The sequence below is a fragment of the Leucopleurus acutus genome (genome assembly GCF_964270905.1).
Source record: "Leucopleurus acutus genome assembly, chromosome: 7".
NCBI lineage: Eukaryota > Metazoa > Chordata > Mammalia > Artiodactyla > Delphinidae > Leucopleurus > Leucopleurus acutus.
Window position 1 is genome coordinate 105,158,749 of NC_139150.1, and position 121,896 is coordinate 105,280,644.

Consider the following 121,896-nt stretch of genomic DNA (forward strand, 5'->3'; position numbering starts at 1 on the left):
ATTGCAATATACACTACTATCTATAAAATAGATAACTAATGAGAACCTACTGTATAGCACAGGGAACTCTATTCAATGCTCTGCGGTGACCTAAATGGGAAGGAAGTCCAAAAAAGAGTGGATTTATGTATACATATAATGCATTCACTTTGCTGTACAGCAGAAGCTAACACAACCTTGTAAAGCAACTGTACTCCAATAAAAAAAATAAATTAAAAAAAAGTCATTGCACTAATTCAAGTTCTTGGTGCCATTTTGGCATTTAAAAATTACCTGTGGGCTTCCCTGGTGGCGCAGTGGTTGAGAGTCCGCCTGCCGATGCAGGGGACACGGGTTCGTGCCCCGGTCCGGGAAGATCCCACATGCCGCGGAGCGGCTGGGCCCGTGAGCCATGGCCGCTGAGCCTGCGCGTCCGGAGCCTGTGCTCCGCAACGGGAGAGGCCACAACAGTGAGAGGCCCGCGTACCGCAAAAAAAAAAAAAAAAAAAATTACCTGTGATGTCACCTCAATTTTCATCTAAGTTTTCAAAAAATTCATAGACATAAAGTTGTTTATAATATTCTCTTGTTTTCTTTTTATTCTCTGCTACGTCTCTACTTTGTCCTTGTTTACATTCCTAACATATTCTTTGTTTCACCTCTTTTTCTTCTTGATCAGTTTTGCCTCAAATCTATCAACATTATTTGTCTTTTTAAACTTCCAGCTTTGGCTCTGTTCATCCACAATTATGTCCATTGTTCACAATTTATCTATCCATTCACCTGTTGCTGGGCACTGATGGACACACAAAAAAATACATTTTTGTGTATTAGAAATAAAGCTTCTATGAACATTAATATATCAGGTCTTTGTGTGAACACGTGCTTTTATTTCTCTTCCATAAACACCTAGGACCGAAATGGCTAGATTGTATGGCAGGTATATAAGTAACCTTATAGAATTCTAGTACTATCATTGCTTGTGTTACATAGAGTGTAGTGTTTAAGACTTCTCGGATTCAAGTCCTAACTTCTTCATTTACTGTGTGATCTTCTCAGTGCCCGAGTCTCCCCCACAGAACTGGAATGATTAGAACAGAACCAGTGGTTGTAAAGATTGAAGGAGTTCATTCTTGTAAAGCCTGAAGAACCTGTCCCACGTTAAATGCTAAAGGGATGTTAGCTATTGTTTCTGCTTATGTACTGCTATTTGGAATGAACGGGCATGTGTACTTAGTGTTCAATCATCCTCATTTCCTATTTGTTGATTATTTGCATAACCAGAGCCACCTATGCTGTTGTTAACTCATTAGCAATGAAGATGATTTTTTTAAAAAACAATTGAGCTATTTGTGTTTTGTATAGGTAGCATGGCAGGCAACCACTGTTCCCTCACCTGGGCATTTCCTTTTGTTAGATATTATTGTTCTTGTGTGGTTAATGTTATACTGAAAGCCTGTGAAAAGGATATAAGAGCTAGAAGGTAAGCTCCCTGAGGGCAGGGACCAAATCAGTCTGGTCCTATATCTCCTATACCTGGTCTGGGCCTCACACGTGGCAGAGACTCAATAATTATGGATTAAGTGAACATGCAGATGAAGGAAGGGCAAGAACTTTGTCAGAACCATTGCCCTGGGTTTCCACCGGCAGAGAAAGGTGATCCGTTGTGCCTGTTAAAGTGATCTGTATCCGTCAGCAGCAGAAGGATGAGGTCTTCCCCTGGGCCCAGAATGAGCTCTCAGTGACTGGAGGTCCTGGAGGCAACAGAGCCAGTGCACTCGTTTCTGCTTGTTGAGGAGAACAAGATGGGAAATAAGAAAGCACCCATGATGTAGACACAGGCAGGGGCTGAGAGGCAAGCGGGCCAGGCAAGGAGCCAGGACATTTTTACCAGCTCTTGGGGACCACAACTCAAGTAGTTTTTGAAGGATCTAAGACTTCCGTTTTGGAGACTTGTCTGTTTGAAAGCTGTTTGTCTCTTTCTGAAATTACTTCCTCGTTGCTCATCCTTAGTTTAACTGGGCCAAGTACTGAGGAGAAGCATGACAAGCAGCCCCGGGGAGCTGACCTTTGGAAGGAGTCTGAGCGGTCGGGGGCCGTGAGAGAAGGTGACAGGGAAGCCCTCTCCCCACCTGGAGAACTAGTCTCCACCAGATCCTCATGTCGTGCTGAGTTCTAACCACGAAGTCTCTTCCCTTATGATTCTCTCCCACCAGAAAATACCCACAGGGCAGACTTCTGCTTTGGGCCATGAGAGAGTCCTTACCAGAATCATCCTCCTTCTGTCATAACTAGAAAATTGTCCAAAATACTTGACAAAATATTTTCAGACTTTGGACCACAGGTAGCATAAGTCTTTGCTCCTTGAGAAAAAGATAGCAAGTGAGGTGAGCCTCCCCTGGCCTAGGTTCCCTGCTGACTGCGGCCAAGTGGCAAACACGCGGAGGTGAGGAGAATTGAAGATTGGGTAGGCCAAGGTGGCTGGAATTTGCAGGGCACAGTATCCGAGAGTACGGAGCTACGCAGAGAAATTTCCAGAAAGGTGTATAGGGTTCCCTTGAGTTGTCCGCTGAATACCAATCTGTGTGAACCCCAGGAGGCCAGCTAGAACAACCTCTGAGGAAGGCGTCATTACCAGAGCTCATACAGAGCTGGGAATCGTTCAAGTTCCCTCCAGCCGGGGTGGGAGGATGACCTGGGGGGCTGGGGGTCCTCCCAGAAAGCTCCTTAGCCTATTCTAACTGGGGGCTGAGCTGGTGGAGAGGATTCGATAACAAAGCTCCAGTCAGTCAGAACCCATCTTGGCTCCCAGAAGCGAAAGGTGGAGGAGAAGGAGAGGAAAAGGAAGGGAAAGATGTTCCATGGCGGGTTGAAGGGAGAGCGCTTCTCATATGGAGGGTTGAAGGGACAGCGCTTCTAAGAAGAGAAAGACAAGTGATTCACACAGCTGCCATCCTACAGAAATGTTAGAGTAACTGTCAGAACACAATGTAGCTGAAGAAACCACGGTGCCTATGGTGGAGAACGGCGTAACTCCTTTCCATAATTCAAACCCACTACAGTGGTTGGCTTGACCACAACACGCAAAGGCGCCAAAGGTCAGTTCTCAGGTATCTGAGACCAGGGAAAAGCAGTGCCTTGTAGACATGAGAGTAGAGAAGAAGGGCCACCGCCGTTCTCCATGGGACTGAATATAGAACGGGAACCACAGTGATTTGGGGGTGGGTATCACCGGACTTTTTAGAGAAAACCAGGATGCCTCCTTTGTGCATTTCCAGAAAGTCCACTTTTCTCTGTTGACTTCCCTTGGCAAATTTTTATGGCCTACAGGAAGCTTGGGCCATTAGGTTTTCCCACAGGTGCAGCTATGAGTTTGTGGCCAGGACTAGGCGGTGACCTGGGCCATCCCCACACTCTCCCCGGGTCCTGTGCCTGGGAGTTCATACCTCTCACTGGGTGACGAGGCCCAGTGATGTCACAGACCTTATACCAACTCCAGACGGTCTTCTTATCTGTGAATGGAACTCCAGATGAGAGCACATCCCCAAGTAAGAACTCTGGAGAAGTGAGGAAATAGGTGTTCTTTCCTTTAATGCCTATGAAAGCAATTCTCTTACAAGCTGGGCCATGATTATTGTTCTGCTGCTTGGGACCCTTTCCTTAGGTTACCGAATAGGGCTTAAGACATCATGTACCACCATGTTCTTGGTCTAGACTGTGGTTATTGACCTCTGGAAGTATTAAGACAGCTTCTCATAAGCCACCCATTCCACCAATTCCCGCTGAAAAATTATCAGACGATCCAATTTTCACCCGTCCTCCCCACGCTCACTGGGTTTTCATGAGAAAGAATATGAGGGGAAGCTTGTTAGCAACATGTTTTTAGCTTTATTGAAATTCTTTCTTATAAAAGGTCTGATGTATTTTAGGCCTGGCCTAATTTCCTTTAGTCCCTGAAATACAGGTCCATGGTTATTTTATTTCCATGTCCTCTTAAGTAGGAATGTAAACTAGTAGACTATTATTTTAAGGTTCAAACACTTATCACCGTTGTTTTTCTTTGATGTAAAGCAAGACTTGTATTTTCCCGAATGAAAAGACCAAGTAAGAAAGTTATGTGGGTCTTCGTTGGTAGGATAACTGGATTCTTTGCCAGAACGGACTTGGGAATTTACATCGTTCAACGTGACATCTTTCCACCTTGAGTATTTTCTTTTTTAATGCAAAATTTGTGGTGTGCTGAGCTATTTATAGTAAAGAGTGCTGTGTTCATATATGCATACATATATTGGCTCTGGGAAAAGATGCATGAGTACATGCGTGTTATGTAAACATAGCAATTAGTCAGAAGGAGAGTCTCTGATCGTTGGGACATTAATGAATAACAAGCATATGGCTCGCAAAGAACAACCAATAGCACATATTGGTTCAGTTGTCAGCCAGGAACTTTGCTGGTCTTACACCCAGAGGGTCCCAGCTGTCACCTTCCCCAGGCAAGCGGTGCTCACCAGATAGGGCAGGTGATTGTGTATCTGAGGCCTGACTGAGTTTGTGTCTCCCTCAAGGGAGGAGGGTCTGCGCTCACTTGCTACCATGTAGGTCCCCAGGCCTAGAACACATATATGGCCCAGTCTGACCTCCTCCTCGTGTCAAAAGCAGAATATGATCTCCCCATCACTAGGAAAGGGGTGCAGATTGAGGACTTGCAAAGGCCCACGGCCTCTTCTTCCCCCAGAGATTGTAGGGAATCCTCATTTCCTTTCAATCTTTTTTTTTCTTTTCATATTTATTTATGTGGTTGCAGTGGGTCTCAGTCGAGGCAGGCGGGCTCCTTAGTTGAGGCTCGTGGCCTCCTTAGTTGCGGCTCGCCGGCTCCTTAGTTGCGGCACGTGGGCTCCTTAGTTGCGGCATGCATGTGGGATCTAGTTCCCTGACCAGGGATCGAACCCGGGCCCCCTGCATTGGGAGCACGGAGTCTTAACCACTGTACCACCAGGGAAGTCCCCTCCTTTCACTCTTATAGGCTCTGTCAGGACATGTGTTCTCCTGACCACAGGATGACACCCAAAGAGGCCTGGAAGGTTCCATACCATCACCTCCAAAGAGCTCCGAGACACAGGTGACATAGCTTCAACCCTGACTGCCAGATACCTGAGGGCTGATCTTGGTTTAACCCAGACAGCCCCCATGTCCCCCTCCAAATCAGCTTTCCTGCTGTGTGGATGGTTGCCCTGGGAGCCAGTCCTGTCCGACCTTGAACTCACACCCTGTGGGGTTTGGAGTATGTAACCTTCTAGTCACCCAAGCTTCTTGCTCGAGCCTGGCCAAGACACAGGAAAGTTCAGGTAGCAACACTGGTCTCAGTCATTCTCGATCTGACTAATAGGTCAGGTGAAGGGGTCAGTTGAATGCTACCTGGCGGTGCCGTGGTACCCACACTAACGTGACTTATAGGAATGCTGCAAAGTGATAAACGAATTTAGCACCCAAGATACTATGTAATAGCACACGTGGCAGTCACTCAATAAATGTTCCTTTCACTCCTCTTCTCTGAACCCAGACTGGTTGCTGCAGGAGACTCGCATTTCCCTCTGGCTCCTACAGCTGGCCTCTCCTCTATGTCAGTTCCCCCAACTAACAAACGCTGTGCAGAGGCAGAGTAAAGGGGGAAAATGAATCACTCAGTATTGTCTCTGGCTGGTCAAAACTCTTGGCCTGAGGTTTGGGAATGATCTGCAGAGTAAACGATCTGGGATGCCTCCCTCCCATCTTCACAGATGCATTCGTGGCCAACATTTATCTGTAACTCACAGACCACAGAGAGCATGGATACGGAGGCCTGATGCATGGTGTTTTAGAAGACTTGGCAAAACGGCGATCCAGTTGACCAGGGCTCCATGCAGGAACCCTGGTGGAAGGGAGAGACAGGCAGTAGATCCCAGAGTTGTGCTTTGGAAAAGATGTCCAAGGAGAGGAGGATGGCAGGCCACCATGGGTCCTGGGATGGGAATCCGGGGGTCTGGGGGTGCTGGGCGGCGAGGCATGGGTCAGGGGAGCCCCGAGCGATGCCCCCACCCCAGGAATGCAGGAAGGAGGCTTGGCAGCTGGGTCTGGACCTTGGGCTGTGCCCACTGTCAGTGTCTCTTGCATGTCACTCCAGCATCCTCAGCGTGTCCGCAGTTTGTCACCCCCCATTTGGAGAAGCTGCAGCGGAAGATGCTCTCCTCCGTGCCCTTGCAGGCGACATCATCCATCCAAATCCTCCCTGTGCCTGTGGAGACAAGTCAACACGATTTCTTAGCGGAGATGCAGGAGGGCAGAACAGACAGGAACACTGCTGTCTGTCCTGGACCCGGCTGTCCCAAGCTCTGCTGTCAGTTCTCAAATCTAGTGGTTCCCATCTGCCTTCTCCATTCCACCAAGACCAAATACTTCTTTTCTAGCTCAGTTTCTTGAGGGCAGAATAAGAATAACTGACAGTGGAGACGGTGGTATTGACTGAGTAGACCCTATGTGTCAGCATCTCACACATACGATCTTCATCCATTCTCACCATGGTGCTGTGAGATAGCCATGAATAAACCCTTTTCCTAGATGGGAAAACTGAGATTCAGATGGCAACTGGTGCAAGGTTGCTCAGCTTGTAAGTGGCAGAGTCTGAACTCAAGCCCAAGTCTTGCTGCCTCCCAGGCCATGCTTTATACGAGACACTTCATAGCTTTTGAGATACGATATCTTGCGGCATTTGTTGATGAATATTCAGACGGGGCCTAATCAGAAGGACAATGTTAGACAGACGCTGGGTTGGACAGATCCAGTGCCCCATAAGTATCTCAAGTATGCCAGTACCAACATTACCTTCAATCTTTCGAAATTTAAAGCAGACGGTCTCTTTCTATGAGCTCAAAACATTGGTACTTGGAATGACAGGGGATCCCAGAATTTAACATTATAACCAGACATCTATGTAATGACAGGCAGAAGCATCCCTAACCACAAGTAATTAGGTCAAGTTCCCAAAATACAAGGTCCCTACGACAATGTAACTGAGTTTTGCCTGTCTGTTCACTCAGCTCTTAAGGGGACCAACCTACTGGTCTGAAGATGCCCATGCAGGGGAGCCTTTAGCTGGCTTTCCCAAGATTGTACCTGAGTCTCAAGAGACATAGACTTGGCACTGAGGTCCCTTACTGAATGTCAAGGGAATAGGGCAGCTGGGTGAGGCTCCAAGGGAATGGAGAGGGCTCGTCTGGGGTCAGAGGGGTCAGTGGAGAGGGGAGAAGTCACCTAGAGCCCCCGCTGATGAACGGGCAGGGCCATCACCCATGGTTCAGGTGGGCTCTCTGGGCTGATGGCCAAGGAAGGTCTCCAATGGCGGGAGCTCACTTGGGAGCCCTCTGGAAGGGTGCCTGAGCTTTAGGGCTCCATCTGCCGTGGAAGCAGTAGCTTAGAGCTTCGCTGCACAAAGCGTGGTCCCGGACCAGTGGCATCAGCATTCCCCAGAGCTTGTCAAAACTGCAGAACCTCAGGCTCCACCCAAGACCTACTGAATCCAAATCTACCTTTGAAGCAAGTGGTTCTGCATTGAAGTTTGAGAAGCAGAAATAGGTACAGCAGAAATCGGGCTTTACAATAAGTAGAATAAATCTCAGTTCAAGTCTCATTCCCATCTAGGAAGACCATTTCAGTTGTAAAACTGGGAAGGGATTCCCGAGATATGAGACATTTCATGCTAAAGCTGGGTAGGTTCTGGGTAAACGGGGATGGCTGGTCACTCCAGCACCCTGACTTGTTAGGTCTCTGAGCCAGCACCAAAAATCATGGGGTCAAAGGTCATAAACAGGGTTCCAACATTACTGACTGTGTCAACCTGGGCAAGTTCAACGAGGTAACATGTATTCCTGTATTTTGTTTTTTGGGCCACACCGCATGGCATGTGGGATCTGAGTTCCCCAGTCAGGGATGGAACCTGCACCCCCTGCATTGGAAGGGCGGGGTCTTAACCACTGGACCACCGGGGACGTCCCAAGAGAATATTTTTCTTATTTTCGGCCACACCATATGGCTTGTGGGATCTTAGTTCCCCCGACCAGGGATTGAACCCGGGCCCTCGGCAGTGAGAGCACAGAGTCCTAACCCCCGGACCACCAGGGAATCCCCAGTTCCTGTATTTTAAAGGGCTTTCAGATGCACCAAAACCCTATACAAAAGGTAGCTCAGGGATTAGTACTGTACCCTGACCCTACCCCCGTTTTCTCCCTGTCCCAACTCTCAGCAGCCAGACAATCTCTCCTTTTAGAGGAATTGTCAGGACTAATTCTTAAAACCCTTAAAACTGTCACTCACCCTTGGATTGCGTGGGAAACCCCTTTACAAAGAGCATCAAGGGAGCACCTAAACCATTTTGCTGCCCACGAAATCGACCGCATGAACTAAGTGGTTTGGACATATTTTTTATGCCGAGATGTTCAGCATCTGTTGTCATGGGAATAGCAAGCAGTGAATTCAGGAACAGAGCTGGGAGGAGAGGCCTCCTTCTGCTGTCTCTTTGGATGTTATTTCTTCATCAGAGCCTCTTCCCTAGCCGGATACAGTGTGTCTCTTACACAATAAGCCCTCTGAAGCCGAGCAAAAATTCTCAGATTAAATGTCTCCTGGAAAACACATCAGTTTACAAATTACCCTTCCTTGGGCTACAGGCCCAAGAGCTCTGTGGGATTAGTCACATCCAAAACAAATAAAGGAGCAAATGAAGGAGACCGACAAATACAGAACAGGCCCCAAGGTTACGAGCCCAAATGCATACACAGGATCACAAGACCCCAAACTCTAGCTGGTGTTTGGCTAGGGAGCTCTGGCTAACATCCAGTCACGGAAGAGCTAATAAAATGAGAAAAGCGTTGTTAAATCAGCAGCAGTGAGTATCTATAGTTCCTGGGACATCGCTGAAGGGCCTATGAACCCGAAGACCGTTTCTGCTCCTTGCCATGTCAGAGGAGCTAGCACTGTCATGACTCCAGGTACCAATCATCCTTTTAGCTTTAGAGCTGACACCTGATACTCAACGTGTGGCCCAAGGACCAGGAGATCAGTATCACCTGGGAGGTTGTTAGCAACACAGAGTCTCGGGCCCACCCGGACCCGAATCAGAGTCTGCATCTTAACAAGATCTCCTAGATCCAGGCATGCGTTCAGGTCTGAAAAGCCCTGCTCTAGATCAGGTCTGCTCCTCCGCAGTCTTTCTGGGAGCTCCATAAGATGCCCCATCAGGTAAGCGGGAAAGGGGCTACTCTGCTCCCCACTGTACAGTCAGAAAAATTAAACAACAGGGTGAGGTTTTTACCTTGAGGGGGAAAAACTGGGACGAGAGGCCAGGTCTTCTGACACTTAGAGCTGTTGGAAGGTGATATTGTTGGCATGCGTAAGTGGAGATTTTATTCTATCCTTATTCATTCATTCATTCAACAAGTATTTTTCTGTTTTGTTTTGTTTTTGGTTTTTTTTTTGCGGTACGTGGGCCTCTCACCATTGTGGCCCCTCCCGTTGCGGAGCACAGGCTCCGGACGCGCAGGCTCAGCGGCCATGGCTCACGGGCCCAGCCGCTCCGCGGCATGTGGGATCTTCCCGGACCGGGGCAGGAACCCGCGTCCGCTGCATCGGCAGGCGGACTCTCAACCACTGCGCCACCAGGGAAGCCCCAACAAGTATTTAAGAGTCTACTCCATGCTCAGCACTATTCTTGGTGTAGGGACTACATCAATGAACAAAAAATGATTAAAGAAAAACACTGTCGGTGGGAATGTAAACGGGTGTCATCACTGTGGAGAACAGTATGGAGATTTCTCAAAAAACTAAAAATAGAACTACTATATGACCCAGCAATCCCACTGATTGAAACCAAAAACCAAAAACCCTAATTTGAAAGATACACGCACCCCAATGTTCATAGCAGCATTACTTACAATTGCCAAGATACGGAAGCAACCTAAGTGTGCATCACAGATGGATAGATTAAGAAGCTATGGTATATATACACAATGGAATACTACTCAGCTATAAAAAAGAATGAAATGTTGCCATTTGCAGCAACACTGATGAACTTGGAGGGCATTAGTCTAAGTGAAATAAGTCAGACAGAGACAGACAAACACTGAATTACATCACTTATAAGTGGAATCTAAAAACTACAGCAAACTAGTGAATATAACGAAAAAGAAGCAGACTCACAGATATAGAGAACAAATTAGTCGTTACCAGGGGGAGGGGAGGGGCAATACAGGGGTGGGGAACAGGGAGGTGCAAACTATTGGCTGTAGGATAAGCTGAAGGATGTATTACTGGGTTGGCCAAAAAGTTCGTTCGGTTAGTGAAACCGTTGTTCAGTAAAGTCCTTCGTGAACATGAAAAATGTGTCTTTCATTTTTACTTAAAACTGAACGAATTTTTTGGCCAGCCCAATATATAACATGGGGAGTATAGCCAATATTTGCTTATAACTGGAAAGGGAAAGCAACCTTTCAAAATTGTATAAAAACAAAAAAATCTCTGCTTCATGGGACAAACATTTGAGCTGCTGCATGTTTGAGTAATATTAATAGAAGGAATTGAGGTAGGAAGTAGATGGGCCCCTGGGCTGGGCAGCTGGTGTTTGTCAAGGGCAGTAAAACTGAAGCTTTGTTCTCCCACCAGACACTCCAAGGACAAAGCTAGGGGCACAAACTGAGCTCTGCTGAAGTAAAGAGATAAGACGACTGCTCCTGAGGTTAAGAAAAACTCCCTGACCGCACAGGCACATTAAGACTCCTTGGAGGGGTCAAAAGGAGGGGGTGCCACCCCATAATAAGTGATGCCAAGACCCCCATAGGCCTCTGCAGTGGGATGCATCTTAGCAAAAAGTTAGCACGCATGTTGGGGAGAGTCCTAGGACAGGTCAGGCATGGAATAAGAAACAAGAAATTGGCCAAAGGTAAACAAAGACCCGGAAGGACTGTCCTAAATAAATGATTTAGATCACCTCTTTACTGCGCTCCTCATTAGAAGACGCCTACACCCTTTCTCTCCAGGTGTGTATTTCTGCCTTGCTTCAGTCTCTAACAAACAGTCTGTTTCTCTGTGTGCTTTCCCACTTGTTGTGCTGTGTCTCTAATAATAAACTTTGTACCTGTTTTTACACTTTTTGCCTGCTTGAAACATTCTGGCTTTCAAATGGGGGCAAGAGCCAGGGCCACTTAGCTTCTATCTTCTGGCCCCTGGTGGTCCAGCGGCTAGGTTTCCTGGTTTTCACCCAGGCTACCCAGGTTCAGTTCCTACGCAGGGAACTAAGATTCTGCTTCAAGCCACCACTCACTGCTGTCTCTCTGAGATCAGAATGAGTTACACTGATTCCTACAGGCTGCCATCTGAGCCTCACACAGGGACAGGCAGGATGGCTATCAAACAGATATTTAAGAGGTAGGAAAACTAAGGCCCCAGAAAGGTTAAGTGACCTGTCCCACGACTATTAAGGGGATGAGATCATGACCCAGGCCACTGACGTCCTGCCAGTCCAGTCCCCGTTCCTTATAGAAACACATACACGGCACACAGCACAGATCACTAAGCCAGGAGGCTGCAAACCCAATTTGACCTACTGCCTGCTTTTGTAAATAAAGTTTTATTGGAACACAGAGCCTCTCTGCCCCCAGTCTGATTACATTTTGTCTGTAGTTGCTTTTATGCTACAACTACAGAGCTGAGTAGTTGTGAGAGCGACCATCTGGCCCAGAAAGCCCAAAATATTTACTCCCTGGCCCTTCAATGTTTGCTGACCCTTGCACTAAGCCACCTCCCAGTATTTGAATTTTATTTTAGGAAAGAAGGGCAAAAAAAATGCTAATCATATAATTAAAATAGAACACTCCCAATTCTGTCCACCCACTCCCACCTACAAATCTGTATGCATTTGTGCCCCTCCTCAGCTCCTCTTGTCTGTCTCAAAGAAAGATTTTCTTGGCGGGCTCAGGACTAATTTCCCAGCAGTGCTATGGTGGTCTCACGCCCTCCATCTCCTCCTGGACCCTTGCTCCAGCCATCACCCTCCAACTTCCTCATCTTCACTCATTCCCTCTCCAACAGCTCTTGGACCAATTTAAAATTAAAAAAAAAAAATCTCCCAGTCGTTCTCATTTGGGTCTTTCCTTGCTTTTTTCCCAGGGAAACTGATAATTCAATTATTGAGCCCCGTCCAGGAAAACTTTTACGGTGCCAGACCACAGGGAGCACTGCCAGGGTGTGGCAGTTCCTTGTACGGCTCTGGGGAGGACGCAGGTTTGGCAGGCACAGAAGTTCCTTCCTTCCTTCTTCCCTCGCCCCCTCCTCCTGTCCCTCCTTCCCCCCTCCCACATTTATCCAGTACCTATCACATCCCAGGCACAGTCCTGGGTTTTGGAGCTCTGGCCTCAAGGTGTTCCCACATACCCCAGCCATCAGGAGCGTGTGACAGGTACGCGCAGAAGATGCCACGGGAGCAGAGGGGGTATCGACATCACGGGCTGGGGTGGAGCGGCAAAGCTCCCCTCCGGAGGTGATCATTGAGCTGACTTTAAAAGCTGAGGAGGAATTAGCTAGGTGAAGAGGAGGGAAAGGCATTCCAGACCCAAGGAACAGCACATGAGGGGATACGGAGCCGGGAAACAGCTGTGTGAGCTCAGAGGCTACACGTGGGCGCACGCAGCTAAGGGATGCGCCGCCAGAGGCGGGAGGTGTGTGAGGACTGGCCTTGGGCACTAAGCTAAGGAAACCAGATTTGATCCTGAGAGCAGGAAAGACCCACTGAGCATCGGGCAGGGGAGTGACAGAGGCAGGAGCGCATCTTAGAAAGATCCCTGGCAGCCAGGAGGGGGACAGGGGGCAGCAGCGTGGGAAGCAGCTCATGGAGGACGCCCCCATCTCCACCCAACAAGCAGCAAATAAACGTGCACCTCAGGGCCTGCACTGTGCTAACTGCTCACCGTATGTGATCTCACTTCGAGTTTGCAATCATCCTGCAAAAGCGGAGGGACTGAAGCCTGGAGAGGTTGAGAAATCTGCTCCAGGTCACCAGCTAGTAAGTGGCACATATGGGATGCTAGGTTGGCTTTGACCCAGAGACTGAGCTCCTAGCCACTGCTCTACCCAGCCCGAGCTCCTAAGGCAAGAGCAGGGGGAACAGAGAGGAGGGGACAGAGTCAAGGGACCAGAGACGTTGACACTGGTAGCATCCGTTAAGACTCAGGGACCCAGCAGATAAGGGACACGGGAGTGGGTGAGGGTGCGAGAAGGGACGAGTCTGCAGTCCTGGCTGGCAGGGCAGGAAGCACAGCCGGAAGAGAAACAAGCGTGGATGGAGAGCGGGGCCGGGGGCTTGGGAGACTCCGTGAGGCTGAGGGCGAGCAGACTGGGATTGGGAATCGGGGCACCTGCATGACGCGAGGCTGTGGTCAGAGGGCCCTTGGGACCTGATGCAAACCCCGCCAGCTGCCAGGAGAGGCGGGCTTCCCCTCCCTCTGCCCCCAGCTGCTAGGGCAGCACAGCCCTTCCAACAGTTTAGAATCTGTGAACATGTCTGCCTCCCCCTCTAAACTGAATGTGCTGAGGTCGGAGACTAGGTTGACTCAACTCTGTGCCCCGGTGCTGAGCCTAGTGCCTGCCCATGGAAAGAGCCAGAAGCTGCAGCCGGGCTAGGAGGATGGGTGCCAGGCAAGCCCCATCCCTTCCCCGGCCCCCATTTCCCTCTGTGCACCCATGAGTGACACCTGGCCTGCCTACCTGTCCAGGTCTCGAATATCACGTGACCTAAGTTATTGGATGATGATGGGAAAGTACGGTGCAAATTTGATGCTGATGTGGAAGCGAGCCTGGCTTCCCACTGACTGGTTTAAAGACTTGAGTGGTGGGAATTCCCTAGCAGTCCAGTGGTTAGGACTCGGCACTTTCACTGCCGTGGACCCGGGTTCGATCCCTGGTCGGGGAACTAAGATCCCACAAGCCATGCAATGCGGCCAAAAAAAAAAAAAAAAAAAAAAAATCCGGTGGCAATTGTAGAGCTTCCCTTCACACCATACAATACAAAAATCAAGGCAGGATGAAAGAGTTTTAGGCTAACCCTGCCCATGACATTCAAATGACCTAATGTGGCTTCATTAAAAGAGTTTATGATTTTTCCCCTCCAAAGGTTTACTTCCACTTATTAGGGAGAAGCCCTCACTGGAGCCAAAAAAGGAAAACGAGGACCGTTCCCACTGTTTCTGTTCCTCATGCAAACAGAAATGGCAGTTTTCCTTGAAGAAAACAGGCTGAGACCCAGCACAGAGCTTTAGATGGGAGGGAAGCGCCCTCCCCGAGTGGGCTGCCCTCCGTGGAGCTGGACCCTTTGAACTCCCCACGCGCTGGCCTTGAAGTCGAGAGGCCAGGACGCTGGGGTCAATCTCTCCGCCAGCTGTCACAACACATTTCACAGGAGTCACTTCAGTGAGTGTGATTGTCTTGTCTGCTCGGACTGGATGGCTTCTAAGCAACACACATCTATTTCTCACTGTTCTGGGGGCTGCAAGTCCAAGACCAGGGTGCCTGCGTGTTCCGGTTCTAGGGGAGGGCCCTCTTCCGGCTTGTAGGCTACTGTACGTCCTCACGGAAGCAGGAGGGAGCTCTCTGAGGTCCCTTTTATAAGGGCACCAGTCCCATTATGAGGGCTCTGCTCGTGACCTGATCACCCCCCAAAGGCCCCACCTTCTGATACCATCACATCGGGGCTGAGGATTCCAACCTATGGATCTGGGGGGGCGGGCGACACAAACATTCAGTCCGCAACAGTGACTGAGGTCTAAGGGACAAGATTCTGAGCCAGGATTGTGGCACTCCAAAGTGGGCACGAGAAGAAAGGCAGCCGTGGGGAGCGGAGGGTTCCGTGGCCAGTTGGGATGTGACCCGGCTCTATGTCCCCATCTGAAAAGGAGGCCCCTCCCCTCACCATGAGGCCCTTTACCATTTAGCACAGTGGGCTGGGCCCCCATGGTCTCAGGTAAGACAGCAAACACTCCGTGACACAAGTAGCCTCCATAGCGGGGCCAGCGGTCCCTCCACAGGTCACCAGGGGACCTGGCAACTGAGTGTGAGTGGGTCAGTCCAAATCCCTCCCCACACCCGCCAGAATGCAGGTCCTCGTGACAGCTGAGCAGAAGTATTTCACGTTCCAGGGGCCCAAGCTGGAAGGCACATCACAGAGTCTGTAAGGCCCTTTAAGTTAGAGCTGGGACACCAAGATGCAGGGTGGAGGGGCAACGAGATCACACCGTCGGGCGCAGCACATTATTATACAGGTGCAGGGAGCACTGTCTTCAGGCAGGTGGGACCATTGTCTTAGTTGTGAGTCAACACAGGTTTCTCTGAGTTCGAGGTCCGATGAAGGGCAAAGCATTTGTGACGGTGAGTATTTATGTCTGAGTGTGAATGTGTGGTGTTCTGTGTGTGTAGCCGAATTGTTATGGGCTGAATTGTGTCCCCCCAAAATTCCTATGTGGAAGTCCTAACCCCCAGGACCTCAGAATGTGCTTGTCTTTGGACCCAGGGCCTTTAAAAAGGTGATTAAGGATGAATGAGGTCATTAGAGGGGCCCTAATCCAATATGACTGGTGTCCTAAGAGGAAGAGACACAGACCCACACAGAGGGATGACCGTGTGAGGACACAGGGGGAAGGTGTCCCTGTACAAGCCAAGGAGAGAGGCCTCAGGAGAAACCAGACCTGCCAACACCTTGACCTTGGACTTCTAGGATCTAGAACTGTGAGAAAATAAATGTCTGCAGTTTAAGTCCTATAGTCTGTGGTATTTGTTACAGCAGCTGAGCAGCCTAATACAGAGAACTAGCCTGAGGGGAAGACACAGTGCTGTGGATAGAGACTGGAGCTGGGGTAGAGCCAACCTCTTTGCAATCGGAAAGGGACAGATGGTTCAAATCAGCCGTCTGCCCAGGAAGGGTCTGCACCTCTCCCTCAAACTCTCCTGTACCGTCTAAGCCTGTCAAAGGAAAGCAACCAAAATGGTGAAGACTGCCAAAATCTTTTCCCCTGAGGATGAGATGAAGTGTTTGGAGATCTTCATCTGAAGAAGAAAAGACTCAAAGAGGAGCAGGGACAGCCAGCAGAGTGGATAAGAGAACGGACTCCCGAGCTACCTGCTTGGGTCTGAACCTGGGCTCTGCCATTTGCTAGCTGTGTGACCTTGGACAAGTTATCTAGCCTCTCTGTGCCACCGCTTCTGCAAATGGAATATAGGGATGATAGCTGTACCTGCTTCCTAGTGTGGTAAGGATTACGTGAGTGAATATTTTTAACATGTTTAGAACCGAGCCTGGCACACAGACCGTGCTATCTAAGCACTAAATAGTTAACAAAAATGTAATTGGGACAAATGGGCATGGGATTAGATAAGAGCCCTGACATGCAGGGCTGAAAACGGGGGCCAGTAGGAGACCAGAAAAGCAAGGGAGTCAATTCAAGGGAAGGAAGAATGTTCGAATAAGCAGAACTGTCTGAAGACAGACCAGCTCGCTTGGGGGCCGTGAGCATCCCGTGGTCATGGCGGGAAGGATCCAGGCAGAGCCCGGCTGACACTGGCAGGATTTCTGTCAAGGGGATGCTGGACAGGAGGGCAGGCCTAGGCCTCCGGGACCCTCGCCCCACGCTCTCCTCCTCCGGGTGCCCTACCTTGTCCGAACTGAGCCGTCCGGTGCACGTCCTCGGCGTTGGGGAAGCCCAGCATGCGGCACACCACGTCTCCGTCCTTCTTGTCCCAGCCGTCATCGCACACGGTGCCCCAGCGCCGCTCATGGTACACCTCCACGCGGCCCTGGTGTGGGCCCGAGCCATTCACCAGCCGGACCATCAGGGCCTCCATGCCACCTGCCGGGAGCAGCGCAGGGTCACGGGTCACTACCCGAGCTGGACATAGTGGGGCCCCGCCTGGGGACCCCCCCGACTCCCCGCCACCACCCGGCATAGGAGAGGGGAGCTGGGGCTACAGCTGAGGTGGAGCCGGCAGCCAGAAGAAACCGTGGTGTCACCCCTGCCCGTTATCACCCCTGCCCGTCTTCTCTCCACCTTTTTTTTTAAATAGACTTTATTTTTTTTTAATAGTAAAATTGAGAAGGAGGTCCAAATATTTCCCATAAACCTCCTATCCCCCCACCCCCCCATGCACAGCCCCCTTTGCCACTATCAACACCTCCACCACGGCGGTAATCTGTGAACCCACAATGACACGGCATGATCACCCAGAGTCAACAGTTTACACTAGGGTTCACTCTTGGTGTTGTCCATTCTGTGCTCTGGGCAAATGTCTAATGACATGTCTCCATCATTACAGTGTCCTACAGGGCGGTTTCACTACCCTAAAAATCCTGTGTTCCACCTATTCACCTGCCACCCCACCCCCGAACCCCTGGCGACCACTGATCTTTCTCCTGTCTCCATAGTTTTGCCCTTCCCAGAATGTCATATACTTGGAATCATACGGTATGTAGTCTTTGCAGATTGGTCTCTTTCACTTAGTCATATGCATTTAAGGTTCCTCCATGTCTTTCATTGGCTTGATAGCGCCATTTCTTTCTAGCACTGAATAATATTCCATTGTCTGGATGTACCACAGTTTAGTTATCCATTCACCCACGGAAGGACCTCTTGGAAGGAATTATGAATAAAGCTGGCACAAACATTCCTGTGCAGATTTCTGTGTAGACATGTTTTCAACTCATTTGGGTAAATACCAAGGAGCAGAATTGTTGGATTCCTCTCTACCTTTTGACACCTGGTGACCAGCAGTCAGGCCTGCCGGAGCAGATGGTGAAGGAGAACAGAGGAAATCAAGGGATGGTCAAGGCTTTGTGAACAGGTGGCCCTGCTGTGTGGTTTAGTAGGTGGAGAGGTCCCCCTGTGTCTCAGCACAGGGCTGAGACACTGTGCTGAGTGTCGTGTTGTCTCTGTGCTGTCATCTGTGTCCACCTTCCCACTAGGCTGTCAGCACGAAAGTGTTTGAAGCCAGACAGACCTGGGTGTGAATTCTGGCTCTGTTCCTTACCACCTGTTAAGTGGGGGACAGTAATTCATCAAATCTTAAAAGCCGCTGTTTTGTAAGGCCCATCACTATTTTACATGCTACTAAGAAGGAAGAAGCTTTGCCAGTTACAGTGGCAGGCTGTACATATTGCTACAGGCTTCCAGATTTCAGAGATGTTAAAATGTGTGTCAAAGAATCAGTGAAATACAGCAATAGGTGTAAAGAGCTTAGAACGGCGCCTGGCACATAAAAGACTCTTCTTTCTACCTGAACGACCTTAAGAAAGTGTTCTAGACTCTCTGAGGGCATTGCCCCAACTGTGACATGGGGACAACGCATAGGGCTGTTTTGCAGACTAAGTGAAATGACCTATGTTAAGGCTCTAAGCACGGTGCCTGGAACGTAGTAGGAAATGTTTATTTCAAGCAAGTCCTAGTTTGCAACCCCTGATCCCCATCTCTGATGGCTGAAGCCCTGTCACGTTCATCTATAAACACTGTTCAGCACAGAGCTTGGCTGCAGGAAATGTACAGTAAACGTCTGCTACATCGATGAAAGAGTGAAGATTCATTCTTTTGCATTACAAAGCAAGGCGTTACTTCTCCAAGGGGAGCAGCTGAAAAAAGCCTTTGGATCATCTCAAAGCCAGGGTTTGGCTGGAGAGTTACAGCGTCCGGGAGATACACACCGTTAGTGCCAGAGCTGGGATGGCAGCTTGGGTCTACCGATGTGTCATCTAAGGTCCTTTCGCCAACCTGTCTGCCATGCCATGAGTTGGGGTGGGGGGCAGGTATCTCCGCCCCTCAGGGACCTGAGCTTGACAAGATATTGGAGTGTTGCCACTTTTGCAGCAAGAAGCCGTCTGGACGTGTGGGGTGGAGACGGGTACAACTGTGCTGTGACACAGGGACAGGTGTGTGATACAATGCAGGAAAACCCTTCCACGAACTGCCAGCGAAAATAGCAAACCTGGATTTCCCTGGTGGCGCAGTGGTTAAGAATCCGCCTGCCAATGCAGGGGACGTGGGTTCAATCCCTGGTCCAGGAAGATCCCAATGGAAGGAGCTACTGAGCCTGCGCTCTAGAGCCCATGAGCCACGACTACCGAATCTGCATGCCACAACTACTGAAGCCCGCGTGCCTAGAGCCCGTGCTCCGCAACAAAGACAAGCCACCGTAATGAGAAGCCCGTGCACCGCAATGAAGAGTAGCCCCCGCTCGCTGCAACTAGAGAAAGCCTGCACGCAGCAACAAAGACCCAACGCAGCCAAAAATAAATAGATTAATTAATTAATTTTTAAAAGTCCTTATCTTAAAAAAAAAAAAAAGAAAGAAAATAGCAAACCCAGTCAAGTTCTGCTCCCAATAAGTACTGCACCCTTGGACTATGTTTTTGTCTTTCTTTTCTTGACCGGCTGGGCTAGGGGATTCCCTCTTCTAATGACTATGACTTGGCAAAGACCTTTTTTTAAAAAAATAAATTTATTTATTTATTTATTTATTTATTTATTTATTTATTTTTGGGTCTTCGTTGCTGCATGCGGGCTTTCTCTAGTTGCAGTGAGCAGGGGCTTCTCTTGTTGCGGCGCACGGGCTCTAAGCGCCCGGGCTTCAGTAATTGTGGCTTGTGGGCTCTAGAGCACAGGCTCAGGAGTTGTGGCATACGAGCTTAGTTGCTCCGCAGCATGTGGGACTTTCTCGGACCAGGGCTCGAACCCGTGTCCCCTGCATTGGCAGGTGGATTCTTAACCACTGCACCACTAGGAAAGTCCTGGCAAAGACCTTTATAGGATCCTGGAGGAGGTGGCAGAATTGATAAACCCCGTATCTGTGTCACATGGGAAAGGAGAGGAATTAGAACTGGCTGCGTGTCTGTTTTGAGTTGCCCAGGCTAGGAAAACCCCAGAATATTCTGCACAGGGGGACCACAGAAGTCCCCAGGAGACCACACCCCTCCCAAGAGGCTGCAAGAGTACAGTGTGATGGCATGGAAAGGCTCCTGGAAAAGTTTAATTCCATTTTCTATGCATCCTTCATCCCTGACTATTCTCCCCACATGGGTTTGCATCCTTCATCCCTGACGAGTCTCCCCACGTGGGTTTACAAGCTCCAGCCAGGTTATCAGAAAAGGCTGAGGATGAGCAAGAGAGTGTAGGAATCCTGGAGACAGAAAACACAGAGAGAAGCAGGATGCAGAGGCCAGGTCTGAGACAGGGACGCTCCCCTGGGAGCAGTCATGACAAGCTAACCTGGAGCCAGCAGCAGCAAAGGAGGCCTGGCCCCGGGACAGGGGTTGGCCCTGGTGGGTTGGCCGAGACCGAGATGTCAGCCTTGATTTCTCCCAGGCCCGCCTCACCTCTGTCACCACACTGTCACGGTGGCAGTGGGCCACGCCAGGCCAGGAGGCCTCCAACAGCAGCCCCCGTGTGGGGTCATCAGTAGAGGGAGAAGGGGCAGGAGGATGCCGTGTGTCCCAGAGCAGGCCAAGCAGAGTTCAGGGTCAAAATAACAGGAAGAGGCTGGGGTGGAGTGTGGGCAAACAGGGCTGATGTTCAGAGCTTCCCCCCTTAATGTCTCCACTCTGGCCAGCCTGAACTCACTCTGTTCACTTCTTTGTTTTGCCAAAAAAGTGATCATCTATTAGGGGCTTTGTCCTGTTCTAGGAGCTATGGATACATCCATGAACAAAGTCTCTGCCCTCGAGGACTGATATTGTAGTGGGAGAGACTAGCGATAAAGCTAGGAAACAAATAAAAATATAACGATGGCCACATAGTGATGCACAGATGGGAACAGAAGCACAGGAAGGGAATGGAACGTGGAGGGGGCACCATCTTGGATGGGTAGACAAGGAAGGGAATGGATCATGGCGGGGGGCTCCATCCTGGATGGGGAGACAAGGAAGGGATTGGATCATGGTGGGGTCACCATCTTGGATGGGGAGACAAGGAAGGGAATGGATCGTGGCAGGGGGCACCATCCTGGACGGGGAGACAAGGAAGGCCTTGAGTGTTGACCTGAAGGAGCAGAGGGAGAACATGGACCTCCCCCCACCCCCCATCTCAGAAAAACCCATGTCTGTACTCTGGCCTAAGATTTTCATGTCCTTTAAATCTCAGCTTGAATGTCACATCTCTCAGAAAGCCTTCTGTGTTTCCCCCATACCTGGCTACAGCCCCTTCTGTGGACATACTTATCACTCCATGTAATAATTTCCTGTTTACTCTTTTGGGACACTGTAAGCATTCTGAAGACAGGTCATGTGGCCTGATACAGTGCCTGGTATATTAAGACGCCCAAGCTGGGCTAAACGAAGGCATGCACGAATGAATGCACTCAGATAGTATATACCCCAGTGGGCAAGTCCTGTCTAGTGGACACAGCTCCCCAGAGCCAACGGCTTTGGTGGGAGCCTGAGGAGAGTCAGCATCAGGGCTACCAGTGTTTCCAACACCCTCTTTATTACAGCACAGCCCCTTCTACTCAGTCCCCTCACTGATGGCTTCTTTCGGTGGGACGGTCCTGGATCCTGGACCCAGAATTCAAGTTATTGGTGCAATGACCGTACATTTCAAATGAGAAAATAAGGCTGTGGTCTGTCATGCGATTATAGTGAGTGCTGGGGGAAATCTGGAGAGCGGCACTTGGAGGCTGAAATATTAGAATTCCCAGGAGGCTTCAGTGTATATGCAAGTGGCAAAAGAATATTTGGAAACAGATCAACTTCCAAAAATTGGAAACATATGGTAACCGTAATTACGGGACACAGCGTCAGTCCTGGTCTATGCCCCATGCTCCCCACACATCAAGCAAGGTCATGGCCCCCATCAGTCCTGTGGCTACGTGTGCCCCCCGCGCCCCGCACACCCAGACCCCAGGGTTGGCTCATCAAGCACTGGAGTCTGTTCCTTTTCACTTGTTCCCAGGTTCCCCCCGATCCAGGGCTTCTCCCTGGATGGAGGCTGAGCACAGTTCCCTGCCCACGGGGTCGGCAGATGCTGCGTGCCCCAGAAGAATCAATGAGGCACATCTTGGTCTCTCTCCATCTTACAGAACATGGCACGATGCTGTAATTTTGAAATCCTTTCTTCCCCTTAACAAAAGCCCATCCCTGTGGATACCTTCCTTAGGAAATCCGTGGCTGAGAGCTGACCTGATTATGATGCAAACTGCCCCAATGCAGGGAATCAGACAGTTTAAGGGGCTGTCCTAGGAACAGAATCTCTAGCCTGCATTGCCCTGGAAAGCTACAGGGGGGCCTGGAGGCAGCCTTTCCCAGGCTGAGCCATAATGCCACCTCCTGGAATGCACTTGCGGAATCACCCAGTGATGGCAACACTGACCCCGTCTCCAGCGGAGGAGAATGTCATGACTTGCTAAGAGGTTTGGGTTTCTGCGGGCAGAGGGTGTAAACTTTGCTTTTTCCCAGCAGTTTCTGCCCTAGAGCAAAGCTTTCCCACCAAGCAACCAACCACCTATGGGAAACGCTCTTACCCCACAGCTGTGTCAGCCCGACATAATCAGATGTGGTGTCTGGGAGGCTGCCTCAGTCTGGTACGTGCCCCCCACCCCCTTACACTTCTTGTAAGTCCAGGGAGCTTATTCCGTAGACACCCACCCAGAGTGCTCCCCAGGGAGTGTGGGGGTCTATTTGGGGTCAAGAAGATGCCTCTCTTTGCACATGACAGTAGAGGGAGATGGAAGGCAGGGGTTTTGATCGTACAAAGCCCAGGCACTCCTAGGCCAGTAGTCAGAGGGGATGGCCCAGGTGGGGGGGCAGAGGACCTTAGGCTGTCACAACTGCATGTGACTTCCCCTAATAGCTGCCCTTGACCGACAGGCCTCTTTACTTTCTTCTTAACCTCCCAGCTCGGTGAGCCCTGGGAAATCCTTCCCGAGCAAAATGTGGACCCACAACTCCACAGAACCCAGTCCGCCAAGCGAAGCTCATGTGGATATCTGAGTTTGATTCATAAAGGGAACCCCCTGAGTGAAGAGAATATCAAACTCTTTCTCTTGCTCTGGGGTCCCTACTCTGCAGACTGGAATCTACCTGGACACGTGCCTACGGTCTGTAAGTGGAGAGGACAGTAGCGACTGCCAGGCTGGCCCACACCCTGCTCTCTGCAGGAAGAGCCCTGCCCGCGTTCCATCTCTGGTCTGGGAGACCCAAGCTGAAGGGAAACACCAAACGCTGTTCCCCACCGAACACCTGGAGGATGAGTGGAGGGTTTCCTGACTTGATAGCTTGTCCCAAGTCCTAGCCCACTAAGTCCTGGGCACGAGTTTTTCCTCATACCTCCTATAGCAGGGACTCCCCGATGTTCTTTTTTCCCTGCTGCCCCAGATTTGGGGTCAGAGGTTCTCCTTTTTTATACAGAGAAGCAGAGAGGAGTCCCTTCCACCAAAGCCTCGACGAGCAGCATCACTGTAACTAACAGAGGAGGAAGCTGATGCATGGAACTCAGGGCAGGAGACTGGTCCTTTCCAGCTGGGTAGCCTCCTTGCTCTCTCCCAGATCAGAGGGTTCAGTCACCTCACCAACAGGTTTCCCAGAGCATCAGTGGCTCTAATCCCTGCTCGGAGCTTCCTGCCTAGCTGCAGGGCCAGACCCCAGAAGCCACCTCCTCATTCCCTGACCTGCTCTGCTGACCCTGCCCATTACCCAGGCCACTCCTCGGACCGACCATGAGACCCTCATCCGCCCTCCTGCAGCAGGATCGCAGGTCTGCTCCAGTCCTGACCCGGCCCCTCAGTAAAGAGGGTGGGGCTGAGGCACAGAAGAGGTCAGATGGTGGAGAAGAACAAGACATTGTGTCTGGGTGAAGGAGCTTTGCATTTTCTGCAGATATCTCTAGCAACAACTGCCTCATGCGCAGTTGTAGGCTACAGATGTCACCACCATTTGGTGCGTGGAGCTACTGTTAGGTAATCGTCACACAGTCTTTAGGCTTTTCTTTTTCCTTTTTTTGCTGCACCGCGTGGCATGCGGGATCTTAGTAGTTCCCTGACCAGGGATTGAACCCATGCCCACTGCAGTGGAAGCACAGAGTCTTAATCACTGGACTGCCAGGGAAGTCCCTGGGCTTTTCTAACCATCACAAAAGATGGAGAAGCCTAGAATTTCCCAGCTGGCAGAGACTTGGAGACCATCATAACCCAAACTCTTCATGGGATACCCAAGGGAACAGAGGCCCAGAGAGGTGCTGTGTTTGCCTAAGGTCATCCCACAGTTAGCAGTAGAAGAGCTGGGACTGAACTTGAGACTTCACCTTAGAACCAGTTCTCCATCCATATCTTCTTTTCTCTCCAAGTCCTTCATTCTTTTTTTTTTTTTGGCCACGTTGCATGGCTTGTGGGATCTTAGTTCCCTGACCAGGGATTGAACCTGGGCCACAGCAGTGAAAGCACCAAGTCCTAACCACTGGACCACCAGAGAATCCCCTGAGTCCTTCATTCTTCATGGGACCTCTGGGCTGGGGTCCACTAAGTCGGCTTCACGACTTTGATGCAAGATGTCTTTGGATGGAGGAGTCCCCTTACAAACAAATGACTTTAACCCTTGAATAGTAATACTTCTACCCTAAATGCACAGAAACAATTTGGCTTCTCCTAAGTCTTCTGGGAGTTCCAAGATGGCAGGAATACCCTCGTGAAGCACAGCTACTGCTGAGTTTGTAGATGAAAATGAAGATGTTGCTGTTTCCAGCTGGGGAAAGGATAAACCTGTCTTAGCTTTCGAGAGAAGTGATAATATTCCATTGACATCCAATGTGATTGTACTTCCTGTGCACAGACGTGGGGGACTGAATCTGCATTACCTTTGTTAATTCTCTATACAACGTATGTATTTCTTTTTTCAGTTACTCATTTACTTATCCATCCAGGTGCACTTATGGAATCCCTACGATATTCCAGAATTGTACTAGGTGCTGAGGATGCAAGGACAAATAAGTATTGTCTACCCTTGAGGCACTCCAGTGAACTAACAGCCTAAAATGGAAAAAACCACAGAACGTCAGAGCTGGTAGAGACCTCAGGGACTTCCCAGTCCAAACCCCTCCTCTAGAGATGAGGAAACTGATGTTCAGAGCTGGGATGCCAGACCCCTCTCTTTCTAGACCACTGCTCCTTCACTGGCATTGGCATTTTCAGTACCCTCAATACTTAACATGATGCTTGGCCGGCTGAAAAAGCTAAGTCAATGTTTGATGACTAGGTGGGATGAAGGGCAGATGGCTGGATGGGTACGTGACTTTGTCAGGGGATCCGGTCAGAATCCCCAGCTGAGTACCGCATGGTTCCTGTATCTCTCTGGTTCTAGGTGCCTGGCTGTTCAGAATGGGTGCGGTGTCTACCCACTGAGCCCACCACACCAGAATGAAGACTGTGACGGGGGGCCCTGACCCCGGGTTGTTATCTATTTGCGCTGCTTTTCTGTAGATCATTCTAGACTCCCTGTTACTGGTTGATTTCTAAACATGGATTGACCCAGTCATGGGGACACAGAGGGTTGGAACCTGCTTCTTCTCTGGACACAAAAATGCTACAAGGCAATTCCAAACTGCCCCTGCTAAGTGCCACCAGAGGGGATCTGGGGTGGGCAGCGTGGGATAGGCAGGAGGGCGGTGAGCCAGGAGGAGGGCACTGGCAGGGGCCAGGCAGGGCACGCTGCCAGCGTTCTTCTTAAGCCTTAGAGGCACTAGGACACTCTCTTTTCCTCCTTTCTTCACCTGTCACACTCACTTCCCAGGGTGCTTGAGGGCATCAGTGACAAAGACCCTCTCCTTGACCAAACCCACAGTTTCTAACAGCTCCAAGCTGCATCCCTAGGATGACCCTAGCCCCCCCTTAAAGTGCCTCTGAGAACCCTCAAGGATGCTAAAGGAATTTACTGTTTGTTCCAGCCACCATCTGAAGTCAGCGCCCTGTCTCCCAGCCTCTGTGGGAGGGGAGGGGCTTAACTTGAATCAGTCCCAGTTAGCAACCCAGATGGGTTTCTCAGGGACCAACCCCCTCCTGCTTTTAGTAATTTTTCACGTCCCTGACTCCACTGAGTCCCCACTCACCCCTCACTCCCTCACTCTCCCATGAAAATGCCCAGTCACCTCTGTAGGAATCAAAGTTGAACTCAATTCCCCTTGACCTCATTGCCCCACTACATATAGTATATTACTGATTAAGATCTGTCCTGACCACTTTAGCACCCAGCTTTGCTTATCTTTGACATCAGGTGTGATGAGACTGGCATTAGCTAGTCAACATGTATGCCATGCTCACAGCCCATGGGCACTTCCTTTCCCATGTGTAAGGCCATGAGTGATGCAGGAGTTCGGTCCAAACCACTAGAATGATGTAGCAGGATCACCCAGACCCTCTCAGGAAGCTGAGTGGGGGGAATATGCAGAGAGCTGAGAAGCAGCAGAAGCAAAAAGAGGCAGGGACAGTGGAATTAACAAGCTGTGCTGGACATGAGACACTAGAGTGAAGACATGAACCCCAGTCCTGAAGCCCCCAGAACTGCCTGGGATTCTGAAAGAACTTCCCCTTCCAGGCTCTGCAAGGCCCACTTGTATTATGAGCCCCAGTCTTCCAGTCTTCCCAGGTGTCCTTACCATATGACCCCATTACGTGAAGTGACCCAGTGAGTCTCTGGTCCTTGCTACCAAAAGTGCCCAAAGAGAGCACCTGTGAGTCCCACACACCCATCTGAAAGCTGCTTAGCCACTTGCCTCTTCTGCGCTCGGTGGATTGGGGAATTGGGATGGAGGAAAACATGGTGGTGGGGATCCCTGTGGGAGGCACCAGGGGAGAGGGGAATGAGGCTGGCTCTGGACTCAGGAACAGGGTCTAAATCCTGGCTCCACTATACAACCAGATAGGACCTCTCTACACTCACCCTCTTCTTAAAATGGGTAAAATGGTGATGGTTGGGAGCAGTCGCACATGTCAAAGTCGCACATGTCACGGGCACCCATTACTGTGAGCTCCAACCCCGGTCAGCCAGCACTTCGCCCAGAAACATGTGCGTCAGCTCTGAGACGTCTTCATGAGTTGCTGAGTTTGGCTCGGATACCAGTAGCCCCATCAGGGGTGTATCCTTGAAAGTCTCATTGCAAAGCCAGCCTGCTGCCTGGGGAGCGGGAGCAAGGGGGGGGGGCTCATCCCTCCAATTGGATTAATCTCCTCCTAACTTCCTCTGCTCTCCCCAGGGCTCAGTTCCTGGCTTCTTAGCATATTAGGGGAGGGGGACAGGGGCGTCAGCAGAAGACTGGCTCCTGCTGTCAGCAAGTTTCTGCTCACTAATGCAAGCTGGATGTGATTCGTTAAGCAAGGCCACTCCGGAATGGTCCAGGAATGTGAAGCCAGGGCTGAGGCCACTCTGGGGCTCCCAGCACATATCTAACATGTGGGGATTCTTTTTGAAAAAACAAATAGCTTTGCTCTCTTTGCCTTGTAAATGTAGATGTAGGAAAAGCAAGGTCTTAGACAAAGCAGGCTGGGTCGGCTCCAGATTCCCCTGCTTTGGCGTTGAATGCCTGAGCCCCAGAGCTGGAAGGGATGCTGGATGTTGGCCTTGAATCCCCCCTCCCACTTCAAACACAGGATTCCTCTCCACTCTGTACCAGGCCTGACAGCTGCTCATTCTGCCTCTGGGGATGGAAGGGAACTTGACAGTATCTCTTGGGAATCCATTCCAGGATTTTAAAACCAACATCTGGTTTCACTCACAGGGCGCTGGCATCTCTGGAGGGCTCCGGTGTTTTTTTCATCCAATGACTTCCTACCTTATTTTACTCTATTTGCTTTGGGTTTCAGGGTTATAATTGGGGGGCGAGAGGCAGAATATCTTCCTCTTTCTCCAGCATCTGGTGGGAGCACAGCCGAGGGAGTGGCTGCATTATTCAGCCTCTCAGTGGGTCCGGGAGGACAGCTTAATGACCAGTAGCTACCATCTCGGAACTGGTTTCCAGGGCTGGGGCAGCCTTAGAACTACCCACTGCCTATGGGGCTTGTCTGCACCTGGCTCAGAGCCGCCCCAAACCTAGCACAACAAAGGCAGGTCCTGGGTGCCGCCCGGGAGAGATTTCAAGTCAAGGGTGGACGGTGAAGGGAACTCACGTACACTCAGTCCCCACGACATGTCAGGCCCCGTGCAGAGTTCTCATGCCCACCCTCGCTCATTTACTGTTCACAATAGCTCCATGAGTTAGGCATTATGACCCTCACTTAACAGAGGAGAAATGGGCCCACAGAAGGCAAATAACTTGCCTAAGGTCATACAGCTGCTCTGAGGTGGAGCCAGGGAGAGCAAAGGCCTTTCATTTTCAAACCACAGAGCCAACTGTCAGGCTGAACACTTCAGACGAATATTTAATAACAGCCCACGCCATATGTAAAGTACCTTTCATCTATCTCCCAGCAGCCCCCTGGGTCTGTAGGAATTCGTGTCTTTAGGAGTAAGGGAAAGAGCCTGGGACTTAAAGCAGTGGTTCTTGGCTCTGGGCTTCATGTAAGAATCACCGGGGTGCTTCAAAATCTACCAGCGGGGAATCGGGGGAGGGACATTTTTGAACAGTTGGCAGGTAGTGGAAATGCCCAGCCAGGGCTAGAAGCACTGTGGGAGAGGATGGATCTGGGATCAAGCCTGGGCTACACGACTTCACAGTAGTCAGGTCACCTCCTCCAGGAGGGCCTCCCTGACCTGTGGCCCCCATATGCGCTTCCCACAGATGAGAAATAGTCCAGCACCGCTCCCTTGGCCAGCCCGCATGCCCCACCACTGGAAGCTCCCAGGAAGTGACAGGCATTCAGCATCCTTGTGGTTCCCAGTCGCAGTCCCACTTGCAGGCAGAGACCTAGCACATTGCCATCAACAAACGGTACTAAGTGAGTGAGTGGATGAATGAATGGTTGAGGGGCTCTAGGAACAGAACTGATCCCTAAATACCTCAGAACCTGCTTGGTTGTGCATCAGGAGGGCCCAAAAGCCCAGGGAACTTTGCTTCTCAAGAGAAGAGAGGGGGAGGAACCCAGCATAATACTGAAACCTCATAGCTCCTTTAGGTGTATTTATCCTGCCTTCGAAGCCCTGCCAAAGCAAAACAAGTCGAAAGAAAGGAGGTTGTGGAGAATAGAAATAAACACATGGGGCTGGGAAAATAGGCTCTGATTCTCTGCAGCTGCAGAGTAGAGACCTGGTGATAATCTAGACCAGCTGCCCTTTAAGGAAGTTGAACTTTTCTTCTCCTGTGAAGAAAGAACTCCCCATGCCCCCAGCCAGCCTGCAGCGCAAGGGCTCTGTGCCTGCCTAGACGGGGCACTGCTCTTTCCCCTGACATCCACAGGAAATGTGGTCTGTATGGGAAGGACAGGAGTCATCCCACAAGCCTAAGGAATTTCCGGTCAGGCAGGAAAAGTGATGCTGGAGGGCATCGCTTTTAAAATGTGGTCAGGCCTGCGGGGTGCACTTTATAAAATGCTATTTCCTAATGGCAATCCGCTCTAAATACGGTGATTTATGCCTCTTCAAAGAACTTTTGTTAGCCGGTCTTATTTGATCTTGGCAGTCCTCCTCTAGGGTGGTGGGCGTGATACCCATTTTACAGATGAGAAAGTGGAGACTCAGAGAAGGAAAGTGACTTTCTTAAGGTCACAGGATAAAGTGGCCACATCTGGGTCTCCAGCCCCACAGGCCACTGTGCTGTGTCTTTCATTGGGGGTCACATGGGGGTACTCGGGACTTTACTGGACAGAAGGAATAGCAGAAGTATCTCCCAATTATCACTGTACTTTTTATGCTGGATTTTTTTCTTAACTGTTGACTCTCCCACTGGTCTCCCCATGCATATTCCTCGGAAGCCAGGAGTTTGTCTTGGCTGACTTTGCTCCTCTAATGCCCTAGCCGCGGTCGCCTGGCTCCTAGCAGGTGTTCAATGAAAATGTGTCTGATCAAATAATAAACGAAGCACTTTCCCTGCCCAGTCCTGAAGCAGAGGCTCACCCCATCCCAGTGGGAGGATGTCGCTAATGCCCAGAAGCTCTGCTTGGAGCTGGATTTGTAGGAATTTTCTGGGCGGCCTGGGTAGAGAGGTGAGTCCTTTGCCTTGCTTTTGCTCCTGGGCCTCTCAAAAGGGCAGGGAGGGGTCATAGGGGGTCAACAGGCCTTTAGGACTAGAAGGAAATGCTGTAGAGCCGGGAGAAAGGCCACGATCCTGAACCCTCATTTTGTCACGGGTAGAGCTGAGAGGAGGTGCTGATGTTTACCGAGCAACCCTCTAAGGCCTTCACGGACCATTGCCTTAGCTCTAGGGCTCATGACCAAGACTAGCGGCCTTTCCTAAGAAGGCTCTTTCACACCCTTTGGCTTCGTTCACCGCGTCCCCGCCCTTCCCTGTTTCCTCCCTCTTGGTACTGCTCTCTTCCAAGTTCAAGGTCTGAGACCCCTGGCTGGGATGCTTCCCCATCTGCATATTCTAAACCCTTGAAGACATACCTGCTTGTATACTGGGTCCACCACTTTATAGCTCTCTGACCTTGGGCAAGTAATTTAACCTCTCAGAGTAGTCTCCTCATCTGTTTTAATGGGATAATGACACATACTTTAAAGAGTTCTGAAATATAAGGAGCTCAGGGACCGGGGTGGTCAGTTCTCAGTAAATAGTACTGAGCTCAGTATAATTCCCAAGGATGGTGCCGGCCACTGCAGCAAAGGACTGGTCCAGCCTTTGAGTCGGTGAAGCATCAGCCGTGAGCTCCCCCGACCATAACATCCACAAGACCTCCCGGGACGTCCACAGGCTTTGCCTACTCTTTGTTCCACCAGAATTCCACAATGGCACTCTAGAAGAGCGGCTGAAATCCAGCTAGGGGAAGTAAGTCCATCTAGACCACTGTTTCCAAGTACACCCCGAGGGGCTTTTCGACGGGCAAAGGACTCGAGAGGAAGTGGGGCCATGAAGTTAATGCCGTGGCAGCTAACTCTGATCCAGTTACATCAAAAAGACACGGCAGCGGGGACCTCCTGGATTTAATCTAGTGCCTGCAGCACGTTTACCACCCAACCTAAAACGAGTGAGTGCAGGGTCACGGGGATTACAAACAATTCCTGAGCCGGTTGAGTTGCTTTCTCAATAAACAGTTCAATCATTCCTGGTTTTAACGTACGTCTCAAAACTTTCCTCGTACAAAACCCACATCAAAGGCCAAAACTTCAATTCTTCAGTGGTTCCAAGGCGTTGTTTTTGTAGAAAATGCCTCTCTCACCCTCGATCTGAGGTTCGTATTCCTCCAAGTTTTCTTTAGGGCAGATCCCAGAAACCGACGCCTGTTGGCCAGGGAGTCGAGGATGTTGTGGTCCTGCGGGCTCCCGGGGGGATGGGCTGAGCAGTGCCAGCTGAGCGTGGGGCATGCGAGACACGCAGACGGTGCTGACACGCTCCCTTATGATGGATCGCATCATAAAAAGGACAGGTGCTTGGGGGACAGACTGGTTACCTCCACCTACAAGAGTAATTCCCACCAGCCTAACAGTTAAAAGCAGCAGACTCCAGCTGTGCTGCTCCAGCGCTTGGACACTCACTTCTGACATCAACGCCAAACACTGGCTTGTTCATTTTTCTCCCCCTGGCCCTCGGCGGGCTCCTGCGTCTGTTCACTCAGCATCTATGTATCTAGAGTACAAATACTAGCGGGCCTGTTAAGGACCTCCTAGCATCCTCTGCTACTCGGGGACAGCGTGGATTCTCCAAGGGGGCTGCGTTGCTCCGGGGCCCAAGCTGCAGCTCTTCTCTCTCCGTTTTACAAGCCGGGAGTGTCCGTGGATCTTAGACAGCACACCTCCCCTACCACATTCTCCCACTTCGCCCCCTGGCTTCTTAAAGGAGCCAGCCCTTGTGTTTTTCCAGGCCTTCCTGGATCTATTTGAAGCCATAGAACCCAAGGGCGGCTTGGGTTCAACGGAACTGAGCTGCTTTCTGGGCAGAGCGATTTGAAGCTCTCCTGGAAGGAGTCACTAGGAAGCTTTCAGGAAAAGTCACTGGATTGGTTTTTGGAAGGCTTAAGGTAGGCTCTTGGCAAAGCGGGGCCCGATCCCATCCTTCGCACAGAACGGGAGAGAAAAGAGGAAACTGTGGCTGCAGAGGCTCAGCGAGTGGCCTCAGGGCCACACGGCCGGGTCTGGAGGGGACTCGGATCTCAGCACTGCTGCTCCACAGCCCGCCCGTCCCCTCTTCTTCTCAGGAAACGGGGGCTTCTGAAAAACAGGTCTTTCTCAAAGCAGAGCAGCTCAACCAAGAGCAGGCAGAGAGGCAGCGGGGGAGCCCGGCCCTGAACGAGGACCTTCCCGTCGGGGGAAGGGCCAGCCGGCCAGGTGCCGGCTTTGGCTGAGGGGCTGAGGGCCATCAGGGATGCCTGGGGCTCCATTGTCACGGCCTGGGTGCTGGCTCTAGTCTGGTTCTCCGCTTGGCCGGTCACCTCCCACTGTTGCCATGTCACACCCTGCTTAGAGCCCCTCTGGGTCGCCCAGAGACCAAGCCCGCGTTCCCGGGCACAGATCTTGCTCCGCAAACCTCTGCTCTACCAAACGCTGCGGGTTTATCAGACAGTGCTCTGCCGTTTCACGCGCAGTTCTCTTTCCCTGGAATTTCTTCACCTTCTCCAGGCACCGGCTGGACACCTACTTGCCCGTCAAGACTTGGGTCAAAGACACCTCATTGAGTGACTCCCTTTGTGTATTCGCCTCCTAAAACCCTCACCATGCTCTCCTAGGATTGTCCCCTGCCAGCCTGGGAGCTCCTCAAGGTGAGGCCAGGCCTTCCTCATCTGGGCTCCCCAGCCTTCAGCCACAGCCTGATCTCCAGCGAAGCCTCCATGAATGTTTGCTAAGTAAGTGAATAACCGACGCTCTCTCGCCTAAACGTTTCCTTCCTGCCACACATGTACCTTTTCTCTATGACAAAAGTGAGGGCGGCCCCCTCACCTTCTCTTGCCTTGGCCCCCTTCCACAGCCAGCTCCGCGCTGTGCCGGCCCGGTTTCTGATCCGCGGGCTTCAGGCCCTGCCCCTGCTCAGCTTTCATCTGGTGCCCAGTGTTCCCCATTTTCCACATCCTTGTGCTCATTTCTCCCTCTGGGGTGTCCCCCACTCTGCTCCAGTCAGCACAGGAGACAGTGTTTGCTGTGGGACAATTTTTCTCCGTGAGTCTTGTGTGTCTGTGTATTTTCAGTCACCAGACATAAGCGTAGGGGGAGAAACATTTAAAAACCACTTTTCCATCTCCACCCACCCTGTGATGTTTGCATCTGTCAGAGATTCGCTATGTGAGGATAAAAGAAGGGACGAAGGAAGGCACAGTCGCTTAGTCACGAAGAATGCGAAACGCCCACGAGGGGGGAGGCTTCACTGGCAGAGGCAGAGACCCCCATCCCCGGTGTGAAAACTTTAGTCTGGCCTATCCCAGAGCCACCAAGGCAGGGGAGGCAGTTAAGGCTTGGTGAAAGAGAGAGCGAACTCTGAGACGGGGAAAAGTCTCTCAAAAGTAACTGAGCATCTAAAAAAGACAGCAAACGAGTGAATATAACAAACAAGAAGCAGTCTCAATGATATAGAGAACAAACTAGTGGTTGCCAGTGGGGAGAGGGAAGGGGGAGAGGCAATACAGGGGTAGAGGGTGAAAAGGTATTAGGTATAAAATGGGCTACAGGGGGCTTCCCTGGTGGCGCAGTGGTTGAGAATCCACCTGCCAATGCAGGGGACATGGGTTCGAGCTCTGGTCCGGGAAGATCCCACACGCCGTGGAGCAACTAAGCCCGTGCGCCACAACTACTGAGCCTGCGCTCTAGAGCCCGCAAGCCACAGCTACTGAGCCCGCGAGCCACAACTACTGAAGCCCACGCGCCTAGAGCCCGTGCTCCACAACAAGAGAAGCCACCGCAATGAGAGGCCCGCACAACTCAACAAAGAGCAGCCCCCGCTCGCCGCAACTAGGGAAAGCCCGCGTGCAGCAATGAAGACCCAACGCAGCCAAAAATAAATAAATAAATTTATATAAAAAAAAAAAGGGCTACAGGGATGTATTGTACGGCACGGGGAACAGAGCCAATCTTTTGTGATCACTGTAAATGGGGGATAACCTTTAAACATTGTGAATTGCTTTGTTGTACACCTATAACTTATATGTTTTATATCAACTATACTGCAATTAAAAAATAAATTTTAAAAAAGGGAGCATTGCTAAGGAAGACATTAGCGCTTTCATATTAAACCCGCTAAGGATGGTGGCCCATGAGGACCCCATGCTGACGCCCACGTCAAAGGCCAGAGAGAATAAAAGAGAATCCAGGATGGTAGCAGGGCTGGAGGTAGGCTCCAGCGTGGACAGACCCGATCTGCGTCCTGGCTCTGCCCCTGATGAACGCCGGTGGCTCTGGGCGGGTTCTTCATCCTCTACCCTCAGCCTCCTGATCTCTCGAACAGGGCCATCATCATGCCTCCTGAATAGGAGGGACTGGAGAAGTAAGTGAAATGTCAGGCACAGAGACTTTACTCCCCAGAGTACCAGGTACAAGCTGGTGAGAAGTCTCGGGTGAGCGCTTAGCTTTTCTTGGAAGTGTGGTTTACTTTTAAACCATGTTGTTGCTGGGGCATTAAAGTTGTATAAGGAATAAGATGTACACGCAGTTGAGTTAATAAAGAAATATAATTATACATAAAAGGTCCAGTAGCTCTGTCTCTCAGGCCTGAAAGAATGCTATCTTCTGGTGCTCAAACAGGTCCCCTGGGGCACCCAGTGCCGCCAATTCTAGGGACAGGGATGGGCGGAAGGGAATTCACGGACTCCAAAGGACTGTCTTTGCCTCCCTTATTCTCAAACAGAGATAGAAGGAATTTCGTGGCAGTCCAGTGGTTAGGACTCCACGCTTCCACTGCAGGGGGCATGAGTTCCATCTCTCGTGTCGGGTAATTAAGATCCTGCATGCCACGCAGCGCATCCCCCTCCCCCCAAATGAGTACCTGTTAAAACAGAGATAGAGACATCTCAGTAGCAATGGAAAAAAAAAAAAAAAAAACCTGTCTAGAAACCACCATCCTGATCATTTATTTTGAGCTTATACTGCGTGCTGGGGTGCCCACTGGTTCCCCTCCCCGCCAAACACACACAAACCTACTTCCCTAAGTGTTGAAAACACACACAAGGTGTTAAACATTTTTTCAAGTTTTCTGAGATGCAACTGATAGCTATCAACAAGCACTGGCTTGGAATTTACCCCTGGGTCATTCTGCATACTTTTTTCCATGTGAAACCAAATTGAGGAAACGTATTTAAACAATCTGAATTTATATCCTGCTTGAAATTCACGCTGTGGGGCTTAAACAAGACTGGATCCTTTACCCACCCCTTAGCTGCAAAAATACTATTTATTTTTCTTGCAAATGGACCATATATGAGGGTAAAACAAATGTCTTTCTGTCTTGAGATGTGTATATGTAACTTTTTTTTTTTTTCCTGGCGAAACTCTCAAAAGCCAAACATCTAACAGAATGACTGATATCACCCTTGCCTGAAACAAACAACAACAAAAAACCTTTACCTCCTATATAGCACAGGGAACTCAATACTCTGTAATGGCCTATATGGGGAAAGAATCTAAAAAAAAGAGTGGCTATACATATATGTGTAACTGATTCACTTTGCTGTACCCCTGAAACTAACACAACGTTGTAAATTAACTAGACTCCAATAAAAATGAAAAACAAACAAACACCTTTACTTCTCATCAAGCAGAAATCAACAGCTCTGTATTCTAGCCCCAATTTGGCCATGACCTAGCTGGGGGACTGTGGGAATTCTCTCCAGCTCTCTGTTCAGAGGACCGTTCAGTGGGCTCAAGGGTGGGAGAGGAGTTGGTTTGAAACACCATCCAAACCCTGTGACTCTAAAACCCTATGACTCCAGGCCAAAACATGGGTAAACAATTACAAGATCTTGTTCTGAAAAAGTTTAATATTTACTTAAAACAGGGTTGCTAGAAGTCTTTTCTGTAACGCCCTCTTCAAAGAAAAACCCCTAATTTCCAATTCTGACCTGAGGCGGGGGTCTTTGTTCTTTTTCTCATCAATCCCTTTAATGTAGTAACATCCCCACCTGCTGGAGCTTTAGGCTTTCGCTGCTAAAGGTGGGAGGTGTTTCGTAAAGGTTCCAGGCCTTAGGTACAAGCTAGGCTCCCAGAGGAGGATGCCTCCTCCACTATGTCCTTTTTTGAAGGAGGGTGGAGCCCTGCACTGAGAACTCCTTCTTCCCACCCATTGGATCTCACGGTGGGGCTGCCCTGGGCCCAGGGAATGACTAAGAACCCCCCAGAAGCGGGCACTCAGCCTGGGTCAGAATTTCCACACTTTTCTGAAAGATGATCCCTGGCTCCCTCTTCAGAACCTCAGTCCCAGGGATCCAGTGAAGGCCTCTGGGACCAGAGTTCCTTAGAAACCTAACCAGGAGTCTGACTACAGTGTGGGTTTGGCATAAGCAGAGGCAGACCAGAGGGTGGAGGCCATGGGAAGGCCCAGGTCTCAGCCCTGAATTGCTTCAGCGGCCCCCCTTCAGCCTTAGGCCCTTCCATCCATAGCTCCAAGTGGAGGCATCTCTAGGGGGTTTAAGGAGCCCAACCCTCCTCTTCAAGACCAGGGGCCTGAGCTCTCATTCCAGAATCAGAGAAGGCCGAGGCCTGGGTTTTCCGTCCAGCCTCTGCCTTGGGTGTCTCCTCTCCCCATTCCAGGTCTCTGCGAGTGGGAGATGGATGGATGGCCGTCCAGCCTGGTGGTTCTGCGATCCCCATATGTGTCCCTCGTGCCTCCCACGCTGTGTACGGCCGCCTGTCTATGGGGCCGTCCCTATCCCCACTTTCCAGCTCCATCACCAATGGAGACATTTTGGGGTCTTGTGAGGGGGCTGTTACAGCATCTTCAGGGCAGTCCGCGAGGAGGGGCCATCCAGAGCTGACACGGGCCTCTTGCGGTGCAGTCAATAGGCTCCGGGGTCAAGTGGATTAGCTGCCCTTCCCCAGGCTCCCCACCCGTGCCTGGGGGAGCGCCCCCAGGTGGCTCAGGTCCCCCCCGCCAGCATCCCCCCCCCCCAGCCACGCACACACAGCGCCCCTAGCCTCAGAGCCCAATCCCAGTGCAAAGCCCACCCAGCTGAGCCCACAGAGGCAAGGTAAACAGTGACGCGAGCATCCCTGGGGTGCATGGCGACTAACCACCATCACCTCTCCCAGGCTCGGCTGGCTCAGACCACACCATCCCGAGTCAGCTGGAGAACAGCTGTCAGAGTCCTGACAAGCACCCCTGGGTACGCGGGCAGTGTTTCTGATTCCCCTCTCAGAGGTTACCTTTCCACAGTCCCTCCCTTCCTGCCAGCCCATCAGGAGTTATTTATTTCCCACAGCTAAATGCCACGGTCCTTCTCGGCTGCCTTGGCAGCATTCCGTCAGAAGCAAGTCAACCAATGCAGCAGAAGGCAGCATTCAGGAGTCAGAACTGTCACAGACATCCTAGATCGGATCTAGACCCCCTTCCTTTGCCTTCGACATTTTCTTTTGGCTCCTGCAGCGTCCAGCAGATCTCATCTAGCCGGGTCGCTCCCAGTTAAGCCCTTGGCTATCCTTGGAAGGGACTCTCCGTAATGCTAGACAGACTGTGAAGCACATAGACTGCTTTGTGGATCACAGCATCTAAGGTAAGGTGGGCATGTGGAGTCCAGGGTAGACACAGGCGTACCTCCTCCTCAGGTACACCCATCACTTTAGAGCGACAGAGAGCTGTCACCTACACTTTTCCTGTTTGATCCTTAATCACTGCCCCGGGAAAGCAAAGGGTAGAGGAAGTAGGAGGCAAGTTAAAGTTTCAGGGACCTTGGAGAAGGGCATTATTCAACAGCAGGGTCTCCTGGTCCTGCATGGCTGGGATGGAAATGTCATTTTAAGGACCCACTGAAACCGAAGATCAGCCTTCGAGAAGCCCTCAATCTGGGTCCAAAGTGTGCATCCACAGTGGTATCCGTCCCTTGCCCCAGGCCCAGCCTTCTTAGGCAGCCCCACACCAGGGCCCAGGTGCCCTAGAAGTGGGTAAACTGCTTGAGCCTTCACCCGGATGGCAGCATTTCGAGCCCAACAGATACGCTATGGTGGTATTTTTTTGAGTCTTGGCCAGGAGACTCTATTCACTGAAACTTGGCTGGGGGGCTTGCTCCTTTCTGGCACTCTCTCCAGGGTTCTACGTGTGGACCTTTGTGGGGGAAATAAACCCTGGAAAAGAGTGTCATAACTAGATAAGCTGGCTTCCCTTGTAAACATTTTAGGAAGGACCCTCGTTGGAAAGACACCCATTCCTGGCCTCGGTGGTCTTCCAGATAATGAGATTTCCAGCATCACTGCTCAGTTAGTGGCAGAGGAGGAAAACAAACAGGGTTCTGCTTCGCCTCTACACCTTTCCCCATGAGGTCTTGCTGAATTTTAACAAGGTCAGTAACTGAATTTTAGCAAGCATCTCCAATGATGTAAGTCTGTCTAAATTGTGTATTACATAGGATAATAATAACAAACACTTACTGAGTCCTAACCACGTGTCCTAACCACCTGTTACATGGATTAACTCATTTAATTCTCTACAATGACTCTATGACATAAGAATGCTTCTTGTCCCCATTCTATAGATGAGAAAACTGAGGCACATGTTACATAGTGAGGCGGCCAGAAGGGAGCCCATGCAGTCTGCCTCCAGTCCCTCCCACACAACCACTGGGTTTATACCATGTCTGGAAATGTGGCCTGTGCCCCTGGGGTATAATTCTCTCTTGCTGGATCAACTGAGCCCTGGAGTGGACAGGGAGCTCCTTTGACACTGGAGCCCCAGCCTCCAGCCACCGAAACTTCGGTAGCTTGGGCAACAGCTACACCTGTGCTGACACAGAATCCAGTGACCCCAACAGAATTTCCTTACTGGCATCCCCTGTTCTGTCTCCTTTCTCTCCTTTCTCTCCTTTTGGGCCTCGGTCACCTGAAACAGAGGAGGAAAATGGGCATTAGAAATGGAAATAAATCCTAATTGTAAATAAAGTCTTACCTGCAGGAAACATTAACCCAAGACCAGAGAAATCCTCAGGGAGGAGCCCGCAGCCCTGGAGGGCATGCATGGCTGAAAGGGTAAGAGCTTGGGCCAATTATGTTGCCTACTCTGGTCCCCCTTGGAAGCAGGGTGGGTGGGCACCAAGCAGAGAAGTTTCATTCCCTCCTAACTAAAGCACAGAGGAGCAGCGCAGCACAGACTAAAGGAGTACATGGTATCCCACAGGAAGAAGACAAAGCAAAGATATTCCTATTAAACAGCCAAAGTTTCAGAAGTCCAAATCCAAGGTTGTTCTAATAAGCACGGAAAGAGAAAAGCGGGGGAGGGTCTTCAGTTACAAAGGGAGACACATAGGTTCTATGTCAGGCAGATTTATCAGTGGAGGAGGCTATAAAACACGGGGGAGAATTTCCAGGGAATTGTGGAATTTCCTTCCCAGGATATGGTTAAAACAACACAGCTTTTTTCTCAGCTAGCATCCCACTCTACAAAGAAGTAGAAGGGTCCTGACACCACTCAAGGGGACATTAAAATGACCAGGGAATTCCATCCAATTGCCTCCAGAAAGATATCTGCAAATCAAAAGCTTATGGCATATTCTCTCATGAAAAAAAAGCAAGCCAGCAAGTTCCAGGGAAGGATGCCTCATGTGTTCCAAGTTTTGAAAAAAACAAAGGCAAACATATATGTAAATATGAATGTGCTTGGAAAAGGGTCTGGCAGGATGTGCTCCAAAGTGTTTACAGTAGTTATTCTGAAGAATAAGCCCTTAAGAGACCTAGGGGGAAGGCACTCACTTTTTACTTTATACATTTCTGTATTGTTAAATTGTTTTCAATAAGCATGTGCTGCTTTTGTAATGTGTTTTAAAATCGATTTTTTTAAATGTGGATCATAAAAGGAAGGAAAACCTCAGTCTGTTTAATCACCAACCAGAAAGTAGAATAAAAGTTCCCAGTGATCCTAGATTAAGAGGTCATCCTAGATGTGGGGTGGGAATGATTAATAGTACTTTTCTTTTTCTTAGTTTTCATTTTAACAAGTGAGAGAGCCTGGGGAAAGAGTATCCGAGTTCCTCTTTTTCTTCTGCAATGGTGCTAAGAGGTCTGGACACTCTTGAAATGAACGTGGAAAGACGGGACTGACTCTAAAGTGGGATTCCCTGAAAATGAACAAGATGACTATTAATGGGAAGGAAAAAAAGTCAGAAGAAACACTATTGGCAATGGAAATCTGAGGATTGATTAAAGTTTTAAATATTTGGGGAATAAAAAGAATATGAGGAACTGTGAGGAATCTGGCAGTATTGGGGGGAGGAGGCCATCCTGGGTCTGTGTTTCTCCTGCAAGCCCGCTCTCCTGGCCTGGCTTCCTCTGGTTACATCACCGAGCTGCAACCAATAGTAACACTTCCTTGCATTTCTACAGCGCTTTGGAGTTTACCGTGTTTTCACTCATATATGTTCCACGTAATCCTCGTGACAGCCCTGTGAAATATGGTATCACGAGGCTTGTTAGTTTGGGAATGAGGAAACTGACGCTTAATGGTAATTCCCTGGGCAGTCCGGTGGTTAGGACACACGCTTCCACTGCAGGGGGTGCGAGTTCCATCCCTGGTCGGGGGAGCTAAGATCCCGCAAGCCCTGCGGTGCAGCCAAAAAAAAAAAAAAAAAAAAAAGAAAAGAAAACAAACTGATGCCTAATGAGATCAAGTGACTTGCTCAAGGTCACTCAGCTTGTCAGTGGAAGAACTAGAATTTGAACCCGGTCCACACTCCAGTGCCCACATTGGTGTGCAGGGGCTGGCGGTGAGCGAGGGTGAGCTGAGATGTGTTGTTACCTTTGAACCCACGCATGCCCATCGGTCCCATGGCTCCCAGCTTCCCTTCGTCGCCCTTGGGGCCGGGCAGTCCTGGGGTCCCTCTCTCCCCTGGCAGACCTGGGGAGACAAGAAAGTTTTGGAGCCTCAGACTCAGAACTGGAAGGGCCCCCAGAGGCCATCGTCTGGCTCAGCCACGGACCTCAACCATGCATCCTCCTGCTATCCCTGCTTCCTGATTCTTCTGAGTTAAAGATGCTACAAAGACAGTGTCCAAAAGGTCAGCACAAACCCTCCCCGTCAGCACCTTTTATCCAGTGAGGCTGAACCCCTCCCCCCGAAAGGTCCAATTCTATTTGTGAGTGATGGTGGAGGTGCCAACCTCATTCGGAAGCTGTCTCTGTACCTCTAGCTTTGCTAGAGATTTAGACTTGCAAAATTTTTTGGAGCCTTTTGAACGTGGCAGGCACTGTTCTGGGTGCTTTCCATTACGTATCTTATTTAATCCTCCCCATAAACTGAGGTATTATTTCACCTGTGTTACCAATGAGGAAACAGAGGCCCAGAGAGGTTAGGTAACCTGCCCATGGTCACACAGCAGAGAGCGCTGGAGGCAGGGTCCTATCCCTGCTTGGTCGGCTTCATCTCAGCTGGATGAAAAGGGCTTACTGGTACTTGGGGTAGGAGGAAGATTAAATCACTCCCCATCCTATGTAAGAAAAAACCAGCAAGGTCCCTTCCTTGTGGTCAACACAGGGAAGCGTAGAGCAGGGGAAGGTAGGCTGAAGAGGAGGCAGGAAGTCTGCAAGCTCAGTAACTGGGGCAGACAGGCTGCTGTCACATCAGTCCCCAGGGCTCCTGGCCACAAGGCCCCGTGGCACTGGCTGCACGTCACCATGGAAAGCCGGAGTCAACAAGTGGTTTCGCCCAGTGAGGCCTCGGCCCTGGAGGTCTGACCTAAGCCCACAGTTATCTCTGCAAAGCAGGGCACTCTAATTAACTAATAATTTTACTTTCCTGCTTCGAATGTTAGTTGGTTTCCTTTGGCCTTTTTCCATGACACGGAGAAATCTGTCTCGCACTTATGATTTCTCTGCCGTAAACATCAAACGGCTGGAAGAGGATGGGGGCCCCAAGAGGGTGATAGCACCTCAGACGAGGGCTTGATTTCTTTATTTTTTTCCCTAACGCAACATTCCTGGAGCCCAACAGCCCTGCTGCCACGGCATTCTGTGTCTCCTGCAGGATATGCCCAGGAATCCTGCATCCTGTCACTGACTAAGGCAGAAAAGGAGGTTCCACAGCTCTGGGAGCCCCTGGGCATCCTTGATTCTGAGTTTAGGGAGCTGTGCTGAGAGGTGGAGGCCAGGCCGTGGGTTCTGCCTCAACCAGCCTCTGCCTCTTCTCCTGTTCTCAGCCTCCTTAGAGACTTAGGAAGGGGGTGGTTTGGAGGTATAATTCCTGACATAAATAAGCCGACACCTTTCCCCTGATAAACCTCCCCTTTTCTTACATCACTTAGAAGACTCTACACTCCCTCAGAAGAACGCTGCTCACAGCAGAGGCTCGGGAATGGACAGGCTGGGATGCAAAATTTGGTAAAGTAACAGAACGGGAACTCCTGAGACGAGGCATTTAAGACGAACACACCCTTTCCAGAAGGCCCCAAAGTACCCTCCCTGCCAGCTCTTGGACCCTCCGGGCTGTCACTAGTGCATGTAGCAGGGTGGAGACGGCATGAGAGGGCAGGTATCTACTGACCGGGGCAGGTTCTGCAGGAGGTAGGGGGTCAGGCGCTGGGGACCCAGGAAACACTGAGGGGACACAGCATACCTGATGGGTTGCTCTGGATCAGGGGACACCCTCAATACCTTCCAATGGCCCTGGTCACAGGGACCCTGGCTGCTGGGGTGGGGAGTGGCTTCAAGGAGTTGCGAGCCTCGTGTGTACCCTTCTTCTTCAGGTCCTGGTACTCTCTATGGAAAAAGATTTGCTCCATCCTACTGTTATACCAATAACCTCTTAGCCTCTTAACAGAACAGGGCATCTGAAGCTGAGTTGATTGGGCACTGTCCCAGGAGCTCCATCACCGATACCAAAGAGAAAATAGAGGGTCAGGGATGGATAGCAGAGCCCCTTCCCTTCCTGGTATGTCCAGTGCCCTCCCAGGGGCCTCCCCATTACCTCGAAGTCCAGGTAATCCAGCGGTTCCAGGCTTGCCTTCTTTCCCTTCATCCCCCTGATCGCCTTTGGGGCCCGGTGGTCCTGAAAGGGTTGCAAACAGCACTAAGGTTAGAGGATGGCTTCCTGGAGTAGGTCACCTGTGGAGGAAACTCCCTCCTAAAAAGAGGAAGGGTCAGCATTATGCTTTATGCTTTGGATGCACACAGGGCTCCATCTAGTCCAGCCGTGTGTGTGTGTGTGTGTGTGTGTGTGTGTGTGTGTGTGTGTGCGTGTGTGTGTGCGCGTGTGTGTGTGTGTGTGTGCTTGCACTGGGGAGGTAGGAATCAGGGAAAGCTTCCTGGAAGAAGTAACATCCAAAGTGAAATTGCAAGGAGGAACGGAAGGTGGCTAAGTAAAGAGAGGAGTGGGAGTGTGTTATGGACTGAATGTCTGCGGCTCCCTTAACCCAACACCAAATGCATATGTTGAAGCCCTAACGTCCAACGTGCTGGTATTGGAGATGGGGCCTTTTTGGGAGATGATTAGGTTTAGATGAAGTCATGAGAGTGGGGCCCCCATGATGGGATTAGTGCCCTTATAAGAAGAGACCCCAGAGAGCACTCTTCCTCCCTCCCTTCCTCACGCTGGCACCGATGAGCATGCTTTCTCTGCCATAGGGGGGCACGGCAAGAAGACAGCCATCTGCAGCCAGGAAGAAGGCTCTCATCTGAACCCAACCCTGATCTCAGACTTCTAGCCTCCAGAACTGTGAGAAAGGAATGCTGTGTAAGCCACCCAGTCTGTGGTATTGTTGTAACAGCCTTAACTAAGAGGAAAAGGGGAAAGTTCCAGGCAGAGGGAACAATCCCTATAAGAGCTTAAAGATAAGAAAGAGATCTGTGAGTCATGATGGGATTAGAAACTGGGGGTGGGGGTCCCATGATGGGATAAGAAGGGTGAGAAAGTGGAGGGTCCTGGAGGCCTGGTGTAAGTGTGTTGAATTTGACCCTGAGGGCACCAGAAGCCACAGAAGGGGCCTGAGAGAACAGTGTGGTCATATCTGCACACGAGGAAGACTGCTCAGGCTGCAGTGTTGGAAAGGGATTGGAACAGAGGGAAAGCAGAGGCAGGGAGGTCAAGGAGGAGGCTGCACCCCAGGTGCGAGGTGGCGGAGCCCTGTACTAGGGAAGTAGCCGTGGGGAGGGATGTGAGTGGCTGTTAGGAAGTAGAAGAGACAGACCTTGGCTAAACTAGGTGAAGGCAGGGGAGGCAGCCAGGATCAGGTTCAGATCTCTGGCTTGAGCACCTGGATGGAAGAAGAGGTTTCTAATTGCTCCTTAGTGGGGCTTCCTTCCATGGCAAGGGTGCAGCATCACGGCAGGGATTCTAGCTTGTGTGATCAGATTCAGTCCCCACATGCTGGGTGTTGAGACTACACAGCCAACTAGCGAGTGAGGGAGCCGTGGTTTCAACTCAGGTCTGCCTGGCCCCGCCCACCCTGCCCTGCTCCTCATGTAGACCTCCTGCCATTCCCAGAATGCACCCGAACCTTCCCGCACGGCAGCCTGCTGTTCCCAGACTGGCGAGCCAGGGGGGCCCTCCTTGCCAATCGCGTATGGCTACCTGCCCCTCAGGGACGCTCATGACCACCTTCTTGGCCAAACCTTCTCTGATCTATCATTCCTGCTGCAAGTGGGCACGGCCTGTTTGAAGGCACGTCCTGGGTGCCACTTGACGTTTATCTCACAATGCCTGATCTTACAGTCACGGGAGTACGCATTCTTTTTCCTAAGAAAATGGCCATCTCCCTGAGACAAGACCACATCCTTGACATCCTCGTACTGGCTGTGAAGATCCAGACTCTAACTTTCCCTGATCTGGCTGCTCGATGAGAGAAAAAAAAAGGACCAAGGAAAATGCCCAAACTGTATTGCATTGGGTGGAAGTGTGTCCCCTCCAAGCTCACGTCCACCTGGAACCTCAGAATTCGACTTTCTTTGAAAACAGGGTCTTTGCAGATGCAATTAGTTAAAGATGAGGTCAGATTGGAGTAGGGTGGGTCTTTACCCAATGACTGGCATCCTTATAAAAAGAGAAAGCACAGACAGCTGGGCAGAAGGCAAGGTTACCATGGAGGCTGAGACTGGAGTGATGTGTCTACAGGCCAAGGAACGCCATGGTTGGCTGGCAACATCAGAAGTCAGAAAGAGGCCGGGAAGGATCCTCCCCTAGACCTTTTGGAGGGAGTATGGCCCTGTGGACACCTTGATTTCAGACTTCTGGCCTCCAGAACCGTGAGAGAATAAACTTCTGTTGTTCTAAGCCACTCAGCTCGTGGTACTTTGTTATGACAGCCCCAGAAAACCAAAGCATGTATACTCGCAGCATAGCAGTCATGTCTTGCACAATAAATATCTGATGAATGAATGAGTATATGAGATCAGAGGGTGTTAATACACACGAAACAGCCAGGTGGCCAAGATCAAGATGTACTGATACATTCCCCAAGTTGACACTGTCCGCAGACCCTAACCAAAGTTGACAGCTGTTTAAGCATTCAATGGCATGCGTACAGGGAAAAAAGTAATCAACAGTTGAAAAATGCACAAATCATTACACAACGACTTGTGAGTTACACAGATCATTTAAGGGGGACTGGGGTTTGCAGTCATCTTCCTCTTTTCTAGGAAGAAAAGCAAAGTAAGACTGGCCATGGTGACCTCGGTTTTTGGACAACAGGAACGGCTGGGAACACGTCTAAGATTCTACAGCAAAGAAAGATAGAGTACGGAAGCAAATGAGCTTTAACAATGCCCATTCCAACAATCTCCTGGCCAGGTCAAAGCTGCAGCAAAGGGAGCTGAGAGCGGTTCCTGGATCTCTGTACGTCACGGGCTGTCACTGGGCTGTCACCCTCCCCCTGCCCCCAGTCCACTCCATCCCTTTTCACTCTTCTCTGCTCCCTCCAGGCCTCCCCATGGGTAACCCAGCACTCCGGGAATCAAGCAGGTCAAGGATACCATGGACCGTGCCCTCCATTTGTTTTAATTGCTCTGATGTGGGTGTGACCCAACATATGGACCTTCCCGGGAGTAATTCTGGCAAAGGGAGGATGCTGCCCAGTGGCCTGACCCTGATGGTAAGGCATCAAGGTGGCAGAGATCATTTGGAAGGTGAGGTTTGACGATGGATATGGAGGATCTTAGGTTCAGGTCCCGGTTCCATAAAATCTAAGTAAAAATCCCTTCCTCTGGCGTTTGTAGTGAGGAATAAGCGAATTCGGTGACATGGTGGATATCAACAGGCTTGGGAAGCCTTGAGTGGCAAGGCCATCCCTGACCATCTGTACCTCACTTTTCGTAATGCTTCATCAGAACTATTTGGAGATGGGTGTTCCAGGCTCTGAAATCACCCTTCCAATTCAGGGAGAGCCACATCCAAAAAACATCCTGGAGAGTTTTTAAGACATAACTAAGTGGTTAGTGAAGGCCTTTACTAGAGATTAACTGGGAAGAAGCCGGGGTAGACAGTTAAGGTGGGTGCTGACTTCCAAGCCTTAGTCATGTCCTCAGGTGGTACTGGCTCGGCCGACTCAGAAGAGCCTGGAATGCGGCCAGTCTGAGTCTCATGGGGCCATGCTGCCTGGAGCTCTGAGGATCAAGTGCTTCTTTCAACCACTGCTGCCCATGGGTGATGCGCTCTTGGGATCTGACGTTTTGTCATTTCCTCAGGAATCCAGGTTAGCAATCTGGAGCTTTCTCGGACTCCTCCCTTTCCTCTGCCCAGCCCCCTTCAAGGCTGTCGTCCAGGTGGTTCCCATGTCATGTGTCTCACTCCTTCCTCACTGCCTCCCTCATTGGCTCCAGTCTCTCTCCAGCCCACTGCTGCTGTCTGATTAATCTCATCAGAATCGAGTGAACTCAGAGCCCTTGGAAGCCCCTCACACCATCATGGGCAGCCCCCTCTGTTGGGGACCCCCTGAAAATCATTCCCAACCTGACCCCTTCTTCTGCAAACTCACAGCCTGATGCTTCTCGACACAAACTCTCTTCCACCTCAGCAAAAACGTTCTCCTCGTGGTGTCCCCAAATACTAGCTAAACCTTTTCCTTTCTAAGAGGCCCATCACTCTCATCCCTGAAGCTCACCTTCACACTCACCCCTCCCATCTCTGAGGGCACCAGGGCAGAACCCCCAGATCTCAGAACTGGAAGGACCCTCAGGCATCACCATGTACAGACTGCTCAGGGGAGCACCAGAGCCTGGTCAGGCCACCCTGTGCCCACACGCCAGCCACGGTCACTCCCCTTGGACTGTGGTCCCCAAGGAGGACAGGCCTATCTAAAGGGCTGGAGCCCCACTCTCTGTGGCCCTGGGCCTCACAGAGCACCTGGCACACAGGAGAGATTTCAAGGAATGACTTCTGGGCAGTCGTGGAAGCTGTTATGGTGTCAGTGGTCCCAGTGGTCCCCAGATGAGCATTATTTTAAATTTTTATTAAAGCATAGTTGATTTACAATGTTGTGTTAATATCTTCTGTACGGCAAAGTGACTCACTTATATATATATATATATATATATATATATATATATATACACACACTCTTTTTCATATATGGCTTATCACAGGATATTGAATATAGTTCACTGTGTTATACAGTAGAACCTTGTTGTTTATCCATCCTAAATATAATAGTTTACCTCTGCTAATGCCAAACTCCATCCCTCCCACATCCCCCTCTTTGCAACCACAAGTGTGTTCTCTACAACTGTGAGTCTGGTTTTGTTTCATAGATACGTTGATTTGTATCATATTTCAGATTCCACATATAAGCGATATCTTATGGTATTTGTCTTTCTCTGTCTGACTTACTTCACTTAGCATGATCATCTCGAGGTCCATCCATGTTGCTGCAAATGGCATTATTTCATCTTTTTGATGACTGAGTAATATTCGGATGAGCTTTTAAGCTTCTCAGCTTACGCTATCATGTCTCACCTTTTCTATCACTGGAGCAGGCCAGGGCAGAGGTGGGCTGGGACAAGGTGAGCACAGTCCACTTCTCCTCAATCATGGAAACAGTCCAGAGCCCCTCCACTGGGCTTCCGGCCCTGGGTGCCAGCCCCTCTCTCCCGTCACCTCCCACAGGGGGCACTGGGAGTGAGAGGAGGTGGGGAGGGAACCTCCTGGCCCTGGGCCCGGGTCCCCCTCAGAGCCTGTCCACTGGTCTAGCCCACCCCCCATGCCGCCCCCAGCCCAGCTCTGCCCTCGCTGGGCTGCCGTGAGCCGCTCCAGCTGGAAGCACCTCCAGCACAGAACAAAGGATTTGGGACTGAGCGTTTGGGAGAAACACCAGGATTCTTCTGGGGACCAGCCAATGGGGAGGGAAAAGCAATCCGTTCTCCCTTCCCGGATCCTGGAATGAGAGACGGGGTGGGGGACTCATGTATGCTGGAATCTAGACAGTGCCCTGCCAAGAACAAATGATCATGGCGGCTGACGCCTCGGGCCCGAAGCCAGCAGAACAGTGACCAAGCTCGTAATGTAAACACCACTGCAGAACCACGCTAGTCCTGGGGCGGCTGCCAGAGGTCGGCTCCCTGCTTCCATTGCCCTGATGTCACTGGGGCTCTGCATTCTCAGCGCTGTGACGTTTACAGTATCAAGAGCTCTCTCACTTCATTTCATGCATCCTCTCTGGGACCCTGAGCGTGTGCATGGGGCCGTGGCCCAGCCTGCAGAGCCAGCTTTCTTCTGAGCCTCAGGCAGAGGGCTGGTGGGCAAGGCTGGGGGCAACTGCTAATTTCTACAGCAGGCGTTCCATTCCCCTCCCAGCAGAGCCCCCTGCAGCCTGCCTCGGGGTTGGGGAGGGCGCCACCAGTCCACGCTTCCTAGTCCGTGGTGGGATAGAAACACCTCCATTCACAGAGACGCCCACCACCTTCAGGGATGCACATCCCTGTGCACCAGAGACCAGGGCCCACCGTTCCAGCCTGGAACCCAGGACCCCATTCCCATTATGAATATTTGTTGAGTGGGACTCTCTGCTCTACTAGATGGTGTTTTTTCTCAAAACAGCAGCCCACAGATAAGTCTGCTTTGTCAATTTGCTCTCATGAATTAAGAGATGAATCTTCTAGCCCAGCCGAGGCACTGGCTGGGGATTTGATGTAGGCAAGTCATTCCCCCTCTCTGAGCCTCAAGGGCCTCAACTACAAAATGAGGGCAGTGGACTAGGTGATTTCAGAGCCCTATTGTCACTCTGACCTTCTGTGAATCTATAAACACCCATGTAGCGAACTGAGCCACCTGCCTGTGGCTGGGGAGTCTTGCCTTCAGGCCTTTGCTCACACACTGCCCCCTCCTGGGATCCCTCCCCTGTCTGATCATCTAAGTTCTCTGCTTCTTCCAGAGCCACAGAGAGATTTCAACAGACTTCATAAATGCTGAAAGTCCAAAGCAGAAAACAGAAAGCCCCACTGTGGATGTACACAAAAGACAAACCCAGAGACAAAGCTCATAGAAAACTGTGTAACAAAGTGAGAGAATGAAACCGTTTGGGGTCAAGCTCAAGAATAACAAACAAGCTCATATATGAAAAATATACATAGTTGGGGTATTTGTGGATTCTGAGCCAGGAAAGGGCAAAGTGCGTGCGTGTGTGTGTGTTTAAAGACTAAGAGAGGAACTGCACAAAACTAGCAAAGAAAGGCCACTCAGACAGCAGTGTAAAAATGCAGGAAATCTTCTCTGGTAAAACATCCCTTATCTAAAAGCCAGGGTAGAGTTCTGTGCTGTTGAAGTTGAATGGTAATTACATTCAGATATACCAAACAGAACTCTCTTTAATCATACCGGTTGGGTCCCTAACAACCACGAGAGAGGGAGGTGGGAAGGGGAGACACCAGCCACAGTGGTGGTCCTGGGAGATAGAGGGGCCGAATGGTGTTCATCTCTGAAGAGCCAGCAACCCATCAATAATGCCAAGCTTGAAGACTGGAAGGCAGGTCTGGGCAGAACCGAGATGAAACTTCAGTTCAAAGGAACCAAGTGTGAAACTTCGTTTCAGAACCAAAGAAAGACCGCTTAGAGGATTCCACCGGAAGAACCATGGCAAATGCATGACCCAGAGCCGCTTCAGCGCGAGCCAAGGAGAGGGACTCAGAAATTAAAGAATCAGGATGCGAAATGTTCAGTGAGGCCAAACAGGCTGCACCAGCAGGAAGCCTGGTGATGTCTGTTGACCGGAAGAAGGAAGGGGGAACGCCTGGTAGGGCCTACCCCCCAAATACGGGAACAGACCTGAGGGACCACTCTCCCTTCTCACTTCATGGCTGCTAGCTGGTCTCTCTCCACCCCAGAAAGCACCACGGTCAGTGAAAAAACATGGTTTCTGAGCCAGAAAGACCCACTTTAAATCTTGGCTTTGTCACTTGCCAATTGTGTAAGAAACACTGGGAAAGTTATTCGAGTTTCTCAGCTACAAAATGGGTTCAATAATATCTTTTTTTGCAGGATGTGAGGATGAGCCGTCTTTAATGTCTACTTAGAGAATAAATGTCGACAAAATGTCTGGCTCGTGGTAGGTTCTGATTCGGTGTCGCTGCTATTATTAAGTACTGAACAGACTGGGGAGGTCAAGGAAATGAAAAGATGGGAAAAGCTAAGACCCCAGGGGTGTGGATTTGGAAGAAGACATGCTACCGCCTGCTCTCCTTTGACTTCTGAGACATGAAACCAAAGTGACCCAGGACAAGAAAACTGATCCAATGATGGCACGGGTTCAAAAGATGTAACAGCTGTTCCACAAACATTCCTCGAGTTCCAGCCACATGTATCACACTGTTAGGTGCTGGGGGACACAGGGGTGGACAGCTGAGGGTGACTGGCTGTGACAGATTGAGCACTGGCGTTGAGTTGAAAGTCGTGGGCTGGTGACTGAAGGGCACATTTAAAACGGGTGAATCCGACGGCATGTAAATTACACCTTATTAAATCTGCTGCCTACAAAAGCCCTGGGTTGGATCATTTCTAATTGTGTGTCCTGGAGTAAGCCTGGTATTTTCTCCTGCAGCCTCAGCTGCTTTTCTGCAGGAATCCTACCCGCTCTCCATAGTGAAACCTGCCTTCAACCAAGCTCGTAGCTGGTGATGGGGACCCACTTTAAAACAAAATAATGTTCTATTATTATTAACTGGATCTGGAAAGTACCATGCAAATATAAGTCTCCACCATGACTACCTTCTGCTCTGATAAATACAGAATCCCAGAGAAGGGAGACGAACTAGAGAGGCCAGCGGGTTCCCGGAGGAGGTGGGTTTGACTGAGATGGGAAGGATCAGTGGAATTTGGATCACGAGGAGGAAGAAGGAGGTTGTGCAGTGGAAGGAACCGCTGGAGTAAAGCTAAGGCAGTGGGAAAGGTGGGCTGTGTCTCTGGGGCACGGATAAGACGTGTCCCACTGGACTGGATGCCTCACATAAGGCAGGGGATGCAGGATGGCCGTCTGTGGACCATGTATGACCCACAGATAAGTTGTATTTGGCCCACAGAGTTAAACAATTAAAAATTTCTAGAACATTCCATGTTTCCAGTTTCTCTGGAAAAAATGCGAAGACCTTATCAATGCCAGGCCAAAACGGGCTGGACCTGCCATAGCCCCTACTACTCCCCTGACACCAAAGTCATTTTAGGCATTGACATTGCTCAACTGCAGACAGTTCTGTTTGTAACCCCTGGTACAGGGGACCAGTTAGAGGAGAAGGCAGGAAAGACAGGCTGGGGCCAGGGATGTGATGGAAGGCACATCAGCTCTGGGATCAGAAGAGTTAGGGTTCAAGTCCTGGCCCCATCACCTCCTAGCCTGCAACTGTGGGCAGCTTTCTGAATCTCAGCACATTCATGGTTGTTTTCAAAAGACACCCTGTGAGATACACTTGGCGCCGTACCTGACATAGTTGGTGTTCAAAATGGTATTAGCATTGTCTACTGTCAGCCTGAGGAGTTTTTGGTGAACCCCGCAGACCTGGGTTCTGAGCAGGGGCTCATGCAGGAAGAGTACCTTTCATGAACACTCTGACAGTGACATGCAGGGCAGACAGCAGCAGGAAGGAACCGGGGAGAGGGGAGCGGGGGAGTGGTCAGTCAGGGGTGCAAGAGAGGAAGGTTGCCTGTAAAAGTGCTGATGTTGGTGGACCCCGAGCGAGAGTCCGAATGGAGGCCCGTGCATTTTTGCCATTATATTCAAGAGTGATAAATGAAGCCAACACATTGTTAAAGAAAATAAAACATGTTCTTCTACCTGGATGAATATAGCTTTATAACAGCCTGGAAGGCCAGGTTCAAATTTGGAATTTTCCAACTTTTTGTAGCTCCACCATGTGTACGGTCAGGCCACCCAAGATGGCTGTTCTCTTGCTCTCTGAACATCCCCTGCCCAACGAGTGTCTGCTTCACCTACACCCTAATCACGTGACTCATCTTCCTACATACTTGCCTCCGCCCCAGCTAGTGACTGTTCTTATCAAAGGGGCCTTGAGGGGCGTGACCCTCTGCTAGTTTCCCTGGTAACCGATGAGCCCACCTGACATCAATTCCCAACTGGCAATCTCCCCTTCCCCCCCGCCCCACAGAGAAGACTGCCGCCTTGTCCTGCCCGCCCATCGGACGCACACGGTGGGGTGTCACTCCAGGACCTTGCTTCAGACGTGTAAACTCCCCAATCCATTAAACCACTCATGTCTCCGTTGCTGACTCCAGGTTCTTTCTTCTGTCTTAAAGCTGGGTAAGTGCAGGCCTTGTAGGCCTGCGGGGCGCAGCGCAACATCATGGAACACCATGCAAGGACCAGGACACTGGGGGGGCGCCTCCCTGTCTGGCCTGAGCCCCAGCTTTCCTCCCCAGCCCCAAACTCTTGGAGGCTCCGGCTGGCACATCCAAGCTCTGACCACCCAGGTCCCCAGGAGCCATCTTGGCCATTCTCATGCCTAGGGGTGGGGACAGAGTGCACTGTCTGGGGCCGGGGGCAGCAGGGAGGAGGTTTATCCCGTGCGGGCCTGGAAATGGGCACAGTCCGTTTGGGCAGGACACTCCAGGGTTCTGGAGGGCAAGACTTCATGGAGGGGGAGCGGGTTCGGGGAGGGAGGGGGACTCCCGGACCTTGGGGAGGCAGGTGCGGGAAGAAGGCCTGAGCAGGAGGGCGCAAGCAGCCCCCAGGGTCCCGGGCGGTCGGCTGTACCTTTGGCCAGGGAGATGTTGCGCAGCGCGATGGAATGCTCCCAGTCCTTGAGGCGCAGGTCCTCGGTGACGCTGTTGAGCACGGCCAGCTCCTGCTTGAGCTGCAGCTCCAGGCTCCGGTGCACGAGGCGCATGCGGCGCGCGTCCTCGCTGGCGTTGCTCACCAGCACCTGCAGGTCCCGCAGCCGCGTGCCCTGCAGGGCCACGTCGTAGGACAGGCTGAGGTTGAGGCCGCGCAGGGCGCCGCCCACGTCGGCCAGCTCGTCGCCCAGGGCGCCCACCCGGCGCGCCAGCCCGTCCAGCAGGCCGGCGTGGCGCCGCAGCAGCAGCTGGCTGCGGTTGCTCTCCACTTGCAGTTGGTAGAGCTCCAGCTGCGCCGCGTCGCTCTGCTGGGCCGTGCGGTCGCGCAGCAGAGCCACCGCCTGCTCGCTCTGCGTCGCCTGCGCCTGGAGTCCCCACAGCGCTCCCTCCAGCCGCTGCACCGCGCCCGCCAGCGCCAGCAGCGAGTCCGTCTGGTTCTGCAGCGCGTCCTGCGCCTTCCACACCTGCTCGCTCAGCTCGGCCTGCAGCGGAGCCTGCAGCAGCCGCAGCTGCAAGTCCCGGAAGCTCTCGTTCAGCCGGTTCACGTTCCGAGTCAGCGCCTTCAGGTCGTCCGGTGAGCTCCGGGGCCTGGACACTGCGGAGGAGGAGGAGGGGTGGGGTGGGGGGGGCGAGGTGAGGCGGCTGCGGAGGCCCCCGGGGCCCAAGAGGCAGGCCCGGACAGAGCCCTGCAGGCCGGAGGTGCTCAATAAACGACAGATGAAGGGAAATCAGACGTGGCCATGGCTGAGCGCCTCAATACATCCCCCGCACTGTGTTCAGCCAGTGGTCCCCAAACGTGTCTGCCCATGAGAATCACCTGGCCAGGCATCCCACCTGTCGAAATTGTGATTGGATGGGTCTGGGAGGTGACCCGGGCTTTGGAATTTTAAAAAGAGCCCGAGATAATTCTAAGATGCAGATGAGTTTGGGAACGGGGGACTCATTATGGATGAGGTTGAGCCATAAGACATTGTCTTTTTTTTTTTTTTTTTTGCGGTACGCAGGCCTCTCACTGTTGTGGCCTCTCCCGTTGCGGAGCACAGGCTCCGGACGCTCAGGCTCAACGGCCATGGCTCACGGGCCCAGCCGCTCCGCGGCATGTGGGATCTTCCCGGACCGGGGCACGAACCCGTGTCCCCTGCATCGGCAGGCGGACTCTCAACCACTGCGCCACCAGGGAAGCCCCGACATTGTCTTTTTTATATTTTGGAAATGATCAGACATCAGCGGTTCCACGTGGCTCACCCTACAGTATTGTGTGTCATCCTTCCCATTTTAGGAGGGAGGTACCCTTATTTATCCCCTTTTAGGGCAAGAGCTGTTAAAGTTGCCCCAGGCAGAACAGCAAGTAAGAGGTGGAGCCAGGATTCCAACCCAGAGGGCTTGCTTGCTCCGGAACCCAGATGCCTCCCTCCAAGTCTGCTAGGGAACTGCCTGAAGGGACCGCGGCAGCAGCAGACTCGGCCAGGCTCTGGGCGACACTGGTAATTCCCACTCCTGAATTCAGGGTCCCATTCCCTCTGGGTGGGTGGAGATGTTTTTACATCCATACCCTCCCTTCTCTGCCTCTGACTTCTAAATCTCCTATTTCCCTCCTCAGGCAAACAACCCATCTCAGTGATCTCCCACCCTTTCCTCTTGGCGAGGTTTCCTTTTCTTGGTTATAAGAAAAGCTATTTCACAATACGAAGGGGAGGGGTGTGCATCTTAATCATTATAAGCTAGCAGCCGGTGTCTCCTGGAAGCTCATGGACTGCACTCAGGTACACTACAAACCCTGGTGCATCCTGGGATGTCTAGGGATGCTTGTTAGTTTGCTGTGCACTCTCCACAGCTGTCTCCCGCTCTGCTCTGCAAATCAGAGAAATGGAAACTAGGAGTGGGGGGTGGGGGGCAGGGTAGGAGATGGGGGCAAATGAGGCACAGAGGGAGTTGTGCCTTGGGAATCTTGGAATGGAGCGAGCCGGGGAATTTGGTACACAGCTTGTTCAAGCAATGAGAAGATTTGGAAGGGGAAGGTAGTTTGGGAGGGTGCCGGGACTGATGCTTCCGGAAGTGCACAGCATAGATGGTGGCCACTCTGGAGGAGATAAGTCATTTCAGATTAGATTCAGAGGCTCACAGTGCTAGCTGGGCATTGGAACCCCACTTCAAATTCTCCCTCGAGACTTCCCTGGTGGTCCAGTGCTTCCACTGCAGGGGGCAAGGGTTCGATTCCTGGTCGGGGAACTAAGATCCCACATGCTGCGCGGTATGGCCAAAAAAAAAACAAACCGAAAACCAAATAACAACAACAACAAAAAAACAAATTCTCCCTCACTCAGCCCTTTAATCTCCAAGAAAAGCATATGCCCAGCCTCTGCATATACCCATCTCTCCACCTTCAGTTAGTTCTAACTGTTCAAATGTTCTACATTCCGTCCAGACTTGAAAGTTGCCTCCCTGTAATTTCTATCCACTGATCCTGCCCTCTGAGATCACATAAAGCAAGTGAATTTTTTTTTTTCCCACAAGACAGGTTTTCAGCATCTCAAAGACGGTTATCACATCCCTGCTACGTAACAATGTTTCTGGTTTAAATCTGTAGTTCTTTCATCTGCTGTCTCATAACAAGCTTCTAAGCCTCCATGTATCCTGGCTAACCTCTTTTGCACATACTCAGTGTGTCAACATCCCCTTACAGGGTGTGGCTTGATCCAAATTTGATTTTTCCGTGATGTGGAAAGACTGGGCAAAGTATGGGAGAAGGATCGTCAACTTCATTCTGGGCATAAGACTCTCTAATACGGCCCAAAGTGGGTCTTTCAGACTTTCATCATAGAATTTAGGTCTATGCAGTCATCTGTAAAAAGTTTCCCCAATTTACAGATAAAAAGACTGAGTCCGGGAGACTATTCGTGATCTGCCTAATGGCATGCTTCCTGACTCCCAGTGCAGTGGTTCCCTCCATTACTCCACTACTCTGGAAAATTACCTAAAGAGTTGTCAATACAAGTAAAGGTTCTGGGGAAATGAATCCATGAACCAATCACAGCCCAAGTGACCACAGGAACTGTCTACCTAAGAAATCATTGCAGTCCAGGATTAGATCATGTGTTTGTCCAATATTCGACCCAGATTGCTTGACAAGTATTAGAGAGAGGGCAGTTGGAAAACAGAAAGCCCAATATTTTAGTGGCAGTCTCTGCTTTTGATGCTCCAAAGTTCAAAGAGATACCGCAGCTTATCAGAAGTAGTAAAACACTGTGAGTTTTGTTAATTCTGGTTTTAAAATTGGGATTGTGAGTGACTAAGAGTAACAGTGCAACTGCTTGATTTAAGACCCCATTAACTCAGGCCGGCCAGAGGCAATGCCATGAAGGAGGCAATCTCCCTTAAACTCACTCTCTGTCAGCTCCCACCAGCCCACCCCTCCTTCTCTCTTCAGGTGGTCCCCACGCCCAACTGGTGCCCTGTGCCCTCGGAGGCTCCTGGCCTTGCCCATCAGCCCCCTCCTTTCAGAACCTACCGACTTTAAGACCCCTTCTCTCTGTCCAGAAAACTGGACTGAAACCTGCCCGTATGGTAAAGGCTGACAATCAGCTACCCCTCCAGGAGGGTTCATTTGGGTCTTTGATTATTGTTCATTGCACAACCAATATTAACATAAATTGAAATAAAAGAAAAAATTCTTCCACCATCCCACAATCTCCAACAAAGCCCACTGGTTTTCCTTCCATTTCCTTCTTCTAGTTCCATCCATGTGCATACCCAATCTTTACGATTTGATTTCTGGGTTTTTTAAATTGGTGAATGACTATTTTACAAATATTCTCCCATCTGTCATTTATAACTATATTTTTGACGGCCGCCTAAGCGTCTGTCAGGGAGATGTCTTGTAATTTACCCATTCTCAATCATGGAAAAATAAACACAGAAAGGTCCCTCCTTCTTTTGAAATGTTTCCTACCAGTAAATTCCCAGAAGTTGGATTAGTAGAGCCAAAGTTATAGACATTTTTATGACTCTTAAAAATTCCAACCCAATCACAAAAGAAAAAGAATAAAAAACTTCCAGCCAAATTGCATCCCCAAAAGTTATACCTATTTATAGGTATATTATAGATTTTTTAAATGTGCCAGTTTCAGTGAAACCTCAGTGTACTCTTACAATTTTCATATTGTTAATTTCACAGATGCAGAACGATACCTTGTTATTTTACATTAGTATACTTGCATTTAAGAAATGGCTGTTTCAAGGCAATGCATTAGCTCAAAAGAATGTTACAGGCATTTTAGGTACTCCAGCTAATGAGAACAAAATTATTTCGAGGGGTTAATACTCTTCAGGCATCCAATCGTGCCGTGGAAGCCCAGAGCAGCTTCCCCCTTTTGGGATCACTTACCTACCCCAGAAGTGAATTATCTCCTTCCAACAGTCACAGTGTGTTCTTAGCTCACGTTACCCCCACCCCCTCTCATCCGCCATTTAATTCCTTCCAGATGTTTGCTGTCCTCAACAGGGAACAATTCTTCCTTGAGTGTGACTCTCTTAATTCATGTTTATGCAAACAGTTCATTTATCTCTCTGCCTGCTGTATTTACTTTGAATGGGCTTTAACTATGCTTCAACTTTCATACTTTCACAAGGGGAAAATAAGTTATAGAGTAACAATAATAACTGGTATTTCCTGAATCCTCTGTGCCAGCCACTCTTCTAAGTGCTTCTCGTGTTAATACACTTAATTCCATAACAAGCCTATGAGATAAGATCCTCATATTCCAAACGAGGAAACTGAAGCACACAGAGCTTGAGTAACTCGAAAGGTCACACACTGGTTGACAGAGGAGACTGACTTTGGGCTCGGGCAGTTTGGGTCCAGAGTTCCCCTTGCGATACTGCCGAAACGGTGGAAGGCACAGAACAAACTTTTTAACAGAGACACACAAATATGGAATAAACCTTGAAGGTAACGAGTTCCCCGTCATAAACCCAGGCGGGAGTCAGACTGCTTGGCAGGAATCATGGATTCTAATTGGGATTCTGATTCAATATTAATTGCTGAATACAAATGAATGTATTAATAAACACTTTATAATAATATATGAGTAATGTATTAATGTCTGTCTCAGGCCATGCCCTGGGCTAGGTGGTTCGCATAGACACGTCTCCTGCAGCCTTCCTACCCACGCCCCAGCCCTGAGATGTCTCCCTGTTCCATAGTTGTCTCCTATGTTCATTAAAAAATGATCACATGCTGGTTAAGTCAAGGTGCCCCAGATGTCACTGACCAGAGAGGATGTCTTCCCCCAAAACATCAGGCACACCCACAGTGCCAGTGAGGAAGGGGAAGTATGTGTGAGTTGGGAGGAAGAAAGCTAAGTGTTCTGTTTGAGGTCTGGTCACCCAAACCTTGGGCATTGTTGTTAATAACCTTTATCTCTGTACAAAATTTCACATCCATTACCTCCCTTAATTTTCACTAGAACTAATCTTGGGAGGTAGGAAGGGCAGGTATTCCTAATCTCATCGAAGGGTGAAAAAAAGAGGCTCAGAGAAGGCAAGAGATGCCAGAAGCATGAAATAAGGATGTGATGGGGTCATCTCTCCCTCAATCCAGTCTTCTGTCCTCCATACCTGCTGCAGGGAAGGTCAGTCCCATACTGAACTCCAAAGTCTACATGGGGAAGCAGGGCAGGAGATGACATTTATTAAGCACCTACTGTATACCAGACTCGGTTCTCATTTCTTGCTAGAAGTGGCTTCCTTTCCTCTTCCCAGCACACTTGTGAAGTAGGAATTCTGCCTGTGTTCAGATGAGGAAGCGCGAGAAGGTGGCAGAGCATGAAAGGAAGCTCAGGCTGCTAGGACTCTGAAGGCCCTGCTGGCCCCCCCCTACCCCCCAACCCCCTTACACAAAAGAGCAGAAGGCATCTGCCTCCATTTCTACCCAGACCACCTGGGCAGAGGCCCTGCACCGGCCCAAGAAGCAGGAGGGACTTGTTAGAGGCTTGGGGAGGGGGGTGGCACGAAGAAATAGCATCCAAGTTTGATGTAGGCCCTTGGGGGGGTAGATGCTAGAACACTGCCAAGGGCCGTACAATTCTCCTATGGTCCTCCCAAGCCTACGGGCAGACGGTATCACCATTTCACAGATGGAAAATGGAAACTCAAGCGATGAAGTAAGTAACTCAAGGCCATCTGTGAGTGGGAGGTGGACCTGCCTGGCTCTTTCACTGCCCCACGCAGCGGTCCTGCCTTGTCTTCATTTAGGCTGACAGAAGGAAGGCGGGTATCAGAATTCATAGAGCATCACATTAAGGGCAGAGATGGGAAAGGATGGGGCTGAAATGAAACTGCAAGGTAAGCACCTCAATTTAAGCACCAAGAAAAAGACAGGGGCTTTCTTTCAGGAGGTCTGCAACACAGGGTTGTATTTCCTGAGATCTGGAGACATGTGACTTTAATAGAAAATTAATTTAAAAGTGGAGCATAATATTCATTCAGAATTGCATAACGAAGAGCTTATCAGTAGACCTTTAGCACTTAAAGTGATGCACATTTTCACTAGGGCCCCCCTGTTTCCAAGAGGTAGGAGGAAACCAGGGCCAGCCTCGTGGTGTGTGACCAGTGCAGTGACACACGGCACCGCGTGCAGCAGGGCCCCGTGCTTGGGGCTTACTGCTCTGCAGTCACTCTCTTGAAATTTTGCATAATTTTATCTTCGAATGCGTGTTTTGTAAGTGAAAGGCTGAGGCAGGGGAAATGAAGCAGATTGGGGAGGGAGGGTATTAGGGGACATTCATAAGGACCCAAAGAGGAGGGCAGCAGATTGGTACATTTGGGGTGAGCTTATTGCCTTATTTGTTTTTAAGAACCACATGCCCTCGTTCCTAGCTCAGCAGGATGTCCAGGATAAACATTTATAGTCTGGAGACTGGCTTCTCCTTTGTCTGTGGCCTCACCAGCCCCTGCTCACACAGGAGGGAGCCGGGAGCTTGCAGCTGCAGCTCAGAGCATCAGGAGGCCCTTTGAGAAGGAAGCCAGACAGACTCTCCGTCTTTGCACAGGTGGTCTGAGCTTTTTGATGCCCGGTCCATCTGAAGACTCATCAACCATTGGCTCCTGGGGCCACAGGCTTTGTCCACATAGGTGTGACCTCCTGAGAGCCTACCTCCAGTGGCCTTTGTCAGTTCAGAGGCTGGTAGGGCTCCCTAAGTAAGCAAGCGCAGGTGTCCAATTCTCCGTCTTACAGGCAGGATCCAACAAACAGGCATGAAGGATGCAGACTACCTGGGTTGGCTGCAGCCCAGATACCCATCCTTTACACATAGACCCTGACTCTGGCCCATGGATGAGCACAGACTGGGAGCTGGAGGAGGTATGGAGTGCAGGCTGACTGGGAGCCAGCGGACAGCCATGGATATCCATATTAGGATGGCCTGGTACAACCTCAGAGGAAGAAAAATCCCACCAGCATGTTGATTACTTTCCTCAGAGGTGTGGTTGGCTATTCTGCGCTCCTGGCATAAGCATTCCCTTTGGTGGTCCAAGCAGATGGAGTCTCTGATAATTCACTGTTGATTACTATGGAAATGGGATCCAAGACAAATTATAACTCGGAAGGCTCCTCGTGGAGAACATATCCCCAGGATTCCCATTTCGGAGGCTAAAGGATCTGAAATTAATTATTACCAGCAATTCAGGAAACCCAGCATTTTGATGGGGCGCATACGTCTAATAGGAAAGAGACCAATTCTTTGTGAATTCACAAATGGAATTAGGGACTTGCTATTTAGACAAACATAGTGCCTAGTGCAGAATCTTGCAACCTGGTAGCTGGTCAGTAAATAGCTATCAGATGAATAAGTGAATGATTGAAAATGGAGAGTGGTAGGAGGCACAGAAGTGCCCATATCTCTTCTTAGAAGAGCTTGGAGGACTTCCCTGGTGGTCCAGTGGTTAAGCTTCTACTGCAGGGGGCACAGGTTCGATCCCACAGGCCATGCAGTGCACCAAAAAAAAAAAGGCTGGACCAATGGAGGAGACGGGGGCAGCCCTTGGGCCCAGCCTCGCTCTCTCTTAGCCCACCTTTTACTCTGGCCAGGGCTACAATGACCAACTTCAGGTGGGTGTAACCCGGCAACACCCTACTTCATCCACACCTCCGATCTCTAGCTGTCTGCCCCCAGGGCTTCTGTGACTTCTCACAATCACGGCAACCACCGGGACCTCATCCATGCATGGCCTTGCCACTCAGGGTAATCCTGACCTATGCAGGAAGCAGCTGGCGGATAAACACTCTTCACAGACAGACAAGTCTGCAGCTTTTACTACATAGCCCCTTGCAAGGTCCTGGAAGGACTGAGCTCTAGCCGCCACAGCAGAGACCGGCTCAAGAATACATCCTTCTAATTGTTTTCCCTCCTTTCTGATCCCTCCGGTCCCCAACTCCTGCTTCCCAGGATCACTTTTCACAATAAACTACCAAGCCTGTGTCTCTGGCTCTGACTTCCAAAGAAATTCCAGGCTAAGGCAAGAAGCATCCCTTCTTCCCTAAGCATAAAGAGACCAGCTGTCTTCCCATCTCCCTTTTTGCAGATTCCCTGTTCACATCCTGATTCCCTGTTGTCCTAAGAGCTCACAAATAAGTTTGAATTGGGGATATTCCTTTGTTTGTTCAGGCATTAAGTCATTCAATACATGTCTGTGAGGTACCAACTCACTATATGGGTTTGGGCAGCAATAAATACACAGAAGTCTAAAATGTAAGCTTTCCTATCAAGAAATTTATCATTTACTTAGGGAGAAAAGTACACACAAAAGGAACCTGTTTTAAAAGTCTTCTAATGTGTTTCCAAACGTTCTTTGGGAAAAGAAAACCCAAACCCAATATTAAGATTATCTGAAGAAGCTGAATGCAATGCGTGTAATGAGTGAACTTTCTTTAGTAGTCTGGAGTGGCTTCTCATCAGATCCTCTGCCAGCGGTGCAGAGTGAATTGCAAAGAACAGGACCTGGAGAAGGTGTGGAAATGCAGTAGGAGGCTGTGGTCCTGGTGACAGAGGAGGGCCTTGGAGCAGGGCCACGCCTGTTAGGACAGAGAAGAGGGATATAAGAGACACGATAGAGAAGTAACATTGTTAGGACTCAGTGGCCCCTTGGAACTGGAGGTTGAAGAATAGGAAGGCTGTAGTACTGTTGAATGATATGGTATCAGCCTGGAGGAATCAAAATGCTATTTTGTGGGGGGCGGGAGGGGGTCTGCTTTTTAAAAAATTGAAGTATAGTTGATTTACAATGTTGTGTTAGTTTCTATATAGTTTCAGAAACTATATAGTCTTTTTCAGATTCTTTTCTGTTATCGTATATCACAGGATATTGAATATAGTTCCCTGCGCTATACAGTAGGTCCTTGTTGTTTATCTATTTTGTATATAGTAGTTTATATCTGCTAATCCCAAACTCCTAATTTATCCTTCCCCCACCACCTCTTCCCTTTGGTAACCATAAGTCTGTTATCTATGTCTGTAAGTCTGTTTCTGTTTCATAAATAAGTTCCTTTGTGTCCTATTTTAGATTCCACCATATGATAAGTCATAGCATATAGTATTTGTCTTCCACTGCCTGACTTACTTCACTTAATATGATAATCTCTAGGTCTATCCATGTTGCTGCAAAATGGCATTATTTCATTCCTTTTGTATGGCTGAGTAATACTCCATTGTATATATGTACCATGTCTTCTATATCCACTCATCTGTCAGTGGACATGTAGGTTGTTTCCATGTCTTGGCTATTGTAAATAGAGCTGCTATGAACATTGGGGTGCATGTATCTTTTCGAATTAGTGTTTTTGGTTTTTTTTTTAGATACCCAGGAGTAAAATTGCTATTGTTCTATTTTTAGTTTTCTGAGGAACAACCAGACTGTTTTCCACAGTGGCTGCACCAACTTACATTCCCACCAACAGTGTGGGAGGGTTCCCTTTTCTCCACACCCTCTCCAGCATCTGTTATTTGTAGACTTTTTTATGATGGCCATTATGACTGGTGTGAGATGGTACCTCACTGCAGTTTTGATTTGTATTTCTCTAATAATTAGCAACGTTGAGCATCTTTTCATGTGCCTATTGGCCAACTGTATGTCTTCTTTGGAGAAATGTCTGTTTAGGTCTTCTGCCCTTTTTTTTTTTTTTTTGCGGTACACAGGCCTCTCACTGTTGTGGCCTCTCCCGTTGTGGAGCACAGGCTCCGGACGCGCAGGCTCAGCGGCCATGGCTCACGGGCCCAGCCACTCCGCGGCATGTGGGATCTTCCTGGACCGGGGCACGAACCCGTGTCCCCTGCATCGGCAGGCGGACTTTCAACCACTGTGCCACCAGGGAAGCCCCTGCCCATTTTTTGATTGAGTTGTTTGCTTTTTTGTTATTGAGTTGTATGAGCTATTTGTATATTTTGGAAAGTAAGCCCTTGTAGGTCACATCATTTGCAAATATTTTCTCCCACTCCATAGGTTTGTTTTTCTGTTTTGTTTATGGTTTCCTTTGCTGTGCAAAAGCTTATAAGTTTGACTAGGTCCCATTTGTTTATTTTTGCTTTTATTTCTATTCCCTTGGGAGACTGACCTAAGAAAACATTGGTACAATTTATGTCAGAGAATGTTTTGCCTACATTCTTTTCTAGGAGTTTTATGGTGTCATGTCTTATATTTAAGCCTTCAAGCCATTTTGAATCAAATTGCTGTAGATAACCAACAAGATGACAAAATCAAAACTCAACGTTATCTTAATTGATGTGAAATCTCAGCTGAAGGCAAGAGGATTACATATAAAAGGGACAAATGTGGTATATTGCATTTACAATCAGACTCTCAAAGCGATCCCTGGATTCAACATTAGTTAGCTCATCCTTGTCAAATTCTTACCAACACCTCAGACCTTCCATGTACCTGTGCTACTTAATCCTCAGAACGACCTGTGAGGTAGGCATTATTTATTATCCCTGTTTTAAAGTGAGGAGAGCTAAAGCTCAGAGAAATTAAGTAAACTTCAGAGGTCTTATAGCTAAGAAGGGGCAAGCCAGAGTTGGGAGCTGGGTGTTCTGATGCCAACTGCAGAGGCTCTCCATCAGACTCCTCTTGGCTTCACATCATTGTGGGGGAAAAAAAAAAGCACTCACCATGAAAACAAAGTGGTGTGACATTATAATCAGGGACTGTAAATAAGATGATTTCTTGTGGTTATTCTAAGCTGTACCTGTAATCACCCTGCCAAGCTTCAGTGGGCCATCCAGGGAGAGGCAGGTCTAAAAACCATTCTACTCATGGATATGCTTGTTGTTATCATGGTTTCTTTCATTTTTTTTGTCTTTATTTTTTATTTTATTTTTTCCTTCTTTTATTTAAGCATTTTTTAAAAGACAAATAAATGGTATATTAGTTTGCTTGGGCTGCCATAGGAAAATACCACAGACTGGCTTCCCTGGTGGCGCAGTGGTTGAGAGTCCGCCAGCCAATGCAGGGGACACGGGTTTGAGCCCTGGCCCAGGAAGATCCCACATGCCACGGAGCAACTAAGCCCGTGTGCCACAACTACTGAGCCTGCATGCTGCAACTACTGAAGCCCATGCGCCTAGAGCCCATGCTCCGCAACAAGAGAAGCCACTGCAATGAGAAGCCCGCGCATTGCAAAGAAGAGTAGTCCCAGCTCGCCGCAACTAGAGAAAGCCCACGCACAGCAACGAAGACCCGACACAGCCAAAAATAAATAAATAAAATAAATTAATTAAAAAAAAATACCACAGACTGCATGACTTAAACAACAGAAATTAGAAATTAATTGTCTCATAGTTCTGGAGGCTGGAAGTCCAAAATCAAGGTGTTGCCAGGTTTGATTTCTCCTGAGGCCTTTCTCCTTGGCTTGTAGATGGCTGTGTTTGTCCCATGTCTTCATGGCCTTCCCTCTGTGCATGTCTGTGTCCTAAACTCCTTTTCTTATAAGGACACTAATCATACCGATTTAGGGCCCAACATGGTGACCTCATCTGACTTTAATCACCTCTTTAAAAGCCCTGTCTCCAAATACAGTACCTTCTGAGGTACTAGGGGTTAGGGCTTCAACATATCAATTTTGAGGGGTACACAATTTAACCCATAATAAGTGAGGGCCTTTACTAGAGATTAACTGGGAAGAAGCTGGGGTGGAGAGTAAAGGTGGGTGCTGATTTCCAAGCCTTAGTCACATCCTTAGGTGGTACTATCCTGGCCAACTCAGAAGAGTCTAGAATGCAACCAGTCTGAGTCTCATGGAGCCAGACTGCCTGGAGATTTGAGGACCAAGCCCCTCTTCAGATCACTGCTGTCTTTGGGTGATGATGCACTCTTGGGATGTGACAGTTTCATTTAGAAACAAAAATCTAGTGGGGAATCTTCTCTATACTTTAATGGGGCTTGCTGGTCCTTTATTGCAGTTATTTCTACAAAGTAGCCCTCAAAGACTTACAAATGGAATATAGTTATAAATAAAGACCGTTCCTGACAAATTTAGACCCTTATTCTCAAACCACACATGGAAAGGAGAGTCCCATTTAGAGAAAAGTGACTTGCCCCATGGTACACGCTCAGTGATTTTCCCAGGCACCTTTCTTTGTCATTTAAGCTGGAGTCCCCATTGATATACAATATAATAAAACCCCTAAGCTATAATGAAGCAATCCATCAAGAAGAAGGGCTTGGGGTGTAAATATTGCTCTTTTAGAGCCCAGAGTTGATCTTATCTCCAGCAGTTTTCATTCTAGTTGAAAAGGAAAGTAAAACAACAACAACACAAAAGAAAATGAAAAAAACCTAAAACCTAACTTGCTGGATTTCACTTAATGCACGGCCCTTCTACATACATGGTACCCACCCATCATAGAGCGTAAACTTCTCTCTAGAATCTCATGTCATCAATGGGCTAGCAAATGGACCATTCACATTTTTTAAAAGATACAAATAAGCGTTTGAATGTTATTAAGACATGAGACAGTTTCGTTGGGTCATGAATAATTCACAAGAGAGGAAACTTTCGTATCAGCACTTATTGATTGCTGGACACTTGACCACGTGTGGAATATCGGATACCCACCCCAATCTTTTTTTTTTTTTTTTTTTTATAGCAGTCCTCAGAGTTAGATGCTGTGGGGAAACTTAGGGGTTTGGTCTACAGGCAAGATACTTACATCAGTGTGAAAATTTAATGTATGCGGTGGAATAGGTACTTTTGTTCTTCACAACCTCACACGCACTGTCCCTGCTCCCTGGCTCACCAAGGCTGGGCCCATGGTTGGTTACTGGGGAGATTAACTGTGTGGGTTCTAAAGAGATGGCCCAGCGTGGGCCATCAGAGCTGGGCTCTGTGCTCAAAGGTGTGGACAATCTGTTTTTCAATCTGGCATCACGGCTTCAACCTCCAAGGCTGCCTTTTCCATGCCCCCCGTGGGACCTCTTGTCCCAGTCCTTCCATCCCAGAAAGGTGCACTTCCAATCTTAGCAGGAATCAGACAAGAAAGTGGCAACATTGGGCCTTAAAGGTACCTTGGCAGGCTTCCCTGGTAGCTAAGTGGTTGAGAGTCTGCCTGCCGATGCAGGGGACACGGGTTCGTGCCCTGGTCTGGGAAGATCCCACATGCCGCGGAGTGGCTGGGCCCGTGAGCCATGGCCACTGGGCCTGCGCGTCCAGAGCCTGTGCTCCGCAACGGGAGAGGCCACGGCAGTGAGAGGCCTGCATACCGCAAAAAAAAAAAAAAAAAGGTGCCCTGGCGACCATGTGGATGCCCCTCCCTCTTTCACAGATACGAAAACAGAGTCCTAGACAGAAGGACCCTCTTGCCCCAGGTCACACAAGTAGACAGAGGTGTAGATGGGATGACTAATCCCATGGTCCTTCCACTTAACTGAACAGAAGAAGAGAGAAAACTAATATTAATGACTGTCCACTCAATATTGGATAGTGGGCTGGGTGTTATGTATTTTATCTCATGTGATCCTTTGAGATCGCCGTTCGTATGTCCAGTTTCACAAATGAGATGTCTTCTGTATTGTATCTGTGAGTATACATACAGGCATGCCTTGTTTTATCATACTTTGCTTCATTACACTTTGCAGACACTGTGTCTTTTACAAATTCAAGATTTGTGGCAACCCTGCATCAAGCAAGTCTATTGGCACCATTTTCCCAACAGCGTTTGCTGATTTTGTGTCTCTGTGTCACTTTTTGGTAATTCTTGCAATATTTCAATCCTCCATCTCCCGGCAAAAAAGATTACAACTCCCTGAAGGCTCAGATGATGGTTAACATTTTCTAGCATTGGAGTTTTTTTTTTTTTTTTTTTGCGGTACGCGGGCCTCTCACTGTTGTGGCCTCTCCCGTTGCGGAGCACAGGCTCCAGACGTGCAGGCTTAGCGGCCATGGCTCACGGGCCCAGCCGCTCCGCGGCATGTGGGATCTTCCCGGACCGGGGCACGAACCCGTGTCCCCTGCATCGGCAGGCGGACCCTCAACCACTGCGCCACCAGGGAAGCCCGCATTGGAGTATTTTTAAATTAAGATATGGACATTGTTTTTTTAGACATAATGTTATTGCACACTTAATAGACTATAGAATAGTGTGAACGTAACTTTTATATACACTGGGAAACCAAACAATTCGTGTGACTCGCCTTATTGCAATATTCACCTTATTGTGGTGGTCTGGACCCAGACCCACACGATCTCTGAAGTATGCCTGTATATATAATTATTTTCCGTATATTATGATGTTTTGACTTCTTAAGAAACGTTTTTTGGCTGGGGAGAGACAGCTCTTCCTGAAGCTAGCCAGTTCTTAGAGATGCAAATGACCCAGCGGGGAGCATCCTTTACTGTCCAATCTGGAGCCATACCTCCTCTCTCTGGCCCCAAGAGGCAATATTCCTCTGCCTTAATCATCCCAGGGCCAGGTAAAAGGCAACTAGAGACCACCTCTATAGCCCGAAGTCCACCAAAATTATTCAAACTAGCTAATCCTAAATTGCTTACCCTGCCCTGCCTCATCTTTCTCACAGAAACCCCGAGAAAGGCCGTGGCCTAACTGTTCCCCTCACTCCGGTCTTCTGCTTCCTGATGCCCCTGATGCTTCCCCATGTGGCCCTGTGTGGCCTTTGTGCCTCCTGTCTCTGGGACCTGTGAGTACAAGACACTTGGCTTGAGCCTCTGTCTCCTCTTGTGGCCACACATGCCTGGCCATTTCATAAAAGAATACATGACGTGTTCATATCCCCGGTTCTACAGATGAAGCTCAAAAAGACTGAGCCGCTTGTTCGAGAAAACACTACGTGCAAATGGCAAATCCAGATTTAAACCCCGGAGTACGTGCCTTTTTGCTCTGCCCCATGTGCGGTCCATCCCTCTGACGCCAGCAAGAGCCTCCTGATGCTGGGTTAGAGGGGCCCCCTCCATCTCTCCAGTCCGCCTCCCAGCCACAGTCACATGAGGCCATAATCTGAAATCAGGGAGGGCAGCGAGCATGTTTCTGTGTTTCTATCTTTCTGGACAATTTGTTCCGTAAGTGCTTGTTTTCAAACAGCTCAATATGAGTCTCCTAGGGTTTCCACACAGCTTTTGGTTGGAGTCCTGTGAGCTCTCCCCATTGGCTGATTTTCTCAGATCCAACTTTCTTCATTTCTTGAGTCTGTCATAAAGTATTCTGAGGAGGTTGGAAATTATTCTCACTAATAAACATGTGAGGAATCTGAGCCAGACTTGCCAGGAGTCTTGGCACTTACTGAGTTTCCTCTTTTGGAACACGAGGTTTGCAGCCAATGTGTCAAATCTCTTACATCTTTGTTCTTCAGAACTCGGACTCGTGGTGCAGTTAGATCATGGATTGCTTTGGGCTGAAAGTGACCTTAATAATCATTTACGTCTCGATTTCAGATGAGGAAAGGAAGGCTGAGAAAGGTGATATGAACATGTCCCAGGTCATCTAACAATTGGCAGCAGAATCAGGGCTAGTTCTCATATATCTTGAAACCCAGTTCACATCTCTTTCTACTACACCACACTGTTGTCCAGGAAATCAGAATAAGGTATCCATCCATCCATCCATGTAAATCATTATCAACAACAATGCGAAAGCATTTTCACCCAAACAGGCAGAGTTTTTCCAACGAAAAACATTTACACCAAGAGTAAGAGTTACTTTGAAATATTAATTGGTCCCCAGAGTATCTTGCATTATTAGATCGGATATTGTTAGTATTACAAAAATATTTACTACTGCAGAAGAGTCATATGTAATCGTGCCAGTGACAATCACTAATCACGATGTGGTATTATGTGGGTTCAGCACCTTTTCTACAAAAGGGAAAAATTTAATGACGACTTTTAACATATTGTAATTAAAAAAAAAAACACTGCATGTATCTCACATGTACAATTGCTCAAAAACTGACATCTTGGTGTGAAGTGCAGATTATATAAAGGAAGTGGATTTGAGAATGTCATAGACTCTGAACACTGGATGGGTCCTTACACGTAGATTAGAAAGGAAGGAATATCGAACTTAGAGTCCAAAGACCTGGGTTCAAGTCCTGCCCACCACTTCATTTGCTGCTCTTGGACATCATTCTGAGTCTCTCCCTTTTCGTCTAAAAATAGAATTAACAACATCTATCTGGGGGGCCGGGGGGGGCATTGTGAGGACTAATAAACTCTAATTGAGCACTTACTATGGGCCAGGCACTGTGTTGTGTTTTATGTAGATGTTATCTCATTTGAGGAAATCAAACATGTGGGAAGAAAACCCCAGCTCTATTGCAAAGGCCTATTCAAATTCAAGCTATCGGTGTTCAGGTAACCCTCTGCTTTACCGTGCCTTCCCTTCCTTCATTGACTATCGGATTAGTTGACATGAATATTCATAATAGTACATCGAAGAGTTGTATACAGCTTTACATCATTGTATACTTTTCACCAGCACTTAATCCCCATTTACATTAGAGGAAGAACTGAGGACAGTGAAAAGAAATGGTTTTTCCACCATCAGCCAGTGACAGCCAGGCCTGGAGATGAAGTCCCACCTACATTTGTCCCTCATCTTCCTCCCGTTTGTAACTCTCTGGGGTCCCTGGGGGTGAAGAGGGTGAAGACCACCCCCCCGCCCCACTCCTTCCCCTGGGACCTGGTATCATTGGGTACTTTCCAAAGAGACCCGAACACTGATTCCCCTCTTTTCTACCAGCGCCACCAAGCTTGTCGGCTCTCCCATCAGGAGGGGACCTGCCACTGTCCTCAATGGGCAGACTGATCCTAGTAACTCGACCTCCTCCGTGAGCCCTCCTCTGGCTACGCCTGAATCACTGCTGTGCCCGGATTCAGACCTGCTTTCAAATGCCCAGGCCTCTGGGGAGTTTTTCTACGTCATACTCATCAGTGACAAACCCCGGGTAGCTGTGTCCCCCTCCTTTCCTTGCTTTACTTCTTGGACCCCGTGGAAGAAGAATTGTGCTGACTTGGCTTATCCTTCTGCTGTTGGAATACACCTGGAGTTGAACTGCCTTGAGTGGGACGGTAGGCTGGAAAAAATCCCCTTAGCTGCTACTCAAAACTTTCTTCATGCTCCTGACGCCCAAGCCTACTTTGTCCCTCATTCTTAGAAGTAACTCTGTACGTACTTTACCAAGGATATGAAAACCACGAACTCTATGTCCTCTGCACCTTGCAGCCCTGCGTGCGCATTGTTTCCTCTAAGATCAGGGAATTCCCTGGTGGCCCAGTGGTTAGGGCTCTGCGCTGTCACTCCTGAGGGCCCGGGTTCAATCCCTGGTCAGGGAACTAAGATCCCATAGGCCACTCTGTGCAGCCAAAAAACAGAAAACACATTGTTTCCTGTAAGATCAGAGTGAGAAGCATCCCTTTCCCTTCCCAAGGAGACCCGCTGCCTCTACCCTCCGTGTCACACCCCTCAGCTCCACACAGGAAGGTCAGTGGTGGGGATGGAACGTAGAGTGTCTGTGATTCCATCAAGGTCTCAGGCACGGCTGGAGCACCAAGTGGGGAGAGAGGGTGGGGTGTTCATGGATTTTCTCCTAAATAACGAAGACTCCGCACAAGGTAGTCATTTTAATATTTGAAGACAGATCCCCTTTCCTTAAAGTTTCAAGGCCCATCACTACCAAAACCATTCTCCTTTGAATGTGTTTCAGCTTGTCTGCAATTAGCAGTAAATGTTTAACAACTGGTTCTCCAAGGGAAAAACAAAAATCCCTCTTTGCAGCACTTGCCAATTTCTGAGGTGTAAATACTCCTGCTATGGCCTACATCAAGCTACTGAGAGGACATCACAGTTCAGAGCTGGGGAAAGACACCTGTAAGTGAAGCCGGCCTCAGCACTCCAGGGTCTGTGTCCACCTGTAACTCTAGTGTCACTGAGGTGGGCTAGGAAAAAACACCATTTTATGACCAGCTTTGTGATAACTGATTCAGGCAATAGTTATCAGTGGATGATAAAAATCATTGAGTGAGAGACTGTTGGGAAACAGTATATCTACACAGTATCAAAGAGTCTCCCACAGATCACTTCTTAATTAGAAAGGAAATAAAAGGTACCTTTACAGTAGATGAAGACCTCAACCAAGTGATCAAATGTAACATCATCAGTAAAGGAACAAAATGACGTAATATGCCCCTGATGCAATTCACTGAGCAGGGTTTATGAAATAATTCTGCCGCAAATGTTTAACTGATATCTAATCACGGGGAAACAAACAAACTCAAATTGAGGGACATTATACCAAGCAACAGACCTGTGTTCTTCAAAAATATCGTGGTCATGAAAAACCATCGGTGGCTAGGAGTTATTTTAGATAAAAGAATGACTAAAGAGACATGGTAACTGAATGGGTAATCCTGGCTTTGCAACCGTGTACAAGTCCCTGTGTCTTTGCCTTTTGAAGTAAAATGCTGACTTAGGAGTAAAGATTGGGAAATGTGAAGATGGAGAAACAGAGAATAGCCGTTGGGCTGGGGAACCAGTAACAATTTAGACTATAAATCTGCCACATCGCAGAATCACTGAACTCCCAGTTCCCTGAAAGATACAGATAAAGGCCTGACACACATTCCTAAGTTGTTTGTACAGGAAGCCGACCCACCAGATGAAAACTGCTGACCACAGGAGCACGGATCCCTAGACTGGTTGAAAGCGGAGGGTAGATGATGCTTGAAACTTCACCTTGATGCCAGCCAATCCGAGAATGGTCCACGAGCTGATCACGCCCTGCTCCTTGAACACTATAAAACTCCTCACTACCCGCCTCCAGGGTGGGTCACACAGTCTTGAGGGCATTAGCCTGCTGTGCTCCCCTGTGCCTGCTGGCAAAGCAATAAAAGCTCCTCTTCTCAGGCTTCCTTGGTGGTGCAATGGCTAAGAAATCGCGTGCCAATGCAGGAGACACGGGTTCAAGCCCTGGTCCGGGAGGATTCCACATGCCACAGAGCAACTGAGCCCGTGTGCCACAACTACTGAAGCCCATGCACCTAGAGCCCGTGCTCTGCAACAAGAGAAGCCACCGCAATGAGAAGTCCGCACACCGCAGGGAAGAGTAGCCCCCGCTCGCTGCAACTAGAGAAAGTCTGCGTGCAGCAACGAAGACCCAACGCAGCCATAAATAAATAAAATAAATTAAAAAAAAAAAAGCTACTCTTTTTTACTTCACCCAGAACTCTGTCTCCGCCTTTCTATTCAGCACCAGTGAACAGAGACTGAGGTTCAAAAACAGCTTTGATCCTGCAGCAGGTTAAAATAAATGCTACGGAAGCAAGTTAATTATGGACGATCTATCTACGATTGTATTGTACCTACATTACATTTCCAAATGTAAAAACTCTAAGTGGTGATATAATAGAATTTCCTTGTTCTTGGAAATCCATACTAAAGTATTTAGGGGTGAAGTTTACAACTTACTTTCAAATGGTTCTACAACAACAACAAAATAGTACTAATAACAATGAGAGAGGATAGGAGAGAGAGAAAATGTAGCAAAATGTTAACAATTGAAGCACCAAGATGAAGGGTATATAGACACTCATTATACAATGTTTCCAACTTCTCTGTAGGTTTAAAATGTTTTTCAAAATAAAAAACTGAAAAGACAGGAAAAAAGGACAAACGGGAATTGCAGAGCTGTCTAAACTACATGGAGCCAGACAGTACTGTCACCTCCCTTATTCTACACACTGCACCGCTATTAACATGACTCTGATGGCAATAGCTTTTGGTGAGCAGCTGTATTATACAGTTACTCATTCTGCCAACCTCAAACCCTGAGTCTCCCTTTAAAATTCCTGTCAATTGCACCTTCCCTATGCTGGAACACAAGACCTCATGCTCATCCAGTAAGATTCTCAGTTTTGGGCAATCTCTCTGGGTTTCAGGCTCATTTTGGACTCTGAGCCTGCATTCCTTTGAATGGAATACAGATCTCTGTGAACTGCAAGAAACAAGACACATGTTATCTGGGGCTGAACTACACGCAACAAAATTTACTGAGCACACAAAATGTGCAAAGCAGTGGACTGGGTACAGAGAAATCAGCAATAACTAAATAAGATGTGATTGTTGATTTCAGGCTTCTGGAAGGTAAGAACTAAGCCTTACACACCCTTGGTCACCCTCTAGTATTCCCGGAGCGTGTAGTAGATACTTGATAAATATCTGATGTGGCTTCACATAGGTAAGCAGGAAAAAGGCTTAAAGAGCCAGTTTCTTAAGAGATGCTACAAGTAATAATCAAATATATGAAAAACTTTATGGGATTATTAGTTATCAGAGAAATGCAGAATAAAACAAAATGAAATCTCTCTAAAAATAATCGGACGGTGCTACCTCATGCTGGCAAAACTATGGTGAAAACTTGTACGTTTATATATTGCTGATGACAATATCAAATACTTTTGGAAAGCAATTTGCCAAAATATATCAAGAGCCATAAAAATGTTCACATCCTTTGTCCAATAATCTCACCCCTGGGAATTTACCCTAAGGAAACAGTCCAAAAGAAGGGAAAGCACAAAGAAATGGGATAGCACAAAGAAATTCACTGTATCCTTGTTTGTAGGGGTAAAAAACTGGGGAAAATCATGACTGAACCATTTAGGAATAATTAAATGATTATACATCCACTTGGTAGACTTTGATGAAGCCCTAAAAATGACAGCTATGAGGTCTATTATGTAACAATGTGGGAAATGCATATGCTTTAATATTAAGCAAACACACACACACAGATCAAGACTGGGATTCTTAAAAATAATTGATTTGGGGGGCTTCCCTGGTGGTGCAGTGGTTAGGAACCTGCCTGCCAATGCAGGGGACACGGGTTTGAGCCCTGGTCCGGGAGGATCCCACATGCCGCGGAGCAACTGAGCCCGTGCGCTGCAACTACTGAGCCTGTGCTCTAGAGCCCACGAGCCACATGTAGTGGCTCTGAGCCACTACAACTACTGAGCCCACGTGCCACAACTACTGAGCCTGCATGCCTAGAGCCCGTGCTCTGCAACAAGAGAAGCCACCTCAACAAGAAGCCGGCGTACTGCAACCAAGAGTAGCCCCTGCTCGCCACAACTAGAGAAAGCCTGCGCTCAGCAACGAAGACCCAATGCAGCCCCCCCCAAAAATTGATTTTTTGTGGTGGAATTATGAGTAATTTTTATTCTATTTTCTGATGGTATTATATTTGAGCAAAAGAAAGAATTTAAAATAATCATCTATTGAATAAAGGAGGAAATGATTGTGTTAGGGGCTAAATCGTGTGCCCCCGCCCAAAAGTCATGTGTTGAAGTCCCAACCTCCGGTACCTTAGAATGTTAACTGTATTTGGACATATTTTAAACTGTATTTTAAAGAGGTGATTAAGTTCAAACGAGGCCATTGGCCTTGATGCAATATGACTCGTGTCCTTATAAGAAGAGAAGACACCGGGGGCAGAAGAACACAGAGAGATGACCTGGTCAAGAGGCAGCAAGAGGGCGGCCATCTGCAAGCCAAGGAGAGAGGCCTCAGGAGAAACCAACCCTGCTGACACCTTGATCCTGGACTTCCAGTCTCCAGAACTGTGAGAAAATAAATTTCTGTTGTTAAAGCCACCTGGTGTGTGGTATTTTGTTATGGCAGCCTGAGCTAATACAGACTTGTAGACAACCCAGTCAGGCAGGGGTCACTGTGCCATAACCAACGATCTGGCAAACAGAAGACCAGATGTGATGGACCGGTCATTATCGACACTCCAAGTGTACCCAGGACCACAGAGACTCTCACGAGGTCCCTTTTACCCACTTTAGCCCAGTGGGTGGAATGTGTAATTTTCAGGCAGTGGCTCTAAAACTTGCTGCGAATCAGAAGCACCCAAGTCACTCTGAGGTTATAGCCTGGAGATTCCGACTTAGGAATGGGCTGGGCCCTGGCAAGCTGCATTTCTAATAACAACCCTATCCCATTTCTGTTTCAGTGACATTGCTGTACTGAGAGCTGTGGGATGCTGAAAGTTTATTATCTCCTTAGCTTTTGGTTTTCTTCTCTAATTTCCTTCAACCTCTTCTGTCTCTCCCAGCAAACAGAGGGCCCAGGTGGTCAGAATGTCCTGCTGAACTTTCAAGTACAAAAATCCAAAGGGCAAGCAAGTTGCGCTTCTGGGGCTACTCCCAACAGAATTGAAAACATGGACTCGAATAGATATTTGTACACCCATACTCATAGCAGCATTATTAACAACAGCCAAACGGTGGAAGCAGCTCAGGTGTCCACTGATGGATGAATGGATAAACAGAGAGCAGAATATATATAGACACACACAACGGAATATTACTCAGCCTTAAAAAATGACAGCAATCCTGTCACATGCTACAACATGGATGAGCCTGGAGGACATTAACTATGTTAAATGGCACTGTCGATGCCACTTACATGAGCTTCCTAGAGTGGTCAGATTTGCAGAGACAGACAGCAGAAAGGTGGTTGCCAGGGTCTGGGGGGAGGTGGAAATGGGGGGTTGGTGTGTAAAGGGCACAGAGCTTCAGTTTGAGAAGAAGAAAAGCGTTCTGGAGATGGATGGGGGTGAAGGTTGCACACTGTGAATGTACTTAATGCCACTGAACTGTGCACTTTAACATGGCTAAGATGGGGACTTCCCTGGCGGCCCAGTAGTTAGGACTCCGAGCTGCCATTGCAGGGGGGCACAGGTTTGATCCCTGGTCGGGGAACTAAGATCCTGCAAGCTGCTTGGTGAGGCCAAAAAAATTTAAAAATAAAATAAAGTGGTTAAGATGTAAGTTTTACTTTATGTCTATTTTACCACATTAAAAAAAAAATTCTAAAGGGGAGCTAAAGAGAAGAGCTGGGGTGGGGTAGATGAAACCTCGCCTGGGTCTGGGGACTGATCCCCTGGGGTAAGGGCGGGGCTGAGGGGCGAGTCTGGCAGGGTCTCAGCGTGCACCCCAGGCAAGCATTACTCAGGCTCTGCCCGGTCCCACCCAAGGCCAGATGATAAATGGGCCGACCGGGAGCCACTGATGCAGCCCCAGCTCAGTTTTTACAACTGAAGTTTCAGGAACTGGCCTGGGGCCCATGGGCTGGAATCGTTTTCCCTTCCCCCATCTTCTCTGCCATCAAACGTAAAGGAGGAGGGGCCTGGGGCCGGCCCTGCTTTGGGGAAGGTCAGGACCCCGGGCCAGCTTTTTGGCTCATTGGGAGAAAGGGTACAGCCTGGGGCCTGTGTGTTTGTGGTTTGTGTGCCTGGGGACTTGAGAGCTCTTCAAACTGCCTATTCATCTGGGGTTTGGTGGGTAACCTTCCCAAGTCCCTCTCCAAGGAAGAAAAACAAACAGTTGAGAGCAGGCGGCTCCAGCTGCGGGACATTTTCCAAGATTGAGAGAAAAAAAAAAATTATTCCAGACCAAACGCTTAATTAGATTGAAAGCAGTGGGCTGCCGAAAGGAACAGGAACGTCTCCATCACACCCTGTTTATCGAGAAAATTTAAAAATCCATCCTTGAGAGTTCGTGCGTTTGCTTTACAGCCCTTTTTGTAGATCTGTTTGTATAATGTGTGCTAGAAAAGCAGACATTATAAAAACCCGCATGGCCAGGCTGTGTGAACAGACACAAAGGGATGGAACTGTGGATTGGCTTGGAAGTAGCCTTCTTGGTGAAAAACCACCCCCCTTGTCCCTCACGACCAGGTTCCTCAGTTTCTCTACCTACCTCTTGCCCAGAGGCCATGAGCTGTGGGAACAGAGAGGAGGACCCGAGCCCCAGGCCTGTTTTCATCCTGCCTGGCCCAGAGATCTGCTTCCAAGCTGAGCTGCATCCCCTTGCTGGGGGCCAGGTGGAAACCGTGTGGACGCTGCACATGCGCGTGGGACGAGCTCTTGGCTGGAAAACCCGAGTCTGAGCCCAGCTCAGACCCCAACCATGGGTGCCAGTTAAACTTCATGAACACCTATTCACCTGTGGGAACTAGCAATCTCACTGGGCCTTGGTTTTCTCATCTGTAAATGGGGATAATGGTATCTACCCCACCAAGTGAAATGGTGGATGGAAAATAGAATATGACTGTGATGTAATGGTGGCCAGGGTGGTGAAGGTAGCGGCCGCCGTATGCCAAGGTGGGGGACTCGGGCACCACCAACTGGGCAGCTGGGGCATCAGGCCGTAGAGAGAGAGGAAGGTGAGAAGAGGGCGTAGCAGTGATACGTTAACTCACCCCCAGCCGACCCGCTTCCGCCTTGACCACAGCCCCTTACAGAGCTCTTCCTGGTGGAAACTGTTATGCTCATGGTGTCTGGAGCCGAGTGGGAGCACCCCTGCCTGAAGCCTGACAGGGTTGCAGGTCTGCATCCTCCACTGCAGGCAGCCTGGGCGAGGACGGCCGGTGGGCACAGGTATGGCTCCTGCAGAGGGGCTGGGCGTGGCGGTGGGGTGGGACACTGGCCCAGCCGAGGAGAGCAGAGCTGCTGCAGGAAGAACCAGAGCCGGAGGCAGCAGGCTGGTCCCGGGCAGGTCTGGGGGCACCAACGGGGTAGAGACCAGGAAGGCGCAGTGAGTATGTCTGAGCATCCTTCCCCGCTGCGAGGCCTGGGCTGAGAGCATCCCCTCCACCGCCCCCCCCACCCCCGCCCGCTGGTTGCCTCTGAGCAGAGTTCCTGCAGCCAGGGGAGGTCCAGAACCCCTGAGGAGGGGACAGGCTTAGCACATGGTCACTGCCAACTGGAGGCCAGCCTCGAGCTCAGAGGCAGTGACACCAGCACATTCGTAGCCATTAAATCACCCATGTCTGGGCTTTGGTGAGAGCCAGAACTTGGAGGTGCCAGGAACACGTACGCCTCCCCAGAACCTGGTCCAGGCATTGCCTGGTGAGAAGACCCTCACCCTCCCACCCCTGTGTGGTCCTGCACCACCGCAGGCCTCACACCCATGCCTGGGGTCAGTCCAACATCCAAATTCCACCCTCCCATTCCCCCAACACCTGCAAGCAGCTCCTGCTTTGCCACCCTCTGGCCAGCAATATGATTTGCTCTCAGCAAGACTGTCCAAAAGCCCTGGAAGAGAGCTGCGCCTTCAGGGCAGGACATTCCCCAGCACCAGGTCCCTGGGGCAGGGCCCAGAGGGAGGGGTCAAGGGCTCCAGGCAGGTATGCTCTCTTAGTGCCGAAGAGGTCTTGCCTTGTGGGATCGAATGTGGTAGGATGACGGACTGAGTGGGTCCCTTTAAAGTATGGGGACAGGGCAGGGGCTCCAGTCCAGGTGCCTGGATCTCAAAGTGGCACTAACCTTGTCCATCTCAGCAATGCCCAGAAACCCCGATGCTGACTCTTTCCCTGGAATATAGGTTAAGAGATACCATGGGTGCACCCACTCAGTCTATCCAGCTGAGATCTGTCACAAAACACCTATCTGAGTGCTCAGCTCCAAGAGGAAAAACTAGGTTAGCGTGCACTAAACAGCTTATGCTGTAGCCCACACCGAGAATTACCGTAATATATGGTGTACTGGGACTCCTTCCCAAGAGGAATTGTGGGCACTTAAACACACTGGCTCGTTCAAGGATCACCACGTTGCTCGGAGGATGGCGCTAGAAGTACCACTTACTGAGAAGAAAACTGCAGCTCAAAGAGGTTAAGTAATTTGCCGAAAGTCATAGAGTGAAAAGGAGCAGCTTGGGACCGGAGTCCAAGTCCGTATAATTACAAAATCTAGGCCAATGTGGATGATACAAAGGTATTCGCATGTGGCCCCTGCCCTCACAGAAGGCACAGTTCAGTGGGGAGTCATAGAAACCACCAGCCTTAATACAAGAGTGAGATGAAAGATGGGCTAAATGGAGGCAGAAGGGGGACACCAGGGGACCTTTTCCGAGCTGATGGGACGTCGAAGGTCTAGTCCAGAAATTATCAACCTGGAGCCCCTGATATAACCTCTAAAGAGCCTTAGAGTAGAAATGGGTTTTCTAGGGAACCATCCGTGTGCCAGATGATCAGGTCTCCAGGCTTCCAGGCCACACAGCTAGTGACAGTGCTGAGGCCGGACCACCAGTGTGGAGACCTGTCCTCCTGGGGCAGCTGCTGACTTGCCCACGGTGTCCCGGTGAGGCGGAAGACAGAGCCCACTCTAGAATGTGAGTGCACCCCGCCAGCCCCCCGAGAACGCTGCACTGGTGTACTTGAGCTGGGACCAAGGAACCCAGGTCCTTCCTCTTTCCCACAGGAGGGTGTGTATTGTATATGTGTTTAATTTTCTGTATATTACAATGTTTTGACATCTCTTCCTGGCTGGGAAGGGACAGCCCCTCCCTGGGCTAGCCAATTCTTAGAGATGATAGCAAGAGCCCAGCCTGTTGCATGCCTATGATTTGCAAACTAACCAACCCAGAGCCACACCTCCTCTATCTGGCCTGTGCACCCCAGGAATCAATTTTCCTCCGTCCTAATCATCCCAGGGCCAGGTACCAGGCAACTAGAGGCCACCCCGATAGCCCACAGCCCACTGGAATTATTCAAAGTAGCCAATCTTAAACTTTTTACTCTGCCCTTTCTTTCCTTTCTTTGATCCCCAGTACAGGTCATGACCAAAGTACTCCCCTCACTCCTGTCTTCTGCCTCCTGAGCGCCCTGATGCTTCTCCATGTGGCTCTGTGTGGCATGTGTGCCTCCCGTCTCTGGGACCTGTGAGTACAATACATTATGTTTTCCTCAGCCTCTCTGTCCTTTCCTCTTGTGGCCGCACCTGACTGACCATATCATGAAAGAATATGAAATAGGGAGTTTCCCTTGAGATTCAGCAGAAGAGGAAGCCCAAAATGTTTTCTTTCTTTCAATGCTTTTCACCAGCAATGACTTCAAAGTTACTTCCATTCCCTGGTATACTGGATCAAATAACGTCATGTCTACCCAGAACCTGTGAGTTGGCCTTATTTGGAAAGTAGGTCTTCACAGATATAATCAAGTTAAGTTAAGGTCATACTGGATTACAGTGGGCTCTAAATCCAATATGACTGATGTCCTTACAAGAAGAGGGAGTTTGGACACAGAGACACAGGCACACAGGGAGAAGGCCACTTAAAGATGAGGCACATATTATAAGATGCAGCTACAAGCCAGTAAATACCAAGGATTGCTGATAACCACCAGAAACTAGAAAAGGCAAGGGAAGATTCTCTCCTAGAGCCTCCAGAGGGAGTGCAGCCCTACCTGCATCTTGATTCTGGACTTCTAACCTCCAGAACGGTGAGAAAATAAATTTCTGTTGTTCTAAGCCACCCAGTTTGTGGCACTTTGTTAGGACAGCCCGAGGAAACAGATAGACCCGGGGAGTCATTTTCTGATCAGCTCGAAGTTGGAATATGAGGGTCGGGGTAGAGATCCCAGTTTGTATGGACCAAGTCCTTGGAAAGGTGGAGGACAGTGGACTCTTTCTGCCTTCACTGCCATCACCTAAGGGCATGGGCTGCAGACCCAGCAAAGTGCTGCTTCCCTTGAGTCCTGAGTCCTCAGCTGGTTACCCAAAGGGCAATTAAGCTACTTCCTCTATTTCTCACAAGTAACAAGACCTTCCTTGTAGACCCAACAGTGACAAACCATTTACACATAGTTAAGATAGAATAATTAAAAATCTTGTCCTTCCATGGAAATTGGTGCAATCTTTCCCTAAAACCTTAAAGACATATATCCACTGTGACCCAGCAATACCACCATCAGGAATCTATCCAAAGGAAATCATTGGACCGTTATGATTTACTTGCTATGTGGACAATGGCTTATGTGCAAGCATTATTTATTATAGCAAAAAACAGTGAGACATAATGGATTTTTTTCCCTTCTCCCTTCACCCTCTTCCTCATTATGACACATACCCAACTCCTTTTGGGACCAAGCAAAGGCCAAGGTTGGGCTAAGAAAGAAAAGGGGTCCTTTGTAAAAGGCCACAAAGAGAAAGAAAGGTGACAGGAGTTCCTTTTTAGCACAATAGTCCATGGGGAAATTGCTTAGAGTAGGTCATTTTTGCAGGAGAAGGTCTGATACACATAGATATCTGACCCTGAAGCAGATCCAGTGAGGGATGTTTTTCTTCATTCTTGTTTTGGACTGAATTGTGTCCCCTCCAAATTCATACGTTGAAGCCCTAACCACAACCACACCACCCCAACTGTGACTGTATTTGGAGATAGGACATTTAAGGAAGTAATGAAGGTTAAATGAGGTCATAAAGTGGGGGCCCTAATTTAATAGGACTGTGGCCTTATAAAAAGAGAGAGACACACCAGGGATGTGCACATAGAGGGAGGACCATGTGAGGACACAGTGAGAAGGCGGCCGTCTGTAAGCCAAAGAGCGAGGCCTCAGAGAAAGCAAACCTGCCGCCACCTTGATCTTGGACTTTTAGCCTCCTATCTGTGAGAAAATAAATTTCTGTTGTTTAAGCCATTCAGTGTGTAGTATTTTGTTATGGCATCTTGAGCTGACTACTACAATCCCAGTCCCTCTTTCTGTAGTCTAGCCCAGAGGGAAGCCAGATGGCCTGAAGGCTGACATCCAGGACCAAAGGCTGTGAGGAAGCGGTAGGATGGGGTGGGGTGGGATGGCGGAGGAGGAGGGGCCTATTGGGCCAGGTCATCCAAGCAACCGAGCAACAGGGAGGCTCCTTGAAATGTCAGGAAAGGGATGCTTAGATGGCCCCAAAGTCCAAAGCAAATGGGCACAGATGACATGCTGCAGATGTCCTTTCCTCTCTCCACCTGGGGGAGGACCAGGTGGGCCATTGGAGCCTGGGCTGAAAAGGGCAATCCCATGCCCTCCTGAACTCTGCCAGCCACAGAACAATGTCACCATTAATCAACTGTTGCGTCCTGTCCCTCATGCAGAGTTGGAGACATTAGTGTCCAACAATGGGGATTTGGTTAAAGAAAGAATGGTACACCCATAAAATGGGCTTCACATCTTAGATGGTTGTGTTACCAAGCAAGGTGAGGAATAAGGGAGGCTGGGATAAGGAGAAATGGTGAGTTTGGGTTTGGGACTGTTGACTCTGAGGTGCCTGGGTGCCCTCCATGCGGAGCTCTTCAGAAGGCAGTTGCCTGTAAGGAAGGACTTAGGGGCTCAGGGTCCTCAGAATGTGCAGGAGGTGCTGGAGGCTGTGAAAGTGGACACATGTTAGGGGACACAGGTCACGGCACTGAGGCCTGCTCCTAGCGTGGAAGGAGTTGGGCGTGCACACGGGGGAGAAGTCACAGATAAACAGATGACCTCATGCACTGCTGGTGGGAACGTAAAGTGGTACTGCTGCTATGGAAAACAAGTAAGGAGACGCCTAAAAAAATTAAAAATAGAGCTTGTGATCCAGCAATCCCACTTCTGGGCATATATTCAAAGGAAATGAAATCAGGATCTCGAAGAGATATCTGTTTATTGCAGCATTATTCGCAATAGCCAAGATGTGGAAACAACCTGAGTGTCTGTGGATGGATGAATGGATAAAGAAAATGTGGTATATACATACAATGGAATATTACTCAGTCATTAGAAAAGAAGGAAATCCTGCCATTTTCAACAACATGGATGAACCTGGAGGATGTTACACTAAGTGAAATAAGTCAGAGTACTGTATGATCTCACTTATAGGTGGAATCTAAAAAAATTAAACTCATAACAGCAGAGAGTTAAAGAATGGTTGCCAGGGGCTAGGGGGTTGGGGACGTGGGGAGATGGTGGTCAAAGGGTACAAAGTTGCAGTTATGCACCATCTAAGGTCCAGCATGGTGACTATAGTTAACAATACTGTTACAATAGCCAAGACATGGAAGCAACCTAAATGTCCATCAAAAGAGGAATGTATAAAGAAGATGTGGTATATATATATACAATGGAATACTACTCAGCCATAAAAAGGAATAAAATAATGCGATTTGCAGCAACATGGATGGACCTAGAGATTATCATACTAAGTGAAGTAAGTCAGACAGAGAAAGACAAATATCATATGATATCACTCATATGTGGAATCTAATTTTTTAAAAAATGATACAAATGAACTTATTTATAAAACAGAAACAGACTCACAGATTTCGAATACAAACTTATGGTTACCAAAGGGGAAACGTGGTGGGGAGGGATAAATTAGGAGTTTGGGATGAACATACACACACTACTATATATAAGATAGATAACCAACAAGAACTCTACTCAATATTCTGTGATAACCTATATGAGAAAAGAATCCAAAAAGGAATGAATATATGTATAACTGAATCACTTTGCTGTACACCTGAAACACAATATTGTAAATCAACTATACTCCAATAAAATTGAAATAAAGTTAAAAAACAGTACTGTACTGTACACTGGAGATGTGCTAAGAGAGTAGGTCTTAAGTGTTCTCACCACACAAAAAATCTTAACCATGTGAGGTGATGGATACATTAATGGCTTCATTGTGATGATCATTTCATAACATATATCAAAACGTCACATTGTACACCTTAAATCTATATAATTTTTGTCAATTACACCTCGATAAAGCTGGGCGGCAGGGAAAGCTAAAAGCAAGGAAAAAGAAAAACAGTTTAAATGGGAACTTGGAGCATTTGATTTTATTCCCAAAGGAAGTAGAAGGTATAAACAAACAAACAAACAAAAATTAGCCAAGCAGAGAGCTTTGAGAACAAAGGGAGGCACCAGAAAGCATGTGCCTGGTTCTAGATGACAGCTGGCGCCCCTGAGGAGGGCGCACGGGAAGACAGGGCTTCCTGGGGGACCAGGAGCTTGGGGGGATCTGGACCCTGGGATGCAAGTCTGTACTGGGACACAGAGGCATGGGAAACCCTGAGCCAGACACCCCCTCCCTGGGCCTCAGTCTCATTTACAAAGCTGAGGTCAGGACTACCCCTTCCCAGCCCTGGTTTTATTTGTCCTTTGGCCTCTCCCTTGCTCTGTGCCCTCGGGGCATTTGTCCAGCTCTCCATCTGTGTCCCCTGGTCCCGGCCTCCAGGAAGCCTCTACTGGCCGTCACGTAAAACCAGGCAGGGGCAGCACCCACATACGTTTGGAGAGAACTGAGGGTGTGTTGGTGAATCCAGGCCAGTCAGAACTAGGCTGGTTGCTGTGTGTTGTGTTCCTGGGGTTATAGAGAGATTCCCATGGCTTTTTTTTTTTTTTTTTTTTTCCATTACGCAGGCCTCCCACTGCTGTGGCCTCTCCCGCTGCGGAGCACAGGCTCCGGACGCGCAGGCTCAGCGGCCATTGTTCACGGGCCCAGCCGCTCCGCGGCATGTGGGATCTTCCCGGACGGGGGCACGAACCCGTGTCCCCTGCATTGGCAGGCAGACCCTCAACCACTGCGCCACCAGGGAAGCCCTCCCATGCCTTTTTTAAAGGGTGGTTTTATTAAATCACCAACAACATTAGAGGAAACTGAGAAAGAGGAATGTGTGCCAATAAGCCTCACTCTACCACAGTTGTTTTCATTCCTCCAGGTTCCCTTCCACCCTTTCTCCTTTTATATGCACATCTGCTTGCACAAATGCCCTGGAGCCTACACATGCAACTGGGCAGTCTTTTCTCCCTTGACATGATTTCATAAACGTTTCCCCATGTTGCTTCATAGTCATCATTTGGAATGGCTGTGTAATATTCCTTTGTGTTGACTTACCAAAGTTTAGCTAAACAATCCCTTAGGGTTGGTATTTAGGTTTTTTTCCAGTTTTGAGTGATGCTGAATAACATTGCTAGGAGTTTTGAGGTTTTGTCTTCCTTTGTAATCATTGCATTGAGTCCAACGCAGGATTTCTGAGCCAAAGGGTACTAACTGCTTTTATAGATCCTGAAAGGACACGATGACTTCCTCAAGGCAATCTGCTTGTTTATTCAGGCTGGAGGGCCACTAATGGTCAGGGGACAGGTGTTAATTTGTAAATCAGAGACACCTTTCCTCAACTCCTCCCAGAAAGATGCGGGTTTTTTTCCAAAACCTTGGCAGATAATACACTGAAATGTTACACAGAGGACAACTGGCCAGACCCGGTCGTCGTTGACAACAGCAAGAAGGAGAAACAAAGAGCTTTGCAGAAGGACTCCCTCCCAGAGTGACTCAGCACAGCTAGGGCTCCGGATGATTCCCCAGCTTCTCCACCCTCGGAACTGGCACCATCGTCTCCTAGAAGTCACTTCAGACAACTTCACTGCCCTCCCTCATGTTCACGCAGGTACTAAGTTGGGGTGGAGGTTCCAAAGACCCCACATAGAGATGGGGATCTTGTGAAAAGGAGGGCTGCCTCTGGGTAGCCCCCCTAGATGACAGCTGAGCCCAGAGCGATGCTCTCATCAGAGAGGAGTGCGGCAAGGGACCATTGGGAGAGGCCACCCATGTGCCCTGAGCTGGAGCAGAGCCTGGGCCTGCCTGTCTTCTGGGATTTCCCGAGGAGGGGAGACTGTGGAATGAGACCACCCCAGCAGGATGAACCGGGAATACGCCAAGGGGGCACACCCCACCCCCTGCCCCAGTTCCCCTCATCCCTTGGTTTGCTCTGGAAAGGATCTTGGGGAACGTGGGGCTCCCACAAAGGAGCACAGAAAAGGGCAGGAGCCCAGGGATGCCTGCAGCCATCAGTCCATGCTGGGCTGCTCAGGTGGAAGTGCAGCTGAAGCCAAAACACTCGGTTTCCCAACTCTGAGGGACTCCTTAGGGATGGATGGCGTGGACCCCCTGCTATAAACCAGGCATTGTGCAAGACACTTTATGTGTTATTTCACTGAATCCTCATAATACTGATAAGTGATCATTATTATCCCCAATTTAATGGTTTTTTTAAGGAGGGTTAAATAATTTCCCCAGATCACAGTTCATAAATGATCAAGCTGACATCTGAACTCAGGTTTGCCTCGTTCCAAAACTTCTGTTTCTTTGCTCTATACTGTGTTTATAGTTTATCTTTGCATATCTGCTCTTCCCGTTGCTATGATCTTTATGGCAGGGGCCTCTCTTCATTCCTCTTTGTATCTCGCTGTGTCTAACACACTGCCAGGCACGTTGTTGGCACTCAACAAGCGTTTGTTGTTTTGGATTTGATGCGCGAGGGCTCCAAGCCCCTGGGCGGGGGCAGACGAGGCAAAATGCCTAGGATCGTTGCAGAAATTCCAAGTTTATAACTCCTTCTCTCCAAAAGAGCAAAGAATGAGAGCTTGTTCGCGGTTCAGCTTCAATCCCAGGCCACACTCAGAGCCATCAGTGAGTGATGAGATCTCTATGTGCCCCGACAGCTAAGGGCACATAGAGCAGAAGATAGAACCAGAAAGCAGAAGGAAAGGCAGGTTTCACAGGTGCAAAGGCTGCGCCATGAAGAGGGAGTTGAAAGCTGCAGAAGGAAGCAAGAGCCCAACTCAAGCCCATTCCATCTTCTTTTCGCTTAAATAAGAAAGCTCTTTTCTTAGGAAGACCTGGGTGCTGTGTTCACAGTGCCTCTAAAATGTATTCCAATCCTGGCTTCTGCGAGAGAAATCAAAGCAATTGACAAGGCTCTCTTGCTATTTTCTGTACAGATAGGGACGAATGAGGGCTGGATTGTGGTACGGCTGATGGGAGTTACTTTTTGTTTGTTTGTTTTGCTTCGTTTTGTTTGGCCGTGCTGCACGGCTTGTGGGATCTTCGTTCCCTGACCAGGGATGGAACCCAGGCCCTCAGCCGTGAGAGCACGGAGTCCTAACCACTGGACCGCCAGGGAATTCCCCAGTTGACGGGAGTTATTCTCGATTACAATCACCTAACAGCACTGATGATACTTAACTACATGCCATGGACTACTGTACGCAGTTTACACGGATGGATTAATGTAATTCTCACCGCAACGCTTTGAAGTGGAGAGTGTTATCACTTCCACTTTATAGATGGGAACACTAAGACTCAGGAAGCTTGAATAACTTGCCCAAGGTCACACAGTACGTGGCAAAGCCAAGATCTGTACCCTGGCAGTCCGACTTTAGCTCCCATGCCCTTGGACTGTGAAGGGTAGGTAGTACCTCCAACTGGAGTCCGGGGTAAGAGAAGTCCCAAATTCACACATTCCCATGGTCCTGTCCAGGTTCCCACTGCCCCACTGCGGGACCACAGGTGGGCACAGGCAACTCCCCCGAGCCTGTTTCCTCATCCAGATACTGGGAACTCTTTTCTGGAGTCCTTCGATTGTTAGAAGGAATAGATGACATCATGTATGTGAAAATTCTTTGAAAACTGTGAAACACAACACAGAGGAGAAAGATTAAAGGGTTAATTCGTGGTCAGTACAAGCCTGGAGGGGGAGGTCGGCAAACTTCTTCTGTAAAGGGCCAGGGAGTAACTATTTTAGGCTCTGCAGGCCATCTGGTCTCTGTTATAACAACTCAGCGCTGCCCTTGTAGTAAGAAAGCAGCCGTAGACAATACACAAATGAACAGGCATGGCTGTGTGCCAATAAAACTTTATTGACAAAAACAGGCAGTGGATGGATTTGGCACTTCATCAAGAGGAAGGATTCTAGGGGATGTAGCTGAGTAGGTCCTCTGCCCTGTCCTATCTAATTATTGTAACAGTTTGATTGAAGACCCAGAGAGCATATTGTCAAGTTTGCAGGTGACCTTCCCCCGTGCCCACTTTTCTCATTTCAGGGGTGGTTGGAAGCCTCCATCAAAGTCAAAGAGATATGAAATGTCTCCCATGCAGGGCAGTGGAATATTTTGTGGAGAAGTCAGGATGTCAAACTTCCTTCTTCCTTTTCCTCCCTCTGCCCTGGAGCTAAGGTGAGGCTGGGGGTACTTCTGGGGGAGCTCTGATGGCAAGGCCCACACAGCCAAGGTGGGGTGCAGGAGAAAGGTGGTTTCTTAGGTGGGGTTGGTCTAGGTTTAAGGAAGAAGGCTGGTGGGGGTCTGTGAGGTGTCCCCACCTCGCCTCACAGGACGGTAGAGCACGTGCCTAAGCTGGCGTGCCTTTGGTCGTGTCCTCCTGGGAACCGTCCACGTGGCGGCCGGCTGTGGGATGGGGATCGGGTTGGGATGCTGGCTCAGACACGACTGATGACACAAGACTGAGAGGAAAAGTTAAGTGACAGATGTCCGAGTCTGGATTCAGACTCGTCCAACAGGCTGCAATACTTGGCAGAAACCTGTGTGATGACATGGAATTGGGATCAGTAACAAGATCTGCATTTAGGTGAAGGCAACGACAAAATCAACCAAAAGCTGGTTGTGCTGATGTGGGACAGAGGAGCCCTCGCGAGGCAGTGTTTCTTTTGAGAGAAATCTGGGCTTGGGGTGGGTGGGCAGTGGACATGATTATTAATGGCTGCCTAGTATTCCATCATTTCGATGTGGTATCACGTGTTGCTATGAGTCACTGGTGGGAAGGCTCATGAAAATTTAGGCTACGTCAGCCTAAATTTGATCTGGAGTGTCCAGATCAAAGTTCGTCTGGGAATTCCCTGGTGGTCCAGTGGTTAGGACTCCGAGCTTCCACTGCAGGGGGCACGGGTTCGATCCCTGGTTGGGGAAATAAGATCCCGCATGCTGCATGGTGCGGCCAAAACAAAAACAAAAAACGAAACAGACCAAAGTTGGTCACAGCCCAGCAAACCCCGTCCTGGCCAGGCCACACGAGCAGTCCTGTGTCTATTCTGTTTACCACTAAAACCTGGAGCTCGTTGGGAGGGGCTGGGAGGATGTTCATTATGTTGAGGTGTTCAGTTTAGGCTGCACATTAAATGAGCATCTACTATGTGTAGGACATCCCATTAGGCACTGGGAATACAGAGATGAACAAGACACGGTGCTTTATTGTGAAGAGCTTTCTTTTGGACTAGGAGGGGAGCAGGCACATAAAATGATGACTTCGATATAATGTGGCAAGATCAGGGCATCTCACAGAGGCCCCCAAACCAGGTCTCCCAAGCGACTGTTGCTGAGCCTGGTATTTTCAACTCCCTGGGATGAGGAGACAGCCTTGTTGTGAGCTGTTCCTGCCAGAGAAACTAGAAACAGCATGTGTGGGACAGTCAGAGGTGATTAGGCAGGAGTTCCCTGTCACTCGTGTCTGTTCTTCCATAAGAGCACAATACCTCTTCTGTCTGGGGAGTCGGGAGGGAGGTTCCTGCCCTGGGAGGGAGGTTGTTCAAGGCGTCCCCTGAGGCCCCTTCCAAGGCTCAGCTCCCGAGTAGCACCGCAGAGCTGGCTCGCCCGCAGTGCTGGAAACACTGTCCTGTTTCTCGGCATCCTGTTCCCTGTGCTGCCACAGCAAGTGCAGGGTCCCTCAGAGTCTCCAGGCTTCCCCTGTCAATTTATTGGAACCATGTGGGCTCTGGGCACATCCCCTCCCACTGCACCGAGCATGCCTAGTTCCCTCTGTTTATACACAAAACCACTGCGTGCTCAGGCTAAATGAGGAGGTTTCTAATCCTTTGCTATTCTGACAGAATGTGCCGGGCACGAAGAGTTTTCATGCATGGATTAATTTCATCCTCACGACAACCCTAGGGGGCTAGGTACCATTGTCATCGCATGCAATAGGTGGGGAAACTGAGGATGTGAGAGGTTAAATGATTTGCCCCAAGATTACAGAAACATTCAGAGGCACAGCCTGGACTTGAACCCAGAAATTTACTCTCAAAACCCACAAGCCAAAGAGAACATAGCTACTCTCTTAGAATGTTTGAAAGACACATAGAATAATAGAGCTATCATTTTGCCCATTGTATTTCAGACTTTAGTTTGTACCCCATTCGTGGATCATGAAAAAAGTGTGTGAGTTGTGACCATTGTTTGTTAAGTGAACAGAATAGAAAATCATCAGCATTCATCACACATTTAAGATTATTTCAGTTATGAATATATGTGTGAAATAGTTGTCGTGTAAAATGTATTTCTTAATGTAGGTCATGGTCGAAAAGTTTGAGAAACACTGATCTCATCCAACCTGCTCATTTTGTAAATGAGTGTACAAAGGTTCAGACAGCAAAGTGATTTCTCCCGAGATTACAGGGTGTTAATGGATGAAGTGGGACTACAGACCCAAGTTTTTCTGACTCTCAGTTTATGTTATCAAGCTTAACTGACTGCAGAGAAAACCAAGAAAAAGCAAAAGTCATAATACTGACAGTAGGCGTAGTACTACTACGATAATAATAATAGCTACTACTTTTATCATGTTTAATGTGTGCCAGGCGCTTCTCTAAGCGCTTTAGATATATTAACTTATTTAACTCTCATAAGAACCCAAAGAGGCAAGTACAATTACTTCTCCCATTTTCAGATGAAGAAACTCAGGCAGAAAAATTTATGTCACTTGGTTAACATCACATAGCTGGTAACAGAGAATGGGGAATTCAAACTCAAACAGGCTGGCTTCAGAGTCCGTGGTGTTAACCAGCATAAGGTACTACATGACCCTCTCTATCCTAATATTCTCCCTAAATGCTGTAATGCCAATACAGTAGATACCATGATGTGTGTGTCTTAATATAATTAATTACACACCTACTTCTTCTATTAGCCAAGGGTACCTGATGCTGAGTCCATAATTACCATGTCATTTAGATATTTGGCTAAAACTGAAATCATCATCTTTTTTCCACAACTAAGACCCCCTCTAAGGTACCTTGTCTCATTCGTTCATTCATTCATTCACATATTTAAAAAATCATGCACTTGCAGAATTGAATAGAGTAGGCAGAATTAATTTTAAAAGACAAAACTGGGCATAATACCCTTCCTTGTTCCAAAAAGGATTAACGCAGTTTATGAGGATACATAAAATATTCTAAAATAACAGTAGATGAGAACAAGATAAAGGAAGAACAAGTTAGAGACACTAAATGAAGGTAAGAATGAGACTAGCAGAAAAACATTTTCCTGGAGGTCAATACACTTGCTGTGGGTGGACCAGACATGTCTCCAGGTTTCCATTTTAATTGCCTTCAAATCCACACATCTTACAAAGGGATGACAATTCGCTCTCAGCTTGCATTAACTACCGCCCCAAAAGTGATTTTAATGACTTTCAGATCCACAGTCTCCTTCAGGTGAAAACAAACTAATTCCTCAGGAACAGTATTTCTCCTTCTGAGACTAAGACAGAAAATACTTTCTCCACGGGTCCTCTTAGTTGATGTTATCTAACAGAACAAACAATGTCCTCAAGGGCACCCTCACAATAAGCACAGGATGAAATCGCATGTGCTGTTTCTGACAGAGTGTCCCAGAAAAGGCTGAGGGCATCACGCTCTAAATTCCAAGATGCACGATAGTATCAGTAATCTGCCGTATCAAGGGATGTGAGCTCTGAGCATGCTGTTCCCAGATTGCGACAGACCTCCTTGAAACAACGTGATCTAAAAAGGGGGGTGCTCAATTTAAACAACCTTTGGGTCACTTGGTGTTCAGCTCTCCCAGGCTGAGCCTGCCCCAACCCCTCCAGCTCTTGAGAATCAGGCTCTCCTTTGCAGAATTTGGCACAGAGCCTTAGCTACATCACACTGTCCTAATGTGTACGTGTGTTAGGATTTTAAATCCTCCCAGAGCAAGAATTACATCTTTTATTCCGTAGCTATAGACTGAATGTTTTTGTTCCTCCCAAATTCATATGTTGAAATCCTAACCCCCAAAGGGATGGTAGTAGGAGGTGGGGCCTTGGGGAGATAATTAAGTCATGAGGGTGGGGTCCTGAGGATGGGATTAGTGCCTTTATAAAAGAGACCCCTGAGAAATCCTTAGCCCTTTCTTCCATGTGAGGACACAGCAAAATGACAGCCATCTATGAACCAGAAGTGGGCTCTCACCAGACATGGAGTCTGCCAGTGCCTTGATCTCAGACTTCCCAGCCTCCAGAATTGTGAGAAGTAAATACTTGTTGTTTAAGCCACCCAGTCTGTGGTAGTTTGTCGAAGCACCCTGAACAGACTAAGACACCAGGGCTTGCTCTGTTGTCCTAAACCCACTAAGTATGCAGAAGTTAAGTACTTACTGAGGATGTTGATGGCAATGGCTGACTGCTATTAAGAAAGGATTAAATTAAGGCATGATAGGAGCCCTTAGTTCACCAGGAGCTCTCCCTGGTCCAACTCTATAGTCTGGATTGCTGTAATGCTCCAGCTTTCCACCAAATTAGATCCCCAGATGTTGACACGTCCCCTTTCTGCTGTTTCATGTCACAGTGGGAGTTCAAATTCTTCAATGGAGCCATGACAGGCAAGGGGAGGAAGAGGTAGTTCCTGATGACCACCCTTTGTCACCACAGTGATGTCCCACAATAGTCATGGATAAGGTTGAACCTCCTCTAACCCTTGAACTCCATCACAGAGGACATCTTCCATAAAGTGCTAGATGGAGGACCTCCTGACCACATGACCATCCAATCTCAATTCTCTTGTTCATGAACTTAAGCCTGAGAGTCTTTACTGTCCCAAAATGAACACTGGAACAGAACAAAAACATAATAGGAAACCATCAGTCCAGGTAAAGTGGGTTGAAGACATAGAAAGGCCTAGAGGAATTTGGGAAGATTGGACCGATGCCCCCTTCTTGGGAGATGATGGAAGACTGTGGGCATAGAACCCAGTGTTGGTGTGGGAATATCAGAGGAAAGCTCCCAAGAGGATGCTGGTCAGGAATGTAGAGTTAGGTGGCGGGTAGAAAGCCCAAATGAGTACATAGTTTGGACAATGGCTGGATTAACCTGAGAGGGGATGCTGAGATGCTGCATAAACACAGATACAGTATTTGTCTTTTATTTCAAATACTTGGATAGAGAACGGAATCAAGAGAAATCCCATGAGAGATTTTATGAGTAATATTTTTATGCAGTGAGACTATAATTTGGTAATATTGAAGTAAGAGCAGGCATCTGTACTTCAATCAAATGTTACCAATCAGGTATTCAGACATGGCACTTGGTTGCAGTGGTTAATTTTGTCATCCAATTGTCAGATGTATGAGCTTTGTGTCGATGATGAGGAGGTTTTGAAGTCTAAGAGTAGTTCATACAGAACTCCTCTTGTCTTAGCTAGGGCTGCTATAACAAGGCCCCACTCTCATGACCTAATTAGCTCCCTAGTGCCCCACCTCCAAATACCATAGGCCAGGTGGCTTAAACAACAGAAATTTATTTGTTGCAGTTGTAGAGGCTGGGAAGTCCAAGATCAAAGTGCAGGCAGATTTGGTTGTTGGTGAGGACTCTCCTCCTGGCTTCGGATGGCCCCTTCTCCCTGTGTCCTCACATGGCAGAGATCTCTCTCCCTCTGTGTGTGTCTCTCTCCCCTCTTCTTATGTGGCCACTAACCCCATCATAAGGGCCCCACCCTCATGACCTAATTAGCCCCCTAGGGCCCCACCTCCAAATACCATCACACTGTGGGTTAGGGCTTCATATATAAATTTTGGAGGGGACACAATTCAGACCATAGTACCTCCTATGAAAGGTGACCTCAGTAGGGCACTGGAGAGCAAGTTCTGCCCCAAATGAGGAAGCAGCCACAGCAGGACACCTAAGAAAAGGCCAGGCTAGCTCTGGTTTACACTGAACCATGCAACTCCCCACCATCTTGGTGTTTTTGAAAAGGAGCATCCCTGGAGGTCTTCAATCAGGGTAATCTGAAGAAACGTCCTACCCAACATCAGGCAGGGCCTCTTTGAAGAACCCTGGACTCATCCACCACATTCCTAAGTCCTCTCCCTAGGGAAGGGGTAGCTGGTGACGATAGTTTTTCACTGGCTACCCTCCTCAAACCTCTCCCAGAGGCCAACATGATTTTCCGGACAAGAAACTGGGAGGGTGACAGTGGCCAGGCCACAGAGCAAAGAGATAAAGTCTGACGCTCTGTTTCATCAGATCAGTTCCAATCCACCCCAAATTTTCATTCCACACAGGCAATCTGGTACTCATAAACTTCAGGTTCAAAGGTAATTATGATGATCAAACTCCTCCCCAGATTTCCACATGGAATAACAGGAAGCAAGGCAATGTTTCCATTACATTAGGAAACCATGCTCCACCCTCCTATCTGAAACTTCCAGAACATCATCATAAATCCCATTCGACCTCCAAGCCCGGAGAAAAGCCTCTCTGCCTTGTGCTGGGTACCACTTCTTGTTAGAAAGTCTCCTCTATTTTGAATGGGAATTTGTCTTTTTACAAAAGCCACCCATTCACTTAGTTCTACCCTCTGAGACCACACAGAATATGTCTGTCCTTTTCCACATGGCAGCCCTTCAGACTCCGGAAGAGAACTTTCATTCCCCTGAAACCCAAGAGATGATGCCCTTCCAGGCCTTCCAGGCCTACAGAGACCTGCTCCAGGGTCCCCACCAGCCTGGCTCTCTCCTTTAGACCCTCTTCTGTCACCTACAAATTCTTGTTCAACAGAGTAGTTGTAATACCATAGCCCAGCTTTCCTGCCGGGCTGAAACACTTTCCAAAAATTTTGTAAATTTGTTATGGTCGTGGCTGCCAAGCCCACAAAACCCAGATCCCAATCTCTCACTGAGCAGCCCAAGAACATGTTCAAAGAATCCTCTGGCTGGACATCATCCCTTGGACGAATCATTAGTTTCTCTCATTGTTGCTGCTGGCTGCCCCCCAACCCAGGTCAATGGTTGATGGGACAGACACCACCCCTAGTGATGCCCTTTGCCCCGAGTGTGGGAATCTGAGGGCAAAGGCAGCATTGAATATCCCATCACTGGGCCCAAGTGACTAGTCTCACTTGACAGAAAGTGACACGAGACCAGGGATTTCTAGTGAGGGGTCATTCGCAAGGGCTTAGCCTCCATATTACTAGAGTTAAGGGCAGGAATTAAGAGTTAAGTCAAGGACCCCACCCTCTGCACTCCAAGTCAGCTCTGTCTGGCCAGCAGCCTTTCTCTGACTACCCCGTACCCACCCCGGCCCCTCCATGCAACACCCACACTTGCTCTGTGTGCATCTCCTCTGGGTCACCACAGCACTTGTGTGTCAACATCAAAGGCCCCATCATAGTCCCTGTCTCATTCTGCCTTGAGACAGGGCTCTGCCTCTGTGTTCCCACCTCCTCCCCTAGACTGGAAGCTCCAGGAGGGGAGCCCCTGGGTCTTATTTAGCAGTGTCTCCAAACCTAGCATCCCTTGGCCTCACTTTGTCAAGCCTTATATACCTCCATCAAGGTAGGTGGGAATTGAGCCTCTCTCCCTCTGGGTGGGAGTCAGGAGAGACCACCACAGTCTCTGTCCCTATCTGCTCCACCATCTCCATCACGGTGGTCTGACCTGTGTGTGAGCTGGGCTGATCAAAGCATGGGATCTTCCATCTGATCCCTTCCTGGGTCCATGAGCTCTGCTTCTGGGCTAGAAGACATGGTCCAAAGTCCAGCCTGTCACTAGCCTGTTCTACAGACAGAAACTGGGGAGAAGAGCCCGGCTGACCTGGGGCAAACTCATCCCACCCCCAGTAATCACAAAGGGGCAGCAGGTTTACCATGACCCTGATTAGCCTCAGCAACAAAGTGTCTCATAACTATTTTCATCACATCCCAGGACAGGGGGCCCAGCCTGCTCAGTATGAACCATAGCGCGGAGCTCTAGGGAGGCCCAGTGTAACGCACAGCATCACACTATGAGGCAGGACAAGGCAGAAGCCACCTGGAGCAGCTAGGTCTCTACTCAAGAGATTTCCCACGCTCATATAGCCCCTGCCAGCTCCTCACCCCAACCAGCACGGGCAATGATGCTCAGACTCATGCCTGGTTGGAAAGACCAGCCAGCTTCCTCCTTTGTGGTTTCCATGGTGAGAAAAGCAGTGTTTGAGTTCCTGACTGTGGGGAGGAAGAGCTCCAGCTCCCCAGTTTTCCCATCTGCTCTCACTTCTTGTTCACCTCCTTAAAGGCCAGGATGGGAAACGATGCTCTTACCTGCTAAGATGAAGATGCCCACGAGAATCAGGAAGACCAGCAGGTAGAGCCCAAGGACTGCATGCTTCAGGGCTGACAGGGAGCCCAGCTGGGTGCAGCAGCCACCCGCCCGTCCTTTGTGGCACGGACCTACACAATAAGGGTAAGAAGAAGAGGAAAAAAGACATTTGAAAATCTCCAAAGCCCTTTTTCTCTTTTGGTCTCATCTCTCCCTGATGCATGCAGATGTCCACATGGAACCTCTCACACAACTTCTGCACATCTGTAATGCAGCTGGAATGGTGGGAAGCTTTTCTGAATCGTGAGAAGCTTTTCTGCTTCTATCTCTCCTCCCATCCTCTGTGCTCACGAACTAGCCAGACAGGCATGCCCACGGCTCACGAGGCCACGCAAACCCACCTCCTAGAGCCAGTCCAAGCCACAGAGAAAGCTCAAATAGGCTGGAATATGTGTCCTTTATAAAGTGTTATTGTCCCATGTGATCAGGAGAAGATGGAGAGAATTTTAGAAAGAGGTTGCAAACTCCAGCTTCTAACAGTGGCCTGGAAGGGATGTGGGCCAGGTGGGCCTGGGGAACCCAACAGTGCATGCCCAGTCTGGAAGAGGTTGCCATGCAGGAAGAAGGGCCGGGCATTGGCAGATCCAAAAATCACTTCTCCAAACCACTTCTGGCTTCAAGACAAGTCAGAAGTGATTTGGAGAAATCTCCCTTTTTTTAAGTGTTGACAACTAATTAGAGAAAAAAAACACAAAAAACAAAAAAACCACTAGGGAGCGTAAGCAAAACAAAACACATTTACGTGCCGGATCCAACCACCAGTTTACAACCTCGGGTTAAGATTTACAGGAAAACATAGTACCTAACTTCATCCTGTGAAACTACACAAGGCTCACCAGGTTCTGGCCAAAATAGAACAGCAAAATATCAGAGTTCTAATGGAACTTACGGATTGTCTAGTACAACCCCTTCTGTTTACAGATGAAGGACAGCAAACGTTAGTGACAAACCCTGGGTGAGGACCCAGGTGCCCTGACTCTCTGTCCTCTTTCCACTGGACTTCTCCTTCGAGGCAGCCTTCAGATGGCTGGTGCAGAGTCCAGCAAGCTTACCAACGTCCGCCTGCTCTGTCAGCTGACAATGGAGAGGAAGGGATGCCGTCCCACCCTGACCCCCAGCACGGCAGGTAAGAATCTATGGAGGGGGGACTTCTCTGGTGGCACAGTGGTTAAGAATCCGCCTGCCAATGCAGGGGAGACAGGTTCAAGCCCTGGTCCGGGAAGATCCCCCATGCCGCGGAGCAACGAAGCCCGTGAGCCACAACTACTGAGCCCGCATGAGCCTAGAGCCCGTGCTCCACAGCAAGAGAAGCCACCACAATGAGAAGCCCGCGCGCCGCAACGAAGAGTAGCCTCCGCTCACCGCAACTAGAGAAAGCCCACGCACAGCAATGAAGACCCAACACAGCCAAAAAATTAATTAATTGATTAATTTTTTAAAAAAGAATCTATGGAGGGCATTTTTTTTTTCAAAGTACACATGTCCCTATTATGCACATTCTCCACCCCCTGCGAGGGAGAGTATTGGCAACTGGAGAACATCGCGCATAGAGGCATGGGTGGGAACCGGAAAAGGCTGACAGCAGATGATGAAATAATTGAGAGTCAGAAAACCTTTGAGGTGCTTCGGAGGCTCCTTATCACCTCTCAGGTAACACGGCCACCTGCACGGCCTTCAGGAGGTTTGGTGACCACAAGGGAAATGGCGGTGACCACGCTGGCCCTGGCTCTCCAGAGGTATTGTTCAGTGAGGAACATTTTCCCACGCATTTACTCCATTTTATTGAAAATGCTGTTGTTAAAACACCTAAGTAGGACTATTACATAATATTTCCATAAAACATCGGGTACGATTTGGAACAAGTTGTCGAGAAATACAAATTCAGTTACCGTTCTCATCAACACTTAAATGTTAGCAATTTTTCTAGACTTAACCTGATTTTCCACAAAAACCTGCACATCTTTCTAACTCACCCTAAATCTTCTTTTTCAGAATTTTCTATCTCTCTCCACACAGTAGGATCTATAACCTGTTTTGCTCCTAAATACGCAAGCTTCTTGTAGCATTTTGTCTTTCTTTTTTTTTTTCTCATGAGAGCCGCTGGCTGGCGGGTTGCAACTCTTAGAGAACAGTTTTTTTCCCTTGAGTGTCAAAGCGGTAGGCATAGCATAGTGTATTATACAAATATTAGTATCTTTATTGTGATGGTTGTTCCAGCTCTCCTCATCCCTGCTTTTCTTGACATAATGATGAGAATAATGGCAGTCTAGCTACTGGGAGGGGTCAGAAGACACCCAGGTTGAAATGCTATTGTCCTTGTGTTTATCCCCAATCCATCTTGGGCTTCTTCATTTGTTGCCTTTGTTTGACCCTCTTCTTATTTCCCTTGAAGGTTTAATTAAGTTTAACCGTATGCTGTTAACTGTTCCAGTTTCACTGAAATGTTCTATTTCTTGTTCATTACAAAAAGAAATCGTCCTCTCAAAAAGATGTTGATATAATTTTTTGCACATAACTTTTTTATTGAGACACAAGACATTATATTAACACTTTGCCTGAGCTCGAGGCAGTCTGTTTAGTAAGCTGAACATTAATACAGGAACGGATTAAGTGCAATCAACACACATTCACGGGTTGACTAGTAAGGCTACTTAACGATTTATAAAGTGCTAGATTAGTGCTAATTGTCATTCAGTTTGAAATTTTTCACCTTGGGGAGGAAAACAAAGCAATCAGGACCCCTTCCTTCCTCTAGGAATGAAAACATTTTCCTAAACCAATCAGTCACAAGAGCAAGGGCTACTTTTCCTTTACTCCCACTAATTAGAACATCATCCCTTTATTGTCAAGTCTGTACTAACTTTCAATATTTGGCAGAATGGGGGAGGAAAATCACACAGCCAAGAAGACTGCTAACATGCATTTTGCCCTGTTGCTTGCACGTGTATTGCCAGCTCATTGTAAGAGTGGGGCGAACTGCAATGATATAGTTCTATTTTTTCCCCATCAAAAAAGAGTAGTTCCCTTCTCCTCTACCTGAGGCTTCTGTCTAATAGCAAGCACCCCTGGGGACATGTCCCTTCATCAACTTACACACACAACATAGACCTTCCTCTGAGAGAGCTCAGTCCCCTTAGCAAGACTCAATTACCTTGCGCATTACACAAAATCCATTCTAGATAGAACATAAAAAGGGTTTCAAATAGAGATTTTGCAGAAACATTCAGTGATCTTCCGTTCCACAAGCGGAACTTCATTGAATGTTTCTGGCAAGATGGCTAGAGAATATGATTGTAAGGGAAAGAAGACAATTTAGGGGAAAGACAAGTTACTAAATCTGCCCAAAACACATTTATTGACTTTTTAATATAACATAGCAGCAGCATGTTAGCTGAGTAGACCATTCAAATTATTTAAGCTTGGTGGAAGATTGAAAACACTCCAAAACAATGCAATCAGTAAAAACAGTATGCTCATTTATTTTTTTTAAAAAGTAAAAGAAATGAGCCATGAAAAGACATGGAGGAAGCTTAAGTGCCGATTAGTAAGTAAAAGACACCAATCTGAAAAAGCTACTTACTGTATGATTCCAGATTTATGACATTCTGGAAAAGGCAAAACTATGGGGACAGTAATAAGATCAGTGGTTGCCAGGGGTTGGGAGTTGGGAGGCATGAACAGGTGGTGCACGGAGGACTTTCAGGGAGGTAAAACTCCTCTGTATGATACTGTAAGGATGGATACATGTCATTAGACATTCGTCTAAGCCCATACAATGCTCAACACCAGGAGTGAACCCTAATGTAAACTATGGACTTTGCACGATAATGACATGTCAGTGTAGGTTCATCAGTTGTAACAAATGCACCTCCCTGGTGGGGGATGTTGATTATAAGGGAAGCTGTGCACATGTGGGGCAGGTGGTACATGGAAACTCTCTGTAATTTCCACTTAATTTTGTTGTAAACCTAAAACTGCTCTAAAAGTTAGTCTATTTTAAAAAAGTAAAGGTTTTTTTAAAAAATATTTATTTATTTATTGGCTGCATTGTGTCTTAGTTGAGGAATCTTTGTTGCAGCACTCAGGTTCCTCTCTAGTTGTGGCGCGGGCTCTAGAGCGCATGGGCTCCGTTGCCCCGAGGCATGTGGGATCTTAGTTCCCCAACCAGGGATCGAACCCACGTCCCCTGCAGTGGAGGGCAGATTCTTAACCACTAGACCACCAGGGAAGTCTCAGTAAAGGTTTTGACTTATGGATCGTTGGGGTAAAAACTCTAACAGACTTTTATTGAACACCCACTGTCCTACTGTGGTAGCCCTACTGTGGTAGCCAGCCTTCAAGATGGCCCCAGATGATCCCATCCCCTTGTATAGTCTCCTTCTGCACTGTACCAGGATTGGCTTGTGTGACCAGTAGAATATGGCAGAAGTGATGGTGGGTCACTTCTGAGATGAGACAAAAGACACTGCAGCTTCCTTCTTGCTTACTCTTTCTCTTTCTTGAAATATTCATATGGGGGGAAGCCACCCACTATGTCATGAATACACTATGGAGAATCTACACGGTAAGGAACAGAGGCCTTCAGCCAACAGCCACGTGAGTGAGTCTGGAAGCAGGTCCTCCAGCCAAATCAAGCCTTCAGATGACTACACCCTGGCTGAGATCTTGACAGCAGTCTCATGAGAGACCCTGAGCCAGAACAACCCATCTAAGCTGCTCCCAGATTTCTGCCAGATTGGACTATGTGGATACACATATTTTCTGAGCAGAATTTTGGATCTGAAAAAATAAACAAAATCTTGGATTTCCTTGCACACCCATGGCTTCCTCAGAAACGGAGTGAGATAACAAATTTTGTTGTTTTAAGCTGCTAAGGTTTGGGGTCATTTGTTATGCAGCAGTAGATAACTAATACACTATGGTAGACATTGGGAAATACAAATATAACAAGTTGTGTGAGGGAGAGATTTTGTCAGTGTCATTCACGTCCAACTTTCCAGTTCCTAAACCAGTGCCTGGCACACAGCAGACACTCAGAAAATATCTGTTGAATGAGAGATGAAGATACAATCACTGTCTTTCAGATGCTCAGACCCAAGGGGAAGAAGACATATAAACTGATAACTATCACACAAGTGTGAATGAAGCAGGTGTAGAGGGGCGATATGGCACAAGCAAAGCATGGCACTGCAGAGGCAGTGAGTCCTTCTGTGTTGCAGGTCATCTCAGGGTCTGCCTTGAAGAGGCAGCAACTCAGCAGGGCTTTGAAGGACAGGCTTTTGTAGATGGGCTGAAATCCGTTATCTTTCTCTCCAGCTTTATCGTCTGATTTATAGCTATTAGAAATTTGAAAACTGTGACTTGAAGAAGAAAACTTTCTTCCTCCGTGTGAGAACTGTTCTGAGGAAAGTACCAGACCAAGCTGTTAGTTATTAAACATAGTCGTTGCTTGCAGACATGCTCACACACAGAACCAGATCGAGGGAGAGAATGGCACCAAGAAAACAAAACAAGAACTCTTCCAAGATCTGGGAGAATCAAGAGAAAGGGTTTTCATCTTGCAGTGGCCCCCAGAAAGGCGGGTGACATCTCAGACGATCAGGAAGCCAAGAGAAGGAGGCTCAAGAGGTTGGAGAAGACAGTGACTCTAAAAGGGCAAATAGGAACTAAAAAATACGTACAAAGTGACTTGCAGACTGGGTTCCAAAGGCCAGGCTGGGAGATGTTGTGTGGAACCGTGCTTGGTGATGAATGGCTAGAAGCAGCCCGATGGGTGGTTTCCCCACCGCCAAACACCCATCTACATGTAGCTGCACAACTTTCCCGTAGCTGAGTACCCCTGGGCTATTATTTTCTTTCTCACTCCACTTTTTTTTTAACTTAAATTTATGTAAGAAGGAAATTTTATATCATCCTCATAAGTGGAAAATTAGTATCTTCCTATTCCATTATTATTAATGGAATAAATAAATGGTACTTATTCCTTTAAAATAAATATCTAACTATTAAAATAACAAATTCACACCCATATGTCACCTTGAATACCACTGTCGTATATAGTCTCATTCTGAGAATCACTGACTTTAGTAAAAGTAATTAAATCACAGTTCAATGCAAGTTGTGGAGAAAAAGTTGATGCTCTCCATAGAAGAATTCACTTATAGAGAAGCAAAATCAAACTTTTTAGATGGTCAAAATTAAGAATAATCTAGAAGGTGAAATGTTAAGGATTAAGTGCCATTGAAATAACCACGTCAGAAACTTGCCCTCATCTCTGAGACTAACCTCATTATTCACAATTGTTGATTTCCATCTCTCCCTGCCCTGCTTGTCTAAAGGTCCTCTGAGACTCACCCATTTCCCTACCCATCAACCAGCACACAGCAGAACTGCAACAACGTTCTTTGCAAGAACAAAGATATGTGGGGCTTCCCTGGTGACGAAGGGGTTAAGAATCCGCCTGCCAATGCAGGGGACGTGGGTTCGAGCCCTGGTCCGGGAAGATCCCACATGCTGCGGAGCAACTAAGCCCGGGCACCACAACTACTGAGTCCACATGCCACAACTACTGAAGTCCACGCACCTAGAGCCCATGCTCCACAACAAGAGAAACCACCTCAGTGAGAAGCCACGCACCTTAACCAAGAGCAGCCCCCGCTCGCCACAACTAGAGAGAGCCCGCGCACAGCAACAAAAACCCAACACAGCCAAAAATTAAATAAATTTATAAAAAGAACAAAAGACATGTGTAAGTCATTTATTTTTGGTGCAAAGACTGGTTCTTACAGCTGTTGTATGCAAATAGTTGACACATTTTTGTTGGCTGAAAAACAAATTTTTGAGCAAAATTTTGGTCTGAAAAAATAAACAAAATCTTGGCTTTCCTTATTCACCCATGACTTGGAATAGACACTTAGAGCCCACATAGGTGAACTGTGCGAGCAATTCATTGGAACTGAACTTAATCCTAGCTGAGCAGCAGCATCACGTGTGGTGCTGTTGATGACATCCAGAGGCCTAAGCCACACCCTTGGACGTTCTTGTTCTGCTTCAATGATGAAATCATGCATCTATGACATCGAGGTACCCAGTTCTGGAGTAAGGCATTTGTCATATCAAAACAATGTGAAGACACATTTTTGGAAAATCAATTAAAGTCCTTCTATTATCAGAGCTTCGTTTAATTTTTTTTGAACTTTGATTTCTCTTTAATAGGACACACACAAAAGGAGGTGCCTCAAACTATTGTATTATTCCCAGAGGTTAAAATTGTGACGGGTTCCTTTTAATCATGGGAACAAGTGTGCCGCCTAAAGAGCTTTTGCTAAAGTACTGCTTCCTGAGGGTGGCGAAGGGCTTGGGAGCAACGATTAACGAACAGAAAAGGAAAGTTTATCTGAAAACCACTTGGTTCCAGACAGCTGAGCTGAGGATGAGTCGTGAGATGGTCCCCCAGTGTTATTGGGAGCATCAGAACCTCTGGGTCTTTGTTTCCCTGTACTATATCAGGCAGGTGAGGGTCCCTGACACTCACAGGGGGACAAGCATGGTTTGGGGGCTCTGTGCAGAGAGATTCAAAGCCTGCCTCTGGCCCATATTGGCTGGGAGACATGAGAAAGCATTCTGAGTTAGCCCTTGCATCAGTTTAGCCTTTCTTTGCAAAACTGAGCTTTCAATCTCTTAACCATAATTTTAAGGCATTTGGGGAGTCATCTTGAATTTGAATTTATTTGAATTTATTTTCCTTCCATTTGAAAAAATTTGAATTTATTTTCCTTCCATTTGAAAAAATACAAATCGCATCTGATAAAAGTGGGTATTTACTTCTTTCCAAAGAACCTGGGTCTAAACAACATTAAAAACAAATAAAAATAAAACAGGATGAAATCATTCAATTGTCACCTAACTGAGTTTTACCAACAACAAACACTCAGCCATTTTTTTTGTCCTTGTTGTCCTCCTCTTTGGTCCCATAGCTCATACACAGCAGGTGGAGGTAAGGTTTTATGGCTGGGAGGGACCTTGGCGCTCATCCCATCCAGGGATCTTGTTAAACCCTCCCGAGGTTGACTTCCTCATCCTCACTCTGGTTACTCATCACTCACATTGTTCATTGTAATAGGCAGCCCCAAATAACCTCTGTCTTTGTAGCTGCGCCACTTTCTGGCTTTCACGGAGACCTCTGTTTACTTTTCCTCAATAAAGGGAAGAGGAGGGCGTGAGGCAGGGACATTACAGAGCAGTTTCATCTGACCTGAGTCTAGGAGGGTCCCAAACCACCAGCCGGGGTCGGGTGAGCACCGATCACCTCTGCCCTGTTGGACCACACACCTGGGTCTTCAAGGCAGACAGCCCAGTGAGGGCGCCAGACAAAGGGGACTACAGTCCTCTGCATGATCCGATGGGATCCCATTTCTAAGGAAAGGAGAGGGAGGGATGGTGGAGCTAATTCCATTTAGATGTTATGATGACCTAGGACAGTGTCTCCAAGTACTTCTAGAGATATTTTGTAACTTCCCTGCAATACTTGTTATTTTTTCCGTCCCTATCTATTTCTCAAGTTACTCTGCATAAAAATTCTCGAGAACAATCAGGGGCTTGTGTGCTTATTTACCAGCAGTGGGAAGGGACCCTGGCTTGTGTGCATATAATTTTGCAGCTGGGGCTGAGGGATGAAGAAAGCCAGGTGGGAGGGGATCGAGGGCAGTCAAGGTGAGCTGGCTGCTCACAGCAGCCCGGGAGGAGGGGAGAGGCCAGGGAGTCCCAGAAGAAGAAGCAGGTTCTGGGCTGGGGGAAGATGCCCATACCCTTACCCAGCGTGGGCAGTGCATGGATTGGAAGAAATGCTGTCTCAATGCAGGGAGACTCAAAACAACAGTGGGCTCAGGATTCGGCCTAAATAGGGACCAAAGACCCTCCTCTCATAGAGTGGCTCTGGATCCCTTTCACAAAGATTCCCAGTTCCTCTCCTGGCGCCTTGTCAGAGGAAATAAATCATCTGATAATGTATTAGCAATGCGGAGGCCAGGGCTCAGCTATTTCCATGTTTAAATCGTTACTCTTTCCAGGCTGCTAGAGCAACCTCCCACCCATGCCCTGGTCCACCTTGGTTTGATGAATTGGTTTATCCTCGGGGCAGGAATGGATAGGTTTAATACCCTCCGCCCCACCCCCGTCTCACTCCCCCAGATCCCACCACCAATTGAGTTGGAAGGGCCACCTGGCTGTTTGGTTCTGAACACAGGAAGGCTAAAGTCTCAGCCCATGCCATCTGTACGGGAGGTAGCTGGGACTGTCCCTGAAGCCTCCAGGCTCAGAAGCCCCCAGCTCTGGCCTCTGCGCAGGAAGCAGTGCAGGCTGGGCCACAGGTGGGAGTTCAGCAGATCTGAGCAAAGATGATGGCCCTCAGACCCACTGAACCTCTGTCACCTGCTAAGGCCTAGAACCAACAGTTGTTAGTTATAGAGCTTCACTGGGAAATCATGGCCAATAATGGGATCGTTAATAATGAGAACGGAATTGCACCCATCAGTCAATGAATAAAAATACACATTTGTCGAGGGTCAGCTCCCAGAGAACAGGGTCTGTGATTCATCTCTGGATCCCACAGGTCCTGGCATATAGCAGATACTCAATTAACATCGTTGGCTGTTTGCAGATAAGCGAGACTAATAAACTGAACACAAATTTCCTGGGCCTTCCAAGCCACTGTTTAGGCTTTTGTAATAACCATGTATTCTAGCTTCTGTATTTGATGCTTTGACATCTTGGAGCCTCGGGATAGGAAACATCCTCCTCTCCACCACTCAGTTCACCTTTGTATCCAGGAGTTGTGCTGTTTCCTTTGGTGACGGAGTTTTGCCCCTCCAAGAGAGGTTCATGATCTCCTAGAACCTAGGACCTAAATTAGATACAAAGAACTTCGGGGCTTTGAAAACTTACCTAGAAATAGAGTAGCCGGAGCAACCTTTTTTATATTCCTGGTCACAAACAGAACACTTTACCAGGAGGGCCTTCCTCAGAGGGCAGGGAAAGGACACACCCAACAAGCTGAGGGTCCTGGGGCTGCCCTGGGCGTCCCCAGGTAGGCAGGCTTTTCTTACTTCCACCTGCTGGCAAGACAGTGCCCTTTTCACCTTCAGTCTGTCAGCATCCAGGGACCACCCCCGCCCCCAATCCCCATAAACCTACATGTGAAAGGCAGCTCCCCCTGGACACACTGGAAATGCTTAGAATACTTAAGATGCCATATTTACATTTTAATAGATGCCCTTAGGTCAGGTTGGGGAGATCATCATAGCTCCAGAGTGAAGGAAGGAATTCCTACATGATATACTGAGGTCAGAATGGGACCAGAGAACCAAGATGCCCAGATAGAACTTGCCGGGCAAAGGGACAAGATCAAGCTCACTGTTACCCGCGCACAAACGATGAGACCATTTTCAAACAGAGACACTGTTAAGAGTGGGTAGTGCTCTATGAATCAAGACGCAGGGAGAGCCGAGCGCCGTAAACCAAACGGTTCCTGCGAGCTCCAGACAGGGCACTCGTCCCAGTCTCCCCTGTCCTCTTAATCCTTTTCAATCTGCCCCTCCCAAGCTGATTGCTGCCATCTGCCGCCTTCGGGTCTCTGGTACGTTCTATCTTCCCAGTCCCTCCTCCATCAATTGGAGAAACTCACCCACACGGAGTGTCAGGAGAGGAGGCCAGCAGCCAGCCCCTCCCTGCAGCCCCCTCTCTTAACAGGACTTCCTAAACACGTGGCTTCTTCTGCCCACTATGAGCATCTTGGGTTGTCTTGACTTGAACTCAGTCTCAAGCCAGATAGCAGGAAATAGGAAGATACCAGGGAACAGGTGGGCTTCAGGACGCTGTGCGGAAGACTGGAACCATCACGGGCCCCCATCGGCTCCGTGGCTGGGCCTTGGGTTAACCAGCATCTGCGTCTGCAGGGCAGGGTCCTGGCCAGCCCTACCCTGCTGGGCTCCCTCTTCATGGCCGTGTTTATATCTTCCGAAACCTACTGCTGAACTCTGCATATGCAGTTTAGACTCCAGCCCAGAAGCCACAGGAGAGGGTGGGGGGAAGGGGGAGGATGCTGGGGAGAGAGGGGCATTTCTCTGACCTAATGTCTGTAGAGGATAGTGTCCCAGGCTTCCCTCTGAAGCCATTTAAGACCCTGTCCTTGTGCTCCTGTCCAAACCTATTTGGGTTTATATCTATTTCCTCTTAGAATAATTCATTCCATCTCTCTCCTGCAACAGAGCCATTTATTCCCACGGCCCCGTCCTAGCTTTGTCATTCCCCAGGATGTCTCCACCTCTGAAACCTGAAACTCCAAGAATCCACGCTCAGCCCCTCACCACCAGCAGCCTAGCTCTTGAAAGTCCAGGGTCTCCGAGTCCTGGAACCGCCGTGAACAGGGTGAGCTACACTGAGGGGCGGGGTTTAAGGACCAGGCAGATGTGGATTTGAATCCAGGCTCTGCCTCTGACTACATGGGTGACCTTGGGCAATTTGCGCCACCTAAGATGTTACCTTCTCATCGACAAACTGGGAATAATAATATGTCCTGAGGTGGGTTTTGTTTTGTTTTGTTTTGTTTTGTTTTGCTGTAGGCGGGTCTCTCACCGTTGGGGCCTCTCCCGTTGCGGAGCACAGGCTCCAGATGCGCAGGCTCAGCGGCCATGGCTCACGGGCCCAGCAGCTCCGCGGCACGTGGGATCTTCCCCGACCGGGGCACGAACCTGTGTCCCCTACATCGGCAGGCGGACTCTCAACCACTGCGCCACCAGGGAAACCCCTGAGGTGTTTTTTTAATTTACCTTAATTATTTTTTTCTTGGAGTATAGTTGCTTCACAATGTTGTGTTAGTTTCGGCTGTACCACGAAGTGAATCAGCTATATGTATACATATATCCCCTCCCTCTTGGACCTCCCTCCCATCCCTGCCCCCCTCCATCCCACCCATCTAGGTCATCACAGAGCACCAAGCTGAGCTCCCTGTGCTTTGGAGACAATGTATTGCAGCCCTGAGCACAGCGTGCTGCCCCCTCAAGGGGAGCTATTGTATCATGATCACTTGTATGTATCACACCGTATCGTCACCGCTACAGGACACCTGCCCCCTTCCCACCACCTCCCTTGGCCTCCCCCGATCTCCCTGTCTCCACAAGAGCCCAGATGATCTCCAGAGCTCCTGGCGCTCCAGGACAAGGCCCCCCTCCCCCGGCCCACACACCACGGTTGGGAAGGGGGCACTGGTGCCCTAGGGCTGTGTGCTCCTGGCAAGACCCCTATCATCAACACTCAGTCTTGCCAGCAGCTCTGCCCTGAGACCAGCACCCCAGCCTCACTGAGTCCTCGATCCTGACTTCTATCAGGCCCACAGAAGCCCCAGGGCTCCCCATCAACCACCATAACCCCCAGACAGCCTTGTTTCTTCTCCTTTGACATCTCCCTCCCCATCTGCTGAAACCTTCTCACTGTGGCCCAAGATGTCCCAGCCAGCCAACCAAAAAACCCTGATTTCCCCAACCTCTGCTCGAACATTTCCTGTTCTTTCTTCTTCTAACTGAACCCTGCTTCCCTTTTCTTCTCAAGTATGGATTTCTTTCTCCCACATTCATGCAACTGACCTAAGGGTGCGGTAGGTGGTTTTATTTGCTCCTCGTTACTTCCAGAACCTTCTCTCTCTTCTCCATAAAACTCCCAGCTCTCGGGCTCCCCTGGTGGCGCAGTGGTTGAGAGTCCGCCTGTCGATGCAGGGGACACGGGTTCGTGCCCCGGTCCGGGAAGATCCCACATGCCGCGGAGTGGCTGGGCCCGTGAGCCATGGCCGCTGAGCCTGCGCGTCCGGAGCCTGTGCTCCGCAATGGGAGAGGCCGTAGCAGTGAGAGGCCCGCGTACCGCAAAAAAAAAAACAATCCCCGCCCTCACATCACACGACTGTATGCTTCTCCTCGCGCTAAGGGACACGGGCTACCCTCCCCATCTCTGCGCTCACTGTCGCTCTCTCTCAATCTCCAGTTCTGACTGTGCCTTACCTTCCCTCTCCTAATGGCACGTTCTCCCTCATGCACTCGAAATGTGGGCAAAAATGAGATGGGCTCGGGATGCAAAATACACACCGGATTTTGAAGGCTCAGCCCGAGTAAACATGTATAAATATCTCCATCGCTTTTACAGTGATTCCATAGCGAATTGATACTGTTTTGGATATACTGGATTAAAGCAAATACATTCCTGTATTTAAATTCGGTTCATCTGTGTCTCTACCTTTTTGTGTGGCTACTAGAAAATTGAAAATTGCACATGTGGCTCACATGACATTTTGATTGGCTCTAGCAATCATCAAGGCCCTTTCTTAATCCCAATTTCACGCGTCCCAGGTGAGAGCTACCTCTCAGGTTTTCCTGGTGCCCTCCGTCCAGAACGCCAACTCGGCCTTCCCTGACCTCACCAGGACCTACTCACCACGGACCCTACCGTCTTTCCACCACCCTTCCCGTCTCCCATCCAGCCTTCCCTTCTTGTCCGACTTGCATTCCATGATTTACGTTATCCGCTGTCTCCCACAGCCTCCGCTCTCTCGTCCCTCTCTGACTTCCTCTCTCACTCACTGGGCAGCACTCTGACCCTGGTTAAACCTAACTCTGCCACTGCACTGCATACACAGAGTGGAGCATGGCTGGGAAGGGAAGGACACGCCTCCATGCTCCTGACTTTGCAGGAGAACTTCCTTCCTTCCCAAGGCAGACTGCCGAAACTCTCCCCTCTAAACTGCACTTCCATCTGAAAATGAATCACATTATAATGAGAGGTCTATGTCTTCTGGGGACTTTAAGCCCCTTGAGGGCAGGAACCAAGACCTTTTATTTCTGCACTCACCAGCAGCACCATAAAACCCTGTCCTCTTTGGATGAAGGAGGTCCCAGTTCCTCGTGTGGACTCAGGTGCCCGGGGCGAGTGAGGCCGTGTGTAGTCTGCACCGAATGCCATCTTCCACCAGGAACAATGAAATGCACCCCTCAACTCTTCTGGTAGCCAACCTCAGGGACCTACTGTCTCTGATGGGGGTAGGGGGGTGGACAGACTCACACCTGCCACGGAGCCAGGTGCCCTCGGGACCCAGAATATTTCTTACAGATCCTACTGTACTCTTTGGGGATTAGGACTAAAAGAACTTGCTTGGTTTCCTCTAGTATCTAGTCTTCACGAGGAAGCCCACTAACCAAAACTCTGCCTTCTTTAGCAGAAGGAGGAACCAGACTTAAAACACTGTCCAGGGGCTTCCCTGGTGGCACAGTGGTTAGGAATCCGCCTGCCAATGCAGGGGACACGAACCCCTCGAGCCTTGGTTTGGGAAGATCCCACATGCTGTGGAGCAACTAAGCCTGGGCGCCACAAGTACTGAGCCTGCGCTCTAGAGCCCACGAGCCACAACTACTGAAGCCCGTGTGCACAACTACTGAAGCCCGTGTGCCACAACTACTGAAGCCTGTGCGCCTGGAGCCGGTGCTCCACAACAAGAGAAGTCACTGCAATGAGAAGCCCACGCACCACAATGAAGAGTAGCCCCTGCTCACTGCAACTAGATGAAGCTCGCACGCAGCAACGAAGACCCAATGCAGCCAAAAAATAATTAATTAAATAATAAATAAATTTAAAAATACACTGTCCAGGCCAGGGGTCTCTGAGAAGTGGTGTGGGTACTTCCTGGGAGACCCTGGGTGGCACTAGCTGTCCCTGGCCTCCCTGTCTCCCCCTGTCCTTCTCCATTTCCCCAACATGTGCAGGGGACTCCGCAAAGGGCAGGGAGGTGAAATAAGTGTGTATCGAGGGTGCACTGTGTCCAAGGTGCTCTACTCGGGTTATATCACGTGATTCCCCCACGGGTCCTGTGAGTTGAATAACATTATTCCCATTTTGCAGATGGGAACACTAAGGATGAGAGGGTCAGGGCCCCAGTGAAACAGATGGCCCACTTAAATTAGGAAATGTCATAGAATTTAATAAAGGGAACATATGCAAAGGTGTGGCCAGGGTGTAAGATGCCCACAAGGGACAGAGTGGTGTCCTTGAACTGTAACCACCTCGGTTACAAAGCCCAGGAGGGGAGCAGTTACTGGAGCCTAGAAGGAGAAAGCCCGAGTGGAGAGGGTGGCTTACAAGGGGCTGTGACCTCGGGTGGAAGGACACAGTGGCCCAAGGTGACCCCATAGGGCAGGAGCTGAGGATAAACAGGCAACCTCCCATCTTCCATCCTCCCCGTCCTGCCAGGGCGGCTCCCCACAAGGCAGAGAGTGGCGAGTGGCAGCAGGTGGGAATGCAGGGGCAACAGAAGACACCCTGCGCCGAGGCCAGACCTGCCAAAGTTCAACATCTTGGCACCTCCCTGGGCTGTCCCCCCTCTTGTGGAGGGACAGTCCCTGGGGCCCAAGAGATCCAGGATCCTTCCTGGCCCCCAGCCCCCCGTGAGCTGGGGGAGCTGAGTGCACCATGGCACCGCATGAGTTAACATCTCTGCTATTCTCCTGCTCCAGTGCCGGATTCTCCAACCTGTAGAGGCCCTGACCCTCTGTGAGGCCCCAGCCAGACCCTCCCAGGAACTCCACTCCCACCCTTGGGCAGCTGCCCGGCAGCCCTCAGCTACGCCAGATGAACCAGGGAGAGGTGATGGATGAGAAAGGAGATGTGGGGACTCCCTTAGGAGAATAATTTAATTTTATGGGGCAGGGACGCAGGAATGGGGAGCTCAGGCCCTAAACTCAGCAAGCGGGCTGGCTTGCAGGCGTTGGGCGCGGCCAGGCGCATGTGTAACTCATTACCTCTGCGAGCCTCCCATTCGCGGCCCACGGATGATGCTGGGAGCGCGGTGGAGGGCCCGAGGCCACGGGGAGAGCGTGACTGCAATATTTTTCTGACACTAACACCTCTCTCTGGCCCTTGGAGAGGGCCGTGGAGGAGCCAGGCCCGGCTGAACACCACCCACGCCCAGCCCTCTGCCTTTGGTCGCCAGATTGGAGAGGCTTCAGCTGTCTGGGGAAGAGAAAGGCAGGACCAGGGAGGGGAGGGGGAGGGGGAGAGGGAGGGGGAGGGGAGGGGAGAGGGAGGGGAGGGGAGAGGGGAGAGGGAGGGGGAGGGGAGGGGAGAGGGGAGAGGGAGGGGGAGGGGAGGGGAGGGGGAGGGGAGGGGAGGGGGAGGGGAGGGGAGGGGAGGGGGAGGGAGGCACAGAGGAGGCGGGGTGAGGTGGGGTCGCAGGCCCAGACAGCCCCTGTTTGGGTTTCTGCTCCAAGGGAGGTGTTGGTGGGCCCTGAGGTCAGCGGGGGCTTGGCTGGAAGACCTTGGAGGTCGCGTTCTGTCACGAGCCCACCCACAAATCCCAGCCACACAGGTGGAGCCCATGCTCTGCCCCGCTGGAGACCGGCAGGTGAGGAGGGCCCTGCCTGGGCGTCTTCCCATCCACAGCGGGGCTCGGACACAGGAAGGAGGCGGCGGGGTCCTGAGAGGTGGCCCGGCCAGGGGGTGCAGAGGATGGAGAGGTCCCGAAGGTGTCACCATGGAGCAGGGGTGCGACGGAGAGAGCCTGGAAGGATGTGCGTGGCACCATGCGGGAGAGGGGCAACGTGGCCTGTCATGGCGGGTGCCTAATAGCCCCTCAGCTTCCTTCTCACCTGGTGCGTGAACAGAAGGGAAGGGACAGCGGCAGGTAGGAGGGGAAGAGAAGACGACAGAGCAGAGGAGGGGAGGGGGCAGGGACGTGTAAATAACGCCGCGTTTACACCCTGTCTTTAAAGTCCCACCTGCGTTGACGCCTGAGTCATACCTCAATATCTAGACTGAAGTTTTGCAACTTTGCTCCCCCCTGATCCCAAGATCCCCAGGGCCAAGAGGAGGCACCCCCTCGCCTCCCATCTCCCTGTTTTCAAGGGGAAAGTCCTGGGAGGGACTTGGAGCCCCTACAAGGCCTAGCAGATGACACTGCTTTCATTTACTCAAGGCCCGGAGTGTGGGGGATGGGGCTGGCAGGGTCCCCACCTCTGTCCACCTCTGCTTTCCCATCAACCTCCCTCCGCCCCTACCAGCCCCACCCCTTCCTCCCTCTCCTGTTACTCTGCAGAGATGAGAATGAAAGCAGCAAAGTGCCGGGGAAACACGTCAAATCTGGCTTGAATTTCCCCAAGTTGGAGCTCACCATTTTCCTCTTAGAAATGAGAGGGAAGGGGAAAAAAATCAAACCAGAAACCGAGGAACCTTTAGGCGGTGATTTCATCTCAACACTCCAGTCTCTCCGGGGTCTTCACGGCCGCCCCTCCACCCCCAGCCCCATGTCTGGCGTCCAGGAATGAAGTGTGGAGGAGACCCAGACGATGTGGAAATCAGGTTTAGAATTTATTTGTTCCGCCACCTTTAGATTTCAAGGACCCCTGTGTTTGCTCAGCCATTAGTTTGTTCATTCAGTCATTCAACAAATATTGATACTTGGGAGCACCTGCTGTGCCCCAGGCTGGGAGACACTGATGAACAAAACAGAGATGCCTGCCCTGGTCCAGCCTTTGCTCTTCCCATGAGGAACAGAGAGTAAACGGTAAACATGATAAATAAGAAAATGATACAGTATGTTGAGGAGACTAGGACTCGGTGAAAAAGGAAAAAGAGAAGCAGGGAAATGGGTGTGCAGGGGAGGACGGGAAGCCCTGACACAGAGGTGAGATTTGAGCAAAGACCAGAAGGAGGTGAGGGGGACGCCTGGAGGGTCTGGGGGCAGCGTACGTCGGGTAGAGCGTGCCAGCAGGTCCACTGTGAGGGTCAGAGGCTCCTTGGCCACAGTCAGTGCCTGGGTTTTTATTCCCTTCAACGTGGGAGCCTTTGCTGGGCTTTGCTCCAACTTAGGTTTTAAAAGGACCACACCGCAAATACAACATCCAAGTCTGTTTCTGTGCACAGGATTTTAGGACTGGATGGGAGCTCGGAGACACCCCCTCTGCCCCTGTGGAGCACTGAGATGGAGACACTGAGGCCCAGAGAGGGGATGTGCCCATCAGGTCACATGCCCCGGGGCGGGGTGGGGACAGGGGAGGGAAGAGTCAGCATCCAGCCTACATCTTCCAACCTCTGCTGTCCACACTTCACGGGGCGCTGCGGCTCAGGTGACCCCTGGGACACTTGCTGGCCTGGTTCTAAAACTGCCCTCCGACCAGATCTCCCCATGGCTGGGGTTACTGTTATTTTTCAGTCCTTCTGGTCCAAATGGCCTTTTTAAAAATCTCAGGTTCAGAAAAGGGGAGGTAAGATGAGGTCAAGAGAAGGGGGAACCATGGCCCAATGACTCTCTCCAGGCCTCTCCCAACCCCTGGGGTCCCCCTGCCACGCCCTTCCCCACTGGCACCCCAGGATGGCCCGGGTGGTCCTGCAATTACCTCTCTGAGCTGTACCCCAGTTCTTCCCAAATCAGTCCTCTTTACTGATGGGCCACTGGGGAGAGGGTGGATGAAGGATGTGAAGGCCAGCTTGGCTTTGCTGATGTACTGATGGGGAAAAGCTGAGCATTGGTAGCTCCCTGGGGGCGGGGGGGGGGGCCTTCCTCTCTTCCCAGGTGTCATTAACTTAACAGAAACACTGGCCTGTCTGGTGCAACTCAGCTGGTAATACCTTTCCCCAGCTACCTCTTCTCTTACAAAACTGTATTCAGTCTTTAAGGCCTTTACCAGAAAGGCTTTGCCCTGCTTGACTTTAATAATCACACATATTTTTACCTGCTTTACATGGTGGGTAATTGTCCCCATGCCAGTCCCTCCCACTGGGATCAGAAGCTCTTGGAGGACAAGGATGGTTTCGTTTCTCTCTGGAGCATCTCTGGCACCTAACCCATAGCTTGACACATTGTGGGTCCTCCAAATGTGGTTGTGGACTGGAATCCAGAGGAAGGGCTCTGATGGTGGGTAGTTTACTAGGGCAGGTGAAGGGCCCAGATCTCTTGTCTCCTCTCCCTCCTGAGACAATCCCCAATCCCTGCCTTTCTGAGCCACCCAACTTCCCTTCCTACACTCAGCACCTCATGGGAGGAAAGATGGGGTTGAATGAGGGGGAGTCCTTTCTAATTTTGAGTAATTTCAAGACAAAGGCAGTTGGCAGAGTGGAACACAGGAACACAGTGAAACATGGTGCTTGAGAAAAAGGTTGAATAAAGGCATCTGGGATGGTTAATTTTATATGTCAGCTCGGTGGGCCATAGGGTAACCAGATTAAACATCATTTCTGGGTGTCCATGAGGGTGTTCTAGATGAGATTAGCTTTTAAATCGGTGGAATCAGTAGAGCAGATTGTCCTCCCCAATGTGGGTGGGTCTCATCTAATCAGTTGAGGGCCTGAGTAGCACAAAAGGTGGGGAAATTCACTTTTTGCTTCCTGCCTGACTGCTGGAGCTGGGACATATCATCTCATCCTCTCCGGCCCTCAGACTGTGATCTACACCATTGGCTTCTCTGGTTCTCAGGCCTTCTGACTCGAACTGAACTACACCACCAGCTTCCCTGGGTCTCCACGCTACAGACAGCAGATCGTGGGACTTCTCAGCCTCCATAGCCATGTGAGTCAATTCCCCATAATCAGTCTCTTTTTGTGTGTAGACATCCTCGTGCTTCTGTTTCTCTGGAGAACCCTAAGACAGCCTGTTTCCATCTCATTGACCATAAGTTTTTACAAAACTCTCCTGTGAGTTTCCTTCTACTCATCTTTGAAGTGGGGTTGAAGCTCTCATCTCCTATACTCACTGCAAAGAGGAGTGTATTCATTCAGGCAATAAGCATTTATTAAGCACCTACTAAGTATCGAGCTCTGGGCTGGCTGCACAGGAGTTGGCTGTAAGCAAGGTGCTCTGAGCTCCTCTAGAGGAAACTGCATCTGTTGAATCTCCAGGGTTTTAGCAAATAACCAGCCCCCAAAGATGCAGTGCGGTCTGGGTCACTAGGATGGGGCCCCTTCCCGTGCCATGACCTGAGGCCTCAGTCCCAGGGGAGGATGAGCATCTGGAGAGGTGCGTTCCCTCCTTGCAAACACTTTAGGAAGCGCACTGGAGGTTCTGGGTCTGGGCTTCTTGGTTCAGTTGCCTTTTGTGTGACCCCAGAGGAGAGGATGGCAGAGAGGCAAAAGGATTGCTCTAGGGGTCAGGAGACTCGGTGCTGGGGCCCCTCTATGACCGACGAGCTGTGTGATGCTTAATGCTTTTCTCAGTTTCCGCTAGCTCCTCTGTAAAATGCGTCTCATCTTGCTGGTCACACGGGTGTGTTGAGATGCATGAATGAGAAAACACACAGAAAAGACCCTTCCGAGCACGCATTTCAACCTATGCAGTATTGTGTGTGTGAGTGTGGGGGGGGTCACCAGCACCCTGGGGCAATGCCAGGATCCGGTGTTGGGGGCAGGGCTGATCTCGCGCCTAAGACCGAGCCAGAGGCACTCACCGTCCTCACACAGGTTCAGCTTGGACAGGCTCCTGCCATCAAAGGGCTCCTCAAAGATGGAGCCAGAGTCACGGTCGCTCACGGTGGCGTGCAGGTACATGGCTTTGTTCTCCATCGTGTCCTGCAGCAGCAGGAGAGGAAGGGAGGATGCAGGGGGGAGAGAAAGGACATAAGCTGTAGGTGGAGACACAAATGAGGGGTGACCTTAGCCTGAACACTGGGAAACTCCCTCATCAGCAGGCATCAGTCACCGGATCCTTAGGACCCAAATTCCCCCTCCTCAACTTCCTTGGCTTGGGGAGGCCAAGGCCCTTTGAACCTTTCTGACCATGGGATCCGTCCCCTCCCTTTCATAGGTCTTGGTGGGGCTGGAGCCCTGCGCTGGGGGACACCAAGGGCCATGCTGGGTGGGGCTGGGAGAAGCCAACCCTCTTGACCCAAGCAGAGGAGTTTCCAAGATTCTGGAGTCCCAGGCACATCAGGGAGACTTGGGCTTCTGCTCTGTGTTGGAAATGGAGAGAAACTAGACATAAAGTGGGGGTACAGAGACCACCAGTCAACAGAGCTAAGACCAGAACTGCTCCCAAACCTGGCCAAGGTGGCATGGTCAGAAGGGCTGGGTTCAGGGGACCATAGCAGGGATTCACCCCCATGGGAGCCCAAGGGGCAGGTGGCCTCAGTGAGGTCCCCCAGACATTAAAGTCTGGGCAGCCTTAGACTGGGGAGGGCCCTGGTGTCCGATGGCCTCCTGAGGCTGGATCGCTGGGGCTTGGGGAGGACCCCATGGAATTTCTAGAATGTCCCGTCAACATGGGGAAATGCTGTGTATGCTCTTTGAAATGAACCAGCCCCGTTTACACAAGTGTGCACGACGTGATCCCATTTTGTAATATATACACATGTCCCAAGTACGTGACGGGAAAGATGCTATTCAGAGATGTTCTGGGTTTCCCTGGGTGAGACGTGTATTACGGGACTCTGGGTGGGATTGTGGGGATTTGTGCTTCTTTTTGTTCGCTGGATTTTCTGGATTTTCTATGATACGTTTGCATTCCTTGTGCAAGAAGAAGAAATCATTTGCGGAGCCAGATCACACAGTATTTATTTACCTAAAATACTCGATATCCTTTCCCCACATATACGCTCGGTGATCTTGCAAATGACTCTCCACTTTCTGCTCAGTTCCAGCCACTGATTTATGTTGACTTTCGGTTCTGATGCTCTTTGACTATCTGGATATCGAACCCCAAAATTCGCTTTTAAAAAGTGAATTCTTTGGAAGATAAAAGCCCCCCGGGGAGGATGAGTGGGTCCCAGGCCCAGCGTGAAGCTAACTCAACCCTGAGGCCCAGAGAGCCTAGCCAGGCGTCTACCACTGTGAGAAGGGGACAGGGCCTGGCAGGTGGCAATGGGGGGACAGTGGCCACTGACTGAAGGGAAAAGAGGCACCCACCCTGTTCCAATAAACAGGGACAATGGCCAGACCCCCTTGCCGGGCACAGCAAACACAAATCCCCTATTTTCACAACCTGACTTTTCTCTCCAGAAACCTCTGACCTCAGGGCTGACAGGAGGCCAGAGCTGACCAGTTGCCATCCACCTGTCCTTCCGCTGGCCCAGGAGGGATGGCTGGGGCTTCTGCTCTTCAAGTAATGAGATGCCATCTGCCCCGCACACACGGTCACGCATGCACACACACACACGCAGGCACACACACTCAGGGTGTTCCCAGGCCCTGTGGGCCTTTCCTCCAGCCAGTGGGAGGGAAGGGTGGAGGGGAGCCTGCAGCCCTGCCGGCATCTCTCTTCCCTGCCGTCCGGGGTTCTTGGAGAGACGGCTCCCAGCCCCGCTTCTCCGGGCTGCAGTTGTGTCCAGTTTGCGAGTCCCCTGATGCTGGCCCTCCGTCTAAGTCCTCCACCCAGGGAGGGCCTCTAGGTGCGGCCCTGGGCAGCTCCACTGCTGCTAAGCTACAGGGGACCCTCCCTCGTTTCCCAAGCGCTCGTGCGGCACCCCGCCCTCTGGCCTCAGTCCTGGGGAGCTGCAAAGCAGGAGGCCGGTGTCTCCTCTGAGAGAGAGAACCCTCTCTCTGCCAAAGGCAACCACAGCTGCCGTCCAGAGCCCGTGGGGTCTCCGAGAACCAGGGGTGGAGGTGTGGAGCCGGGCTTGGACCAGCTTCCCTGTCTGCCCATCAGCTCCTGGATCAGAGCTGGAATGCGCAGCGCATTATCTGCAGTGTGTCTGTAGGGCGGCCCCTCCCCTGCCCCTCTGGACCCCTCAGCTGGTGGAGCCCTGGGGAGCCTGCTGGGAAAGGGGCTGAGCTGGAGGCCAGATGCCGTGCCATGAGATTGGCAGTGTTCAGCCGGCGCTGCCAATGTTTGCTCCTTGGGAATGAAACCTAAGAATGTTCTGTCTGCCCCAGGTTTTATCTGGGGCTGCTTTTCTTTCTTGGGGAATGGGGGGCAGGAATTTGGACCTTCCCGGCATTGGTCTTATAGCCTTTGGGCCAAGCCTGTGCAACTAATTGCCAAGTGGGGTGACGACACAGCAATACCTCCCAGCCCCGCACCCGTGTGCGTGCGGCCCCTGCAGTGCAGACCCTTTGCCTTTGGGACCTCTCTGCTTCCCAGGAGCCCCGTGAGGGAGGCAGGTGGCATCGGTCTATCATACTCCCATTCTAAAGGTAAGCCAACCGAGGCCCAGAGGGGAAGAACCGATGGGTGTCAGAGAGGGTGAGGCTTCCCACCCAGGGCACTGGCTTAGCGCGAAGTTGCTCTGTCCAGGAAGCATGTGTCAGTCCCTTTTGGTGGCCCCCTTTCGGGCCCAAAGTGATGCAGTGAAGAGGGCCAGGTTAGGTGACCTGGAGCCAGGAGAGCCAGAAGGGAGGGGACCAGAGCCACAGAAACACGGGCAGGGTGGAGACACCAAAGGGACCTGTGGGGAGTGTGGGCTCAGAGGACACGGGGTCCCATCCCAGCTCCACTTCTTATCCCTGGGGAACTTGGCCCAATCAGCTGAGCTCGTTCAGCCTCAGGCCATCACCTCTGTGATGGGAAGAACACACCTGCTAGCCACTTGGTCCCAGCGAGCCTCGTGTGGGACAGGGCATGTGGGAGGGCTGCATGGACAGGGGCATCCTCAGCATTTTCTGATCCTGTCAAGCAGCCAGGTACAGGGGTCCCTGGTCTCCTGAGGCCACCCTCCTGCCTAGTCAGTCCCAGAAACAATGCCAGTTGGATCCCTTTGCGAAAGGCAATCACAGATGCAGACCAGAGCTGAGAGCTGGAGCCTGGTTCTCCAAGTACCCCTCTGGGCAGCAGCAGGACACAATCAATTCTGCCTGCTGAGGGGGTGGCCCAAGCCTTGCTGGGTTCCAGCGTCTAACTCTACAGGGCTCGTAACTCATCAAAACTAAATAGAGATCACCCTGCATGTGGCCCTCTCTGGAGACAGAATCGCTAAGTCGGTTTTAAGCCCTTTCCTCCTCTAACGGTACTTAGTTCACCTAAATCATAACCCAGAGCTGGAGAGGCACAGATGGTTTATAAGTAAGCTCTGCCTTCATACGCTCCACCACTGGACACACCTGCAGGCACACACACACACACGTAAAGGGACTGTCACCTGTCCCATCTGCTCCCTGAATAGGCTGTGAAGCTGTGACATGAGGCTGGCAGAGTTGCCACTAAAGCGATCGCTTCCTCTGGCTCCCAAAGGAGGGCTCACACCCACCAGCCCAGGCACCTGGATGAGGGCCCAGCAGATGCCCCAGGCTGACAGCTAGGACTTTCCCACCCAGCACTAGCACCTCCACGCTCCACATCCCGGGGATGCTCAAACCCAGCGCCCTGTGTCCCCTGGCTGCCTTTAGAAAGCTGTGCCCAGGTGCTAGGACAGAGTCAGCACCATGACTCACCTGAGGGCTCCCCGTGAGGCTGCAGCGACCGTCCCCTCAGTTCCTGGCATTGGCCATGGTGGCTGGAGAGCTGGCTGCTGCCACCACCCCGAGACCCAGGCAGCCCCTCAGAGCTCGTTCCCACTGCCAGCCAAATCCAGATGGAGTCATAGAAGGAGGCTGCACGGTGCCCAGGGTCTCGGGGGTCACTTCTCCAGGAGGATCAGGTCAGGAGGCAAGACTCAACCTTGTGCCCATGTGGGAGTCCCTGTCTTGGTGCCCCGCCTCGGTCAGCCTTGGGTAGCGTTCGGGAGATGTTCTGTGGAGGCACCAGCGTCTCTGCTAGATTCTGTCTGAGCTGTGAACTGCAGCTGCTCTGGCCGCCGTGCTTTATAAAGTTCTTGGAGCAGTTGCGAGGCTCCTATGGGGTCTGGAACGCGTCTCCCTCTAGTGGCCAATTTGAGCATTACAGCCCCACGCAGGAACACCCGCTGGATCCAGAGCAGCCTTGGTCTTGGGGACTCCACCCGCTTGTTCTAAAGGCCCTGCTCAAGGTATTTTTGGAACGCTTCTAGCGG

At 49.5% G+C, this 121,896-nt stretch overlaps 1 protein-coding gene across 2 annotated transcripts; it reads right to left on the minus strand.

The window, feature by feature from the left end:
• Window positions 1-6,113: 6,113 nt before the first annotated feature.
• SCARA5 (scavenger receptor class A member 5) lies at window positions 6,114-117,553 on the minus strand (the record flags this gene model as incomplete). 2 transcript variants are annotated; one of them, XM_082842647.1, is made up of 8 exons in its annotated part: window positions 6,114-6,250; window positions 16,701-16,895; window positions 39,042-39,098; window positions 41,007-41,105; window positions 43,170-43,250; window positions 53,386-54,060; window positions 96,904-97,032; window positions 117,427-117,553. In XM_082842647.1, 8 exons carry the CDS (start codon window positions 117,539-117,541, stop codon window positions 6,114-6,116), a joined length of 1,488 nt encoding a protein of 495 aa, XP_082698773.1. The 2 variants fall into 2 exon arrangements, with proteins under 2 accessions (XP_082698773.1, XP_082698772.1); XM_082842646.1 differs by lacking the exon at window positions 96,904-97,032 and having other exon boundaries at window positions 117,427-117,541.
• Window positions 117,554-121,896: the final 4,343 nt, after the last annotated feature.